General features: G+C 39.8%; 1 protein-coding gene, 1 long non-coding RNA gene and 1 pseudogene across 12 annotated transcripts; 2 read left to right on the plus strand and 1 right to left on the minus strand.

Annotated features, from left to right (window-relative positions):
* Positions 1-2,384: 2,384 nt before the first annotated feature.
* LOC144015102 (general transcription factor II-I repeat domain-containing protein 2A pseudogene) lies at positions 2,385-4,750 on the plus strand (annotated as a pseudogene).
* A 4,401-nt stretch (positions 4,751-9,151) lies between these two features.
* Positions 9,152-62,675, minus strand: LOC144014603 (neural cell adhesion molecule L1-like protein). Of its 10 annotated transcripts, none has more exons than XM_077514689.1 (31): positions 62,522-62,675; positions 58,208-58,383; positions 57,318-57,426; positions 57,028-57,221; positions 56,798-56,920; positions 51,970-52,140; positions 51,646-51,684; positions 51,359-51,464; positions 51,104-51,285; positions 50,844-50,978; positions 50,147-50,287; positions 49,208-49,319; positions 47,917-48,083; positions 46,913-47,078; positions 46,714-46,838; positions 46,123-46,227; positions 45,320-45,517; positions 44,992-45,062; positions 44,700-44,922; positions 42,676-42,791; positions 41,393-41,597; positions 40,935-41,057; positions 39,312-39,494; positions 31,249-31,269; positions 30,700-30,765; positions 30,163-30,279; positions 26,019-26,180; positions 25,388-25,519; positions 22,971-23,043; positions 20,529-20,604; positions 9,512-9,657 (listed from the first exon to the last, which is right to left on the minus strand). In XM_077514689.1, the coding sequence occupies exons 2-30, from the start codon at positions 58,287-58,289 to the stop codon at positions 20,529-20,531; spliced, it is 3,723 nt and encodes a 1,240-aa protein (XP_077370815.1). In that variant the 5' UTR covers positions 58,290-58,383; positions 62,522-62,675; the 3' UTR covers positions 9,512-9,657. The 10 variants fall into 10 exon arrangements, with proteins under 10 accessions (XP_077370811.1, XP_077370809.1, XP_077370810.1 ...); XM_077514687.1 differs by having other exon boundaries at positions 25,343-25,519; XM_077514688.1 differs by lacking the exon at positions 9,512-9,657 and adding an exon at positions 16,714-16,972 and having other exon boundaries at positions 25,343-25,519.
* Positions 62,676-62,717: 42 nt separating this feature from the next.
* On the plus strand, positions 62,718-83,999 carry LOC144014606 (uncharacterized). 2 transcript variants are annotated; one of them, XR_013282506.1, is made up of 4 exons: positions 62,718-62,843; positions 76,239-76,501; positions 81,554-82,566; positions 82,665-83,999. It is a non-coding gene; the product is annotated as an uncharacterized LOC144014606 (long non-coding RNA). The 2 variants fall into 2 exon arrangements; XR_013282505.1 differs by having other exon boundaries at positions 81,554-83,999.
* The last annotated feature ends 26,328 nt before the right edge of the window (positions 84,000-110,327 follow it).

Below are 110,327 nucleotides of genomic sequence, written 5' to 3' on the forward strand. Positions count from 1 at the left end.
TCTTTTATTGGATGTTGATGCCCATTCAAAGTTTCATCTGATTGGTCAAATAAATCAGGTCAGATTAAAAAAAAATATGCAACTCCATGTTAAACTGTTAATTTAAATGGTATGTGAGTCAATACCATTTATTTATTTATTTTTTACTCAACTCTTGAGTAGTCATTGATACCGATACAAAGTACCAACACATACTCCTACTCATACATACTCGATACATACAATGTACCCCCCAACATGTGGAGGGTAAAGGCAACAATAGTGCCAATAGTGATTGGCTCCAGCAGATAACAGGAACAACATCCAACATCCCCGTGCTTAACTAATGGAATCCGAGACATTTTCATTGGCGTAACCCCTTCAATACCAGCCATTTTACTGGATTTTGACTAATTTTGCAAAAATCAAAAATCTAAATAATGTTTTCGTGCAATAAACGTTCCAAAAAGTGCTTTTGATAACAATATAACAGTTTATTGCACATAAAAATAAACAATTGGCTCGTCTGACTGCAGCTCTGCCGCAGCATCCTGTCGTCCGGGGGTCGACGTGACCGCCGAAACGAGCGGTTAATCCCGCGGATCATCGCTCGACAGTTGCTTGTTGCAATTGCTGGACGAACGAAGCGTCATTACTTGATGTGCAGCAACTCGATCACCGATCATGCTTTTTTTTTAAGCAAAAAAGCAATCCTACAGGGTTAACCGTTCTGCCGATCGCTTATGTTCTACTTCCTCTCCGCTGCTGTACAACAGTGAAACTCCTAGTCCCAATCTACACTTCCTGCTTCTTTTCTTCTGCAACGAGTTCCTTGCGTGATACTGGCTGATCTTATACTTTCTGCCACTTGCTGGCCGTTTCTTTTAAATAACATTGTAGTCAAGCCTAATCCTTTTAGTCAGAAGCTGTAGCAGACCCTCCTGTACACTCTTGCATAAAAAAAAAAAGCTTATGACGTATTGATACCTCATATGTATGCAGCGACTATGATGCTTAAGACATATCGATACGTCATATGTAATGAAAGAGTTAAGAGCGCAATACAGGGAACCCCGAAGATACTGCATGGAACCCTCAAGCTCTCAGGCCTCTGGTAGAAGACCTTGAAGGAGACCGCCTTTGGTGAGGAAATGATTTTTACTCAATCAATCAATCAATCAATCAATCAATCAATCAATCAATCAACTTTATTTATATAGCACCTTTCATACATTCAAAATGTAACTCAAAGTGCTGGACATCCATAATACAATAAAAAAAAAGAAAAAAAAGAAAAAGAAAATCATCCCCATGATCGTACACACAGACACACCCAAAACCCAACAAACACATGAAAACCACAACATGGCGGGGCACAGAAGTACCCTGTAAGGAAAGACACCCAGAAGGAGTTCATCCACAGTGAGATGGATGAAGACCAGCCATCCCACTCACTGCGGAGGCTCCCCCAAGAGAAAACACTGGAGCTAAAAATGTAATGACTACCAAATAAAAACATGTAAACACTAAAAGAAAACAGTTAAACACGATAGAAAAATAAATAAATAAAAACAAAGATACAAAACAATATAGATATAAAGAAATAAAAGGGGATAAAAAGAAAAAAAAGATCAATCAAATCCCAAACTAAAAAAGTAAGTCTTTAGCAGCCTCTTAAAAACATCAATATTCTCTGCAGACCTGATGCTCTCCGCAGGCTATTCCATAGGTGAGGACCATAGTGGCTAAAGGCAGCTTCACCATGCGTCTTGGTCCTCACCTTTGGAATAGTTAAAAGGCGACTGCCAGAAAACCTCAGAAGCCGGAAGGGGTAATAGGGTAAAAGCAAGTCAGATAAATAAGATGGGCCAAGACCGTTAAGACATTTAAAAACTAATAAAAGCACCTTAAAATCAATCCTGAAACGCACGGGGAGCCAATGCAGCGATTTTAAAACTGGTGTAATGTGCTCCCGCCCTCCGGTCCCCGTCAGTACACGTGCAGCTGAGTTCTGAAGGAGCTGTAGGATTGAAATATTCTTTTTGGGAAGACCAGAGAGCAGGGAATTACAATAATCTAAACAACAAGAAATAAAAGCATGCATCAGCACCTCTGTGTTGGCCTGCGAGAGAAACGAACGGACTCTAGCAATATTCTTAAGATGGTAAAAACCGATCTTGGTTACATTTTTAATATGAGGATTAAAAGTAAGCTCAGAGTCAAAAATGACGCCCAAATTCTTTACACATTGCGAGGGTTTAAAACAGGCATGTCAAACATACGGCCCGCGGGCCGGACCCGGCCCGTTGGATGATTTTATCCGGCCCGTCATAAATTTCTGAGTATATCAAAAAAAAAAGCGAGTCAATAGCTCATTTCTATCAAAAGTTATGATTTTTTTAAATAAATACAAACTAAATGCTCGCTCCGGCCGCTAGAGGGCAGTAAAAGAGCTCACGTCCAGCATGCGGCACTGACACGAGTTCGTACCAGGAAATAAACATTCGCAACGTGATGTGTCCAACTAGAAATTAACCGGTAAGCTTGCTTCACCATTCACCACTACTACTAAACAAGTTATCGGTCAACACACCCTTCCCAAAATGGCACTGTCAAAAAAAAGAAAAGTGGACACGGAGTGCAGGGTTTTCCAGGAAAAATGGACTGAGAATTATTTATTCACAGAAGTGAATGCAAAACCAGTGTGCTTGGTTTGTAATCAGCAAGTTGCAGTGTTCAAAGAGTTTAATATTCGGCGCCACTACGAGACTCATCATAAAGACAAGTATGACGACTTGAAAGGACAAATAAGAAAAGACGAGATAAACAAATTGGTCACTCGTCTGAAGAAACAGCAGTCTGCTTTTACGCGCAGCCGCGATATCGCTGATGGGGCTGTAAGAGCCAGCTACATTATTGCCAACGAGCTGGTGCAGGCATCCAAGCCATTTGCTGATGGGGAGTTTGTAAAAACATGCATGCTGAAGGCTGCAGAAGTCGTGTGCCCTGAAAAGAGACTGGCCTTTGCCAATATTAGTCTAACGAGGAACACTGTCGCAGATCGGGTGACAGAACTCTCAAGTGACTTGAGCAGCCAATTGCAAGAGAAAAACAAATCATTTATCGCATTTTCAATTGCAATAGATGAGAGCACCGATGTCACAGATATTGCTCAACTGGCCATATTCATTAGAGGTGTTGATGAAACTTTGACCATCACCGAGGAGCTGCTTGAATTGGTGCCCATGAATGACACCACGACAGCAGATGACATTTTCAGCGCTCTCGTTGGAGCGCTGGACAAGGTGGAGGCGGACTGGTCCCGTGCTGTGAGCCTGGCGACCGACGGTGCGCCATCAATGGTGGGGAGAAAGGCAGGCGTTGCCACAAAATTCCGTGACAAAGTACAGACCGCAAATGGAGGACAGGAGTTTTGGGCATTTCACTGTATTTTGACCAGGAGGCGTTATGTTGCAAAACACTGCAAATGAACCATGTTATGAGCGTGGTTGTGAAAACTGTCAATTTCATCAGAGCTCGCGGTCTAAATCACCGCCAGTTTGACTCATTTCTCAGTGATCATGACATTCATGCTGGCCTACCATACCACACTGACGTGCGCTGGTTAAGCAGAGGTGCAGTACTCAAGCGCTTCTTTGAGCTCGAGGCGAAATTGGACAGTTCATGGAGAAGAACGCCCAGTAAAGGAACTTCAATGCAAGGAATGGGTGCAGGATCTTGCCTTCATGGTTGATATTACGCAACACTTGAATACACCTAACACTACATTGCAGGGCCGTAATAGAGTTGTCACTCAATATTACGACAGCATAAGTGCGTTCAAAATGAAACTGTCGCTGTGGGAGACGCAGCTATCCAGCGGTGACACCACGCACTTCTCATGTCTCACAGCTGTGCGTCCGAAGGCACCGGATCGTCCCGATTTGGATAAATATAAAGACAACATAACAGATTTGCTGCGAGAGTTTGAGCGGAGGTTTCAGGTTTTCAGTGAACTTGAGAACAAATTCGGCTTTTTTCGCTCGCCATTTACAGTGAAGCCCTCTGATGTGCCAGCTGACATTCAGCTCGAGCTTATTGACTTGCAGTGCGATTCCGCTATGAAGGATAAATTTGGGTCCGTGGGATTGGATACGTTTTATCAGTATCTTGTGCCAGGTTACCCCAAATTAACAGCCATGGCTGCAAACGTTCTCTCCATGTTTGGGACTACTTATCTTTGTGAACAGGTTTTCTCCGTGATGAACAATAATAAAACAAAGCAGCGCTCAAGGTTAACAAATGAACACTTGAATCACATTGTTAAATGTGCTGCTACTCAGGATTTGAAACCTGATATCGACGCACTTGTAAAGGCAAAAAGATGCCAAGTTTCAGGAGCCAGCAGCAGCAAGTAGACTGCAGGAGTGCAGTGAGAGAGAGAAAAAAGTGTGATGACACGACATTTGTTTGCACTCATGAATACAGATCATTAAAAATAAGATTAATCTGGTTTCATATTAAAGACAATTAATATTGTGCAGTATATTCTCAGCTTCAGTAGGCCCAGCCTAGTAGTTTGAGCTGATGTAGTATAATCTTATTGCCCATGCACTGCTAAAACTTTTCTTTTGTATTTTTATTTATTATTATATATTTTTATTTATTATTATTTCAAAGCAGTATGACAATTAAGGCAAAACATTTTTTTTCATAGCTCCCACTTGAGTTTGTTTAGTGTGGTGAGTTGGTTCAGGTGTAAAACTGCATTCACTCAACTGTTAAAATAAACCAGTTGTTAACACATTCAATGCCAAACATGAAAATAATTTTTTTTCTCCATTGTTTGTGAATAAATGTGTTGTGCTTAGAAAAGATCCCTTGTCATCCGTGATTATAATATGTAGGGTGGGCTACAAATGTAGGCTGAATGATAAAGCATAGTACTGAAAAACAAAACTAAATAGTTGGAGTTGACATTCTTTTACTGATCCGGCCCACCTGAGAACAGAAAGTCTGGATCCGGCCCCAGAGCCAAACTGAGTTTGACATGCCTGGTTTAAAATCTTGTAGTTTAGGTAAAAGTTTCTCTCTCTGACCTTCAGGACCGATGACTAAAACCTGTTTTGTCCTGGTTGAGCTGCAGGAAATTTTCTGCCATCCATGACTTAATGTCTAAAATACAATTTAAAAGGGTATCAATATGTTAATATGCTGTATGTACTGTACTAATGATTTGGCCTACTCGCAATGTGATGTCTGCCATCTAGTGGTGAATGGTAATGTTACACTATAAAACTCTACAATGGACTCTCGCTATTTGCAAGGGATACAGGTCGGGCATGCAAATAGGTGAATCCATGGGACAATTACATAAAGTAAAAGAAAAACAAATTACAGAATATTTTGTTCCTATGGTGTGTTTAATGAAACAGCCAGAAACAAAATTTTGGTAGGGAGTAGTGCAAATCGTCCTCATTGGCTTCTGCTTTCTTGCATGATTGGCATTGTATTTTCTTTTTCAATCAATTAAATGGTCTGAAAGTGAGAACACTGTGTCGAACAGCAACATCTTTACCTTTTTCTCGATCTTCTTTTCTGAAAAACCCATATTGAAAAAGCTGTGGGCAGTAAAGGCCATTGAGAGAATGTAAAATGAAACAGTGCCATTCCGATTTGCTGTCAAGGTCACATGCTTTCAGTCTGACCTCCTTTTCTTTATCTCCTTATGTAGTCAGAGCAGTAAAGAGCAGAACATGAAATAACATTAAGTGCTCAACTCTTCTTTCTGCTGCTACCCTTTACCCCTTTTACTGTTGAGAGTGTTGAAAGTGTGTCCTTGAGGCCGTTCTCTCACAATATTGTCGGTCCATTTCATAAGCTAGAGCGAGCGACGTTGCTTAACTCCTCATCGTGTGGCTTTTGCGCATATGAGAGCACCACGGCAAACACCTGTCACACACACTTACCCTTGCCTTGAACCCACCCGACTGTGTGCATTATGGATGAGACGTTCATGTTTGTGACGCTCACTCGCCATCTTCTTCACTGGACAGTCCTATTGTGAACTGACGTTTGTGAAAGTTGCATTTGTGCGCACGTATGAGGTGGAATCAGATGAGTGTTTCCTGGCTCTGGGTGTTGGGGCAGACATGTTATTGATTTCTTCCCAACAGGCAATTTCCAAGGCACTTAGCCTAAATATCGGCAACGGACAAATTGACTGAAAAAGAGGGGGTGGTCTGGTTTAAACCACTGTCTATGGGTTTGTGTGTGCAACCAGTGGCGTGGCGTGGGCAGCCAGCGCCCAGGGCGAGTCAAACTATTTGTACCACCCCATAACCCAACACGCATCCAGTATTTAGTCACATCTCAATCAGCACATTGGGTGTACAAAGGTTAAAGAGGACAAATGTAAGTCTTGTAAGATTTTTTGAGGGCTTCAATCTCATTTAAATGGGGAGTTTACCATTTTAAAACTACTAGCAAGAGTTGAATGTCGCCTCACTTAACAAAGTGTGTAGTTGCAATAAATTGACACAGCAAACATTGTCCAGCTTCAACAAATAGCAATGGCAAAAATAAGCTAGTAGTAGCACTGAAAACAAGCGGAGTTTGGCCACAAGTGCACGCATCAGTCATGTCTCTGATTGATCCTTCTTTCTTGGTGTCAATCAATCTATCTATCTATCTATCTATCTATCTATCTATCTATCTATCTATCTAGTGTCTGTTTGTCTCTAACAGGCGCTATACGACTACTACTACTACTGCCACAACAATTTAACTAAAACAACCTGCATGTTACTATCCCCCTTGGCTCTCCAATGCGACAATATCAAATGCAACCATGCAACAATCAAACTGATGTTAACATTGTGGCCCAAGCTCTTTCCCAACCAGGGCTTTGTGAATAGGTCACCTGCATGTCCTCACATTAAAAAAACAACATTTTTTTGTGACCCTCTCATGGCAGCTTTGACCAGCATAATGGTTTGTTGTTGTTCTGGGGTTTTAGCATTTGGCGGAGAGAAAGCAATTTTGAAACGGATGAGGGTGTCATCCCTGACAATACCGGGATTATCGCTTTATATGACCTTTATCTTGCCATGAGCCAGCGAGTGCTTTACAGGCTGCTTTATGCCAGGTCTGCTTTGGGTATTTTGAATCAGCAGACTATAGACAGACTTTTAGAGCTAAGAGAAGGGGAAACTATCACCATGAATACAGAAGATGCTGTAGGCTGAATAAAATGACTAATACTGGTAGTCAAATCTCATCAAACATGCAACATTTTTTTAGCCCCTTTTTTTCTTTTGGGAGATTACATCTTCTACATTTAATACAGATCAACAATACCATTGTGCTATGTTGTTTTTGTCATAATGTCCTTAATGTGTGTCAGTTGGACTACCATCTTAAGCCCCTATTTAGTAGGTGCGACTGTACAATGTATGAAGTATGTACGTTTTTTTTTTTTTTTTTGTTTTTTAACAATTGAGGACTATGAACTCTGCCTAGCGTCAAGCACAAACACAATATAAAAAGTGTTGCACTCGACAACTGTGGCAGTTAAAACAAATACATTGCTTGGGTGAAGTTTAGTTACAGAACTTTTACATTTTTTACATGAATGTTTCAGAAATTACAGTTAATCAGGGGGGTAATATGAATGTTTTGCATGGCAAGATAGGTTGCTGACTCAATCATCTTTGTTAGTTGGGTATTTTTCTGTTGTTGTTATCCCCGCATCAAAAGGTAATGTATATTTCCGGAGTACGAAGGTACTGCGATAATTGGTGCCATGGGAGATGCCTCAGTAAAGATTGACAATTTCAGAGCAACCTTCTTCCATAAGACTACATTTGATCTAGTCAGTTTACAACAAAATCTGCATCATCTGTTGTGCGCTACGTGAGAGGCCCAAAAAACCCACCACCTTCAACAACAACAACTCAACCTCATTTTAAAACATTTTAGTTTGATTCACTCTCCTGTACAGTTAAAGAAAAAGCTTCAAGCCAATGAAATATTCAACACTTAATTTCAATGGACTCATGTAAAGTATATCCTTGATTAATATTTGAGCAATATGCATTATGCATGCGAAGACTAAAGAGAGGTCAATGGTGGTGAAAAAAAAGATTTCTGGATTTGAATGTTTGACCCTTGAGAAAATTGTACTAGGTTTCTCCCTTGTGTCCCGTAGGTCATTTGGTGCATACAACTGACTGATTATTATTATTTGATACTTATTTATATTGTCCAAGTATAAAGTAAACTAACAATAACAAAAGCAAAAATTTCAAGATCCTCAATAGTTTCTTGGTTTAAAAAAATAATGTAATTGGTGTCTTAACATGACATTAAAGCTCATAGATAAATAACAGACATAAAATGACAATACCTTAACATAATTGAATATTAGCAGCTACATGAGGGGCTAATTCATTCGGGGTTCTACTTATGATTAGTGCACAAAATACCCGTTTTCATTCATTTAAAAAAAATAAAATAAAAAAATAAAAAAAGTACCCCGGTGTAGTCAGGGCAATGTCAAGACATCGTTTCGTGCAAACCGATGTATAATTTATAAATATCTATGTGGGGTTTCCAGACAAATAGGTTACCTTATCTTAGAGGGGCCGACGTGTTGAGGAGCTTCCGGGTCGCACTGACAAACCACTTATGAGTAAAACCTTAGGCTTTTACAGCAAAGATGGCCAGGGTTGTATTAAAACATATGTATGTTTTTCTTAGTTACCACATTCAACCTCCCCCAACAGGATTCAAAAGTTTGCCATTGTATTGTGATATGGTCATATATTGAGATACACAGTACTTATTGAGATAGATTATGTTTAGTCATCTCTTGGAACTCCAACTTTCCCCCACTTCTTGAAAATATACATTAGTTTAAGTGAAGACTTAATTGACAACTGGAATGTGAGTGTTAATTGTTGTTTATCTGTGCTCTGCGAATGGATGGCGGTCAGTTCAGAGTCTGCATAAATTGTTGGAATAGGCCCCAGCCCACTCACAACCCCAAACAAGGACAAGTGATGTCTAAAACGGATGGATCAATGAACTAATTACACATTGTGTTACAGTATTTCTTAATTTCCAGCCAGAAAACACAAAATTATTTCAACCACAAATTGGGGCCAGAATATGATGGTCTTAAATGTATGCATTTTAATGTGTGTTGGTTCTGATCACCATATAAAACATGATATCAACAGAATTTAATTGATAGGTTAAAAAAAAAAAATTATATTAAAATTATAATAAAATCCTCAATCCAATCATCCAGTTCATTGTCTTACCATATGTACAAAAACAGTCTCTTGGCAAAATTAGTTACAAAACGCATTTCTATTGCTTCATATTTTGGCTATATGTGCTATATGTAGTGTGAAAGCCGAATATACAGCAATTCTTGACGGTTTGTGACAGGAAGCTTGACATTATGCAGTGACTGGGCCGAATCCATTGGGCTCGGGGACAGATCCTCCTTGTTTGTGTCCTGAATATTCCCCGATAAAGGAGCCGTCCTCGCTGAATTCTCCCCCGCCGTCGGCGTAGTCGACCAGGCTGTCTCTGCTGACGCTGTCCCCGACCGCATCATCGCCATTCAGGGAACACAAGCTGCCCCTCAGTGGCTTTTCATCACTGTCACTGCCATCAACAACAGAGCAGGGTCAGTGGTGCAATGCATAAACAAAGACATCGTATAGCGCAACAAGGCAAGCTTCACGTCTGACCCATGGAGACTTCTTTACTCTATAAGCGATCACACGTCACACAGGGCAAAAACGCTGAAAAAGCAAATCGTGTACAGACTATCAAACGTTTGGCGCCCACACTCACAAGGCAAGTTCTTCTGGTTTCAATGTGTCACTACGGGTTGCGAGCAGGGTGCAGATGCAGTGGCTGCATGGCGCAAAGGGAGGCGGCGAGGGCTTGCTACAATCACTTCACTAATTGCTAATTGCCAGGGCTCCAGGACCAAAGGCAATTTCAAATCTCTTTAGAGCCCGTGATGGAAATTGCAAGAGTCTAGCCCATTCCAAATACTGGGGAAAAAAAAATATAAATACGACGTGTGTATGTGTGTGTGAGGAAGGTTGGTGTTGAAGGCTGAGATTGAGAAAGGGAGAGGAATAAGAAAGGAGGGTGGCAGCGAGAAGGTGGGGGCATATACAATCCCAGACAAACAGCCTGTCATTCCCGGTATTCCCAAGGGGCGCACACCAGGGCCGAGGAGATTAGATGCCAATTTAAGAGCAGGCAACTGGCCAACTTCGCTGGTGTCTCACGACGAGACAGGAGGTCACCTCAAAACAGGATATTTCTCCCGCTCCCCCTCCTTTGATTTAGTATTCACAACACAAAGCCGTTATGTGAAGAGGTGGATGCTATTTATCAGTGAGAGTTGTATCTTCCCCTTGAGGACTTTAAAGGAGGTGTCGCAGCTTGAGAAAAAATGAAGAAAAAGAGATTTAAAGCAATGTAAACTGCTTTTGTGATCATGAAAGGCACTACTTAAATCCTATTTATTATTAAAAGGGGAAAATGCATTGATTTTTTGCTCATGCAGTGAGATCACAGCCTCTGTGAAAGAAAAAAAATCAGACTGCTGGTAATAAGGTCTGACATTAGCAGAATAATTCAATACAATGTTTAGACGGTAATGCAACAAGTCGCATAGTGATGATTTCACACTGAATGATAATTTTAAAAATTAACGGACTGGAAAATTCACAATTTTAAATTGTTATTACTGTAATTATGTAGATGTATTATTAGGTAGCCCATAATCCAAGTGTGGGAAGTTTGGTAATATTGGTTCTTTTAAACACAAACATTCTGATCATTTCTCTCTCTCTCTTTTATTTTATTTTTTTACAAATGTCTGATATTTTTCATTTCTAACATCCATCCTGTCCATTCTAAACGAACATCTGCCACTATGATAGATTATTCACATAAAGTACTTTCAGAAGCAGTTGTGACACATTATAGTACGACGCCTTTGTCCAACACATTTTGAGCACAAAGACGCACATCAAGATTTCAAAGGAGGTCTCCTTCATGTGGACTTTTAATAAGCAACCTTATCTTGCCTTTTCTCTTCAATTCAATTTTACCATGCAGGCCACATGCGGACCACATTTCAACTCTTATCAAACCTCCTTTGGCAGATGATTGTTGCACGGTGAAGATAAGTGGCTGTTATCAAAGAGCGGTGTAATGCCACGGACGCCGCTGCCCGCCCACAGTGACTTTGAATGCGCAAGTTAAAAAAAAAAAAAAAAAGCTGGAAAAAAGGCTCAGTGCTTTTGAGTCGCAGCTCCTTCGGGATGTTCGGTCTAAGTTGGCCTCAGCTGCTCGTGCAACAAAGCTTTCCTGTGGCCCCCGCCACAAGAAGCCGGGTGATGGAGTGGAGGCACATCACCGGGCCCACAGTAATTACTTTTGTCTGACCATTGACCTGTAATGACTTGGTTCCAGGGTAGCTCAGAAACATCAGGTCCGAGGAGGAAGATGTGGCCATCTTACCAAGAGGTTTGATGAAGTTTCAGTGTTTTCACACATCATGTTTTTTTTTTCCTTTAATAGTTGTTTTATGTAGTATCGCACTGAGCAGCAAAGACTGGCAAGAGTAGGCAAAATTGCAAATGTTAATTGTAATAGCAAATAGATTATTATTGCCAATAAATTATTCACTTGGACAAGAAAAACTGGAAAAGAAAAAAAACATTAATGGTTGCAAATAGTTTTAATAACATTAATACTTTTTGCGATCATTTAAAGGGTTTGGCAAACGTTTTTGTGACCATTTGCAACTTTTAACGAACCCTCACGAAAACCCACTGCCGAAAACACCATGACAAAAATATTTACTACTTTCATCTGAGATATTTTTAACAAACTTGTGGGAATCAGTAAGCGTTGTCTGATATGTCAAACAAGCTACTGAAATTAGCAACAGGCCCATAGAGGTTCACTTCGTCTGTGCATTAGAAACACACAGATTCACTTTGGCTTCTTTCCTGTGGAGCCCTCTTAGGCAGCTTAGCCGAATATTGCGAGTCATTAAATAATTGTGTCCTCTAATGGCTCTCGTACATTTTTTGCAGTCTTATAACATGAAAATAAAGCCACAAACCGTTTTCTGTTATTTTAATGTTCGATACCACTTTTTTTCATACTGATACTAGTACGACTACTCAACTCTAGAGTAGTCATGCCGATAAGTACCAATACCACTAGTAGCCTACTTTTAAAACATTAAAGTTTCCTCAGAAACAATGACAGATTTTTTTTTTTTAAAGAGATACGTATATATCCCTGTACAGTGATCTCTCAGTTTTCCGCTGGGGTTAGGTTCCAAAAAATACCCGCAATAAATGAAATCTGCGTAGTTAGCTTTATGTTTTACATTTATTATAAATATTTTAAAGCTCTAAAACCCCTCATCACACAGTTTATACACTTTTCTCATTGTGACATTTACATTTTCTCACTATTCTCTCGTTTTTAAACATTCTAAGTGTTCAAACCTTTTTCAAGTTGATAAAATAGGTACATTACTGTAACAAAAAAAAGAATACAAAATTGCACAAAAAAAATCTGCGATATTGCGAGGGACACTCTATAGCATTTCCCCTTATATTTGCATGAAATTAATGGCAATATTCTATTCTTGCAATTTTTAGTTCATGATTGTAAAACAAATCACAACACCTTGAAATATGGCCTGGCAACAGCCCAACACTGATACGTGGTATTGGTACTCGCCCATCCCTAATTTTAAGTATATTTACAGTATTTTAAGGATGGGTGATTACAAATATCAAGTATCAGCATGGGAACAATACCTGCCCTTATTTCAAGGTATCGAGACTCGCAGCAGCGGTCAATAGCCCTCTTGTGGCCGTTTCACAATCAGAAACTAAGAATCAGACGGATAGAAAATAGCCGTTAATTTAAATTAAAAAATTTAAATAAATAAAAAAAGGAAAAATGCTATATTGGGATATCTCCACTCATCCATTTTCTTGACCGCTTACTCTTTTCAAGGGTCACGGGGGTGCTGGAGCCTATCCCAGCTGGCTCCGGGCAGTAGGCGGGGTACACCCTGAACTGGCTGCTGGCCAATTGCAGGGGATATTTAGGTCTTTCTATAATGATCTGTCATTGTTTTTTGGGGGGACATTTTATGTTTGATTTTATGTATCAAAGGTACTAGTGTTACTGGTATTAGTATTGACGACTACTCAAGAGTTGAATACTCGTACTGGTATTGGAATGAAAACAAATGGTATCGAACATCTCTAATATTTTTTAAATTAATGATTACTTTTTCCATCCATCCATCCATCCATCCATCCATCCATCCATGCATCCATCCATCCATCCATCTTTTATCCTGTTCAAATCATTGGGAAGCTAGATCCCAGTTTCCAGTTATTTCAGTGACCATTGTCAGTTTTTCTCTCTTGAATGTAACGTTATTAATAATGTATGTGTTCTAATGTAACAAAATGTGAGACCTTCTGGCAGACATTCTGAGAAGGATGGTATTTGACAACAGAGTTTGAACGGGACTCAATGTGAAAACACGGGAACACAACATGCCCACAAATGTGGTCATTTTTGGAAAGCTCTCCTTAACGAAGTCAGGAAACTAGCTGAAGGTAAAAGAAAACCCCAAAAATAGAATCCCCCTCATGGCTGCAAGCAGACCCTGAGCCGTGACACCTGCTGTTCGTGCACCGGACAGCAGGGCAAAGCAGCAGAGGGCTGTCTCTTAAGAGAAATCGTCTGAAGCATAATTACCACTTGTCAGCTCTCCGGACACGTGGCAAAGCAGTGGGTGGCTTATTGCCTTCAGAGACTCAAAGGGCATAAGAGAGGCCCGGATCCAGCTTTAAAGCCGGGGAAACAACATCATAGCCGGGCTAAGGGCACTCTGGGGGGATGGCAGTCAGAACAGCTTCATGAAACTAAGCATGAGAGGCATTCTAAACAGATAGGAGCAGTCTCACTTCTCCACTCAATTCCCAACACTCCCTCCAGCAATACACTGGAATGAATAAATATTTATATTCAAACCTTCAACATTATGAAAAGGGTAGGCCATCATCATTTGGAATAAATACCGTTTTTATATGAAGGCACTTGGTTGCGTGTCTGGAAACCAACATGCAAATATAACCCCTTTTTAACACTTTTAGCTATTTGGGGAATAGCATTTCCTCTTCACTATGACTCCACCTAGACAGAATGATCCAATATCGAACAAACACTGTCATAGATGCCACATTCTATTCTACATGTGTCTGGATTTTGCCATTATGATTTATACGCTGAAGGATTGGGGAAAACAGCTGCAGCTGAACAGTAATCCAATAACGTCTAAATAAGAAGATATCAAGTCAGCTGACTATAGCAAGCTCTGGATGTGACAGAGATGGCTGAAGTGGACTCGGTCCAAATCTAATGTTGTCCCATCCTTCACAGGGAAAATTATTACAGCTCAATGGTGTTGGTGTCATACAATGCCCGACCTCCGTCTAGGTGAAGCCTCGGAGATGAAAACAATATCTAAAGCAACCAAAAGTGTGTTTGAGCCATGTCAGCGTGTGCACAGCAGTGAGTGAGTCAGAGCTATTGGCCAGCATCGCTTTCATGCCCACAAATTGCTTCGGGGCTGCAGAGAAACCTTCTTATCACATCTCGGAGCTACAGCGCATGAAGAGTTTGAAGACACCCAAGACAACACGTTTCTTCCTGTTGAATTATTGTCTTGGCAAGCGTCACGAGAATACAATTGGCAGCCAGCGTGACTCACTAGGTTGAGAATGGAAGAAGGCAGAAAGGGCTATTTTAGGCCATTTCTTTTGTGTGTGTACAAACAAACACGTCATTGTCACAAAAACAGCAAGCAGTAATCTCAAGCAAAACGGGATCCAATCGATTCTCCTTTCTGTCAGCACGGTACCGACAACAAAAAACAGCGACGAACAATGACACTTCAGAAACTTATTTACTCTTAAAAAGTTTCCTTTTGGCATAGCGTGAAATTAAACCACCAATAAACTTTTTCTTGCTGCCTATTTTCGAAAATGTGCTGTTCTGTTCCGAATGGTGATGTTCCAATTCAACGCTCATGACTTGGCTCAAAAGCATACTACCAGTACATTGAAACACTAATATTCCAAAGCAAAAAGGTAAGCAGATACTCAAATGCTTGCTAAATTGTCAACGTAGGGGTGGCGGGAGATTTAGAGTATGATTGACGAAGTGTCCGCTGCATGTGCCGTCTACATGGATCGGCTACACAAATTGTCAAGTATACTTCAGTGGCTTGGTGATGAAGCGTTGCCCCCACAAGCGAGTGAAAATCAAATTGAATATTTATGTGAACTGGGCTCTACCCTGCCTTGCCTTGCCTTGCCTTACCCTAGTTCTGCCCTTGGTTGCCATGGTAACCCCGGGTTTACACCGGTTGCGTGTGCGGTGCGTCTTGACTGCGTGCTCCGGACGCGTCAATTTTTTGGCCAATCCACACCGGCTCCGCACAGCTGCGGTCCGGCAGCTCCGTCGCCGACCACTTCCCGCCGTGTCTCGCGTGACCGCGCGCGATCATGTGGCATTAAAAACAACGACAAACACACAGAAAGTCTGTGCTCAACAGAGAAGCAGAAAGAGAGGTGGACTTTTATTTTGTGGCTTTCTACCTCCAATATAAACCTCTCCTCGCCGCAGCTGAGACTCAGTCGACATGCAACGCACCCGCAAGCGGTGTAAACTGCACCATTCGAATGAATGGAATCTAATTGCTTGCGTCGCCGGAACGCACCGCAACCGCACCGCAACCGCATCCGGTGTAAACCCGGGGTAATGGCAAATCTACAGTACTCGGCAATGAGTACAGAGGTACAGTGTTGGCCGTGCTTAATTTACAAGTCGTGTTAAATGTGCTAGTTCTTAATTCATAGTTTTTGTAAAGACACTGGTTAACTGCTTTAAACCTTAATGTACAGTGTCATTTGTTGTATATAGCGTGTGTGAGGCAATCAATATTTATAATTATATTATGTGATTTTTTTTAAAATAATTTAAGCCCCAGATAAAGAAAAAAAATGTATATCTGCCCACGCCCTAATAGCAGAAACAAAACAACAACAAAAAATATCCATATTTCATTTTTAAGCAACATCAGCCTCATCATACTTCTTCACTGGGAATGTCTAAAATATAAATACAGTTAACTCTTTGACTGCCAGCCATTTTCGGAAAAGGTAACCCCTATACTGCCAGCTTATTTACAGAATTTTACCGATCTTTCAAGCTCCACAGAAAATGTTGTGTTAGGACTATGGAAACGCGGATACTACCAAATGAAAGATTGAAGTCTCATCTTTCATCTAAAAAAAAAGTTTGTTTCTACCTTATTCGGATCTTCAGTAATCAACAATAGAAAACACCTTCGTTTCACCCAAATCCTCTATTTTCTTCCAAAATACGGAGAAATCAAGCTTTTTGTGAAACGATGTTATTTCATGCACTCTAGTGAATTTGGCAATTTTTTTTTTGCATGAGTGATTCTATAAACACCTAAACTTCTATAAAACACTACCCCAACAATATAAAATGTTTTTTGATTGCAAAATAACTAAGTTTATTTACATGCTACAGTAGCAATCCGAACAAACAATTTGGAAAACTCTTTGCAAACTATTTACACGTGCGCAACAGTTTTTGTCAGTCTGCTTCTGCATGGACTGATTTGCGTAGAGGTTGGTATGATGAACGATGTGCTGGAGAAGTTCATCCGTGATGAAGAGCTCCAGGATGTCAGCTGGCAGGTGGGAATTCAGCTCTGCTGCAGCATCCCTTGGTCCTGGTTTTGCAGCAAAGGGGAAGATGGTTGGCTGCCAGCCGAATTCATCAACTTCAAGCCAGCCAGAATCTTTGGGATCTGCAAATATACATTTCAATATCATATATTATTTTAGAGCACTGTGATGCAATGTGTGTGTGTGTGTGTGTGTGTGTGTGTGTGTGTGTGTGCGCATGTTTACCTTTTTTTCTTCGATGTATTGGTTGATGCACATTCTGTAAATTATAGAAGACGTTTACCATCAAATATTTTATTAGAGCTGTGGAGAATCTTTTTTTTTTTTCTTTTTACCTTTGTTCTGCTCACTGTGAGAAGGTTCACTTTGGGCCCTATGAGGGGGAGCTTGTTGCGGTGTATTGAAAACGTTTTTGTTTTTTTGTTTTTTTTACCTTTCTTTGTCGTAGAACCAGCGGTCGGACGTTGCTGTGAGCACGATCTATAAAACATACATTCACGTTTGTATAGGTAATAGATGTTCTAGTGTATATCAGCACATTTACACTCACTGCTAGCAGATCGCCGAAAAGTTAGTAAAGTAATCTTACTAGCAATCTCTTAGCATGTTAGCGCTTACCTTCACGTACTTTGGAAGACTGTCTTGCATCGGACCCATAGTAGTCGTCATCGTCCGATGAAACGTCATCTGTGCAGACGTGCTCAGTTGTGCACCACTTTTCTCCGGTGTTAGCATCGCTAGCCGGTGCGGCCTTAGGACGTTATTAGCATCGCTAGCCGGTGGGGCCTTAGGACGTGGTCGAAACGGCCGCGTCACCGCTTCAACTATGACTTAACTCCGTCATCACTGTGCTCTTGAGCACTGGTCGATGCTTTTGAGCTTTGAAAATAAGGATCAAGCGTGAGCTGATTGCCATCTGTAGCCTTTTTGACTCCCTTAGCCAAGTTAGCCATTCTCTCCCCCTCAACACTCTAGCTCCGCCTCTCTTCTTCTACTGTTGTCTCCTACCCGATCTTGTCCAAAAGACTCATCACAGCCATCTAGTGGCCAGGAATACTCATTATAGTAACCCGATCGGCTTGATACTTGGAGCACAGCTGCCCAAGGCTTTCCTCCACCCGTTTCCATAAAAAAACATAGTAGACGTCAATTAACGTCTATGGCGGCCAATTCTAGGTTTATACTGAACGTCTTTAAACGTTTATGGCGGTCAAAGAGTTAAAATGGTCATGTGTGTTTGATATGCTGAAATGCAAGTTGTTAGATTAGGCCTCGTACTGTATGTACGTATAATTAGATACAATAGATGACGTGAGCTAGGCCGTTATATTGTTGTAACCTTTCACTTACATTTACTTGGCTTCCTTTTCTATATGACACTTTTGGCACACATATTAGTTAAATTCAGTTAAAAGTCACCCTGTGTGGTGTGGCCAAGAGAGTATAAAACCAGGAATCATTTTCTTCTGCTTTTAGCAGAAAAAAAGGCTTCACAGCTGTGTTATTTGATCTTTCCAGCATAATATACAGTCTAATGGTGATTACTGTTATGATAATATATTTTTTTTTATGCAGCAGAGGTCATTAACAGCGGGCCTGCTTTAAAAATTGCTCACCAGTGATGGGACATTGTGGTTTCTGAGGAATGCTGTACGAGTATATGAAACTTTAAACATCGACAGTTTTATAGAAATAAAGTGTTGCATATTGATATATGTTTTCCGATTATCGTGGGAAATTATGAACATGATCAGTGCTTCACATATTGTTAAGAATAACATTATTAAAGGTGATTTGAACAAATTTGTTATTTCAGAAGTGTATCAAAGTGGTAGCACTTCACACAAATGATTAGCCAACAAGTAGCTCTCAGTTTCAAAAAGGCAGCAACCTTTTTTTTACTCGCTGTTATACAGACATCCAAATATTAGAACAAGTTGAAATTTCAATCTAAAGTGAGTGCCCGTTAAAGAGTGTATTTGTCCATTAGGCGAACTGCTTCCAGCATTTTCTTTCCCAACTGGAATTCAACTTTGCTACCATACAGAGCTAAATACTACCAAATCATCCAATGCATCTGCCATGTTAACCCTCCGCCCACCCATCTCGAGCCCCGTGTGGCAGAGAGAGTGCTGCTGCGGAAGGCTTTTGCACTTGGATATGTGATTTAGGTCTGCGTGACTCATTGATCCCTTTCTGCCTGTGGACTGCACAGGTTAAGATCTCTGACCCCAGCCCATGACTTTGAAAAATAAAGTGGCCTCACTGGGCTGTGTATTGACAAGTAAATGGTGCTGTCTCTGGTGCTGAAAGAGGAGATGCTGAAAGATAGATGCATTTTTCTCATTTTTCCCCCTCTATCAGCCTTGCTCCTTGCACACAGATGACCATGCCACCACACAGAATGGCAAAATTGATGGTGCTGCAGTTATGGAAAATGACCTTCGTACAAAAGAGTGGATATGCACTCACTGCTCAAAATATTAGGTTTACTGAAACAACGCAGTGTCCTGGAAGCCAGTACAAGAGCTCTGGCTTCACACAGATTTGATTGACACAGTCAGTGAAGTATGATTTCACTCTTTATGAGTGTACATTAGTAACTAGGCTTACGCGTGACACAATTTAAGAGTTTTTCCAGATACGTGTCGTCACTCAGCCAATATGTAGTGAACGCCATAACAAGTAGCAGCTGACAAGCAACTCTTCATAAATGAGGACAAAGGCTTGCTTGGCTAGCCTACCGACAGTCAGAAATGAAGAGTGTTTTTTGTTTTGTTTTGTTTTTTCAAAAAATTGCAGCGTTTGCAATTTGAAAATTATATTCTACTACATTGCAACTTAAATTTGAATTTGATTCATTCTTCTGCCCTATTTATAATCCTTTTAAGCAACAACTGTTTGAACACAAACAGTGCAGCAACACATATGGACACTACTAAGGCACATACTGTAGTTTTGAAACTCTTCTTCGATATTATACATGATTATAATGGCCCCAGGAAATCAAGGCACACACTTCAAAAGGAGCACAGCGCCAATGGGCATTGAAGCATGAAATTGTGATACACAAAGACTTCATTACACTTTATTATTGTACGACTTGAACCAGATCAAACATCTCTGGTTGGGCGGTACAACTGAAAATGACAAATGTTATCGACACTCCCCATCCAACCTTATGGAATTGAGAGCTATTGCAAAGAGGAATGAGCGAAAACGCCCAAAGATAGGTGCGAAGCTTGTTAAAGCAAAGGCTGCAAATACTTATGTGATGTCATAGTTTACTATTTTAACTGTGAATAAATACATGAATAAATAAATAAATAACCCAACCCCCCACTGCCCCCAGTTTTCCCATTGTCATTATGGGGTGTTGCATGGGGTGTTAGGTTTAGGTGTTGTGTTTGGAATGAGGCTGTAACATAAAATGTGGAAAAAGTGAAATGTTGTGAGTACTTTCCGAATGCACTGTTTATATTTATTGTGAATGATACAACATGAAGTAAGAGGCACACAAATACATACATGCACATTCTAAAGCACTGCAATAAACTACTGACGCCACAAGCAATACACAAACTACAACCAATTTATAGGGTCTGTATCTGGCTAAAGGGTGCACAACACATCTATGGGGTCCTAGTCCAACTAGTCTGCTCTACACCGTGTGATTACCTAGCCAATTTCATGACGGAAAGTTGAAAAGTGTCTTCTAGGCTTGTCCTCGTAAAGCTCATGAACGGACGGTTTGCTTTTTTGGATAGAGAAGAAAGAAATGACAGTGAAAGAAAATGAAAGCGTGTCCAATGTGTAGCTTTTTCATTACACACAATCAGAGCCGGCCATACCCATTGTGGCTGGCCCAAAAAGGTGAGAAATTCTATGGTGCTCGTCTCCATCAGAGTTCCATTCACATTCATTACTTGCATGACATTACCTCAATCAGTGCCAGCCCTCTCAGTTTTATATTATTAATATAGCTGCCTGTAAATAGCAGCGAATGAGTTAAAAAAAAAAGAGAAGAAAAGAAAAAAAAAGTACTAACCTGCCTATCTCCATTGTTAAAATTGAGTAACAATTAAAGACCATGAACTTAACAGGACACTGTGCTAAATGACTTGGGCAGCACAACTAACGCTTCATTTCATTATGGTATCTTTAATCTTTCTTTCTCCATTTTTTCCTCCTCTGCTATTCTTTTTTTCTTCTCTGTGCCCCAAAAGAGTTTTTGCCGTTTTGACATGTTCACAAAGTTCTTTGGTGCCACGTCAATAAATGAGCCCCTCCCCTTAATGAGGAGATTTGAATTTATGTTAGCATATCAAATTGAAAGGTTAACACAGTCATAACTAGTTTTAATAAAATTATATTGAAATAGGGCTGGGCGATAAATCGAATTAATTCGATTAATTTGTCCATTTAAAGTACCATGATGTGAAAATGAGCTAAATCGTGAAATCGAGGTGCTTATAAATAAATACACATCATCTAACCTTGAGCGGCTCGCTTCTGTTTACGCTCGTTGTTTTGGGGTCCTTCGTTTGGTGGCTGGCGCGCTTGCTGATGACGTCACCATACTATAGCGAAGCTGCGGTATGTGACATCATCGGAAAACGCAAAGGACCCCGCAACAGCCGTACAGGCAGTTCACATCACGCCTGTTTTTTTTTTCCCCTTTTCTTTTCACTCACACAAACACACACACAAATTAATGAACAAATTAATTAATTAATGTGATGTGCATTGTGCACAAGTTTGAAGGCAAACGCAGGAGTGGAGCTCCGCTGTAACGTCTCCGCGTGAGCCTGACGCAGAAGTATACTGAGGCCTTTACACGGTCTCCCAGGCGGGGAAGCCAACCCACGCCAACCGGCAGCGAAGGCAAGTGAGGGTTCCACCCCCCTCACCCGGAGCCCCACATCAGCTACTTTGGCCAAACGGTACGCTGCCTACTCGCACACATTATGTCTGCTCCAGAAGACTAACCAAGAAAAGGGACTCATGTTACGTCGATTGTATGGAATTGGTTCGGCTTTTACAAGAGCGACGTAGAAAAAAACTACAAGCGTGTGCAAGGTTTGCCGAACAGCTATTAAAACGAAGAATAGCAGGCAGCACAACTAACCTCTTCCAGCACTTGCGCCAAATGCATCCGAAAGAATGGGAGGAATGCTCACGTCTTCGAGAGTGCGGCGTGGCTAACGCTAGCAAAGATAAGTACACGTACACTATGAAACAACAAACTTGAGCTGTATTTAGTACCGGAGGAAACATTGTGACATGCACCAGAGCTTGTCTTTTGCCAGAGTCAGTTGGCAGGCTAGTTTTTCTTGCAAGGAATTTGAGTTTAATTGCAATAAAAGGTGGTGTTGATTATTTTTACGCTGTTGATCTTGACTTTCTGTTATATACAAATGCTATTGTGAGTTGAGTTGTATTTTTGCACAAGTGGTAAAATACTGGATCTGTGGTTTACAATAACTGTTTACAATTGTTAGAACTACTTACTTGTGGCATTTAAGTTGAGCAAAAGCTATGAGTAGTTTTTTGCTCAAGCTATGTATGTGGCATTTAAGTTGAACAAAAGGCTATGAGTAGTGTTTTGTTTTTTTTGTTTTTTTTTTGCACAAGGTTTGTGGCAATTAGGTTATGCAAGAACCATAAGTAGTTTTTTTGTATAAGCTATGTGTGGCTTTTAAGTTGAGCAAAAGCTGTGAGTAGCTTTTTTCCACAAACTATGTGGCATTTAAGTTATGCAAAAGATATGAGTAGCTTTTTGCACAAGCTATGTTAAATTTACATTAAAACTGATTCAAAATTAGAGTACGTTATTGTCTGAACATTTTGCACAAGATTAATTTTTGAATAAATCAAACCTTGTTTAAATGTTTTTGTTTTTTTAAAACTTTTGATTAAAATCGATTAAAATTGTAATCGTACAGAATGACAGAAAAAAAATGAGATTTTATTTTTTGGCCATATCACCCAGCCCTATATTGAAATAGATGTTTTTTTCATGATTTTGCGTAGCTTTTGCATTTATTGCCAAATGGGCACTGCCGGCTCACCACACAATAACCAATGGCCATTTCCTTAAAATCAAATGTTGCAGCTCACCTGTATTCACAGAAGGTGTCTTCATTCATTGCTTGCGACTCCTCGTCAGGGTGAAGGTCTTCCTTCGCTTTCACTGTCAAAACAATGAGCAAAGATGGTTTTGTTTTATCTGGACTGGCAGGAGTCACAATCTGCACACCTGCAATATCCAATTTGTATTTCATGCAATCGGGTTCTTATGTGTGCCCACTGTAGGATAGCTCAAAACAGTAATAAATCATTGTGTTAGTTTTCTGCCGGCAATACTTGCAAAAAGAGTAAAGCACCACTTAACATTCAAGCTAAAATAATCCAAAAAACACACAAAAGCGTTTGAGTGCATGCCAGAGTTAGATTTCAAAAGACAGGAGTGAAAAGCTTTTGGGGATAACGACATATGGCGTGTGTAAACATTCTATCAAGTGTTAGCACGGAGAGCTTCTATTCTCCCTTACTTTTTATCTATACTTGCCTTGAAATTGAACTGAACAGAAGAAAGGTTTTTATAGAAAGAATTGGATGGGCAAAGATGGGAGGTCCAAAAGTGCTTGTGAAATTTTTCAATACTTGTCAAAAGCTACCCACGCTGAGGTGGGTTGCAAGGAAGAAGACAGCTTGTGAGGAAATAAAGCACATGTGAGGAGAATGAGTATCGCTCTGCTACAAGGAAGCATTGAGGCCCAGCGGGTGCAGGAGCACAGGTGAGAAGTCGAAACCGCCTCATCCCCCTTGACAAGACTTTTATTCAGAAATAACGCTTGACACGGGCATGCAAAACCATTTCTACATGCAGTAACTAGCTTGTCAAAGCCTGTTCTGCTGAGAATTTAGTAGGAACTAAGCAATGCAATGTACAGTATTTTGTAGAGAAGTAACATATATATAGTATAGGTCGAACGTCCTCATTAATAAAAATCATCCTAACCCCATAATTCAGGTTTTCTGCAGGCTCAGGAAAGACACATTGAACAGCTTGGGTTCTATTTCCGTGTACAACGCACGTGCACTTGTCGTAAAAGCTGGCACGTCTTGATTTTCAGGGTAGTATAAGCCAAGTTCAAATGATCATGATTGGCAATTTGGCAGCCCGAGCCATCCTTTTAGTGCCTGATAGTAGACTAAATTTTAGGCTCCCTCTTAGAGCAGGTCTAAGTTGTGGGGCAGGTGGTGTAATGTGATTTTGGTGAATTTGATCGAGGTGCAAGGACAGGTACTGTGCTCCAGGCACATATATGGCATACGCCATCATACATTCATAGATAGGACAATATCCTGCTTTGAACTTTCTGAATCATTGTAGAAAACAATTTATTGAGCACATTATTATGATTATAATCTTTTTTTCTTTATTGGAGTTTTCCTCCTCAGAGACGGATGATTGAGGTGCAAGGTCTCTAAGTGAAGTTGAGTTCTGCTTGCAGTCCCTTATAAACATAATGTTTGCACGTCGATCTCCATTCCATCCATGAAGATTGTCCGCCTCTTCTGCGCTGATTTCGAAGGGAATGAAAGGAGCTGCCCCCACGGGCTGGGAAGCAAGTCAGCTGTGCTCACGCTAACACTTGCTTCTAATGCCGCAGATCGAAGAAATTACCAAATGGATGAAAACGCCACCCATGCGTACAGTTGGACTGTGTTTCGTGCTAGACTTGCGCTGGGCACAAAAACAGGGTCCTGTACGTTCTTTATTTAAATTCAAGACCTATAGTATATTCATCCACTAAATACAACTAACTGGCGTGGGAACGAACAATATGAACTCAACAGTACAGTAAGACATTTTTGACAACACTACTTTTACATAAGGAGGATGACGTATTTTCAATAGTGATTACAACTTGAAGATTGCATCTTTAACAAACACAACAAACAAAATTTACAAAACAATGAAATATTGACTGAAATGTATAATTTTTCTCGTCACTTAACACAATTGCATTTTGATAGGTGATTTAGGAATACTTCCACATAATTAATCTAATTTATTTTGTTCCTAAGGAATAACATAACACGTCATTAACGTGCAAAAAAAGTAAATGGTTGTTAAATAAAAAAAAAATAATGTAGTGCTGCACGTGCGACTAAATTCTCAGGACAGAGAATTGAGTTCATGCCTGTCGTGATCAGTTTATTCACTGGAGTCAAACTGAATATTGTGCAAGCATGCAACATGCATGCATGATGCAAAGAGTTTGGGGTTTCAGGGTGGAGGCCCACTCTTTCAGGAGGTCAACCAAAACAAAGGTGAAAAGGTAATCAGATACGGTAATTTTCATCCAAACAAAGGTGGCTGGTGATGATGTATGTCAATCAAGGCAGAGCAACATTTTGGTTGACTTCCAAAAAAAGACACAGCAGACCCTAAAGCAAACCCCGGTGAAATACTAACTGACCTTTGTCCATGGCGAGCATGTCTTGTCTCCCAGGCGGCGGCGTACCTGCATACTTGCCACCTTGGTTTCTCCGCATAAAGCACACGGTGATGACAATGAGCGTGAGGAGCACCACAGCACACATGGTCCCAATCAACCAGCCCTTAGTAGATATGTTTCTCTGTTGGCCTGTCACACCTGCGAACAATTACAAAGCTTGTCAAAGTCCAAGTCAATGTCATTTGTTAACATCATCAAACTATATGTTTTTCAAACAAGATAATGAGCTGAAGGTTTTGCAAATTATGTACGTAAATCTTTTGGCAGTTGCATTTTAACATGAACTGAGCTGCAGTGAGAAAGCAGCTCACAATAACGGGATTAAATGCGTTGAGTAAAACGCTTATTATGAACAGCGGAATATCAGAACGTCTTGTACCATGAAAAAAACACATATAAAACTGAACAGAAGTACATGAAACATGGTGACAAAAACATCAAATAGAAAGTGAAACTATTCATCTTTAAACAGTGTAAAAATGTGTTGACGGTAAATTGCTCTTGGGGGGCCAATTGGTCGCTGGTCCCAAAGCAGGTGCTTCATTTGCTTTTGCCTTGGGCTGGCTCGAAATGGCAGACGAACAACATCAGGCACTAACCGCTACTGACGTCACAAAACAAGTTTGTCGCCCCTTACCTGTGACTTGCGTCTGGATAACGTCTTCGAAAATGCTAGCGTTATCGAGCAAAGTCTTGGCCATGAGGCGCACTGTGTACACCGTCCCCGGTTTGAGCCCGTCAATTATGTGGAAGCTTTGAGACGTGTTTACCGCTTCAGATATTCGCCAGTTACCATCCCCTACACACAAGCCAAGCACAAGTGCACAAGCAGTAAGTCAAAGGGGAAGTCAATCATTTTTTTTTTTTGGACAATATATGTTCTATGCAGCCCCACGAGTCTAAATACGGTAATTTGGTTAATATTTTGTAAGTGGAATATGAATTAAGCAGAAAAATCCAGCACCTTTTATCAATATAAAAAGGCAGACATTTTGCCTCTTGTTGTCACGTGAAAATGACATGCTCAGGTAACAACCAATCACAGCTCAGTTTCAACAGGTCAGCTGTGATTGGTCATTGCCTGAGCTCTGAGCAAATGTGATGCCATCTGCAGTCGACAATAAGTGGCAAAATGGCCGACGCCGAGATGGATTAAAAATGTCTGGATTTTGCTGCTTAACTCGTATTCCAGAAATGCAATATGAATCAGAATTTCATGTTTAGACTAGGGAGGATATTATTGTCAAGACATGTTTAAGGTTGACTTCCACCTTAAACAGTCATCCTGGCAAAAAATAAAGGCATGCTGCTAGAGTGGAACCCCGAAAGTTGAACACCGCTGTGATAACTCAGTTCAATCAACTATTGCATGTGTTTGTGATCTCAGCTTGTTGTCATTGTAAACGAGTTTGTTGTGTTTTTTTTCTCATCATCAATTATAATTATCATTTTACACTTGTGTCATTGTTAATGTTCAAAAAGTACTTAAAGTTCTATGATCGTGACAGTTTGACGCTGTAACTGGTCATTTAGATTTCCTTTTGGGATTTTTTTATTTTGAACTGAGAAAAATAAATGAACCTGTGTCAGTGTCAGAGCAGAAGTTCCGTTTATTATACGCTTTATTACACTCAGCATGTAAAGTGCACATGGGTGGACTTCTTTTGGTATTTTGCTTGATGAGCGCAGAGAAAAGAGTACATTTACATCGTTGTGAGATGGAACGCGGCCCACTCCCGGCCAATCGAAGCTGCTGCCCTCATTATGTTTAAAATCAGGACGGTCAACGGTGCGCACACAGTGTTGACATTGTGTCAGCAGAAATTGACATGCTGGGCTCCGAGAGATGAGACTAGCACGCACAAAGTGCGTTTGTACAAGTAAACTGCTCTCTCCTTGCGGATGACTGAGTCATCTGTGCATGTGATGTGGCACACTAGAGACCGCCTTGCATCCATGTGTACACTCGCCTCTTATAGCCATCCCCTATAGTCAGGGGATGATAATGATAATAATTCGTTCAAGGAATTGATTTCTAGAATGATTCTGGTTGATTATACACTTTTGTCATATTTATGAATAAAATACATGGGCCTGTACCACATACATTCGTGGGATGCTGAATCTGTCTTCCTTTGACCCCTTCAAATTCACCAAAATTGAGTAACACCACCTGCGCCAACACAAGTCTACTTTTTGTTACCAAATTAAGTTAACAAATCACTGTATTTGTTGTACTGTAATTTGACCATGTGCATATGTTCAACAATGTTTTTCTTATTTTGTTTTGATTAATCTTTTAGTTTTATGGCACTGTATAGAAGGTTTAATAAATGCATTTACATATTTATTTAGTCATTACTACTTTACCTACGCAACTGTCAATTTGACGGTTGAGTTCATTTCAATGTACATCTTTCACATCGCTGTGAACCGCGGGGTTGCGCCACTCGGTTTCCGGAGTTGGCGCCGCTGGGCTTCTATAACAACAACCAGCATGGAGGCTTTGGCTTTGGATACAAGCTAGAGCACCATGCTGAATAAAAATAAAATAAAAAATACATTACAGAGGAGACTTTACAGCTATTTTCTGAGAAGAAGTTGACAGAGTCTGCCGAATCACGATACGTGGTCGTTGGAACACTCGGGAGTTTCAGACAAGTGTGAACAAGACCAGCCCACCTCCGCTAAAAGGACGTCGCGACACAGTTCAAGGTATAGTAAAAACTTAATAGTATAAAATAGGCTGCTAGATGTGATGGAGTCATGACGTTTTTAGCAGTACAAGCCTGATAATCTAAATCAATAAAGCTCCACCACCCGTCTGCCTCTAAAAAGCAGAGAGGGGCTTTATTAGCTGCTCAAAACGATGAGTAATAACCATATGAGGCTTTGTGTATTTCATAAAGCGGGTTAAGTGAGAAATCTGGGTAAAGAAACCCTGAAAAGTAGGAAATTATGCGTTTTCCCTGCGTAACTGAAACCAGAGGATAAGAGGTAACTATCTAGCCTGTTTCATAAAAAGAGTTCATTTAAGCTCTTGGTCAGTTAACGTAGTAACATGGATCCATGAAACCATAATACATATATATATATATATATATATATATATATATATATATATATATATATATATATATATATATATATATATATATATATTAGGGCTGTCAAAGTTAAAGCGTTAATAGATTAATCGTAGAAAAATGTCGCATTAATCACGTATTAACGTATATTAATCGCACTATTTTTTTTTTTTACCGCACTTGAGCCTTGAACGTAACCACGGATGGTTACATTGGATGTTGCGCAGGTCAGTGATGAGGTCAATGCACGGCATTTCCTACGGCTGTTGTTCTAAAATGAGCGGGTGTGAGCCAGGTGGTGTGCTCGGTGGTAAATTTCGCTCTAAAAAACACCCCGACGGGACATTAGATAAAACGAAAGTAATTTGCGTTTAATTAATTAATAATTGCTGAATTGCACCCAATTGATATGATGCTGTAAGGTTTTGAATACACACATTCATGCAATTGCGTAATTTGCGTATTTAATCAATGTTTGCAAATGACATTCAGATAATAAAATGCGTTGTCAAAATATTACGGTATTTTGTATTTATTTTATATTACGTGAATACGCAAGTAATTTAGCTGATTAATCGTGATTAATAAAAATTAAAAAGTGTGATTAATCAGATTAAAAATTTTAATCGTTTGACAGCACTAATATATAATGTAGCCATCAATGTAACCATCCGTTGTTACGTTCAAGGCTCAAGTGCGGTCAAAAAAAAACAAAAAAAACAGTGCGATTAATCTGCGTTAATACGTGATTAATGTGGCATTTTTCTGGGATTAATTAATCTATTAACGCTTTAACTTTGACAGCCCTAATATATATATATATATATATATATATATATATATATAATATTTCAGATTAAATCAAGTGCGCTTCTCCCTCACAGGATGAAATGAATTAATGAGTTATCATTCAACAGGTTTCCCCTCTAATAGTGTGATAGCAAAGGACTATACATAAAAATTTACGCATTGACCCGGGCAGCTCTCTCCCGCCGCCTTTTTATAAAGACACATTCGACATATGATCACATTAAGATTTTCGATTGAGAGGGGCAAAAAATAAAATAAAAAAGAAAAGCAACGCGGAAGCAGAGGGCGGCGCCGCGCTCGGCTTCCCCGTTGCCATGGTGCCTCAACGAATTGGGGCTCCATTGAGGTGGTCTTTTAACTGTGTAAGTCAGGGTGAGATACGCAGCGTTGATATAACTCACTGGAATTAGCTGGACTGGAACCAAAGACGCAGAGTTCCCTATCGGAGGGTATGTCAACTCGCTGTCGGGTTGCTCTCACAGTTTATTGAACCTCCTTTGTGGAAATACACCCCACGTGACTGCGAGAGCGCAAGACGTCAAAATAATGGCTCTGCGAGATCTAGTTGTTTTAAAATTCTGGTAGTGCTAGTGTTTAAAAAATTGAGATAAAGTTTGGCATGAAAAGGCTACACTGTATGGGGCAGGGGAATGGGGGCACAGTAACTCACTAATTCCCCTCCAACAATGTGATCACTGAAATTAACGAAACAGCATTCTGAAAATGACCGTGTTCAATCTTCAGAGGTTCCACTATATCCCATAATCTAACTTAAAAATGTACCATTTTGAGGCAATGGGGAAAAGTTGAAGTCCTATTTTAGATACATTTGTATCAATGTCACCTAAAACTTCTGTCAGTGTGAAGCTGTCGAAAGAAGCTTACGGTTGTTCATATAAGCCACGTAAAGCTGCGAGTCCTGCTGCTGCTCCTCCCTGGCAGTCCAGCTGATTTTGGCATAGGTGTCACTCACGTAAGAGCTTATGTTCAACAGGCCTGGAACTGATAAAGGAGGAAGAAACGAGGAGGAGAGGAAAATACAGCAGGGAGGGGGAGGAAAACACCACCAGGCACAGAAAAGGGAGAAAGAAGGCAGGAAAAGAGGATTAGCAGAAGCAAATAGGATACCCCTTGCAGTTTGAGAACAGTGCTGCTTGCAGCACAAACCCTTCGAGATGACAGTTAAAAAAGGAAACCACGGTCTCCCAGACTTAATTAAGCAGAGCTGGATTTGGGCTCATGAAGAGTCGATGTAGCGCTGGTGGGCGCGTGTGACATCTACTCCTCTTTTAAGCAGAGCTGGCGCCCGACTCCAACTGAGAAAAGCGACTCGCTGCATGCAATCTCATTGTTCATTGAAAGTTCAGGTACTTGAAGATGGCATCACAAGGGAGCATGAGCTAAAGTACATGTTGTATATACCTAAAGAAGGAGGATGCGTAGCACTGCCTGGCATCAAGCGAGGAAAGGAAAGAGAGCAGTTGTGGTCTGAAATGACAGAACAAGACTCAAATGTGAGAGTCAGCCTTCGGTACAAGTCAGAGAAGAAGCAAACTTAGCGAGCAAGATTTGAAGCAAGAAGGCCTTTTAAAGAAACTACTACAGTAGAACCTCTGAGATGGAAACGTCCCAGAGGCTGAACAACTCTCCAATTTACCACATTTTCAAGGAAAAAAAAAATGCCTCTACAATTGCGTAGACTCTGAGTCCTTGAACTGCCACCATGCATGATTACGCACAAGACCTTCGCCATCTGGGAGCAGATTGTATTTCACCTTAAAGGTTCTACTGTATAATAAACTACTACTATACTGGGAAAACTAATGGAAGAAGTACACTCTTTGAACTTACAAACAAACCTGAATGTCAATTCGAAACAAAAATCTTGAGTCCTACACAAACATTCACATACTCAAGTCTACAATACATCTACACTAGAGATCAGTAGAGGCGACAGGAGGTCATACATACTCTTATCAAAAGAAGCCACAGCTGCAGTCAACAAATACAAGTACAAAAAGATGAATATTACTTATGTTTTCAATAGAAACATAGCTTTAGTGTTTGTGCATGTGAAAAATAAATCTCTCCTTTCGAAAGCATAAATGGGTGATTTAAATTAGCACAATTCTGATGGTAAAGGTGGTAAATTGTAAATGGTATATAGTAAAGGTGGTATGGTAAAGGTATACTTTCTTAATGATGACATTAAAATTAAGTTTTTGTTTTGCTTTTTTGGTCCAGGGTTCGCCATCTTAAGTCATACACAATACTGTATATAATTTATCCTGAAATACACATTTTTATCTAAACTATATTTAGGCAATCCAATGACTTAACTTTGAATTGGTGTTTAAGTAATTATTATTATTATTTTTAATAATACAGAATGTGGAGAGACAAGAATTAAGCTGTGCATGCACGCACACCCCTTCACACATTTGCGCAAACGCACGCGCACACACACACCCACATGCGTTCTTTGAAACTGCAGGGTGAGTACCGTTACCAGGTAGCATTATCGGCTCGATACCGGCCTTTTTTCAAGCTATCAGGTACTCTGACGAAGATTGATACCAGTAGTGTTTTGATAAGTTGGATGCGTACAACCGCATATTTAGATGGGGCCTTTTCTTGGCTATTTGATTATGTGATTCATTTTTATTAATTAATTCATTTTAAATAATAATATTGTGTTTTATACAAAATACAATAAGTATTTTTTGAATAAATGGAAAAAAGAGGGCGGCACGGTAGTCGAGTGGTTAGCACGTCCGCTTCCCAGTTCTGAGGTCTCCGGTTCGAGTCCAGGCTCGGACCTTCCTGGGTGGAGTTTGCATGTTCTCCCCGTGCCCGCGTGGGTCTTCTCCGGGTACTCCGGTCTCCTCCCACATTCCAAAGACATGCATGGCAGGTTAATTGTGCGGTCCGAATTGTCCCTAGGTGTGCGTGTGAGTGTGGATGGTTGTTCGTCTCTGTGTGCCCTGCGATTGGTTGGCAACCAGTCCAGGGTGTCCCCCGCCTACTGCCCAGAGCCAGCTGAGATAGGCGCCAGCAGCCCCCGCGACCCTTGTGAGGAATAAGCGGTCAAGAAAATGGATGGATGGATGGATGGAAAAAAGATAATAGAAAATTACCATTAATTTCATGCAATTTTAATGGGACACGATGCAAGATTCAGAGTTTTTGCACATTTGTGACCCCTCTGGCGAAACGTGGAATGGACCCCAGCGACGTGCACACGGCCAGGAGCGTGCGCGACTTTTCGGGCACGAGCAAACCTCCAAGTTAATTGAACAAACGTAAACACTGAGCACAACGCCTTTTTCATAAGCTTAATAATGTCTACAGAGGTAAGAAATGTATTAATCTTCAAGTTACTTTGTATGTGAAAGTAATTTTGAGTGACAAAAGGTTACGTAATTACAACCTTCCAAACGTAAATAGTGCATTCCCGTGAATCCGATGACATTGAGGATAGCAGTGCGTTGCTAATATCATATATGCCCAAGTGCGGAGACATTAGTAAGCGACCGTGTGGTAGTTTTATTCTGCACTGCTAATCATAAATAGATTCTATCATATTTCCGTTACGAAATCTTACCTTTTTAGCAAAAAGTCAGCAAGCTGTGGGTCCCGTTTCATCCCCAGGATAGCTCTTAGCTCTCTCCACCTGACGAACGCTGCTCCTGTATTTATCCGCGTCCTCCCGTGACGCTGGTCTGAAAGTTTTTTACTTCTCTTTGTCTTCCGTGGAGTCTCCATAAGGGATTGAGACGTATCGGGTGCATGTCTCTTTAAATCCAGTTTGAATTAGCTGTCCTGTCCGTGAAGTTGCGTGAACAATCGCGAGAGCTAACGGGGACAATAGCGTGTACGCGCATGACGTCATGCTCAGAGCCACAGTTAAAGATTCCGGCCCGAACGCTCCAACATTTTTTCCTTTTACAGAAAAATAGGGGCAACAGTCATTGTGCCACAGTCGTGCCTCCTGTCCATTATACAATTCTTAAAATATGTGCAGGTGAAAAATATGGTTATTTTAACACTCAAATTTGAGTCTAATCTTGCATCGTGCACCTTTAAGGAAAAAATGTTACTGTATTTATAAGGTCTTTAAAATCGTGTGTCATTGGCTTAATATAAATGTTATGTAAAGTACTAGTAGTATGGGTACTTAGTATCACTGTTGGTGACAGGCCTGGTATTGATCTGGAAAAAGTTGTATCAAACATCCCCATTTGAAACTATTAGTAGATGAGAGAGGAGTAATATTGGAGTTGCTAACAACTGGTATTCTGTAAGGGTGCCATGATTATACAATAGATGTCACAGCATGTCTGCTACAAACTGAGCTTCAATGTAAACAAACCACTGCAGTTTTCTAATGCATGCTGTTGTCATGTTTGGTAGTTCAATTCCCTTGTCCAATTTAGGCCTCTCTCTTGCTTCAGTTTACTTCATTATAGCGCCAGCTCTCAACCCTCTCCTTATCTCCTGAGGGATGCATTCTTCGCCAAATGGAAGTCGGCCGGCTCCATGCTGGAGTGAAGTTTCTTGCCGTTGTAGCATTGTAAACAAGCAGTGAAAGTACAATAGCGTCAATCTTTTCTATTCAATAAAACACCAAAGTCAAAAGACTGCAAAAGGCCCAGCATGTCGAGGGAGAATGTAACGGAGCTCTTGTAACAGGTTGCGTCGATACTCTCCACCAAAGAATGTAACAGCAAAAAAAATGCTGATAACAGTCCAAAACTGGCTAGCACGATGCACAATTAATATTAAATGACAAAAAAGGATGGAAAAGCACAAATCATAGAAAATTAGCTGAGCGGTTGTAACAGGGTTCCAAGTCCCTCTCTTTCGTCATTCATTTCTTCACTTCATTTATCAATACAATACAGAGAAATATTGCTATGTGTATCAGTGACTGCCTCCTTGTTGTACTAAAATAGATTCTGATTCTGCTGACGGCTTATTTTTGACTGCAGTCAAGCTGAAGAGCTCTTGATTGCTATTTTTCCCAAACAAACCCTTTTTATCAGAATTAGCTACTTTCAGAGCTACCAACCGACAAATTGGCGATAACAAGCCAGGTATTCAAATGTGGTGCGAGAGAGACAAATAGTTGAATCACTGTGGATTACTTGTGGTTATTTTTCCTGCTACTTGAGATTTGAGTTGCAATATGTGCTTGTGATGCTGTTTGTCGAGTTTGAAACCCACGTAATCAAGTTCACACAAATCGAGTTCAAATCAGTTTTCTGATGTTGTTGTTTCAAAACTTGTTTGTTATATGAACTCTGTGGCAGTGGTCTGCATATCTTAATATTAGAGCATTGTTTATACTGGAAATATGTACGTTTTCTTTTTTTGTTACTTTTCTTTTTTTTATCTCACTTTCAGAAACTGTAACTTTAACTCAACGATTCTAACAATCATAGGGCTGCGATTAAGTACTCTCTGGAATCTATTCCATAGAAATTGTGTGAATTAAAAATAAAACAAATATAAATGTATAACACTGATACCAAGTCCAGATACCACTAGTAATTTTGATACATAAAATTTCCCCGGAAACACAGTGATTGATCATTTCAAAGAGAAACCTATACGATACCAATATAGCATTTCCCTTAAAATTGTATGAAGTTAATGGATTAGATTAGATTAGATTAGATAGATAGATAGATAGATAGATAGATAGATAGATAAATCCCATATGATAATAATATTTATCATTATTTATTTATTTATTTATTTATTTATTTTTGGACAATGCTGAATTTGTCTCATTAGCGACCAATTAATAAATTATTTATAATTAATAAAAGCAAGTGTTCAGACATAAGTGATCTGGGGTTGTCATGAATCCAGCACATGTTTGTCTCATTATTACAAGCTATATCCAAATGTTTATTATATGTTTATGAAATATATTTAAATAAAAAAAAAGACATTGTAAAATTACGTTGGTTGTGCAGTTTTTTATTTTGTTTTTATCTAACAGCGTCATTGTACAAGCTATTTTTGAGGCAACTGGACTCCTCTGTTCAGTTGAATTTGTTGTGTGCAATTATGCTTTCAGGGTAACAATTTGCATTAGTTTTCAGCTCTTCCTGTGTCTACTTATGTTCATGGGTACTAATTCCTTTACATCATTTACTGTACGCAATTTTAAATAAAAACAGGTGGGGGAAAATAACAGAATTCTTTTGTCCACTTAATGGCAACAGCATTTGAGAGCCTGTTTTACAGATCAACACGAAATTCAGTGAACATGACTATCACCAAAAGTCTCAAGTACCTACGCCTAAATTTGAACAAGAAGTTGCCATTTTGGTTTGGAGCAGCCATTTGTGGTGGAATTAATGGCTGGCTTGGACATAGTCCAACAAATGAGCCCCAATCAGAACCAGATCTCCTAGACAGAAGGACTCAATTGTGGGGCTTTTTCTAACTGGAGCATGGTACCAAAGGAAATGAAACATTCTTCAGAAAAATGTAGATTTACTTACAACAATGAGTTGCAATTATTACATACATACAATTTTAAACTAATATGCTGACAAAGCGGATTCAACTGATGGACAAGGACAAGCATTTATTGTGTATGTACTTGCCGTTTCATTACAAAGTGACATCGTCAGCTAATGGCCTGATATAATAAAACTGGTTGTACTTGTAGAAGTTTCTTGTGCTGGTCCATACGAAAGACGATTATTTGGGCAAAGTTGTCTTTGGCAAAACTTTTAAAACACTTGAGAGGGGGGAGAATCTTCTTTTTACTAGATCGTTGACGTATAAGTGTACCCTAAAGGTAAAATCTAAAAGAAACCTTTCAGTGTGTGGAATCATTTGCTCTCCTGCGTTCCCATTTCAGCCCCCACACTGTCTCTCAATCACTGCACATTAACGTCTCCAAATTCATGGTGCTCCTGCTTGGTGCTACTGGCAGCCATAAATTAGATCGTGAGTAGTAACATGCCTGGAGGATCACGCTCCCCAAACAGAACCAGTTTGATCTCTCCACCAAGCTGCATTTACAAACAATGATTCTTACGGGAGGGAGAAAACGCCAAAGCCCTCAAAGGAAACCTAAAAGCCACAACGGTATGAGTAACCTTTATTAAATAGAGGACAAATATCTCCCTTTACGGCCACATTTTCCACCTGGTGCATCGAGGGTTTGTTTTCTAAAACTCCGAATGGCCTCTGTGTTGCCGATGCACTAACTGTGCTGAAATTACAGTGCAGCTTGAAGGGAATTGATTTGGATAACATGTTGAGGTTGAAGCAGACTGGGTTAAATTACATGGTACAACAAAAAATAGAGTTATATGAGTTCTGTTTAAATTGTCATTTAATGTGTGTATTTAGAGACGACATTCAACTATGGCAGTGGGAGAGTATGTTCAGGAACATCAGGATTGGAGTTCAATGGATGAATAAGAGCTTTAGTTCGATATAAATGTGGACCAGCAGAGCCTCTGTAACTGAACCATGCTACTGTAAAAGCAATTTGCTAGCGTATACAGTATTTGTTTGTGTATCTGTTTGGGTTGTCAATAAATGTCACAAATTAATTGTCTTCCAGCTAAACCACAATACACATATTTAATGTTTATAAAATAAACAAAAAAGTATTACTATAAGTAAGCTCACTTTTTCATTGCTTATTAGTTTATTAGGTTGTTTTTGTTAGCTGTTTTTTTGTGTTATGGCTATGCAAGTACATTGTGCTAAATTTAAAAGTATTAGTTAGTTAGTATGCAAGTATGTATAATTACGCAGGAATTGGTGATAAAAGCAAAAACTTAAAAGGAAAGTTTTTAGTAAAAACAAAGGACAAACAAACAAAAAAAAACAAGCAAGGCTTCTATTTACTGTTCAGCCATTCATAATAAATTGCAAAACCATATCACTACCATATCAAAAGCAAGGTTTTAACCATTTTATAGTTATAGTTTTTTTTTGTTGTTGTTTATTTTAATTATACCATCCCCACTTAAAGCAGATTTTCAGAAGAGAGTAAACAAATCAGTGGAGCTTAAATGATTCTCTAATTACAATTTGAGCTACACATTTCCAATACCAATGCAGCTATGATTATTCAATTAGCGCTGTCATTAGGGCTGACAAAAAAATAAAAATAAAAATCGTAGACCAAGCTGCGCACATTTATTTGAAAAATACAGAATTAGCATGATTAAACTCCCCAGAAAACAGATAAATGCCACACATTCATCACCAATACTGCTAAGGGAGGTTTATATTAATAGTTTACCATTCCTCATGTTTCAAAACCAATAAATAAGAGATGTTAGCGGTGTTGTTCTCGCCCTCATTAGCACGTCTCATCTCAGTGTCTGACAATATCTGCAACACTTTATGTGCAAGATCCCGATGAACATTCCAATTGCAATAATACATTCATTACATGTTCCCCTTTGGATGACTTCCAGCTATCCATTTTCAATATACATTTGTCCTCATTAGGTTTGCGGGTGAGCTGAAGCGCGTCCCTGCCGTGTTTGGGCGGGAGGTGGAGTATATCGTGGACTGGTTGCTAGCCAAATGCAGCTTTGGTGAAGTTTGCCATTGGAAAATAATCTTCATTATTCTCAATTACAACAGCTAAGAATGTGCATTAGATATGCTTGACTGCAGCTGCTTGCTATGGAAATCTATTGCAACATGGACAGCGATAGATTTTTGTGTTATCAGCATATTAAGGTTATGTCAAAGTGAGTCTTCTGATGGCATTTAAATTGGAGTTTGCATATTCTCCCCTTGCTTAGCTGAATTAAAGACTGGAAACCAGTCCAGGGTGTAAACTTCCTTTCGCCGAACATGAGCAGGTTGCAGTTACCATGCTAATGAGGGTAAGCGGGATAGGAAATGAGAAGATGATGGATGCATATTTTAACTTTGCTTGTACAGAAACGGTTTTGGTTTGGTTTCAAAGTTCAAACACCGTCACAGGAGTGATTGTGGTCAAAGTTACTACTATCTTAGGTATTATTAACTATATTATAGAATAATCTTAGATACCAAATCTTTTTCCGAGCTTTTTTCCCTATTTGGGGACCTGTTTTGGCATAGGTTCTACGAAGGGATGCCCTTAATGATTCCAACCTTCCCTGTTTATCTCATTTATGAGTAAGGTGGGCTAGCTAACCTTTCCAAAGCCTAGTTAAGTTTATGAGTATTCCGTACCGTATATTTCAGACAAAAAGGCACACTTGTAATCCTTTCATCTTCTAATAAAATCAACAGTGTGCTTTCTGGTGTACCTGATGTGTGGATGTTTGTTTTTCAGTTTGTCGTCTTTAAGTCAAATACCTTCCTATTTACACATTCACATTTGCGTTCTCATTCTCAATTCAACATGTATGTTTTCGTCATCCAAAAACTAGAACTACTTCCTACTTCCGTTTCTAAGTACCATGGGAAATGTAGTCCTCCTAGGCTTATGCTAAGGTCACCAGATGTGCGTTTCTGATGGTGTGGTTCCAATGTTTCAACGTGTCCTATATTGTATATATAAGACATAATATTATTTTGGTCTGTGGGATGGAGACAACTACCTAGATAATGGGGAGCGAGTTAGTTGGCGTATATGATGTATTGCTTGTTTACAGCTGTTGAACTGTCAACCAAAATAGCATTCCGCAGCAATATCCACCAATTACCAGATTGAACAGCTCAAACTTTTACCTGGTCTGAAACTCAGATAATAGTACAAAACATATCAATAAACATTCGGTACAATTAGAATAAACTATGTGACATAAAAGGCTTCACGAAGATAATGCACTTTGTGTACGTTATGGTCCGGAAAATAAGGTACTACATAGGCTTTACTCTGCTTGCTTAAGTTACGTAACTTCCAAGATTAAAAAAGATCAAGTACTCTAACAGCATTCTTGATACAACTGTGGTGAGCATTCTTGATACAACTTTTGCATTGGATCTTACAAGAGCCCATTATCCAACCTGCCATTACAGATGCGTCTTTTTCATGTACTCACGTGCTGGAGTGACAGTGCTGCTCTCCTGCGCCCGTGGAGGTCCACACCCTGCCCGAGTGCAGGCACTGAGGTGGAAGAGGTAGAGGCTGCCCTCTTCTAAGCCCTCCAGCTGCCAGTGGGTGGTGTCAGGCCCTGCGATGTTCATTTCCCAGGAATCGAGCACCTCCTTTGTGGTCTCATTAACTACAAGAAAGACCTTACGTCAGTTCAAGTGGCTCAAGCGAGCTGAGAGACATGGCGGACGTCTGAGACGTCAGCAGCACATGTTGTATGTTAATGGAACAACACTGAAACAAGGGTCAGCGGCCGGGGAATGGGGGGAGGATGAATAGGTGTCACGCTCACTCATGCTGAAAGCAAATGTCACAGATACATGTCGTGACAGGTGAGCTGAGCAGGAATACATTAAGATGTCAAGAGGGAGATGAGGCGGAATATATAGAACTGAAAGAAATGACGGAAGAGTTTTAACAAAGTGGAAGTTGATGAAGTGGGGAGGAAGCAAAACGGGGATGATAAAAGTGGGTAAACAAAGCAGCAAAGTTGAAGAAAGCTAGGAAATGCAGAAGAAAGAACGAAAACATTTGCATAAAGTGTAGGCGGTGCAAGGAAGTGGGAATAGAGGGGCAATCAGGAGCAGTCAAACATATCACCCAACATGCATTATAGATCAAAGTGCAGCGCGTGTGTGTGCCGAGTGTAAAGCAACATCGATGCCAATGATGAAATGCAGGTGAGAGTTGATGCTGAGCCAAAGCAGCCCGCCGCCGCTTTAGGAGCTTTCATCAAGTTAGTCATCGACTAATTTAGACGCACAGTGGATTACTTTGCAGCACTTTATTGGCACATTCAACACACAGTTATATTTTGAAATGTGGCAGAGATACAATTATATCGCAAAATAATCGAGCCAATGAGAATGTAAACAGCAAAGCCCCTCACTCACTAACGTTTCTCATGCATTTGGGAAAAGCTTTTGAATAGGGGAGGGCATCAGGGCAAAAGCAGTCGCGACATGAATGATTGTTTTGGGGAAAGAATCTGCAGTCCCACAGGATGGGAGACGTTAGAAGACTTAAGAAGTCATCACTCTTTTAAGTGTTGGAGGGGCTTAGTTCAGAACTAAACACTGCCATCTAGCGTTGTATGGCGATGCATGCAAATTAGAGGAGAGCCTTTCTTTGATTCCAATTATTTTATATTCAACCCAGAACACTGATTCAGTAGGGAAATCAATATAAGATATGTTTGAAAATGTCTCACAACCCTTATTATGAGATAAATCCCTATGGTTTGCCAGTTTTCTTGAAAAAAGCTCTTTCTAGATGACCATTCAAAGTAAAATAATGAGGTGGCAATGCAAAAAAGTGGCAAAAATTCACACTAGACATCGGCTGGAAAATTAAATGTACATTAAACCTTATACATTAGATGCTTAACCTCTTACCTAACATTTCTGCCCAGCTAACATTGTACATAATGCCTCACACAGCACGTAAAATCAATGTGCTACACATGTTAATGCATCAAATCCCAGAGGGCTCCAGTGCATATGTATACTGCAAGTCAGCCATAGGTTATGTGTGTGTGTGTGCATATGAAAGAGTGCCTGTGTGCACATACTGAGGTGATACTGCAGGAGGTAGCCAGTCAGGACGCCGTTTGCCACCAGTGGTGGACCCCATACAAGCCGGATGGACTCTTTCTGCGCATTGGAGGTGGTCAGAATGGGCACTTGTTCTGGTACTGTAAAATAATTTGGATTATCGTCTTTCTTAAGATGCATATCATTGCTGCATGTGAATGCAATCAAATCAGCTTTGTTGCACAATTATTATTATTATTATTATTATTATTATTATTTCAATTTAATTTTAGTTTGCTACAATCCTTCAAGATGCAACTCACACTCTGCCTTGTAATTTATACTGCATTAGAATCTCTCCAAAAAAAACAAAAAAAAGTTGCTATTTTACATTTGATATGATGAATGTATTTGCACAGGTGTGAACGCTGTGAGTGCATAAGGAGCACTAGATGTTCATAGCTGTATCTATAAATAGTAAGAGTCAACACCTCACCTCCTTCTGGGGTGTTGAAGGTGACTGGGTCACTGCTAGGCCCATTTCCCTTCTTGTTGAAGACGTTGACAGTGAGCCTATACTCTGAGAAAGCGTCAAGGCTGCGCACAATGGCGTGAGTCCTCTTTCCGGGAAATGACAGCGTGTGGCGCTCATCCAAGATCCTGTCAGGATTCAGGAAACTTCGCTTCCTCAGCCAGTGAACCTATAAGAAGGCGGCCATGGTGAAATGCTTCGCAAGGCACTTTATGTGGTGAATCTGAGATTTTTTTTTTCTTTTTTTAATGGGGGACTTAAATGTTAGCAACTTCATTAATAAGCTATAACAAGCCAATGGCAGACGTGATGTTTGGACCTTCCAACTACAAGTTGGCATTAATCATACAATCATAATTTTGTTATATTATATGAATGTATCATGGGATGACAATAGCTCATATTGGAGCCTAGCCTGCGGACAAAATAAAAGTAATAGCTTGCATTTTGACAACTCTCAAGGTGCCCTTGCGCAGGGTACCAAAACCCATCGGAAAGTTGACTCAGGGGTGTTTTCACGTCCCACCACTCTGATGTTGCTTGTTGCATATGCATGTGTGGTCTGGTTCACTTTATGGTGTGCAACAAGAATTTACGTGTCTAATGTTTCTTCTTCTCCCCTGACAGGGAGTACTATTTGAGTTTAATTACACTGAAACATTTGGTGAGGTGTGACAAGAAAAACGACCAATGAAGCATCTTCGTGTTGTGTTTTCTTTCCCAGACAGGCTGCCATCTGGTGAGATGTCAAAAGCCGTCTTCACACTGACTTTCCTCAAAATTGGCGCATCGGAGGCGTAACAGCATAAAAGACATTTATCCGGCCCAGCCTTTCAGACAGAACTCAACGGGGCGGGACGTTGCCATGTCTGTGTGTGAATTCAAACAGCCGATGCGGCTTCCCGCTAACAGATGGTTAGATGAGTGGTGGGCTCGGCACCAATGTCTTGTGTGGCGTATTTGATACTTGTTGAACAGTTTCATAGTCGCTCATCATTGTACATTTGATTGTATTTTAACTCTGAATTGCTCTACATGGTGACCTTGAGTGGCATGAAGGGCGTATTATTATTTATTATTATTATTATTATATTAATAATGTAAAATTGGAATTATTGTCCTTGTTCTGGATATTGTTCTGCATCTCATTCTCTTGATTCCTTTGAATGTGGCTGGACTACAGGTTTGAATTTGAAATCATTATCTGCGCACAAATCATTTTGGGGTGGTGCATGAAGAAAACTTACGTGGTACCCCTTTAGGTGTCCTCTCAGTGTGGCGGGCGGAACCGGGGTCCAGCTTACTCTCATAACAGTCGTGTTAATCACCTCTACTGCAACATCCCGTGGTGCTGCGGTGGGAACTAAAGGACACATGAAGGGAGGTCTATTTGCAAGTGTTTTTGATGCACTGCTAATGGTGGTACTAAATGAGCAGGCACATATTTTTGAAAGCATAATGCCCCAAACCATCTTATAGTTCTACATAATCTCTGCTCTACATGGTAGCTGGAGAGGATGGAAGCAAAGCAGACACTAGAAGCAGCAGCATCGCACCTCAGTCGGCCTACGCTGCGGAGCGCGTCGTGATCTAATAAAGGTCGCACAGATTCTGAGACAGAAGCGGTACATTTCAGATCTCACAGCTCTACAAAAGGTTATTTGCCACCTGCTGCATTCAAGGGAGGGAGAAGTCACTACAGCACAGCGGCACAGGCAAACAGGAAAAAAAAGGAAAGAACTTAACCTGACAAATTTTCCCGCAGACAGTGTCGAAAGATGACTGAAGATGGGGTGGGGTACCACAAAACAAATAATTAATTCTGTGATCTAATTGAGACCCAAGTTAAGAGTATTTACAGTAACTAGAAATGGAAATTTCCCTGACAAATGTGTGTGAATGCTGAGGGATATCACCACTGAAAAATGGTGGACGATAATGCTAGTTTATTCTGGGTAAGTCCATTTGAGAACATTTTGTGGACACGACTGCATGAGTGGTTCGCAAATCAGCCTCACAGTTCTGAACAACAACCAATTGAGTTGTTTTGTGCAGGTTAATTAATTTCACCTAACTTTTAGGTAAAGCAAGCACCTCAAAAAGTGCACCTCAGTCCCCTTTTCACCGCGTTTGGGTTGTTTTTAACCCAAATGTTATGAGAGTGCAATTCACTGCAATAAAAATGACAAGATAAGACTTTTCAACTGCAGTATTATTACCATATAAGCTAACAATTTCTTGTTTGTATATTCTTGCAGTCTGGATCACCTTTGGCACCAAGCTGCCTCTCACAGGTCAGTGGTGGTGACACAACAGACTTGTGGTTTAGGGGAGGAGACACGATTGTGGGTGGAGATATGATATTATGTTCTGTGTATAGTGTGATGTCATGTGTTGGTCATCTTGTGTACACCACCCCACACTTGCCAAATTTGACTTTTTCGTGTGTGTGGCCTAATACATTATTAAACAATCATTTAGGATGCTATAAAAAAATAAAAAATAATGTTTGTACTATGTACAATTCTTAAAATGACTTTGTGAGGGAGCTGTCCACCCTCCCTCACAGAAGAGGTGTGATTGGAGCACTTGCATGGAAGCACGCCCATGTGAGTGCAGGCCAGGTGCACCTCATTCCTGCTTAAATGGACTCATTGGACTGCCCCAAGTGGCAGCCAGGGGAGGGGAGATAGGATATTGTTTATTTCTCTTTTGACGCACTGCATATTTGAAAATTGTTAACATTTGTATAAACATAACTTGATAGCATTTATACATGTAAATACCTGTACATATTGTTTGTTCCCAGTTGTGTAAAAGTTTGTTAGTATTTTTGTGTATGGGCAAGGCAAGGTTGGTGGTTGAGGCCACCACTTTAAGAGTGTGTTCGTAATCTGTTTGTGTTAGTTGAAGACTGTTGTCTGTGTGGTGCATGCTGGAACTGATGCTGTTATTAAAGAAAACAAAGAGCTTGCAAACCTTTTTTCCAGCTCTTTTTTGATCACTGACTCAGAGGTCACAACAACTAAAAATCTTACAGACTTCCTGGTGTTTTTCAGCAGACCACAAGCTATAGTTGAACAAATCAACTGCTGGTTACGGTTATGAAATGCACGGCATTTAAAAAATACATTAAAAATCATGCTGATTTTCATTTCCTAGGGAAACGTATAATGCAGTAGAGCATGAGCGTGAAAGCTTGTCTCCCAGCATTTCCACAATAAATAAATGCCCTGCCATATTTGTAGTTTCTGGCGCAATATTCACTCACCATCTTCTCCAGAATAACCCGTAGCAATTTTAGGCTCCGGTCCACAGCCGTGGCTGTTCCTGCTCTGAATTTTGATCTCGTATGGGATGAACGTTGACGTGTTCCTCACAACGAAGGAGTGTCTTTTGACCAGGTGTTCCGTCCATGTGTCTTCCACAGCGAGTTTCCTGTAGCTCACCTTGTACTCCAGGCCTGGGCCATTGTGTTCAACAGGCAAGAGTGGCTACAACAGGAACATTTCATTGGATCGGATCTCGATACATGGAAATACTGTAGTTCAGTAAAATCTTACCTCCCAGCTAATGTCCATTTGATGAGGCAGGTGGCCTTGGATTTTAATGTTTTCTGGGTTCCTATCAGGAGCTTTGAAGGATATTTGTAAAAATGATGATTCTCAGACACTGAATTGTGCACACACAATCCTGTCAACTTTAAGATGCAACACAATGCTGAGGAGCAAACTTCTTCTTTGAGAGGTTCAAAGGGATAACTAAGCTTACTGCTGCAGAATTACAGTGTGTAATTCTGGCTGGCCCCACACAATTGAAAAAGAACTGCTAAAAATTTCATCAGAGCAGAAAGCACGGATTCAAGTGAGAGCCTGAGTGAGTGTGTCTCACCAGCTGGGGGGGTTTTGTAGCGCTCAGTAGGCTCACTAGGGGGGCCAGGTCCAACAGCATTCACTGCGTACACTCTGAACTGGTAGTTAAGATGTCCGTGGAGTGCCAGCTCGGCTGTTGCCTGGTTACCAGGGACTTTGTGGAGCTCTTTCCACTTGCCTGGCTCCCATTGGCTCTCCTCATACTCCACAATGAATTCTGTATTCATGCAGAGGATCAGGGACGAGCATGTTTAATCATTATCAAACACATATTCATTTGAACTTCAGAAATCATATATGGACATTCTGTTTCTAAGGGTCAATATGCGGTTCACCATGAAGACTGCAGATTTAATTTAATTAATGTTAACTCATCCAATGTGATGATTAGATGAGGAGAAATGTAAACTAAATGATCTAGTAAAAGAAAATGTCTTTTAGATTTTTAAATATTGCCCCGATGTTAACAAAATAATAAATAAACACCTATAGTAGCACAAAATACAGGTTAAGCAGGCACATCACAAAATGGAAAATATTTCAGTTTCTTTCTGCCTTATTCTATAAGTAGTTGAGAATTGTCACACTATGATTTAATTCAAAGGGAATAATGAGAACTGCTTCCCTTGGATGACATAAGGCAAACATCCCTTTCTACCCGCGCCCGTCGTCTACCAAAATACCAAAAGAAAGAAAACTTCACAAATGTACGTGCACAACGCGCTTTGCAATTGACCTGTCGGACATGAGAATAGTGCCCAAAGTACCTGTGAACATGAATTAAAAAAAGAGAGCCCATATTTCACATCCGTTTTATCTCACCTGTTACGGAACTGTTGTGGTCACTGCCAGGTACCCACGCTAAACTGATATGTCTTTTATTCTCGAGTTCACTTATCTCTACGTTTTGCGGGGCATCAGGAACATCTGCAACATATAGAAACATCCAGGTCAGAGTAGCTTTTTCAACATATAGGCCTACAATGGATGATTAATATAATGTGTCACAAAAAAAAATGTAATGCGCACCAACAATTACTTGTGTTCTCTCTCATGAGGGAGTCAGTATTACATAATATCATCCACTCAACATTCAAGTTTTATGACAAAGCGTTTAATTAAACACCTTTGGACGCTTTATAGGCCACCATTTACGGGGCCCTCAGGGATGAAGTCAGTTTACTGTTTTTTGCCACACACAAGGGAAATGACCACAAAATCAGCATTATAAGGATGGCGGGTGTATTTGCATGCATTTGTACAACAAACAGCACAATCTGCTGCATATTATTGCTCTCAATGTGAAGGCACATGTCATTGGTGTATGTTTTGAATTCACAGACTATTGCATCCTTTCTACCCATGGTCATTGATTATGTAGTGTATACAGTATGATGAACAGGAGTACCTTACCAAGCACTGTGAGAAGTGCAGTACTGTTTTCCTTATCCAGACGCGTTCTGGCCATGCATGAGTATACTCCCCCATCATTCAGGTTCACGTTCATGATCTGCAGCATGCCATCACCCACAAAGTACCTGAACATAAAAACCTTTGGTCATGGTATGCACATTACCTGAATCAGCAGAGAAACATTATTGCATCTGCAAACCTGGAATGCTCTTCTGTGGACAGTGTCATTTTCTCACCGTCCTTCATCCAAACCACCTCAAAGGAGTCCTCCAGACTTTTATCATACTCAGCCTGACACATCAACTGGGCTGTGGTCCCGCTGATGATCTGCATGTCCTGAAGTCCGTTTACAATGTGTGTGGGATCTAGTAACATAAAGTCAGTGAGGAAAATACATAAGACCATGCAAAAGTACATTAAAAAAAAACATAACCCAACACATCCATTTTCTGCTGAAATGTAGCCTGGCTATATCACCGAGTTGTTGTTTTTATTCAATAATTAAGTCAATATAACATTTTATAAATATGCAATATAGGTCAAAAGTTTTAGAACACCCCAATTACTCCAGTTTTTTGTATTGAAAGTCGAGCAGTGCAAGTCCAATGAATAGCTAGAAATGTACAAACTTCAGTAAAGTAGTGAAATGCCAAAGGTTCAAAAAAAGGTATTACCCAAAACTGAAAATTAACATATATTTCAGAACTCTACACAAATGCAGTCTCAAAACTTTACCCCCATCAAGCTATTTTGGGATGAAGTAGACAAAAGAGTCAAAGAAAATATACACATTGCTTAGAGATTGATTCAATGATTTCTTTTGTGTCTTGAAATGTTGGTTATTTGATTTTATTTCAGAGCACAATAAGATGTTGAACAGCATGAATGAATTTCAATTTACAAAAAACCCCGAAAAATTGTGGTTCTGAAACTTTTGAGCAATTAGAATATGTAATTGCTTTGCATAACTTTAATCACCCTTTTTTTTCCTCCTAGATTTGAATATTAGCTCGACCAGTCTAGCACCAAGTCCTCATCCACTGCCATCCAAAACCTCTGTCATCCTTAAGACTAATTTACCTCAACCATTACAACTCTCGGTAATTGGTTCATTTGTCATCATTTGTGTTTATTTGTGGTTGGCCCTTTAAGAACTATCTTGTCTAGTAATGCTTAAGCAATTTTCTTGTTTTGTTGTGATACCTTTCACTGCCAGCACGGCCGTGATAGACGACTTGCCCTCGCTGTTATCGGCAACACAGACGTATTCGCTGCTGTCTTTCTTCTCCACATTGGATATTTGTAACGACCCGTTCTGAAGGGCAACAAATCTTTCTCCCTCAATGGTTTCTGGAGTCTCATCTTTGGCCCTGAGAGAGAGCAAGAATTTTTTTCACATACAGTAGGTGCTGCATATCTGACAGCAAAGTCCATTATGCAGAACTAAATTAAAAGCAATATTTTACTGTGTTCCCGCTATCGCATATTTCCTTCTGGATGAATGGTCAAAAATTCCTACAGATGCACTTCTTGAAGAAAGTTTTCTCAGAACAGTGGGCGCTATTGTAAACAGGGCGAATAACTCCATCCATCCATCCATCCATCCATGAATATGAGTGAAATGGTCATTTGTCTATACAAACCCCCCCCCAAAATCTGTTGGGATAGACACCCTAATGAGAAGGGGTACAAAGGAGGGATGGAAAAAATGTTTGGGCCCAAATTTTGTGTTGCATACATAGTCACAATTTTTTATTTTTTTTGGTGACATAAATTGTCAAATTGTCATCTTTGTGACCTTGCCATGAATTTCTGTCTCAGTCGAGTTACCCACACAACTCCAGCTAGTATATCTAGTTGGTAACAACCACAGTCGTATGTCATACAGTGATTTGTGGTTTCCATGGCAATTAAATGGCTTTTGAGGCATATTCATATGTGTCTCTATCGGAAAAGTGGGAAGTTGTTGTTGTTTTTATTTTATTTATTTATTTATTTTTTTAGTACTTTTTTTTTTGCTGCACATTTCAATTCAACAAATCCCATTTCTCAGTTTTATAATAATCTCAATCCATGTCAGTAAAGTTTTTAAGTGGATCATCCCCAGACACAAACTACTAAGACCAAAGAGTGTATCGGGAGGGACTAAGATCCCTTTTAAAGGAAATGAAGCAGAGCTTTAATGCTCAATAATAGAATCTAATTAGCCCCAATTTCGAGGATGGCAAGAGGATAATCTCATTAAACAGACAGAAGCCTGTGTGGCGTGAACACCTGAAGCAGTGTGGATTGAATAGTTGACTCACATGCTGCAGTTCGACACTTTTTTTCCTCAGTCACACTCACTGATGAGTTTATTTGTGACTAACCCCCCCCCCCCCCCCCCCCCCCCGCCCCCCCGCCCCCCCACAAAAACAAGTCACACCACATGATGTGTCAGGTTCTTCTGTATCATTTCTGTGAAATTTCTGACCAACAGTCCTGTGCTTCTTACCAAGAGATAGTGGGAGGTGGCGAGCCAAATGCACTGCAGCTCATGGCCACATCTTCACCACGTATCACTGCGTACTCATGATAGTCCTCGGTCAGGATCAGAGGAGCCATATCTACAAGTGAATGGAAAATTAATGGTGTCTTCATGCTAAAAAATGCACACAAAACCACCAATTAAAATCATTTTCGTCTTTCTTTCTTAATTTGATGAGTTTCAGTCATGTCGAAACAGCTTTCCTTTGTCTTTGTTTTTCCCATAATATTGTTGAAAGTGAAGCAATTGTGTTCTGCTGGCACTCTAATAATTCCATGCACAGCAAGTAACCATCCACTCCAGGAAAACATGACACACATACATGAGAAATATACAATGTCAGTTTTTTCATGTAAAAAAAGGGGATTGTTGTTACAAAGCTGCAATGATAAACAATGACATAGAGTAAAGGACATTTTGACAACGTACGTAAAAAGTGGAAACAAAACGACCTGTAAACATCCAAATAATGATAATAGGTTTTACCACAGAACTGAATCTTTAAAAATAAAAATAAAACAAATCTTGAAGGCTAAGTACAAACGCTACTAAAAGCAAAGTGAAGGGCACATTAAAAATAAGAATACAATGTTTCTAGAGCCAATTTCAAATTGGATGCAAATTAGTGAGTCCTTGGTGCAAAAGTGCAGCAAAAATAAATCTGCCTTTACATGATAATCTAAAATAAGGTAACCCTACCTTATGATGTTGTAATGCTCATTATAGAGGTTTTCATTTTTCAAGTATATTTTGAGTCACAAAGTCTCAAATTAAAGCATATATGCACAGCAAAATAAACATTGCTAGATTAATACCTGTGTCTCAAAACATGCATTTCCAAAGTTTTGTACTTGGTGAAGAAGTATGATTGTTATAGTGATCAACTTTTTTATGCAGCCTACTCACTCATGACCATGATGTTAATGTTGCCAAGAACCACGCCATGTCTGTTGGCTGCTTCGCACTGGTATACGCCGCTGTCATCTGGCATGGCATTGTGGAGAACCAGTGTGTCATCAAGCACTCGTTTGTTGCTCAAGGGGTCATCTAAAAAAAGAAAGACTAAATAATGCTAAGAAAAATTCTGATAAAATCTCAACCAGTATGCATAATATGGATTAAAATATTTGGTTGCATGGCCAGCACACTTGAGAAAACGGAGTTGCTGCCCCCTTTTCAGATATAACAGCTACGAGCACCTTTGGGAAAGATTCTACAGTAATGTTATCCCTTCATCCTGACAAACATTTGTGCTCTGTCTAGTTGAGATGAGTTGTGTTTGTAGAGTTGAGGTCAGAACGCCCAAGTTCTTGCACACTAAACTCAACCGAGCATGCATTCATGGACTGCACTGGGGTGCAGCCATGCTGGAACATAAAAGAGGGACTTCCCTAAATGTGTTCCATTAAGTTGGAAGGAGCTACAATTACAATTACACTTCAGAGTTAACTTTTTATGGTAGCAGTGTCTATCGGGTGTCATGTTTTTCAAGAGTCTGTAAGGAAAATACAGTAGCGATGCTTGCTTGTCATCTCATACTCTGTTTCACAACAATGACTGATGTGCAAATAGATGCATGAAAACATGACTTTCCATCACCCACCTTCAAAAACGTGTCCATTCTTCCTCCACATTATGTCTGGTTGTGGTTTCCCGCTGACCGAGCACTTGATGTGCACATCAGAGCCGATCACGGTCAGCTGGCTGTGAGGCGGCTCTGTCAGCCACTTTGGAGGCTCTGGAAGATGTTGAGAAAAGAAATGTTGTGTTTGCTTGGTGTTAAAGCAACTGTCATCACGATGAGTCAAAACAAAAGTGTCCACGGTGTGCTTCATGCATAATGAGCACCTGATGTTGACTAACCTTCAACTATTACGTCAAAGTAGTGGACAGCCTGCCCAGCTGAGTTCTTGGCTAAGCACATGTATTTGCCCTCATCACTTTCCTCTATTGCAGCGATGGTCAACAGTTTTCCAAAGTTGTCATATTTTGCTCGAGTGGTAAGCTTGTCTCCCATCTTCATCCATTCAATCTTCGGGGTGGGGCTGCACAATGATACATTATGAGGCTAAATGTCATCAGGAATTAATAAAACGCAGCTGCACAACTGATGCTTACTTTCCTCCCGGTACACACTCAAGCTGCAGTTCTGCTCCTTTCAACAGCACTTTCTCTGTCTGGACACCAGATGGCAGCAGAAGGCTGGGTGTTCTCACAGGGGGGCCTGCAACCACAATAGAGTCCCCCTCACTGTTATGCATAATTGATATCAATGGTCAAATCAGCAAAAGCTATTTACAACTCCCAGTTGCGCTGTTTCATATTTTCAAAAGTGGCACTGATATGAAACATCTATATTTTGCTGGGTCGGATAAAAGAAGAAAGAGGGTAGGGGGATCACTCACTGGCATCACTGCTGTCAGCAGATTCATACTCTGGTGTCCCTGCAATGGAAATAAAACATTGTGAATGGAATACACAGTAGTTTTAGCAGCTATCACAAGTTAAAACCCTGACAACATCACACACCCTAAAAGTCTACAGCACAACTAGACTGGACAAGCCCTGCATTTTGGTATGGAGTAAAACTATTAACTAGGCAATTAAAATACCTGCCAAAAACATCCAAGTGTCCTATGTTCAAACACTTTGTCAGAATGATTGTTTTTCTTGTACCATTTCAGAGATGTCTAGTAGTGTACTTTTTGATTGAACGCCAATACACCTACTTGGCTTGACCTCAACTGCCATCGCGGGCTTCTGGGCGATTGTGCGAATGCGGTGAAAGTCGGCAAAGCAGCAGTAGTCCTGGCGACTGTCTTTCTGTAAGGCATGAGAGAAGTACAGGCTGCCATCAGTGCCCATGGAAACCCTCTCATCCTGCTCAATGTGCTGAAGACCTGAAAAACAGTGCAAGTTTCTCTTAATGACATGATCCTGATGCCAAAACAAAACTACTCGACTCATCTCAATTCAACTTTATTTATAGTACAATATGCTGCACAAACATTGTGGAATGATCAACGTAAACATTTTAACAATTTCACAGGCTCGTTCACCATCGAAAAGCATGGATTAAAAGTATTAAAGAACAAAAAACATTTATAAATACACAATTTTCAGAAGTTATTTTCAAGCTATAACTCAGATTTTTTTGAATAACAAAAAGAAGGAAAAGAGGGAAACATTTTTTTTCTCGGATCAATAAACACATGACACATGACACACATGCAAGCTGACTGCTTTTTTCTCGAAATCCAATTTTGAACACATTCTGTCTGCATACTTGTGTTGAATTAAAATTAGGGATGTTCGATACCACTTTTTTTCAGACCGATACCGATACTCAGACCCTCTGTACTCACCGATACCGATACCAACTGCCGATACCAGTAGCACATTTTGACAAAAAAAAAAAAATCACTAAAAGATATTTTTAAACAAATATATTTCCTTTAATTTTTACCAAAAAAAAAAAAAAACAGCACAGTCACTCTTCAATAGTCTTAACGCCCAAAATAAAACACATAAAATGCTCTTTTAGTTTAAGATTCACAATTTTGAAGTATTTCCAAACCGGTGAAGTTTTGTTGAAAAACTGCTGCCAGCTAGCGCCAGTTACAGGCAAGGAGGACTCACTTAACGTCTTCCCCCTCTGCCATCGGTCGCTTGTACTCGTCTGCGTCACGAGTACTCGAGTACTTGAAAAAAGGCTGGTATCGGCCCGATACCGATACCTGGTATCGGTACTCGCCCATCCCTACTTAAAATCATGTGTATGTAAGTGATGTGTCACTTGAAAGCTTTTGACCTTTAACCCCGTTAGAGGGGCTTTACTATAAATTGACATTTTGGGACATATTTTGGTAGACTTGCACCCTCGCACTCGGCGTAAACCGGCGTAACTTAATTTTAGTGCAGGTGCACAAAGCAACCGTGCCCCCTACGAACCTGACAATTTGTTTACAGAATGTAGACTACACTACAAAACAAGCGCATTTTAATTTTCAAGCCAGGGCAAGTCTAGTTTAATGTGAATTTGGTTGATTGCACTGTGCTCCACTAGGCATTTCGTCCACTGATGTTTTCTATTACTTGCCTAAACAAGTGCTACTCCGGACCCTCTCAAAGAATTTGACTACGTACTGTAAGTACTTTTATACTTTGCTTTGGGAAACTAGTGTCACTAAAGCTACTTTGTAATATCCTGCGCAAGTTAAAGCTACACCAACCATGCAAAGGGGAACAATAAAAGGCAATGCCACAATCATTGAACAAAATAGAACATTATTTTCTGTTCTGCCAAGTCCAAATTGTAGATTCTGGGCACATTATGAAATACACACCGAGCGTGCACTCTGCACTGGTTCACTCCGACCATTCGGAAACTCAGTTCATTGTTGAATTTGTCATTCGGAAATTCAGTGCGCACCAAAAACGGAGTATCGGTGCATGCACTAGGTGCTCCGACGTTGGTCAGTCGGAAATGTAAATGGTACTATCAACTGCAAGGCTTGTGGCCTGATGGTCGATATAAACATTGTGATTCACCATTCGTGTACAAATTTCACGTGAATAGTTGTCGGTGCAAAACTAATGGTTTGAATTTGATGAATCTGCAACCAAATCTGTCCATTTACTAACACTACCAGAGAACAGATGGTTGTTTAGCAATACGCAATGATAGTTTAAAAGGTAAACAACATAATACCGGTAATTGTTGGTTGCAGTGGGTGTAGAACTGCACAGTATAATTTTCTAATGAGAGGGAACATATGAATAACGCCTCCAATTGTCATTCAAAAATAAATTCTGTATGACCAATTATTTTGACCCAGTGCTTGCATTAGTTGGACCTAATGGAGTGTCGGGTGACTTTAATGCCCCTGTATTATATTAGTGTTACAAATATTGCCCCAGTTTTTTTGGTGGGTTGAAATTTGGGGTTTGTTTAATGTAGTCTCATACTTGACTTCAATGGAAAGTGTACTTGAATGGAACCAGTGAACTGCTGGTTTGCACAGACCTATTATTTATGTCTCGGGTCACTGAAGCTTCATTTACAGTCTCATTTAAAGCATAGCCTTAAGTCATTGCTTAAGTCAATACACAAAGCAAACTCATAAAACACTTTGAGTACAGTTATGTTCCGTGGCACTTGCGAGAACTGAGCGTCTATTCTTATGCATTTGGGTCGTATATAAAAGAAAAGCACAGCGAGCACTTCTTTTGAGTTCTGACTTTCTGTCATGTGTTTGAGGGCGCCTCGAGAGGCAGACACTTAGCTCAGTCCTCTTAGGGAAAAACAGAGGTCACCTTTTGCTCAACAAATCACTCTGTTTTGGCAGAGGTTGGAAAACACAATGTGAGGTAAACTCAGGTGAAGATCTTTGTTTGCCTCACAAAGGGTGTGAAAGCTGCCATAATATCCTGTCAAAAAGTACTGAGTGGCATCTATCCATTTTGGACAATGGTATACAGTAATTTCACATACTTTGCGGGAATAGTTTTAGGTAGACCCTATTCTTTTCCTAATGCACACATAGCAACTTCTAAAAAGGCATGCTTGGATGACTTTGGGGTGGATGACCCCTATAAACCACAACAGTGTTGGTGGGCAGCAGAGGCCTCTGTTCTCCAGTCCTACATCCCGCAGACAAAAACTCAAGCATCTAGTAAAAAGTCTTCCCAGAAGAATAGATGCAGTTATAGCTGCAAATGAGGCACCAAATCCACATTTTCTTCCATTTTCACTTTCTAGGTGGCTATTGGTCAGGTTGCTCACTGCTTTTGTCAATACACTGTAAGCTTACGCAAAGAAACACCACAATTCAAACATCAGGGTGGCCATTCTCTGCATCAACTACTTTCTATAGACTTGGTTTCAAACATTAGGACAAATACCACAATTCAATCCACTGAAAATGTTTCCCAGCAGCTACTAATTTTGAGAATTATGACAGAACCAGCTGTTTTTTTCATGTGCAAATTAGCAGGAATATGGCAAACACTCACATTCATTTATTCAGCATTATCATATCCTATACAAGAGCTGTATCAAATATTTTACTTGTACATAGGCAATGATGTTCCATTTTGACTGAAACTGTCTAAGAGATATTAATTAAACAATATGCTGTATTTAGTGGTAGTTTATGATGTACAACTAACTGTCTCATGCTGAGAGCATTTCCCAATATTTTTGACTCACTCATGAAACCGCTTAACTCATTTATAGCGCCTAACAGGCAAAAAAACACAATTCGTCACTGCATTTGAGAAAACCAAAATCTTAGGCTATGTTCATATAAAATTTAGTAACTCACCGTGATTTGGACTTACTGCGTTAACCAGAACAACAAACTTTACCAAATTTACTATAATCAGCCATCTTAGTTGTTTACATATGCCTCAAACACTTTGAGGTCGGAAGTGGGACAATCCGAGTGGGATCAATCCGACTTCCCGCCTTCCTCGACTGCAGCATTAACTTGGTGAAAGGAAGCACTGAAAAGCATTGGACTTTGGATCCTTGTAATTTGATTTGTGAGAATTATTTTGATTTCAAAATGTTATTAAATGTCATTTGACTAGTGTTTCTCAACCACTGTTCCGTGGTACACTAGTGTGCCGTGAGATACTGTCCAATACCACCTAATTGCTAACAACTAGTGTTGGGAATAAATTAACGGCGGTTAAACTCCGTTCTTTTTTCATAAACGGACTAATCTAATTATTCTCCCTATATTTGAAACGCCATTATCGTTATTGTATGTGTAATGTGTTTCATTATAATTCATTTATTAGTTTCAAGGCTCGAAATAAGCTTACAAGAAAGACGTTGTGCAGTGATTGGCTTTGAAAAATGTCATTTGCGCACAGTTAGAGGCACTGTTGTTGTCGGACCTCGTCACAATAAAGTGTCTTGACAGCTGAACTGTGTAGGCACTTTACATTTGGAAGTGCCACAGGAAGTGTGTTACAACGTGACAGCCGTGTCTTCCTTTCTTAGCATTTTAGCAAAGAGTCCACGTCCCTCGCTTTCAATTGCCGGTTTGACAACTTTGACAAGAGTGACATTATGAGGAGCGATTTGTTGACAATTCTGTTCCACCAAGAACCATTAACATCGCGACTCCACAAGCACCATCACAGCGATAAACAAAAGATACCGACCGGTCAAATTCACACTGCCTGCGGAACGGACGCGGTGCGTTTCAAGCACTCTTGCCTGCCCGTGCGGAGTACAAATTGGGTTTTTGATAACATATTGGTTGGAATGGATACATGCTACCTGTCTGTTTCAAACTGAGGTTGCATTGCAAAAATAAAAATAAAAAAACATTACATATCTGATCTAGGACCACATACGAAAGTGACCCAGGTCTAACATGAAAAAATCAGAAATGAGCCATTCAGACTATCATAAAACTAATGAACAATAGTGAATACTTGTCAACCAAAACTGAGCATTATTACCTTTGTAAAGGTAACCAGCTCATCAATGAGTTGTGTACAAGTTCATAATAAGAGTAAATGACATAATTGTGCGCATACCAATGGACATCCAGTGGATCTTTCTTGGGGGAACGCCTTCCGGAGGGTTACACTCCAAGACGAATGGTTCTCCCTCCTCAACAACAATTGGTTCACTTGTCTCCTTTGCAAATTTTGGCATACCTAACCAAAAAGAGAGGAAGCAAATCATAAAACGAATACTTTATCATGACAGACATTTATCTGTAGTTGGTAATAACAGTTCAGCTTTTACAGTAAATGTTACTTACTAGTTACTATAAGCTCGATTGTCTCCGTCATGGCGGTTCCCAGCTTGTTGGAAGCGTAGCATCGATATTTACCCTGAAATCTAGCGAGGCTTTTGTTTTGAAGCACAAAAGTACCATCTGTGGCAAGTTGGTCACTTCTGACTGTTGTAGGCTGGGGAGGGATAAAGTCGAGGTCATCTTTTGTCCATCTGTATCTGTTCGTGCAGAACAAAAGGCAGGGTGGAGAATTGAAAATTATACAACTGTTCACAGTTTTTTTTAATATTAGCATAAAACTAATTGTCACTTACTCTGGGGGAGGGTTTCCCCTCGCTTCACACCTGATAGTCACAGTGTTGTCGTAAGGAAGGGCAATTATGGGTCCCCTAGTGTGAAATGTAATAGTAGGAAGCTTCTCCACTGTCGTTAGAAGACAGAAACATGCAATGTAAAGACACATACCGGTAATATGAACCAAAAACAAAATTAGCATAGATGTACAGTCTAATGACCATAATTACACGACACCAAATATATATATATATATATATATATATATATATATATATATATATATATATATATATATATATATATATATATATATATATATATATATATATATATATATATATATATATATATATATATAAATATATATATATATATTTTTTTTTTTCAAAATGGTCTAAAATACTTTATACTCCAGAGATGCTGATTATGAATATAATGAATGTGTGCAGGTCGCGACCAAGTTGTTTCTCGAATTGAACAAGTTTTGGTCTGTCCGCCACAGAAAAATGCTGACATGATTGCTGGCCATCTACTAGTTGGACATATGAGGCAAATTTGAAATCTGGTCCGTTAACAAAACAGTCCTATTTCCATTATACTGATTTTGAAGGTCCCAGCCAGACTAGATTGAGATGACAGCACATACAAGCTGTAATCTGATTGGACAACAAAAATTATGACATTAACATACTAAAAGTAATGTAGCCAAAAGAAATGTTACAAGATGAAGAATGGGAATAAATTAATACAATTTCATATAACACATTTTAGAATTTAGTTTGTAAATAGGTAGGTCAGTGCTTCTGATGCTGTTCAGAGCAGCAGAGAAGGCCTTGCTGGCCCACCAAGGATATAGCTAATGCATTTCCAATACTGATGGCGAGCTGATATCTAATGACTTGCCTACCTTCAGGAGGAATATCGAGGCTTGTGGCCTCGGTGCTCAGAGCCAGCAGCAGGACAAGCTGGAGGCTCTCTGCCAGCCTCATCACCCTCCGCTGGTCAGTGGACACAGAGCAGTTAAGGAATATGTGTGGAGGAAGATCAATTGGCAATCCTTGGACTTTCTAAGGCACAGCAGACCTGCAGAGCGGCATTTAAAAACATGGTCATGGTAAGTCTAGTTCGTTTAGAAGAAAAAGTAAGATAATGGCATTGTGAAAGCCTCTGCTCTAATCAAATGCAGAACTGAGTGAACCTCCCAGATGAAGAGTTGTTTCTCCGCAAATGAACAAGGTGGCAGTGTTTAAAATCAGCTCTATAAATAGCAATTTATGCAAAATGGCTGGCTGCCAGGGAAAACAAAAGAAAAACATCAATAAGACTTAAATGCCATAAAAAAACTAATCAAGTCACACGTATTTCTTAGGGCTTTTTTTTTTACTTAGAAATCCTATTAAGGATCTTGAGACTGTTGATTTTTTTCAAATAAGCTTCCCCTCAGAGAAATAATGATGTGCTTTATTAATTTTTGTATTGAGAAAAAAAATCAGATTAACTCAATGAGTCTATTAAAGTAATACTGTACTCAATTTCAGAAAGGAGAACGAAATCAACAAAAGCACAAATCGGCGATAGACAAATATGTGATTCCAATGTAGCCTACAACTTGAAAATGAATTACAGTACTGTAATTTTCCGTGAATAACACACACATCTGTATAATATCCCCTGCCCAAATCACCCTTAAAAAGCTGTTTTGTTTTCTCTGTCCTGATGTATAATACGGTCCCCTGATTTGCAGGTATCCTTTATTACCAGAGTGAATTAATAAACATGTATATACAAGTGGGATTGAAATGAGTATCCATGTTAAGGCCGAGGACTCAATGTGTCACTTGATACCGCTGGTGAAAGATGGAGGAGACGTCAGACTAACGAGCAAACGACACAAAACTGTGTGTGCTCTTCATGACTTGGCATTATTTTTTTGTCCTCTACCATAAAGTATCGCTCATTTGGTGTTCAATAAACGGACTAACGTCTCTCGTGATCCTTAGGTGGATGATGCTGCAATATGTTTATAGGTATCAATATGGCGGTGCCCGCTTGGATTCAAGGTGTGTAGCTAAGTATTATATGTTATAAATTTGTAACATAGACATTAAATAACGTTTTGAAATGAAAGTACATACATACAAATGGTAAATATACATATGTCTTCTTCTGACTTGAAGGTAAAAAAAAAAAATCTTTTGTCGCCACCAACAACACTAGAAAGAAAAATGTGAAGAGTGTCAAGGATATATCAAAGCAACAGGTGATGAATACAGCCAATTTATCCAGCCAGTCAAAAAATGTAATTATTTCAGGATGGCATTCAATAGAGCACATTCCTCAACTAAGGCCACCCTGGTCTATCTCGTTTGAATGAAAACATTCTGGGCAATAAGCTGGCAGTAATGCACAATACAAAGTGTGTGTCTGCTGCCACACACCTGAATATTTTGCAACGCAGCTCCATCTACTGGATGTTGTGGTTCAAAGCCAGTGAAAATTTCCTCGACCTGCACCTTTCTCTTATTGTACACCAAAATTGAATGGGGTCTCATTGGTCTTCAAAATGTCACCCTTTGTACAAAGTTCCCTACAAACTATGTTAGTAGTTCCCATGTAATCATGATAACTAAGTATTTCAATTAGGGGTGTGAATTGCCTAGTACCTGACGATTCGATTCGTATCACGATTCACAGGTCACGATTCGATTCGATACCGATTAATCCCGATACGAATTTATAAGTCGATTGTTGCGATTTTTTTCATTCAAATTTAGAAAATACTAATCAGTAAGCTTGTAGAGTGTAAGATTTATATGAAAATGTATTATTTATTTATCTGAAATTTCAGTCTTATAGAGGTTGTAATCTGTTTCATGTTTGAACAGCATTAAAATAAAATATTAAGGCTTCATGTTCCGTTCATATAACATTCTTCCATGCTCAAGGTGTGAATCCTAACCCGAAGTCAGACGTTTTGTTGAATATTTTTCCATTAAAAATGGAAGTTTAAAAATCGATTCACACAAAAAAAAAAAAAAAGGCAATGATGATAAGACATTGAATCGGTAAGACTACCGAATGAACAATTCTGAGGTCTTTAAAAAAAAAAAAAAAAAATAATAATAATAATAATAATAATAATAATAATAATAATCGATTCAGCCGCCTATTGAATCGATTCGAGAATTGCACGATGTAGTATCGCGATATATTGCCGAATCGATTTTTTTTTTAACACCCCTAATTTCAATAGTACAATCCAAAATTAAACCACTTTTCACACTAATAATGGCGACGTTAAGAAAAGGGGGTAAATTATGTCACCACGGAGTTACTCCTCAATGTCACACTTGATTTTAAAGTTAACCATCCATCCATCCATTCATCCATCCATCCATTTTCATAACAGCTTATCCTCACGAGGGTCACAGACATGCTGGAGCCTATCCAAGGTATCAGTGGGCAGAGTACACCCTTAACTGGTCTCAAGCCAATCACAGGGCACACATAGACGAACAACCGATTGCATACACAATCATCCCTTTAGACAATTTAGAGTGGTCAATCGGCCTATCATGCATGATTTTGGAATGCGGGAGGAAACCGGAGTACCGGTAGGCTACCCGGAGTAAACTCAGGCACAGGGAGAACATGCAAACTCCACACAGTAAGGCCGGAGGAGGAATCAAACCCTGCACCTAAGAACTGGGAGGCAGATGTGCTAATCAGTGCACCACCGTGCCACCCTCAGGTTAACTGAATAAAATAAATTAGTTACTAATTAGAAATGTTTGGAAAAATGTGGATATCATTCCTTTTTGAATTTTGGACCACATTTCATTCAAACCATGGGAATAATTCTGAGCTTTTTTTGTCCACCAATCTATACAAATTCCATGTTCTTGTAGGCATTGCCTTCAAGAATTCCAAACAAATTCAGTCATCACAAGTCAGTTAGCATCACATGTACCTTATTGTTGTGATTCTGTTGAACAACGCAGCAGAACACTTGTCTGCAGATGACCCTATTTTTCCCCCTGCCAGCCTGTCTGGTGGCATGGCATGCTTACAGTAAAGCCCAACTGGCACAAAGGCTGAGCTGCAGTCTGCTACGATGGCTAGATCCAAGTATCAGACTATAAATTGGCTTAAGCCCACCGGCGATTCACGGCTTAGTTCTCACCGTGCTGAGTCTGTGGCGGCATCCATGGCAGTGCCAAATGGCTTCACCCTGCAGCTAATCCCGCTATCAGAAGAATGAAGGCTGGATGTCCAACAATGACTAAGTATGACTTGTAAAGATGTGAGTGGGCATGTGTTACCCCTTCTTAGCAATGCAGGGTAATGTGGTAATTGGTGTTGACTCGATTCAAGAGTAAGCTGCTTGAATTTAGAATCAATTAAACAAATTGAGAAAGCATTATATACTATACAGACTTTTTGTGATTATCTTCCACTGGATTAAATGGTAAACAAAGCTGCCTAGATGTTTATTCTAATGTAGTAAACACATGTTCTCACATGGTAAGCTGCTTTCATTCTTAGTCTTGTACTATTGTAAAGCGCAAGCTCACATGCATCCCCACACGCAGCGTTTTGGATGAGATATGCATTGTCAGTACAATAGTAAACGGGTTTGGTGCCAGGAGAGCCAACAGTGTGCTGCTAACAGAAAGGCCCTCGGTAGTAAGCAGCAGCATTGGAGGTTAGGCTTTCCTTTTAAATATGTGTCAATCTCAAAAACACAGCATCAATCAGAACCCTGGCACCTGACATCCACGTGCGCAAATCCACTCATTTAATTGCACTCCTGAATAACTTTGTGGGCTCACTTGTTATTCATCTGTCAACCTGCAACTTGAATGATAACACAAATAATGGTCAACGTCAGAGTAAACAGAAAGCTAACATTTCTTTCAGTGTCATCCAGCACCTGAACACATGGCACATCATGGCCTTAAAGTCTTAGGGATTGTGCTACCTAAGACAGAGCATGGCTGCTATGCTATACAACTAATCCTTGTAAAAACACAATTTGAGTATTTGACAAATAAAAAAGCAAAAAAAAAAGAAAAAAAGAAAAACCCTACAACCTATGAGCTACTTACATCCAGCTCCTAGGTCTCACAGTTTCCATTAGATAAACAGCTACTTGAAATGAATATAAGCCATAATCTCCACTAAAATGTTGTGTGCAAACAGACTTTTAAAAAGTACTTACTAGTTTTCGAGTCATTCTACATCCTCAAGTGCATGGGGAACAGCTACAAATCCAGAAACAGCACCATGAGGGGAGCCTTCCAACTCCTCCTGTGAACTAACACATCTGACATGTCCTTCCTGCTCCACCTCAGGCCTGCCCCCTTGAACACGCCTCCCCCTCCTGCCCCTCCACTCAAGGGCCCTCAAGGGGTGACAGGAGAGTCGCTCAAGTGACATATGTCGCCAAAGCCTCTCTTTGGCAAAAGAGGCTCACTAAGCCTGTGACAATGACTGGGACAAAACCTGCACTGCGGGGGCTTGTCGGGAGCATGAAAGAGGAAGTAAGCATGTCTCTCGCTGCTTTATTTATTTTTTATTTTTTTTTAATGCTTGGATCCCTCCATCACGCCTTCCACAAACTATGCACGCCCATTTACACCGTGCTCATGATTTCAATGCAATGCGTCTGAGCTCCATTGAAAGGAGCAGGGAGTCATCTTCTTTTTGAAGATCGAGTCTTTTGTACAGGGAACTGTCTTTGCCTTGACTTGCTCCAGGCTATTCGTACAGTAACTGGAGGAATGGGAGCACATGCTTGAAAAAGAAATGATGTTGTTTTCCTTTCTTGCTTCCTGTATATGTTGCCTTTCCAATGTTCTTTTTTTAGATTGAAGCACCAAAACTTTTTTCCAAAGTTAGAATCACAACTTTAATATTATAATAGCTAGCACTCAGTCCACTCTACTATTCCACTCTAGTGGAATGACAGGATTACACATTACATGTGATATCAGCGAGATCTGGTAGGTCACTTCCACATGGGACCGACAGTTGTCAAGGGACCTGTTGCTGACTGAGGTGTGCATAGCTGCTGTAAACACAAAGAAAGTAACTGCGTGTGGAGCCTATCGGACCTGCATGACCACTCAGAGTCTGACATGCCCCGTTGAGGTGTACGCACGTGCACAAAAGATCAGTCTGTATCTGTGACGTAACAGCTGCTAGCTTCAGACAACAAACACAATCTGGTAGCTAGCAAGGAACGTTAGTTGTATAGAAAAGTGAGGGGGGAAATTACATTACAATAATTTAAATGTAAAATAATTAGTGCTGTCGAAGTTAAAGTGTTAACTAATTAATTAATCATTGTATTACCACAGATTAATCACACTATTAATTTTGACCGCAGATGATCCTTTTTAGCCGACAGCGGATGGTTACGTTAAAGGTAGCTGTTCGAGTTTGAGCAATAAACATAACTATACATGCATTAAAGTGAAGCATTTAATAAATGTTTACATATGCCGTAGGTCATTTTTTCCAGTTTAAATTATGTAAATAATTGATTAGAAAAAGCAGGATTAGTGTGTGCAGTGGATATTAATTTTTGAAGATGTCCTTGCAACATTAAATGTCGAAAAAATTAACACATAACAGGTGTGTTTCAAATTTAGCGGGCAAAATATGTTGGGGGGAAAAAAAGCCTTTTTAAGTCAGTAATTAATCATGATTAATCAAAATTCTAGGATGTGATTAATCTGATTAAAAAATTTAATCGTTTGACAGCTCTAAAAATAAAATAAACCCTAGAACCATTATAAGAATAAGAGATTTTTAGTTAATCTTGCTTTTGGCAACATTAGTTTTCATACATGTTGTCTTTGTTTTTTGGCAGATGAGTCTCAGTGTAGGCAGTCAATGTGCATATGAATGAAAAGCATGAAGTCTGTAGGATGTTGACCCAGTCTATGTTGGTTGAAACCCAATATTTGCATTCAACATTGACATTTTACACTGATAAACCTGTTGTGCATCCTAATGTTTTTCTAATAATATGGAGATCTAATTTCGATGCATGAGCAACAGACTGTCAATTAAAACATAGTAGCTTTTTTGTTTTCTCTCTCTCTCCGTATTAGTTACAGTTCCTGGATGTTACTGAGCTGTGACAAGACTGTGAATCACTTTCACATTAATATTTTTTTTTGTTTTAATTTGTTTTTAAATGCATTATAAATGTTGGAAGATACATTAGTTGCTGAAAACATGTTTACTGACAACTACAGTAGGCCTATAATGTACCACCTAATCGCTGAGCATATGTCCTTAATTTGAATCAGGGGTGCCCAATTAAGTCCGTTCCTCGAGAGCCCCTATCCAGCTTGTTTTCCATGTTTCTCGCCACCAAAACACCTGATTCATGATCAGGATCGTTATCAGGCTTCTACAAAGCTTGCTGATGAACTGATCGTTGGATTCAGCTGCAATGCAGCAAGGAGACATGGAAAACAGGCTGATAGGGGCTCACAAGTACCAGACTTGGGCACCTCTGCCTTAAACTGTTTTGTTCTATATCTGTGTTCCTGATTTTTGGCTGTGGTTACAATGAGCCCAGTGGCGTACTTGAGCATCGGGTATGAGTCACCCCCCTACTATGCAAAAATTTGAACTGCCTTGTGAGATAGTTGAGTGACCTGACCAGTGGCCACTCAACACAATGTCCCTACCAATGAGTGTAAGCTGGCTTGTGTGCTTATTTGTATGGAATCAGAATCCTGCCAATACTCGAAACCTCGTAATAAGGGTTTGAATCTCCGAAAACATTTAGTATGAAAATGTATGTTTTGAATCTCCAAAAACTTGTTTTGAATCTCCAAAAACGTGTTTTGAATCTCCAAAAACGTGTTTTGAATCTCCAAAAATGTGTTTTGAATATCCAAAAATATTTTTTGAATGACTGAAAAATCTCTGAAAAAGCTTTAAAAAAAAAAAAAACTGATAAGAAAAGACGCACATTTTTAAAAGTATGACTTTTCAGTGTTTCACCCACAAATTTTCAGAGGTTCAAAACGGTAACGAGCCAACTTTCAAAGTTGGCATTTTGGCATTGTTTTCCCTGGGCATTGATTTGTTTCACGTTTTTGAAACCTCTAAACTCTGTACGTTCTCAAAACGAAAAATATTTGCAACCTGAAACTGGGTTCGAATCTCCAAAAAACATATTAAATCATTCAAAAAGCCAACATTTTTTTTCCTAATTTAATTTTACAGTGTTTCACCCACAAACTTTCAAAAAACGGTCACAAATCAAGTTTCAAAAATGGCATTTTGGCATTGTTTTCCCTGGGCATTGATGTCCCATTTTTGAAACCTGTAAATTGTGATCATTTTTACAACTTGTAAATTTAAGGTTGAAACACTGCAAATGTTTTTCAATGTTATTTTAAAACTGTAATTCATAGTCAGTTGCACAATAGTGACGCTGTTGAACACTGCCAAAACTCCGTGAATCCTCGTAACTTCATACGTGAAACTTGAAGCCACACGGTGGTGATGTGGTTGGGAGTAGGAAGCGGAAGTGAACTTCAGTCCAATCATCTTTTCGGTTTTCTGAGGCAGCGGGTCTGACCCCGGGTTTTCACTGGATGCGGTTGCGGTGCGGTTGCGGTGCGGTGCGTCTTGACTGCGTGCTCCGGACGGGTCAATTTTTTTGTCAATCCACACCGGCTCCGCACAGCTGCGGTCCGGCAGCTCCGTCGCCGCCCACTTCCCAACGTGTCCCGCGGGACCGCGCGCGCGCGATCATGTGGCATTTCACAACGAGAGGTGGACTTCTTTTGATTTAACATTTTCTTCTTCTTCTGCTATGAGATTCCATGCAGCATCCTTTTTTTGGTTGTCCTTGTAAAGTATATTAATAACGAGAGTCGGGTCAGTGCGGGTCCACTCTTTATTTCTGTCTTCCGCGTCCGGCTGCCGCTCAGTACGGCAAGCGAGACGGGCACAACAAGCAATCGCGAACATCAAACTCACAATACATTACAGTCCTTATAAAAAGGATGTGCCGTGTCATATATTATTTTGTGGTTTTCCACCTCCAATATAAACCTCTCCTCGTCCATGTTCGCTGGTGTCTAAACCGTGAATGAGCACATGGCCCGGCGACGCCCACGTCACGTTTTGCTGAAAAGCTTGCGAAATAGGAGCTGGCGAGTGTTTTATTCTGAAAGGTAACCGGAAATTTATTTTGAAACTGCCTCGGTCTTCCTGTCCCGCTCGATGTGTTTTGTGCTAGCTTGCCATTTGCCGGAGGCCTACCGCTGCGGCGTCCGGCAAAAATAGAAAATAGGTCTATCCTTGCGGAAGGCCTGCGGCACGCCGCAGCTGAAACGCAGTCGACACGCAACGCACCCGCAAGCGGTGTAAACTGCACCATTCGAATGAATGGAATCTAATTGCTTGCGTCGCCGGATCGCACCGCAACCGCACCGCAACCGCACCGCAACCGCATCCGGTGAAAACCCGGGGTAACACTTTCTAATTGGACAGATTTAAATTTACAACTTAAGTTTACAACACTTTTTTGGCATATCAAAGGTCAATGACATACAGTATGTTTGCTGATCTTAACCCTGTTTTTTTACAATTAACTGATAGTTAAGAATGTTAAAATAAAACATTACTCAAAATTGTAACTACAAAATCACTTTTGTGAATTATGGCTTAATACCAGGCTAAAGTCTCATGTGGTGACTAACTGACAAGATTGATGCACTTCTTGTTCAGTGATCTTCTGTTAATTACCAGGCTGTTACTTGTGTCTTGAAGCATGTGTCTTAATATGTAGTTTTTACATACCTTCCAGCACACCTATGCAGTGCTTGACGTCAGTGTAAGTCGTTAAATGAAGCATTAGCCTTTTGCGCATGGAAAAACAGTCAGCGGTGTGTGAGTGTTTTTGAAAAGTCGATGTTGCCAAGTGAATGTGCACAGATAACAGACAACCAGGAAAGGAAGGTGTAATGATGGGTTAATACAGCCAGACATCTGAGAAGCTTGAAGACACACACCAACTTTTTTCTTTTGTTTGAACTGAGAGAGATGAAGTTGAAAGCCTCTCAAATATATCGATGTTCGCAAACAACAATCTTCTCTTCGGCTATAAGGGAAAGAGAATTTCTAACTTCAGGGCTTGGGCAAAGGTACATCCAGCCAGCCATGTTTGAACCTACGGGACTTTGTTTTTCATGGGGTCACGAATGAAATATAAAGCCTATGCCAACTGACTTATTTACTGATTTATCTTCCATTGCTACATAGGGTCCTGCTAAAGGAACATTTCTAAGTCAAATCATGATTGGGAAACCATGAACCCATCTATATGCTGGTCACTTGTCATCATTAGGGTCATGATAACTGAGCTGGATCTTATCCGAGCTGATTTTGGACAAAAGGTGCATCCAATCTGGGCTGGTTACCAATCAATCACAGATCACACATTGACAAAATTACTCATCACACTCATTTTCACACCTGCATGTGGACATTCTAGAAGAGTCTTTCATACTTTCACATTTCTTCCATCTGGCAGATGCTACATGAGTGTCGCAGCCAGAACAAGACTAAAAATCACATCTACCCACACACCATCAATGCCTACATTTTGCACACAAAACTACTATTATTACTGAAACTGTCCTTTTTTAAAATTGTCCTTTTAAAACTTTGTTCGTATGTAGGTTGCCTAACCCCCCCCCCCCCCCCCCCCCTAGTATTTACCTTTCATTGTAACTGCTCTCCCCCCGTCTTTTATTGTATTGTATTCGTAGATGGAGACTTATGAATTTCAATGTAAGTCCACATGACAAATAATCAATCATGAATGAATATACAAAGCAGAAGCCTTTGTCGAGATTTGAACCGAGAAAATGAATTGTGACAGTAACACTTGTTCAAGAACAGTGTGTAAAACAAAACACACAAATAATTGATCATATTCTACAGTAACCTGATTTAGGAAATTGCTCAATATTCATAGTGATAAACTGTTAATCCTGCAGAAACTTTGATTGATATTTGAGAATTTGACGTCACTGCGACTGCATTGTTCAGAACGATGATGGTCAAAACAAATTGTCGTTGAGATTCATAATATTTGAAACAATATAGCCAAACTGTCACTGCATACCATTTTTATTTACTGTAGATAGTCATGCCAGTTTAAGCTGATGTTAACAAGTCAGATACAAAGAATAAAAATGCCGATGCTGTCACACAAGCATAAAATGAAATTAACAACAAATATCATTTTAAAACATAACACATAAGATACATATGTCAGGTACCAGCTATGGAGCTACTAACTAGCACAAGCTAACATTGTGGTATACCTTCCCTCGAAGCTCATTCTTGTCAGACATCACAAAACAGACTTTCCTTTCAACGTGACAACTAGCGAAGATCCTTGACGATCGTCCCTGAAACACCCACTGGCAATGGTTGGACAAAAGTACATTTGTGCTGATGAATATTATTTGGCATTCATTATTTATTATTAATTAATTGATTTATTTATGGAAAAAATGCTGCAAAGAGCAAATAAAGAAATAGGAAAAAATGATGCAAAGAGCAAATAAATAAATAAATAAAATACTGACAAACCTGATGCTCAGGTACGTTTTAGATGGAACTTCAAGGTACCACTGTAATCCTTTCATGAAAATGGTGTCCCTATTGTATAAAATGCAGTAGTTCAATCTAATCTCTAGACCCTTTTTATCTTTATCTATATGAGCTGAATGTGTGCGTTAGGTCTGAGTTGCTACTTGTTAGTACAGTTGTGTGTCTCATATCTGTTTACACCTCAACAAGCCTGTAATCACACTGGAATTCACGCAAACAACTCACACTGACTCATCAAAACCCGCCCTTCAAGTATCATTTAAAGCGTATTTCTATTCAGGAAGCAGAACACATTGGTTTGCACATGTTGGGTAACACAAGAATGAAAAACATTCTTCATCTTCAAATGCATACATAGTATTGCTCGTGTTCTTAATGCACACATTTGGAGGAGATTACCATGTAGTTAATTGTAGTTTTTTCCTTTTCCACACAGTTTTTTGAATGAGTTGCCATAAACAGGGGCTGGGCTGGCACGCAATTACAACCTTTCATTCCGGTTTCCAAAGAACACTTAAAGCTTTATCTTTCCTGTACAAAGTTTTGCCATTCATGTGAATTTATGGAAAAGCCATCAACTGTTTTTTTGTTTGTTTTGTTTTATAAAGCAACATATCCCCCACAGAAAGTGGTTGTTGACTGAGTGAGACACATCACAGGGTGGCTTTCAGGTGTGCCTCCACTCTTCACAGAGGAGAGAGACAGTGTGGAGAAAATCAGTCACACTCAGCTTCCTCCCTTCAAATACCAGCGAACTCACACCTTCTTGTCAGCGCCACATATTGTTTGCCACTGATCCGGAGAATCCAACTTGCAAGAAGTGCTTTGCTCCAAAGCATTATCTAAGCTGCTAATTACGTACTTCATGGGATTTATCTTGAAGGCCTTAAGCGGTATTTAGTTGGCTTGTTGGAGCAGTTGAATATGACTAGAATATCACTAGATATTGCATGACGACTCCATGCTCCGTTGTGTTTAAGTTTTTAGCACCAACAACAATGATTTTACTGTATGTTTAGCTGACGGAAGATTTATCACTGTAGTGCTGCCACTGGATGCGTTTCTATTTAGAGTGAGTACAAGATATGCCACAGTTGGATGTTAGATAACAGAGGTGTCAACCTGTTTTTAACACTTCTAAACATTCTACATGAAGAACTTGGAAACTGTTTGTTGCATGTGTTGTGATTGGCACAGGTTCATGTCCAAGCCCAAGAACCTGCCTATATTGATTTCAAGTTATCAAGTGGAATCCAGAGCAACTTGCAGAGTACTATCAACATCTGATACAGTTGTGTTGATACTAATATGAAAATGTATGCATTCATATTTTGTCCCGCCCCTAATAGATGTAAAATAATATGCCTGTTAAGCAAGGGTAAGTGGTCAAAATAACCTAAAAAGATTAAAGGCCACGGCTGCTCAGTAATTACTAAAATAATTGTTTATGTTTCTGTAATGATTAATACGACCTGTAACTGAAACAATATTTTTAATGTGCACATATTCTTGCATTTGTAATTACCTATTCAGATAAATTGTAAAAAATATTGAAGCACGTTATTTGTTGATTAAGATGTTAAATTATAGTCATTTACTTGCATTCCTTTCCTGAACAGAAAAAAATGTTTTAGAGGATGAATGTGTAGCAAAGAAAAATATTTTAGAGGATGAATGTGCTGCATTAATACACCCAGCGAGCCAACTCAAATCGGGTATAAAAAAAAAAGGTTAATTCCTCATTCTTCTTCAAAATGGTAAAATGCTGAGAGCTCACTGAAATTGAAGGAGTCCACCTTAAAACACTTCACGATAGTGGATGTACGGTGAAAATTGTTCAGCAGAGTACAGTGAACATGTACATAGGCTACTCATGATATTGTTGCATATTCAGTGATTTAAAAAATTATTATTATTTTTTTAAATATTTAGTCATGTCTTTTTTTCTCTCCGCATGCATTTCCTTCTTGTTTGTCATGGAAAAGGCACCAAATATTCATTTGCATTTTTTGAAGAATTATTGGCATTATTTTTTTCTCTCAATGCATATCTATCACCATTAATTATGAATTATGAATGAATTTCCGATATTCATGGGCTGGCCCGGTCATTTATATTTCACATACAGTTCTATATTCATATTTTCCTTTCATCCACAGATGGAAAAAATATTGTATCATTTAATGAGTATTTTATAATAATGATCCATATTGTGAGTGATTGAGATGCACTGCATAAAAAAACAGCGAGCTAATTGAATGTTGAATTGTGTTGAATGTATGGAATTGATGTTTGTTTAATTGTGTCTTGATGAAATAGAAGTAAAATGGAGTGCACTTCTTCGCTGTAACCAGCAAAGGTGCTGCTGTGTCAGGCATTTTTTGGCCTGAATTGCGACGTCAACATTAGTTAAGGCTGAAGGCCTGATATTAATACTGTACATGGAAATGACTTTTATTTATGTGTGTGTTTTTCTGTGTGGATTAATTGAAAAGGAAAATCATGTTTGGTTTTCTCCATTGTTGTTTTGACAAACTGCTTTATCAACTACAATCAACTAGGAGCTGCTGCTTCCACAAGCACAATGCCAGTTATGTCAAATTTACAATTGTCTACATCTGTTTTGTTTGGGGGGTTTTTTGGTGTGAAATTTCTAAACAATTACTCATGAGAAGAAGTTGCTCTGAATAACACTTTAAATGTTGTGCGACAAAATCTTAAAGGCAATCCGTCAAGGTATGTTTTGTATGGAACAAACAAAAGTTCAGCCTGCAAGGACAAAACCAGTTAACAATCCCTCAGAAGAATCTGACTACAGGTTCAACTACAACTGCACAAAAGTGACGACTTGTGATAAATGTGACTTTGTGTGTTGTTTAGAAAGAGCAGCTGCTAGTCGATCCTGTGGATTAACATTCATCTCCAAAGGGATCGGATTACAGAAAGTAATGAAGGTTCTCTTCACCTGCCCGGTCTTGTAGCATAAGCACATTCTGAACACTCACCCTGCATTTTAAACACAGACAACATGAATGTCATGTCCTCAGCCTCAGGTACACAAACAGTGGGAATGTCCTGTCAATAAGAAAATAGTTCCCCCCCTTTTATTTCTGAAATATTCCACCTGCAGGCAGCAGCTGACACAAAGGGATCAAAAGAAATCCATGCACGGTTACATCTGTATGATTTTTTTTTTTTTTTTTGCTTTGACAGAGTGAGTCAAGATTTTTTTTCTCATTGACTAATACAATGCATAATTAAGAAAAACATTATTTATTTATTTATTTATTTATTTACTTATTTATTTAGCCTAAGAGTAAAAACAAGGAATTGCGTGTTCTTATCTAATCATCTCTGTTTTGAGAATCTGGAATAAAAATAACAATATATGACTAGCCCACATTGTCATAATGAGCTGAGTATCGATGTGGCTGTTGCAATATGTTGGGAAAACAAGGTCTATGAATCACACAGGGAGAGCACCCCCACTTCTAACGAATCCAGCTTTGATGCCAAAATGCTGTCACACCTTTGAGTACAGCGACAATCCATTTTGTGACAATGATCAAACTTCTCTTTGGCCGACTTCCTCGTTTGAAATGATTATGGTATATGTCAAAGTCAAAACCGTCGTCTTCATAAAGCTATGAATAACAGTGCAGGCATTGTTTTAAATAATATTTTAATATTTGTCACATAAATTTTATCTGATGTTAAAATTTTGGTGGACTGTCAAACAAGTATAATAAATCTAATATAAAATGTTGCATCCACTCTCTTGATTACAAGTGGCTAGCATGTGACAGTTAGCTTGTCAACGGCTAATTGCGAGAAGACATACATAACATAACATTGCAATCTCATCGTCACTGATTATATTTACTTGCAGGCAATAACCCTTTTACTGCTTTACACCTGCATTTTTTGCTGGTCATTTTCTATTTTATTTTTTGTTTTGTTTTGTTTTTTTACTAATTTTGACTCTTTTTTTTTCACATAAGAACAACATGTAAAAAATTGTGAGGGTTATCTCATGTTTTTAGTTGTTGGGTGTGTTTCACAAAGCAGGTTTAGTGAGAAAGTTGGGTAAAGAAACCCTGAAATGTGGGAAACTCCGCGTCTTCCGTTCCAGAAAGGGAGGTAACTGAAACCAGAAGATAAGAGGGAACTCTAGCCTGTTTCTTAAAAAGAGGTCATTTAAGCTCTCGGTCAGTTACCATAGTAACATGGTCCATGAACCTAACCTGGTCTGTAGCTGGTTTTCCACAATGAACCTCAAGGTTTACTCCGTCCCCACCTCCTTTCAGAAACGCACGCGACAATTAATTTCCTCATTCGTAAAGTTCACTGCAGCGAGATTTTGCGTAAATTTGCCTATTGTCTATAAAGGCGTAAAGTCCACTTTTGTCAAGAACATGGCATGTCCTTTTGACAATGACACCATTGATGAAGGTGCCGCATTATTGCGCAGGGAATTAAATATTCGTTGCGAGATTGTTATCACACATAGATATGCTGGCATTACCGGACAGTTATCTCTTAGAACGGTACCGCTTCACATTACAGTCCATCATCTACATACACAACTTAATCCGTCCTTACATTTGCAACATTACCAGACGTAGTCATATGTAGTGACGATGACGTAGTCACATCGCAGCATAAAGACCTATGTGCTGTGCTCCATTTTTTTTTCTTAGACACCTTTGAATGTTTTTATAATTCATCTAACTTTTTAATAATTGATCGTGTGTCAAGTGTGCTTCATCTCCACCGCAGGATTGCACCTAAATGAAATGAATTAATTAGCTATCATTCAACAGGTTTCTCCAGTATTGTGATTGCAAAGGACTACATTTAAATTTACACATTGGCCCGAGCAGCAACGTTCTCCCATGACACCTTCCTCTATGGGGATCTGCTGTGGCATTGCACTTTCTTTCTAAAGACATGTTCAAATTCGCCATATGATCGTATTAAGATTTTTGGTTGAGAGGGGTAAAAAAATAAATAATAAAAAAAAAATTTAAAAAATTAAAAAAAAATGTGGAAGCAGAGAGCGGCGCCTCGCTTGGCATCCCCGTTGCCATGGTGACTCGACGAATCGGGGCTCCATTGAGGTGGTCTTTTAAGTCAGGTGCACATAGTTAGCGTTGATACAGTATAACTCACTGGAATCAGCTGTCCTGTAACCGAAAACGCAGGGTTTCCTATCTGAGGGTATGCGAACTCGTTGTTCAGGGTTATTCTCATAGTTTGTTGAACCTGCTTTGTGAAATAACCCCGTAATAGTGGACACCAGGCTAGGATGACTGTAATGTGTTGTAAACTTATCAAGCTTATATGTAACATTTTTAACATGAACACCATGCAAATCAACTTGTGATAGTGATTGGTTAGCTGGGATCCAATCGTGAACTATAATTTGTTATGTTCTGAGGTTGGATCCCAAAAGCGCAGGCACAAATAAGAGTTTAACACTTTATTTGCATAACATCAAGAGGCGTGGAACTAACTTGACTTGACCAGAAACAACGAGAAGGCATCGAGGAAAAGATGAGCAGGTGGCCAGCTGGACAGAGGAATAATCCGACAAAACACACACTTCTCAGAAGGCTTATATAGACAGCGAAACGATCTGATTGGTTGTGGCTAGACATATGGGTAACAGGACTGACATGGAATTATCTGATTGGCTGTTGACCAGATAAAGAGATTAAAGATTATTGACATCACATAACTCCTGACATCACATAGCTTAAGACCAGTTGAAACTAGATGCCGGTTACATCAGTTCAAAACAGACACTTGACCTCACAGTCATGACCCAAACATAACCCTTGCGTGACCCAAACTTAACCCTGGCATGACCCAGTCATGACAGAATTGTTGACATCATCCAAATTATGCATTTTTAAGACACGCAAATATGTCATGTCCACTGCAATCATCTTTGGGTCAGAAAAAATAATTGGCTATTATTATTATTATTATTATTATTATTATTATTATTATTCAGCATGGTGAGTGACATAAATATAATGTTGTTGTTTTTTATTGAACGTAGAAAGCTAAAAGCGGAAATGACATCTATTTGCGTAATGACATCCGTACGCCGTGCATACAAACGGGGTATTCCAATCGAGCACAAGTGACCATGTATACGGGAGTAACTCTGTCCGCCATGCATGTAAACAGGTTATCTCAAATGTTCCAAAAAATGGAATTCTGACCTTAAGCGCAATATTGACTGCATGTAAAAGTAGTCACTCTGGGTTCTTGTCAAATAGCACTAACAGACTCAAATTACTGCACCAGTCACAGAACAGCCAAATATGTCTTTTGTTCATGAAAAAAGATGCTCAATACCTGAAGGGAGTGCTATCAAGCCAACTGCAAAAAAAAAAAAAAAAAAAAAGCAGTCGAAATCGAGAAAAAAAAAAAGTAGCCTGAAAAACTATGGGGTCATGTTTGACCAGGCAACGCTATTTGCTGATCACATTCTTCCACCCCAAAAAACTTCCATTTTATTACATTCTGAACTACAAATGATCATTCACGTTTTGTCTCCAAATGTGGTGACTACTACAATTCTCAACAAAACTTTGTTAGATCATCTCCAATTAGTTCCGAATGCAGAAGGTCTTGTCTTCATCTCATAGGTTCCCTTCCCATTCTGTTGTCTTTGCACGGGCTTCATGTTCATTTTAGGATTCAGTACAAAATTTGAACACTCCCTTTCAGTGCCCTGGTCAGGTTCGTCCATGCTTGGTGGACTGAAGTCACTTTACTGTCATGTGAGGTCACTGTGGTCTGCTGACCGCTTTGACTTACTGTCCCTCACACAAGATTAAAAACTAAAGGTGATAGAGCCCTGCTGTCCTTTGCACCCAAACATTGGAGTACAATTCCAGCTAAAACCTGACTCTTCCATATACCTTTTTGTTTTTAAACAGTCCAAAACACATTTTTTTAGGCAGGCATTTCGGTAAGATTTGCTTGTTTAGATTATTTTTTTTCTTGTAGTAGCACTAGTTTGTATGTGAGTCTCTTATTTAACCATGTGAACCATTTTGTGAGCCCTGTCAGTGAAGTGTTTTATAAATATACTTACTTAATGAAAGCAGCACGTCTGCTCAGTCATTTACATGACTACTGATGGTGATCAATTCTGACTACTCTGTGCTTGTTACTTTTTAATTAATGTGAACTTGTTTACTTTACAATAAGTCCCAGTAGAAATTCTTCTGTCTGATCTTGCTCTCTTTTCACAGCCGTCCTTTCATTAATATCCATCCATTTTCTGGACCACTTACTCCTCACAAGGGTCACGGGGGATGCTGGAGCCTATATCAGCTGGCTATGGGCAGTGGGCCTGAACTGGTCGCCAGCCAATTGCAGGGCACACAGAGACGAAAAACCATCCACACTCACAAGCACACCTAGGGACAATTCGGAGTGCCCAATCAACCTGCCATGCATGTCTTTGGAATGTGGGAGGAGACCAGAGTACCCGGAAAAGACCCACGCAGGCACGGTGAGAACATGCAAACTCCACCCAGAAAGGCGGAGCCCGGACTCGAACCCAAGTTCTCAGAACTGGGAGGTGGACGTGCTAACCAGTCAGCCACAGTGCCGCCCCTTTCAGTAATAATGACATTAAAAACATTTGGCTCCTATGGAAACATTGCAGTTTGTTAGCAAGACTTAACGGCATTGAAAAAGAGTTTGTTATGGTATTTAATGGAACACATAAATTTCTTGTTTATCTTATCATATGGTTCACAGATAAAAAAAAAAAATCTGAATCATTTATTAGAATAATTATGGTGAATTAGTAAAATGGCATTTGATGTAAATCCTGCTGATACACTTTATTAGCTGTCTGAGTAAGATGATGAGCTCAGCTTTTTTTTTTCACCTAATCTGTTAATTAATGTTCTGGACCCGGTCCAGTGGTGCTCGTGAAGCAGGTAGGTCTAAATTACACATAAGACAGCTTCCATAGGAGCTGCACCTTGCATCGTTCAGCCTGACTTACAGCCTGTCCAACATGGAGTGCTGACAAAGGTGTGCCTGTGCAAGCGTTAAGGTCTCATTTCATTTGCAATTCTGGAGCTCCATGAATGAAAGTGATTGTTTCGGTCTGTACGCCTAATAGAATCGGTCCATTAAAAAGTGTTTGGAGGATTCCTCTCTATTTGTTGAGCTCTGATGTATGGCAGAGTGCAAATTGCTCCCAATGCCAAGGCCATTATGGCGGTCCAAATTTCACTGCATGCAGATCATACTTTACTTGACACCTGACTGCAACATCCGTGAAGTAAATAATGGTTTCATCCAGGAGCGATTCTAGGATCAGATGTTTAGGGCTGCTGATGAATTCAGAGCGCATCTAAAGGGAAAGGGGGAGATGTGTTGAGGGCTTCACCTCTAACCACTCAAAAAAGGTGCACAGTGCACATACAGTTGCATTTTGGTTTTATTATTAACAAAGGTGCATACCAAACGCATTGCAACTCAAAAAGAACACGGCCATCTGACCACCTGGAATGTTAACGAAAGAAGAAACCTGACGTGTCAATCAAGTCACTACATTCAGAAGCAAGAAATATGATGGGTACCAGTGTAGGTTAAGTCCATATAAGCAGGACTTGTAAGTAATTAATTATTCATTTCAATCTGTGCCAATTTATTTATTTATTTATTTATTGTGAAACTAAAAAGGCGTGTAATGCGTTACATAATTTCTGCAGCCAGGACAGTAATACTGGAATACAGCAAATTTCTGTCACAAGAAAATATGTAACTGTCACGCCGCCACCTGCGTGACAGGCCATGCTTTTATTTTGTTATCCATGTTTCCTGTATTATTGTGAAAATCCTTACTCTCCTATCACTCCAGGTCACTTACCCTTCCTGCCGCTCCATAATCACCGGTCCCCGCCCATGATTACGAACACCTGCCACCAATCAGACTGACAATAAAAGCCACCCACATTCTACCCTCAGTGCCGAAGTGTCACACACAGTTAGTGCATGGAAGCGTCCCACAGTCCTCGAGTCCTTGTTCCTGTTGCCTTGTTGTTTTGCCTTATTTTTGTGCCTTATTCTCCACAGCGGAGCGCCCTTAGTTACCCCTTGTGCCTTGAGCCTTGTTTCCTCCCTAGCGGAGCGCCTTTTGTTGTCCCCTGTACCTTTTGCCTGTTTTTTCCTCCCCAGTGGAGCGTTTTTAGTTCTCCACTTTTTGATTCCCCTTTCTACTCTCAAGTTGAGAGTAGACAGCTGTTGGCCGGAAATAAACCTGCTGCCTTTGTGGCCTACCTTTATCCTGCGTCTGAGTCCTACCTCTCCTCGTCGTGTCAGTACACTTCGGCCAGCATGGACCCAGCAGGAAAGGTCGAGGCTGCGCTGCAGAGCCTTGAGCTCCGGCTTGCCAACCAGGAAAAGGTTCAGCAAGCCGTGATTTCGGAGCTGAAGGAGCTGTCGAGCCAGGTCCAAGGACTGGTGAGCCAATCGCGGCGTCGAGCTCCAGCCTCCACCGGACAGCTACCCCTCCCCGAACTCTCTGTCCCGACCACGTCATTCACCGGGGTAGGATTGAGACTGGCCTCCCCAGAACGATACTCCGGTGAACCTGGACAATGTCAGACTTTTCTCACGGAGTGTGACATCCATTTTGAACACTCACCACAGGCATTTTCCACAGCTCGGTCCCGGGTAGCCTTCATGGTGTCCCACCTGACTGGACGAGCCAAGACCTGGGCAACCGCGGAATGGGCCAGGGGCTCCCCGGTCTGCCAAAATGTACAGGATTTTCAAGCCGCCTTGCGCCAGGTCTTTGATCCCGACAACAATGACCGAGAGAAGGCACGAGCATTGAGCCGGCTCCAACAAGGCAAAGAACCCGTCAGCGATTACGCAATCCGCTTTCGCACCTTGGCCACAAACAGTGGCTGGAACTCCACAGCGTTACAGGACCACTTTCTGAAAGGACTCTCACCCGCCATACAAGAACTCCTGATTCCCGTGGACCTTCCAACCAACTTGGATGCTCTGATCTCCCTAGCGATTCGTGCGGATCATCGCCGACGAGAGTTGACCAAGTCCAGCGGGCACCATAGAAGGGTGGAACCAACCCCCTTTTCACCGCCAATGGAAACAGAAATGCCACAGCTCATCATGCCTCCCCGACCAGCGCCAAGGGAAGTGCCTAACGTCGAGGAGGAACCCATGCAGCTTGGTCGGGCCCAGTTAACCACCGAGGAGCGACAGCGTCGCCGCCAAGAAGGCCGCTGCTTCTACTGTGGTGAACTTGGTCATCTGGTGGGAACTTGCACCATGAAAAGAGGTGCACCGGTGAGTTCCTCGTCACCCCGACCTGCTAAGACACAAAGAATCACGCAAGCCCAGATACGCCACCATGCTATGACCATTGACATGCCAGCACTCATCGACTCCGGTTCCGACGAGAGCCTCATGGACTGGGGCCTCGTTAAGCAAGTACGAGCCACCACCGAACCGCTTCCCCGGATCATCCAGGCCAGAGCCCTGAATGGCAAGGAGCTCTTCAGCATCACCCACATCACCGAACCCCTGGAAGTACGAATTGGACAACATATCGAAAATCTCCGTTTCCACGTAATCCAAGCTTCGTCACCCACTTTGGTTCTGGGACACCCTTGGCTACGTCAACACAACCCCCGAATTAACTGGAACTCCGGGAATATACTGGATTGGGGAAAAGATTGTAGGGATCACGTTTTGGACCAATCAGCGACCAGTGCATCCTCAGCCGCAGTCAACCTGGTCACTCTTGAGTCTCTCGCTCCTGAACCTCGCCAGTCACCGCCTCAAGCCCCCGAGTCTCGCCGGGCGCATCTCCAAGACCCTGAGCCACACCGAGTCTCTGCATCATGTCACGCCAAGTCTCTGCATCAGGTCACGCCAAGTCTCTGCATCACGCCGACCACGCCAAAGCCGGCCACGCCAAAGCCGGCCACGCCAAAGCCGGCCACGCCAAAGCCGGCCACGCCAAAGCCGGCCACGCCAAGCCTGCCACGCCTCGTCATGTCTGCCACGCCTGCCACGCCAAGTCAGCCAAGCCTGCCACACCTGCCAAGCCTACCACGTTTCGCCAAGTCTGCCAAGCCTGTCACGCCAATTCTGCCACGTTTCGCCAAGTCTGCCAAGCCTGTCACGCCAATTCTGCCACGTTTGCCAAGCCTGCCACGCCTCGTCAAGTCTGCCAAGCTTGCCACGCCACGTCTGCTACGCCTCGCCAAGTCACGTCAAGTCCGCCCGCGGACTCTTCTATCGGGAACATCCTGAACGGCCCCTTGTCTGGCTTCATGGTCGCCCTCCTGGACTGCCCTTTTGTCTGGGACGGAGGGGTGGGCCGTGTTCCCACCTCCGTGCCCCCTTCCGCCCGCCCTTGTTTTTGGACTCTATGGGTCGGATGGCCGTCAGGAGCCGGCCATTGAGGGGGGGGTACTGTCACGCCGCCACCTGCGTGACAGGCCATGCTTTTATTTTGTTATCCATGTTTCCTGTATTATTGTGAAAATCCTTACTCTCCTATCACTCCAGGTCACTTACCCTTCCTGCCGCTCCATAATCACCGGTCCCCGCCCATGATTACGAACACCTGCCACCAATCAGACTGACAATAAAAGCCACCCACATTCTACCCTCAGTGCCGAAGTGTCACAGTCAGTGCATGGAAGCGTCCCACAGTCCTCGAGTCCTTGTTCCTGTTGCCTTGTTGTTTTGCCTTATTTTTGTGCCTTATTCTCCACAGCGGAGCGCCCTTAGTTACCCCTTGTGCCTTGAGCCTTGTTTCCTCCCTAGCGGAGCGCCTTTTGTTGTCCCCTGTACCTTTTGCCTGTTTTTTCCTCCCCAGTGGAGCGTTTTTAGTTCTCCACTTTTTGATTCCCCTTTCTACTCTCAAGTTGAGAGTAGACAGCTGTTGGCCGGAAATAAACCTGCTGCCTTTGTGGCCTACCTTTATCCTGCGTCTGAGTCCTACCTCTCCTCGTCGTGTCAGTAACTGTAAAAATATGTAACTTTAGCTGCTAAACCTTACATGCTGTAGTATCCATTTGCAGTTAATGAAAATAAAAATTGATGGTTCAGAGTGAATTGGCATTATTCAATGTCCTGAAAAAAGCATGGATCAGTTTGTCTTCCGCACACACGTGCGCACGCACGTTCCTCAAGCTATCCCTATGGGAGCCACACCTGTTTCCAGCTCTCACAGACTATTTTGTAGGTTAAAGCTCAGGTCTGATCTTGCATTCTAGACAGCTGGGAAGTTTAAAAAAAAAAAAAAAAAACATGAAACTTGCAACGGCCGACCTAAAAGTGTTCCAGTAGAAAGTAAAAAACAATAAAATAAAATACACAAAAAATACGAGCCTTACAGCTTGTTGTAATAGGCTAGGCTATATTACTTACAGTTGTAGAAGTAATGTACAATTTGTCTCGATAAGTTAATGATTGATCACTTACAAAACATCACTTCTTGTAGCTGTTTATACAAAATGTACTTTTTTTTTTTTTTCTTTGCTTGTGCAAATATGTTTTGCAGGAGGCGAAAATCTGGCAGAATATTTCAACCAATCAGTGGACAAGTGGGTAGGAACATCCTATCACAAGAGGCATTGATCAAACCTTCTGATCTGATCAACGGGACAAGCATGGGGTCCATTTCACAAAGCATGTTCAACAAACACTGAGATAACCCTGAACAGCGAGTTGACACACTGAGAGAGGAAAACGTTTTCGGTTCCAGGACGCAGAGTCGTTTCACCAGGGGTTATCACTAAACTAAAAAGACCACGTCAATGGAGCCCCGATTCGACGAGTCACCAAGGCAACAGGGCAGCAGAGCGCGGCACTGCCCTCTGCTTTCACAGTTTTTTTTTTGTTTTTTGTTTGTTTTTTGTTTTTTTTCACTCAAAATGTGATTTTATGGCGCACCGCAGTGGCTCCCCATATAGAAAGGCTGCGTTGGAGTACGTTAATGCCCGGGTCAATGCGTAAATTTAAATGTATCCTTTGCAATCAGAATAATATTACAGGGGAAACCTGTTGAATGATAGTCCATTAATTCATTTCATTCAGGTGCAATCATGCGGGGGAGAAGCGCACTTGACTTAAGATGAAATATAAAAACATTATTCAAACGGTTATAAGAAAAATAGAGAGCGCAACACAATATATACTGTGATGTGAGCGCATATGACTACGTCTGCTGATGTTGCAAATGTAAGGACGGATTAAGTTGTGTATGTATATGATGGACTGTGATGTCAAACGGTACCACTCAAAAAGATAATGGTCCAGAAATGCCAGCATATCTATGTGCGGTCTGATAACAATTTCTTCCCTGCGCAATAATTCCGCACTTTCATCAATAGGGCCATTATTGTCAAAAGGACATGCCATGTTCGTGACAAAATTGGAGTTTATGCTATCGACGAGAAGAAGAAGTCACCGCAGCGGACTGAATCAATGAGGAAATCAAATGCCGTGTGGCTGAAAGGCGGCGGGAACAGAGAAAACCTCGAGGTTCATTGTGATAAACCTGCTACTGACCAGGTTAGGTTCATAGACTGTTACTACAGTAACTGACCGAGAGTTTAAATTACCTCTTTTTATGAAACAGGCTGGAGTTACTTCTTTTTCTCTGGTTTCAGTTACCTCCCTTTCTTTAATGGAAAACACAGAGGGGCCTATTCACTAAAGGTTTGCGTCGCCTTTGCATCGCGCTAACCGGCAAAAATGGAGCAATCTGGGAGCGCCTAATTCACTCAACACGCGCAGATGGGGAAATCCGTCACTAAGTGTGCTGCCAAACAGATTGCGTCACGGTGCGCCAGTGTTATTTGCGCGTATGTAAATTAGGTAATTTTCATACATTTGACGCAAAATATGCCCACCCCAATGCAAATGAGACTCATTGATATGCAGCGTCTAATTCACTAACGCCAGCGCAAATAGCTACACCGAGTTTGCATGTTGCAAATAACGTTTTTGGAAAGCATGTATTAACCTGCTGCAACCTCGATCCCGTGATTATGGCAGTAGTGCATGGCACGGTGCACGCCACTCTGGCTGTTCACGCAGAGAGGAGGGAGAGAGAGAGGGAGGGGGAAATTTTTCTATGTTTGTTTTAGGACACATAACGTAACTGATCGGCAATAGCGTGGAGGCATTTTACGATCATTTTTACGTGCCAGATGCATCCTGTACGCCCACGCCAACCTCTGAACATATATTTCTAAAAAACGATCGCACCAATAATTTGCACTTTATGAATGAATGACGTCATTGTCGTCCTCTCTGTTCTGTACAGCTTAATGGCGCTTTAAATGCTTACTCTCGGTCCAACCTTGCTTTCTTATAATGTCATCTTTCTCGCAACTGTTAACTAACAACCATGTTCTTGTCGCAAATCCATTGCCATGTGTAGTAAATCAGGTGCAAATTTGCTCCAAGCTGTCAGTTTTGTGGGCGTGTTTGTGCCGGTATATGATGAGAGCAATATCCTTAGTGAATAGGTGGGTAACTGGGCGCAGACTGCCGGTGCAGTTGTGGTGCAATATTTCACGCTATTACTGGACTCAGTGCATTCTTAGTGAATATACCCGAGAGTTTCCCACATTTTTGGGTTTATTGACTCAGGGTTCTCACCATACCTGCTTTGTGAAACGGACCCCTGGTCAAGATGACCAGTGGAACTATGTTTTGGTCTATGTACTAATAGTAACAACTTGTATGCGCAGCTCCGTCCTTCTCGCTAAAGGAGTCTCACATACATTGATTTCCCCAGACTGAAACAGTATTTAGTATTGCCAATAAATAGCTCTAGATTAGAATTTAGCAGAATGGTATAAAACATTTTTTTTTCTGCCCTTTGAAGTGGAATATTAACTTTGACTCACCAGCATAGCAGTCAGACAGCACTATAATACAGATATTGACATACGTGTATATATAAACACGCACACTAAAATGGAAGTGAGCTATAGTAAAAAATAATAAAGGGTAAAAAAATAAAACAAACTATTTCATATTTACACTGGGTGCTGCAATTGTTGTGCAATGTCAGATTTATTCAACATGAATCTTCAGAAACTCCTGCTGTGAAAAGCACTTTTTTTATTTTATTTTATTTATTTTTATTTTTTTGTCCATTCATTTTAAAGATCGATCTCAATCCAGGAAGACGATTTATGATTCTTCCCAATCTCTAAAAGGCCTGAGATTTGTATTCACACCTGCTATTGAGGTATCACAGCATACCATCACCGAGAAAAAAAAAAAAAAAGTGTGTAGTTATGCAGGGCATTGTTAAGATCTTGAGCAACAAAAGAAAGCTGCATCAACACAGACGGCAGGAGAGATGGTGGGGATGGGTGGGGGGTCTGGCTAGTGGAAAATATCCACTGCACGGGAGAGGGAAATCCATGGGAATCTATTTCATTAGCATATGAATCAAATTCCAGCAGCAGGAAAGAACAGACAGTCAGTGGAGTTTCCACAAACAAGTGAAGATGAGACAGGAAAAAAAAACATCTTAAGTTCTTAGGTTAAAACTATATCTTTTATTGGATGACTTTAGGGCAAAACATGATGAACAAACATGAACGGCAACATTCTATATTCCAGGTCAGGACTGGCCAACAAGCTGCTATTTGTGCCTTATTGTGACTTTACTATCTGGCAATCAACTTGTGACTCAATCTTCAGAGATTTTCTGTCTTCTTAAGAAAAGAGTGGCTTTAAAGTACCGGTATGTGTTCTAACAAGAGAAAGCCAGACAGAAGTATGACTTGTTGCAAATGCAACACAAGGAGTGCCCACGCTTGTGACATAATAGTAATATTTTGAAATATTTAGGTGTGTGTCAGGGTGGGACACACTTGATTCTTCTGATAAAACTCCTACCATAGCAACATTCATGTCTCCATTCACAGACAAGCATTTTTCAGTATTTTGAAGAAAATGACATTTTCATTTCGATCTTCAAATGTTTGAATTTTCTCCGAAGAGCATTTGTCACATCAACAGTACGGTAGTTGTTTTCTGCATGACTAGCTACACAAGATACACCTAAAGATTTTTTTCCCTTTCAGTAAGTGTGTTTTATGTGTGCAAAATATGTACTTCTCTTCCTAATTTCCCCAGCATTTTATACTCACTCTAAAATATTGAACCGCTGCAGAGAAAACAAAATACAGTGTACGTGCCAAGACATGTTTTGATGCAAGTTGTAAGCTTGATGAGCTCTGCTGGGTACTTGCGGTCGACCATCCAAGTCTTAACAGAGAGAATGAGTATGCACACAGCAGCCAGAGCGTCACAGCCAAATTCTTTTCTCTTATCAGCAATGAAAAGCTTTCTTATGATGAGGCCTAAATGGCGCCGTCAGACAAGTTCTTTTACACTGACATGGCCAGATTTTCAAAAAGGCCACCTGTGGAGCTCCTTATTCCACAGGTTCCAAGAGCAAAACAAAACAGTGCAGTGATCCACAGAGAAATCGGCAGGAGTCGACCGTATACAGAGTGGATGTTTACTTCCTCGTCTGGGACTTGCTGTCACTGTGTTCTGCATTTTTGTCTCAAAGTGAGCGTTTGTACTAAAAAAGAAAAAAGAAGCGGTCTCAACAGTGAGGCTACTGTTCAAAAAGAAGTGTCCAGATGAATGTGTGTGAAGTCATTTCAAGTGCCAACAAACCATGCTCCGTCGAATGTTTCCGCAAATGAGTCACTTCTGACAGTGAAATTACGCGAGTATTTAAAAATAATCAACACAGAAAAGAACTTTTTAGTTGACTTTACCATAAAGTAGTGAACATTTTTGCACTTTTGCTCAAAAGCACTTCCACTCCCTTCAGATCAAAATCAGCTAGGCCCGATGTTTGTGGAAAATGATCCAAAGTGATTATACTGTTCAATATTTCCAAATTTTTACAGCATGTGCAGTCACCTCTGTGATTCTAGTAATATCAAGACTGGCCTGTGAGAGGCAGCATGCTGCCACGGGACACCCAGACTACTATAACACACAAAGAAGAAAGATCAATAGTAGAGGAAGACACGGAAGAAGCTAGGCTCCCTCGTCACTCTCTTACAATAATGGCTTAAGTCATATTTTGACTATATATATATATATAGTAGGTTTAAAAAAAAAAAAAAAGCTCACTAAGTTTTGTGTAATAAAGTAAAGTGAACTAAAATTGCCAAATGACTGTTCAACGTTCTTTCTTCTGTATGGCCAAAATTAAAAATAAATAAATATATTTAAAATGAAAATCAAATGCTCATTTATGATTTTAATTGACAAAAGCAAAAACAAAGTACATTTTCACTATAGTTGTAGTCAATTTGAGACAGTTTTATAAACGTTTTAAATTTTTAAGCATTTTTGTTTTTATTATATTTCCTGAACAAAAATCTTCATTAACTATAACAGCCTTGATTGGGACATTTAAATATGCATTAAGATGTGTACCCTGCTACAGTTGTGGGAATGTATCAACACTTTTTCTCATGGAGTGCTTTGGAAACACCATTTTCTTTTGTCCCCTTTGGGCCACCATACGTATCGTTGTGATGGTCAGTTGGCAAGTGTACTACAACAGAATCATCTTCTGCATGTCATATATTAGCCACAGTATAGCCACAGTATTGGCTGTCATATCATCACATCATTGTAACTCACATACAGTGTAATTTTGTCACTTTGAGAAGGCATGTGCAAGTTATTGGGGGCAGGTTTGCAGGGCAGGCAACACATTAAGGGATCCATTGCCACTCTGTTGTGATATTTCTTTTAATATTGTGAGTACCCCACCCCCGCCTCCCTAAAAAAACGTATTCAGCTTCAGTTTCTCATATTCGGACGGGGTGCAAAGTTATTTGTGCCCCCAGTGTGAGGCATCGACTTCACCAAACAGTTGTCTGCTACACCAGTCATCACCTTTGCCCTCGATCGTCAGGAACCAGAAGGGCCGAGGGGCACAGAGCCAGACGCTGTGGCAACAAGAAAAACGCTCAAGACATTTACCGAGTGTCGCTAAAAGAAATCCACATGCGGAATCCTAATCCCTCGGTGGGAGGACAGTTTGATTTATATCTCGAAAGCTTTTTTTTTTTTTTTTTCTTAAGTCAGCGAGACAGACAGAGTGATGACCCAATCATCTTGCGACAGTGACCCCACTATTTTAAACCGCTGTGTTAACTGTGGTGAATTCTCCCGTCAGTGACTCCTGCAAATATTTCACAAGCATTCCAACTGTGCACTGTCTGTCCTCGGTGGAGCCCAATAAATTGGCCCACCAACTACACACAGTCACGCAGTCTCTCTCTCTCTCTCTCTCTCTCTCTCTCTCTCTCTCTCTCTCTCTCTCTCTCTCTCTCTCTCTCTCTCTCTCTCTCTCTCTCTCTCTCTCTCTCGGTCATCTTTTGACATCATCAAACCAGTCAACTGGAAGAGGGGTTGTGATTCTTGTGTGTCCTTTTATGCCATGGAAGAAGAGTGCTGCGCAATCACAGCAGAAAAAGATAGCATTGCCTCATCTGGTGGGCCACAAAGCAAAAAAAGCTTATGGGTAGGTTGAACTGCTAGTTTTAATTAAATCAATTAGACATGCGAATCCAATTATATTTTGCTAATATCTATTGTTGATGATTTTAAAAAAAAAATGACAGAGACCTAAATGTTTGATAGTGAGTGAAGTGTGGGCCTGTTTTTTTCCCAGACCAATACTAGTACGAATACTCAACTCATGAGTAATTACCGATACCAAGTACAGATACCACTTGTACGTTTGAGAAATAAAATATCCTAAAAAAACAAAACAAATAATAATTTTAAAGAAACACATATTTATTTATTTATTAGCATTTTTTTCCTTAACATTGCTTGAAATTAATGTAAATGTTCTATTCTTCTAGTTTATAATTTCTAATTCCACAAGAGGGTAGTGGCGATACTGCTATCAGTCATCATTGCGTGTACCTACCAATACTTTGAAGTAAGGCCTGGTATCAGCCCGATATCGACACCTGATATTGGCACTCGCCCATCCCTAAAAAGTGCATTTGTTTCATTTGTCTTATATTAAAATAGGTTACTACCTCACAACCACCGGAAAATATGTTCTCCAGACAAGTCCAGTCCCCACCGGCCTCCACTCATCAAGTTGCAGTTGCTACTCATAAGACCTCACTCAAAGAGATGCATGTACCCGACAGCATCAAAACATAATTTAAACACGCAAAAGTGAATTCCGACAGGGTTACTGATATCTTGCATTCCTTTGATGAAGCCATCAAAATATTAATGTATGCAGAATTCTCAGAATATTTTGGCTAAATCATTGATGTGCAAAATTTGATTATTTCCTCTCGTAATGTAAACATTTTTTTCTTCTTTTTGTAAACACAGGAGTTGGAGAATTAGTCACACACTATTTGACAAGCACGCTTCTCTTCACAGACGTGTTCTTGCTCCAAATTTCAGAAAGATTTACGCTTATTGAAATTCTTATCGTCATTCCAGCGCTTATGAGGGAGCTTTGAAGCAATTTAGCATCTTAATCCAGTTCAATAACTTTATGCATATTGTGAAAGAAAGGCAAATGAATCCCTTCAAAGGACAAACGTGTAATCATGTGCAATCCACTTAGACAGTGGCAGAAGACCAATTACAGTAGATATAAAAGTCTACACCCGAACCCCCACCCAACCCGTTGAAATACCAAGTTTTTGAGACTAACATTAATAATATTGATTTTTTGTTTTGTATCAAAAACGTGATATATAATTTTCCAAAGGGGAATTAAAAATAAACAATGGTGATAATGTAGTATTGTATAGTATATTAACTAATCACATTCAAAAATATGTTAAATGGGAGTCAATCAGCACACCTGCCACCATTTAAGGTGCCTCTGAATAACCCCACAAATATTTCAGAGATTCCATTAGGTTTGTCCTGACTTATTTTTTTTCTTTTTTTTTCGTATTGAATCAGAAGCCTGAAGGTTTTGTGACACTGACTGGTCATTTCCTCCACCTTGACTAAGGGCCAAATTCATATGGAAGAAAAACAGCCCCAAAGAATGTTGCTTCCACCACCGTACTTTTCTCTAAGTAAGGTGTTTATTTGGCGAAGAGTTGTGTTTTGTGTCTGCCAAATATACATGCCGATTGGGATTATGGCCAAAAAGGTTTACCCTGGGTTTCATCTGACTGCAATACATATTCTCACATGCACTGCAGAGATAAGATATGCATTTTCACCCTATCCCATAGCGAAGACATATGCAGAAGACAGGAGATTGTTGTCCCATGTACTAAACATTCCTCTGATGCTGCAGAAGCTCGTACCCTGGCTTGTGCTATAAGATGTGATGCCAAAATGTTTTTTTCTATATCTTATGTTTTTTAGACCACAAAAACTTGGCAATTGTGTAGACTTCTTATATCCACCTAGATGTGATCAAAACAGCTGAAGGCTACCATTTGCTCTCGTGTGTTTCATATTCCTTCAAGCAGAGGCAGCTTGAATAATCTTGTTTACTATATGGAATTGGCAGCAATGGAGCTTCCCAGCTCATCGCTGATTAAAAGGATGAGAATGTCATCCCCTGCCTGGAAAGGCTCTTATGGCACTTGTGCGGATAACAACGCTCAGTTGAAAACTTTTTTGTCACTGTACAAACCAATTCTTAGCCACCAGAACCTCAACAAAAAACAAACAAGCAACCAAAAACACTACATCCAAGATTGCATAGTAACACTGTACAGTATATACACTACAGAAGACATGAATGTCTCTTGTGGTGTTTTTTTTTTCAACCAGTGCAATAAAGGCTTTGTACAGTCAAACTCATGCAGCGTCCAATTTTGCAATTATAGAAGCAATTATCTCCTCTTCTTATAAATAGGTGGAAACAGCATGCCTGACATGTAGCAACACATGCTTGATATACTCATCTCATACTGGGGAACTGCATGAAAGCGCCACTGAAAAAAGTTGTTTGAAGTCTGACTTGCTGAAACAAAAACTTCACATATAATAAAACCAATATACAAAATACATCTAGAAATAATATCACAGTACCTTTTTATTTTATTTTTTTTAACTAAAGCTGAACCCACACACTCTTTTTACTGGCTGTGTTCCGAATTACATTCAAACTAATGTAAAATTGGCAACTGCCACAATTAAAAAATACCTCTGATTAACCCCAAATAAAGTTCAGATGCTCTTGTCGACTTTATAATACAATTATTGTGCTTTCAATCTAACACTGGCTGATATTTGGACCTGTTCAATTATGTCCACCTTGACAAGAAAAATAGCCCCAGTGTCATGATTTGTGTTTTTTGTATTGCTGTCAAAGTTAAAGTGTTAACTAATTAATTAATATATATATATATATGACAGCGGATGGTTACGTTAAAGGTAGCACAGGTTGTGTTTGAACAATAAACATAACTACATGCATTAAAATAAAGCGTTTAATAAATGTAGAATATTTATTCATGCCACACTATTGGAGTCATTTTTCTTTTTATGCAAGTAATTAACTGATTAGAAAAAGAGGAGGATGAGAATGTGCAGTGGATCAAAAATGTTGAAGACATCCTCGTAACATTAAATGTCGAAAGAATTAACATGCAACAGGTGCAATTTAAATTTGGGGACAACAAATGTTGATTAAAAAAAAAAAAAAAGCCTTTTTAATCAACCGATTAATCGTGATTAATGTGAAGCCCCTTAAGCTCCAAAAGGTGATATGCAATATTAGAAATTGCTTCCAAAATAACATGCTCTCACGTTTTAAAAATAAAAATTCTTCCATCTTTATGACCTCATATTTTTTAATACAAAATACAGCATACAATCTTGTTCACACAAAACAGTCTCATGTGAATAAGATGGAGATATGTTCCACTTAGGGAATTAAAGGGGCATTGTGGTTACATTATTCAGTTAATAGGGTGAATATAATGAGGGAGAAATAGACCTATAGGCCTACCTTTAAATATTCATGATTTTTTTTTTTTTTTTTTTGCACAGCAGGACTAAAAGAATGGGGAAATTATATAATTTGAGATATGAAATAATAATAATAATAATAATAATAATAATAATAATAATAATTATTATTATTATTATTATTATTATTATTATTATTATTATTATTATCATTATTATTATTATTATTATTATTATTATTATTATTATTATCCATCTATCCATTTTCTTGACCACTTATTCCTCACAAGGGTCGCGGGGGATGCTGGATGCTGGATCTAAGGTGGCTTTGGACAGTAGGCGGGGGACACCCTGAACTGCTTGCCACCCAATCACAGTATTATTATTATTATTAGTAGTAGTAGTATTAGTATTAGTATTATTATTAAGTATTAAATATGTTTCTGTTCTTGTAATGGAAAAAGAGCAGAGAAGGCCATGTGGATCCACAGGAAGATGGAAGTATTTCTAGCACAAACAACGCAAGTTTATTGGCAAAATTAATTCATAGGATTGACTATAGTTGAACAGTATGTAGGCCTATTGTTTTTGTAATTCTATATTCAACATTATATTCGATTAATTGTATTTTTCTGTTCTTGTAGTAGAAAAAGAGCAGTGAAGGCTATGTGGATGCGCAGGAAGAAGAAAGTGTTTCCAGCACAAACAACGCAAGTCTATTAGCAAAATTAGTGTTTAGGATTGACCATACTTGAACAGTATGTATTGCTTACGTAATTGTATAGTCAACATTATATTCAATTAATTGTTTTACTCATATTGTATTGAAAAGTAGGACCCAATTTCCTCTGTCACAATGTTTGGTTTGCTCTTCTATGGTTTTCATGACACTTCTCATTGACTTTGCTGAGAAAACACACAAAGTTAAAGATGCTCACTGAGTTGAAGTCACAATACTGTATTTATTGAAGCAGGGTGAACATCATAATGTCAATTGTAAGTTGAAGAACTAAACAGCAAAGAATACTCTGATGATTACGACTAGTACTTATGAATGACTCCGTGGTTATGCCACAGTAAAATGTACGTGAATGACTTCATCTGCCACAAGCACTCAAAATATTTCATCGCAGTCTGTTATTCAGGAAGAAGCAGTGATGACAGTTTCCTACCGATTTAGATTTCCTCAGGAGCGTCCAAAATATGATCCACGGTTCGATTCAGCTGTCCTATCATCACATACCCGGCAGGATTACGTTTTTTGCTCCAATTTTCCTTTCTGCAGGTGGCCGGCGACTTGTTTAAGTGAGTCCGTCAGCCACTGCAACTGTACCTTAAGTGTCTCAACAAGGTCGTTTCTCTATTTTGGAAGTGAAAGAGGTCAAAGGACACACACAACAGAGGACTAAGTGTGTTGCGCGTATGCGTGTGTGTGTGTGTGTGTGACGACATTTATATACTATGACAGGCATGCACCCGTAGGCTTAAGGGAAGTATTTCACGTTGCGTGTTTGTGCGTGTGCAGTGTGAGTGTCTGTCCTCATTCATAGGGCAACCTGTAGTGTTCTTCTACTTCCGTACACATGCGCTTGATTGATGAGTACTGTTAATCCATGCATGTAATTGTCTTTTCTGGGTAAGCGGGCTTAGCCTCCGTCAATTTCTTTCTGCTCTTTATGTCATTTGCATGCACTTGCAGAAGAATGTTAATGAACTCGTGCAAGTGTATGGCACTGCTTGAATTAAGTTATTGTGCTTTCCAGGAGTGTAGGTAGAAACATTTTCATCACACCATGATGGCTTTCCACAATTGCACCATAACTCCCCAACTACATGTATTGATTAGATTTGAAGAATACATTTTAAATGCACCTTGTGGAAAAATATAAATCACAATGTTAGAACGGTTTTGTCTTTTTTGGTTCATTTTGTTAATTTAAGTTTTTCTACCACTGATCATTTGATGCAGAAAGGACTGAAATGATTTTAATTTTATTTTATATAATTCATGAATATGGCGGCACAGTGGATGATTGGTTAGTGCTGAGGACGCAAGATCGAGTCCAGGCTCCGGCCTTCCTGGGTGGAGTTTGCATGTTCTCCCCATGCCTTTGTGGGTTTTCTCCGGGTACTCCGGTCTCCTCCCACATTCCAAAAAAAAATGCATGGCAGGTTAATTGGGTGCTCTGTATTGTGCTTGTGAGTGTGGATGGCTGTTATTCTCCGTGTGCCCTGCGATTGGCTGGCAACCAGTTCAGGGTGTACCCTGCCCACTGCCTGAAGCCGGCTGGGATAGGCTCCAGCACCCCCATGACCCTTGTGAGGAGTAAGTGTAAATTAAACACTTACTTATTGTTTATTAATGGATGGATAATTTATAAATTTTTACTTGGTCATTCATAAATATATCTTCTGTTGTTATGACGATGCCTAATCTTTTGGCAAATGTTGTCAAACCTTCACCTTCTACATTTTGACAGTATGTACGTGTAAAATCGAATGAGATCAAATACAATAGCATCATTAAATTATAAGAAAAAATATTAATATGTTAATTGTCTTATAATATTTTGATTGTGCGCCGATGTAGATTAATTTAACAATATTTTCTAAAAATAATAATAATAATAATAATAATAATATAATAATAATAATAATAACAGTATATTAAAACACAGTTTTATACAATTCAAAGCATATTGTTAAATGACTAAACTCTTGGATCATGTCATTCCACGATTAGGGCCATATTTCCGTACCTAGCCAATGCGTTTTGGTGGTTTATCCCAACTTATTGCACAGTTTTGGTGGTTTAAAAACAAAACAAAAATTCCCCTATTTTTTTCCCCCCAATGCATTTATAATGGGCTTCAATTATATGCAATTCGCTGGCCCTGCCTGCTCCCTATCCCACAGTAATGCAGTCTATACGGTATTGCAGAGGCGGAGTGGGAGAGAACAGACTTGATAAACCCTTACTAAGCCCGTCAGCCTGTGTGTGTAATGAATGTGTGTTTTGCGTGTGCAAGTGAGTTGTTTAAATGAAGCATCCTGCTCTCACCTTAGTGCTTATTCATGTGCAGGAATGTGTGAAGTGCAAGTTGAGAGCGATGAAGTGCTTCTCCGAGATGAACACAAAGACAGCAACAGACCTCATTTGTTGTCCTCATTTAGGGTTGCTGGAGCCTTTCCCCACTGACAAGAAGCGAGGGTGCATCCAAGGTAATGGCGGAGGCTATAAAGACATTACCCAGAGAAAAGCCATGAAAGCATGGGGGTAGCCTACATGCAAATGCCACATAGGAAGGCTGAGGCATGTGAGGCAGACGAAAGGCTACCGAAGAGAATCTTATATTCAGATTTCTACTTGAACCTGATTTGAACTCTGCCACTTGAACCTTAGCCTTTTTTTTCCTTCGAGGACAGTGCTGGCACTCCACAAATGGTCACTTATTAGAAAGGTTGTGCTCCACTGACCTGGAATCTTACCGTGTTCGGCTGTGGGGCAAAGCACTTTACTGTTCATAACTGACGTGTGTCCATTCTGCAGCACATTTTAGTTATGTACAGTATATACATACATGACAAAATTATAACATTACATTCAAGTAGCAAAAGCAAAGCACTAATGGCAGTATGTTCCAGCTTAGTGCTTATTTGCATTGACCTTTTGGCCCTTTTCTTTTCACTGACAGTGAAAGTGAAAGACAGAAATGTGAAAAATACATTCCATCAAGTAATTCGGTGGGCTTGAGGTGACACATGGTAAATAAATGCTAATTCATGTGTGTATATTTTACTGGCGCAAGTCTGGCCTCCTGTGGTATAACAATGCCCCCTAGTGACATCTCAAAATGGCCCCGCATAACAGAGAATCAGCAAAATGTCAACACTCATATTCGCAGCCTTGCAGTTTCAAGGAAGAAAAGCAGCTGCTTTGTTTATTTACATTCTGGGGACGATCACTAATTCTTTCTACATTTGACTACAAGTAAAAGTTCAAAAGTATGTCAGCTTTTTGAACTAGTTGTCCTCGACATGATGATGTGTGGAGGAGGAATTAAATGTTTCTGCATACATTATAAAAGGAGATGTTAACACTGCTGACTGCAATTCTCTGTTGGTGATTAAACTTACAGCAGTTGCAATCGGATAGTGAGAGGCAGCCTGAATGCGAAAAGATGAACTTGGCAAAGTTTGCATGAGCGAGTCAGATCCTACATACATCTTATGTATTTGAAAAAGGCATTTATTTTGATTACCATCAAATTATCGATTATGGAGCAAACTCTTGCCCCACTATTAAAACAGCAAGTGTCGACTGGCTTGAATGCAAAGCAAATGTGCTTCCTGGAACACTCTGAAAGCATTCGAGAGGCATCAAGATTTCCTGCTTCCGTGTATTCAACATTGCACTAAAATTCATCTCTGCAATTTGGTTTTGTGAGATTTAGTTTCTTTGACTCTCATCACAAAGTTATGCTGTCCTTTGGCAACATTTGTCAACACATTAACCTGATATCTTTCTGTGCATCTCTTCGGAGCTGCATGAATTTTAGAATGTGTCTTTTAGTTCTTTTTGGAGCAAATTCAGTCCAGCTTTATTTGCGCCACGCCGAATGAACTAAATGTGTGGAATTAGAAGGGTTCGTTTTTAGGGTTGGATGTTCTGAAACCGGAGCCCTTGAGAGAATACAGACCATCTGTATTTTATCTGAAGAGACACATAACAGAGATGATGCTGCACAAGGTTTTAATGACTGATTGTGCCGTGTAGACAACAGTAGGACCATCAAGTGCCTCATGCAAAAGCTGCACTGTGCAGTGCAAATTGATGACAAGATAACAGCGAGGTGATGGATGCTAAACGGAGACTGACTGGGAACACATGCTGACTGATAAGTGCGGTCAAAGCCTGCAGCTCCCAATCATTAATTTGACTCAAGAGGATGCTGAATTTGAGCGGAAGGAATAGGGAGTTGCATCATCACCATTTAAAAGCATTACATGCAGCTTGTTAGATTATTGGCGCTTCAGGGAAGAATTGAAATTGAAATGTTAAATGACTTTAATAAACATGCACATTTGGGAAATGTCGGAGGGGTTGCTTTCATGTTGCTCAAGGCTCTCTTAATTTAAAATTGTGTCTTTTAATGTGCTGTTGAAGCTTTGCCGTGCATACCTGTAGTATCGTTATTTTTTGGGACATACAGTATATCTTTATTTTCTCTGCATGGTGGAAAAATTCAACTTTATATGTTGGTACCAGAGGCAGACTGATCATTGGGAATTTTGGGAGTTTCTTGAATGGAAGGTCCATTTTCGGACCGCTCCACGCCCCTGCCACCCCAATCGCACCATCCCACCAATCAATATTGCATGTCGCCGTCTGCACTCTATTCCAAGGCAACAAACACAGAATAGTAATCACTTGATATTGACCTCCGTCCACCCCTCATTCCCCCGTCGACAAATAGGATTCGTGGCATGTTTGTTGTTCACCCCCCCCCCCCCCCCCCCCCACCCCCCACCAACCCCAAGCAACGGTCCTTGACAGCTTCAAGGAAAATGGCAGAAACATGCTTTCATTTAACTAAAGCTAGCAAAACTATCTTGAATCTTTTATATAATTAAGATTCATAGAATTCTTCCTTTTGATAAGGAACAATAATCTCCAAGTTTTAAAATTATGTGTGTGTGTGTGTGTGTGGAAAAATAATTGCACCCTGTAGAGCACAGATAAGAAACATGAAGCAACCAATCAGAGGTGACCTTGTTTGCTACATGAAACACCTTGGGTCAGATCCTCAAAATCAATTCTTGCTTTGGTGAAGATAGCTTGCGAATTGCAACCATGTCATGCACTATCAAGAAAATACTGTTTCTTTCGCAGTGAATGTAATTTTTTTTTAATCAAAATTAAAAGACATTTGTTGCCCAGTCAGTTGGATGAAAACTCATACCATGTTTTTTTTTTTCTTTTTTTTTCTTTTCTTTTTGAGGTGTGTGTGTGTGGGGGGGGGGGGGGGGGGGGGGATGATTCACTAGTCAAATTTCTTACAGGAAACATGCAACAGAAAGATAAAAGGTTACCAAAATAAAGTTTGATTTAAAACACTACATTATTCCGAAGATTATTTCAATCTATTTTGAAATCTCTTGAAATTAAAAAAAATAATAATTAAGAACTAGAAGGGCAATAGCTATCAATTTTGTGAGGGAGTGAAGTTTTATAACCTTACTCTGCAAGTTGAATTATTGAGGTATTTGTGAGTTCACAAAGTCACTCGTTCCAAGCCTGTTGATTTTCACCAATCCGAACCATTAGTTGTTCGGACCAATCACAGAGCGACATTGTGTTTGGGAGCGGGATATGCAGCAAGAATAAAGATGACATTTTCATCCGTGGCCATGATTGGTCAAAACAATCGTGCACAATGCCGCATCGTCCAATCAGCTCAAACTATTGTACAGAATCCCTAACCTTTCCCAAGCAAATCACTGTGGAGCAGATCAATATTGTGGAGAACTCCCTTGAGTGAATCACAGTTGTCAATCTGGCTATTGCCAGGTTAGCAGTTTTATAAAAAAATAAAATAAAATTAAAATAAAAAAAATGTTAAGAGAGTGGCAGGATGAATTCATCGTGGCAAGATGAATTCACCGAACATGTCTACAGCTGTATGGACGTAATCAACATTTGAATGTTATTCCCGTGGCAACATGTTTTCCATCTGGCCTCCCAGTTTCCTCCCACTGACAAAATCCATGCATTAATGTAAGACTTTTCACACTTGGTGTTAATTCAGTAAGGTAAAAACTGAAATTTGACCCCACCAACGCTAGCTTGGATGGGCCTCAGATCCCCTGCACAGGGAAGACAGAGTAGATAACAGATGATGCATACTCATCATAAATCAGCGTGTTGATTCCAACAAAATCCTTTAATGTTAATGAAGACGACTGAATAATTCATGCATCTGAGCTGGACATTGTGAAACAGATGTGCTCACCTTTCACCAGCTACTGATCATTCAACCGTACATGGCGGCCACAATTACAACATGGCCCTTTTCGACACAATCTAATACGCCTGTGCTTCAAAGTGCAAGAGATCATTGCATCATCGACGAGAGCAGAGAGAAAACATTCATTAGGAAGAGACTATTGAGAATCGATAGAGGTCTGCACCTTGCTCCTATACATATCTAAAACCCACTCACTGGCTATAGATTCTTTTTATTGAACACATGAGAACAATGTGTAAAAACAAATGCCGGCAGCACAGATCTGAACTTCTCTCGCTTGCATCTGTGTGAAAAGAACACTGGAGAACAACTGTATTGCTTGTTCCATTAGACTTTAGAGATCGCTCACATATATGCTTTGAATGCTCTCAAATGGAAGTAAGCACAACACTAAAATGCTTGGTTATCTCACTCAGGAGGCAAACATCTCACTTATAGCTTGACAGCACTTGCTGGCCTCAAGAGGAGGGCTTCATAATAGGATTTATTTTCTTACATTTCTTATAACAACAACAACAAAATAAAAAAGAGGGGGGGGGGGCTCTTTGTGTGAAGATGCAGAAAAGATTTTTCACATTGCTTAAAAGGAATCTAATCCGTATCTGTGACTACTAAAGAATAGATCAGGCATCCAGCCTAAAACGAGGCACAAGCGGATACATGGAACTTTTTCCAAGTCAAAATGTGCCCAGTGAATGCATGAGGCAGACAGATGGGTGCGCTTGGGTCAGCACCCTCATCGAATATCTGACATGTAAGACAACCTAATATTGGTCCCTGCCTTGCTGAGTGCTGAGAATGTGGTGTTGCTGACTTTTTCAGCATTTCAAGGGAATTCTTTCTTACTTTTCCACTTTTCACTGTGTGATATATTTTGTGTTTAGTTTTTTGGTGAATGGTGGTTGGTGTTTTTTGGTTGGTGGGATGTGGAGCAGCTTTGTTTGTTTGGCTCCATGCTGCTGGCAGACGACGCCGCGGGAGAGGTTGAACAGCGGACAGACACAGCGTCATGCCATCAAAATGGTCCCAGCGGTGCAGTGGCCTGCTGATGAATGACGGTTAGCGGCTGGAAAGGTGGTGGGGGACGGCAGCGTGATGTCTGCCAGCGCATGAACAGTGCAGTTATCATCTTTCAGTGGTGGAGAACTGTGTGGTGATTCAAGGTACTTTCACTCCTGTTTCTCCTGCTTATTTGCACCACTTTAAGGATTACTACAGTAACTTGAATGCGCCACTGTTTATTAAAAACAATTTACTGGCTAAAGAGTTTTTCCCATATGGCCAGCTGGTGTCACAGATAAAAAAAAAAATGCGTCTTTGGGCTGCAAATTCCCACAGCTGTAACATGTGTGTCACCAGAGAACACAACAAAACAGGTGACCTCAACCTGCGATGACTGTGAGGCTGGATGTTGTTTCAGTGGGAACCATTATTGAATCAACCTTAAGAAAGAGGACAGTGGCTGTTGAAAACCCCCAGATGAGTGGCAAAGGGACATTTGTGTTTGTCTTAGGAGTTGTATTTTTTGGGGGGGTTGGCTGGTTGATATTAGTGACCCCTTGCATCTTGGGTCAAGACTATTTGAAAGCAACGAAATGTGTAGTCCATCCAGGCCGTAGGCATCTGAAGATGAATACACCCTCTGGACAGATTGCTGCAGAAGTGGGGCAATGCTTAGCTCACTGTGTTGAGCACCCGGACCACGTGTAAAGGCTGGTGAAAACCCTAAACAAGACCTTCCACTAGACCTGAGACCCAGATCTCAGTCAAGGAAGGTTTTACTGTATATAAACCTCTACTACCACACTTCCGTCAGCCCCCAGGGCAGTTGTGGCTGCTTAAGTAGCTATGTGTCAAGAAAGACAATTTTTCGCTGTTTAAGTGCAGCTGTCTGTCAGCAATTTCTGTTGTTCTTACTGTTTTTAATGATAGCTTTGGTAAAGCGATATATATTTGTGATTCTAACACACTCTCCAACTCAAGCAAAAGTGTCAGTTTTTAAAATTGGCCAGGCAAAAATGGTTATGAACATTACCAGGAAGGGCAAGGTGAAGGAAAAGCTTCATGTCGAGTGGCTTCGTGCAACAATCACATTAATAATAGGTTTATTTTAGCTTTTTTAAAGCAGCCAGGTGACCTGGACTCTTTTTCCTAGCCTTGCCAGAATAGTTTGTCTTGTTAATATACCTTTTGAGATGTTCACACAAATGTATTTATTTTCATGTTATTTAAAGATAATTTACTAGGCAATTGAATGCCTAAAAAAATATATTTCAAATCTCTCTCTTTCCTGCTTTCGCTCTCTCCATCTCTCGCTGTCGTGGAACAAGAGATGAAATATTTATTGGTAATGAATATTTAGGTGATAGTACATTTGTATCATCATCAGCGACACTTTTGCTGTTTAAATATTTATATGTGCTTACATAAAGGGTGAAAACACACCACCTACATGTTGTGGATGTTGTAAACTACACTTGCCAGTCGCTATGGGAGAGAATCTCAGCCTTGTTATGAACATGAGGCAAACTGGAATGGCACCTAGTAGAGCACAGACCTCCGCTAAAGACAAATAATCCCAATATCCAATGAGCATCCGACTTTTGGACCCAAAACCACTCAATCACAGAAGTCAATATTGCATATTTGCAGTGCCTAAAGAAAATGGCTAGTTCACAAAATAAGGAACTATTATTACATTATGTGTTCTCTGTAGCAGTTCATTCAGTTCATGAAAGCAACACACTATAGTTATTTGCACATACAGATAAAAAAATGTATTATTATCATTATTATTATTATTGTTGTTGTTATTATTATTATTATTATTATTATTATTATTATTATTATTATTATTATTGTTGTATTTTCTGTTAGACAGCTGAAATGGTTGTTTCACTATTAAAGGGTGTAACCCCTGAGTAAACAATCAAACTACAGTTGAACATCTGCCTATTGTAATTCACTTAGAACTTAATATCTATGTTTAAAAAAAAAAAAAAAAGAGCAAATCACATTTTCTGTAATGAAATAAGACGTCCTGCTCCATCTTAAAGGTGCCATGCTGGCGACAAAGAAGCTAGCTTTGCTATCAACTGATAGCCAGCTAGCTTGACAATAAACAGTGTGATGGTGATTCTAGTAGCAGTATGAAGAACGATGGTAATAATGATGATGGTGATGATGATGATGATGATGATGATGCTCCGTGTACGTTCCAGGTGAGATGACGCTGAAGAACTGGAGATGATGCAGAGAAGGATTGTTATTGGCATTGGTGGTGGTTAACACCTGATCAGCTGAGAGTGGTTAGCTGCTGAATGTAAGATAGTCGTTTGCGATATATGTATTTAAAAAATGAGAGTATCTGTATACCACTGGGACAAAAGCATCATAAAGTGGCTTAGCATTTGTACAGGTTGTAAAGCGGTGAGATACAAGGCATCATCTCATCAGGGCACAAATTCACAACCTGTCATGGATATAATTTCAGAAAGAAATATGATTGCAAAAAAACAATTATCTTTCATGCATAACTGATATTAAAGACCCTCTGGCTTTATTACCTGGAAATGGGCCAATAATTAATGCATAATCTCTTATGTGATTGTTTCATCCTCTGTGTCTGAACTCTCATCAAGGCACTGACAAGTATTGGACAAATCTTATGATATTGTGATTTTAAAGTACACAAACACACGATCTTCTTGCATTCATTTTAAACATACTATGCATGCAGCAATTTCCGACACAGACTCCAGCGACTCTGTTCTTCTGCCATGTAGACTGCATGCCTCACCTACGCTTAGATTGGCTGGGAATCAGGTTGGTTGTGCTCACACCCACAACGGCACACATTAAAATTTCTAACTGTGCCTGTCTATGAAAATGCTAACAGAAATAAAATTCCATCCATGTTGCAGTTAGACTGTACGTTGCACTAGAGTTGCGCTGGGCAACTCTTCATTTTTACAATAAAGAGGTTATTTGTTGAGAACTCTTTGTCTTTCGCGACCCTTGTGAGGAGTAAGCGGTTAAGAAAATGGATGGATGGATGTTTGTCTTTGTTTCATCAGATGCTATCGTATATTGGGCATTCTGTGAATTTGCTGATGACTGAAATGAGGATTTAAGGCTGCTCATCAGCTAGAATTAGGGGGTGTCTATTCAGATGGGAGTGTACTGAATATATTTGAAAATAGGCAAGGCAGCTTTATTTATACAGCACATTTCATACACAAGTTAACTGCACTTCACTTAATTAAAAATACACAATTTAAAGGCACGAGCAAACTGAAGAATTTACTTTATACGACATTTAAAAGCAAAGTACAGGGAAAAAAAAGTTTACTGAAATTATAAGAGTGCAAGAACAAGATTTTGGAAAACTGATTATAGAAATGCTTTCAAAGACCTTAATCATAGTTTGTTTTTGTTTTTTTTATTATTATTATTATTATTATTATTATTATTATTATTATTTATTTATTTATTTATTTTTATCTCGATTTAAAAGTGTTTACCACTTGGGACTGACTTAGATTCTGTTGGCAGCTTATTCCATATATGTGCAGTATTAACAGCTAAATGTTGCATCACAATGTTTGCTTCGAAATCTGGACTCCACTAATTGCCTTCAGTTTGCCGCCCACAAAAACCTTCTTTAATGCATTCATGACATAAACTATTCTCTGATTTATATACCTGTAGCATAATTTTAAAATGTATTCTACAGCTGACTGGGTGCCAGTGTAAAGACTTAAGGAGTGCAGTGATATGTTCTTATATCTTCGCTCTGGTCATAAGTCAGAACCCAAACTGCAGCGATCTGAATGAGCTGAAGTTGTTTGATGTTCTTTTGAGGGAGTCCAGTCAGAAGAATATTGGAATAATCAATCTACTGGAGATAAAAGCATGGATAGTAGAGGTGTGAATCTCTCCAATCAAGACAATTCGGTTGAACACCAGATAAATGCCGGCACATCAAGCGTGTACACATTCGCAGCACTCGCAGTTGACAGTCTTTGTACATTTTAACAATCCAGGGGTGTGGCAACATGCCATGCGGTGGCGCCTCTTTGTTTTGTTTTTTTTGTGCATGTGCAGCGCCTTTTCATTTTATTGGCTGTGAATGTTTTTGACACCGTGGAGGCATACGACTATTGTGATGCGCGGTCGCGCCGAGCCCACTTGTTTTCTTTTTCTCTTTAAATAAAGGCAACCTATGGACTACCAGTTGTGCTCCCATTTTTGCTGTCCCGCTGCACCTTCCATGGCAGATCAGCCACCGCATGTTACAACATGGAGACACTTTTATCCAGCATTCCATTGTTCATATAAAATAAACATCTCTTCCATACTCTGTACATTGAACTTTCCGGTCTTGTCCGCGTCTCTACTCAACTTTCCTCCCAAAAGCAAAGCGCTATCTGAAGTCACATGTGACAAGTCTCGCGTAACTTTTTTTCACTCACGCATTCTCATGGAATTGAATCGATCGCAACAGGGATGTTTTGGTTGTTATTTAAGACATCTTGACCGGGCCATTGGCCGGTTCAAGCTATTTTTAGACCGATTCATTAGTCCATGTGTCGGTGTTCGCATCGTTAAACTCAAAACTGGATTTCCAGTTCAAATCGTTTTTTGTATCACCCCTAATGGATACGTTTGGAGTATGCAACCCTCCCCACTGGATTATTTTTTTTTTTTTCAGATGGTAAAAGTGATTGAGTAGCTGATTTCAATGAGGTGTCAATGTTATTAATGCCAAAACATAGGAGTGGCAATAAATCGACTTTGAGCTATAAATGTCATTTTTGAGTGGTAAAAATTGGCATATCAACTACAGTGATACCTCAGCTCACGAACATAATTGGTTCCCAGAAAGTGTGTGTAAGGCGAAAAGTTTGTCTTCCGAACATTTATTTCCCATAAGAAACCATTAAAATGAGAATAATCCGTTCCCAGGTCCCTATAAAACATAATTTTCTACTAAATAAGCCTTAAACTCCACAAAAATATACCTTATTTTATGTATAATAAATGTGCTATTGCATTGTAATTAAAGAAATAAACTGTACTGTATAATAAAGTCGTTTTATTTACCTTTGTGATGGTAGTTCTTAAGGATGGTAGCAATGGTAGACTTATTTCATTCGCGAGCGTTTCACCGCGTAGAGTGTTTATGGAACGGTTGTCGCTCATTCGCACTTTCGTGCTCACCGGAGTGGAGGAGGTGTGTCCCTTGGTGAACAAGGAAGTGGAGCACTTTAGCGAGTCAACAAAAAGTGAGCACCGCCAACTACTTTCACCTCTTTCCTGGGACTAAACTGCCGTGGCACGATTTTCTCCTTTTTTGAGGTACGTGATAGCACTTTCGCTTTTTTTAGTGGCGCGAACTCCATTGACTACAATGCAAACGCGCCGCCGTCCCTCGCCGTCCCTCGCTTTTGGTGAGAACGTAGCATTAGGCTTAACACTAGCCTGTGGTGGGGTCTTTTTCGGTCCCATAATAGCAAAAGTACACTCAATATGGTCCAAAATGTCTATCAAACACAAACCACGTCCGCACTCAAAGAAAGGGGGTGACGAACTGGGACGCCGTGAGCATGCGTCAGCTTCTCGTGGCCGCCACCATGGTGCTGTTCGACCGCGTGGTTTGGTTCGTCCGCCGAAAACTAGTTCGTCAGCAGAGACTATATGCTCGCGAATTTAATGTTCGTGAGGCGAAAAGTTCGTGAGCTTAAGCGTTCGTCAGCCGAGGTATCATTGTATAGTCGGTTAAACTTACTCTGTGCTTCAAAAATCCAATTCAAAATCCAACAAAAACACATCCCCCTCCCTAGCCGGAAGTAATCGGCATATCTCTTGAATTCTATTGGGGAAGATGTACAGTACATTGTGTTTGAAAATGGACAACCCATTGTGAGTTACTGCATGTCATAAGCTCTTATTTCTACCCCTGCGCCCCACTTAACATCACCCCAACTCTATCCTGGAAGTGTTAAAGCCATTTTGATTTGCTTATCACTGTATGTGTTGTCACTAGCACAATCACTTCTGAAAGTGTGTGCTCAGATGGGAGTGGGGTGGGGGGTTTGGGTTTGCGGGGTTCACCAGTAATGTCTGCTGCCACCTCCTTTGTGCAACAAGGGCACCTCATTCTGCTCAATTTAAAGAGCTTTTTACAGCACAGCAAAGGCTGTGAAACATTTTGATGGCACAACAGTTTATTTTTTTAGACCCTCTATGCTGGCCTCAGATTTGCTACAAGCTATGATGCTCTGCTAGCTTGATTTCTGGCGCTGCACTGAAGGCCATTAAAGTGGCACACTATCAGGCGTGATGTAGCTGTTGATACGCACCATGAGCACAGCTAAAGAGTCCTTAAGTCAGACACTAAACACCCAAATTACTGCCATGGTGACGTGCTCCTGCAAGGAATAAGAGCCTCTACTTTGTCTTTTTTGTGCCTCCTTCTGTGAACTTGAAGGACTCGACATTTAAACCGGCGGCTTCAAAAACGTGTTAAAGAGGCACGTTGCTGGTCGCTATTCAACTTTAAATGATTCACTTGCGTGAAGTTGCCTTTTTGTTTAACAGGTGTCACAGCAGAAATTGCAAGTACTCCTCATTTACCAGGATGTATAATTGTACAATGCAGCCAAAGAAGCTTCTCAATCAGTGCATTTCACAAATAGCATAGGAGCACTGAGATGGGATGGAGGATTGGGGGTGGCGTGGGCCCTCACCAACTGCGATTAACAACTCTAAACTGTGACATTTGTTCAATAACACCACAAATGAAAGCCGCTGAATGGCCATTGAGCATCTCCCGCACAACTGGCCATTATGAGTTTCTCTGCATTTGTCTCTTTTGTCATTGAGTGCATTTTTTAAAGGACAATTTCAAGCCTCAGTCTAGTTTGTGTATTGTCTTTTTTTGCAGTGCATGCACGTATGCATCATTATGAAATGTGGAATTACAGAATATTTATTTTAATAGTAAAATCACAAAAATACAAATGAATTAATGTACATACAGTCCAAAAATTTTGACATACCTTCTCATGCAATGCATTTTCTTTATTTTCACGACTATTTACATTGTAGATTCTCACTGAAGGCATCAAAACTATGAAAGAACACGGGGAGTTATGTACTTAAAAAAAAAGGTGAAATAATTGAAAACATGTTTTATATTCTAGTTTCTTCAAAATAGTCACGCTTTTGCTCTGATGATTTTTTTTTTGCACACACTTGGCATTCCCTCGATGAAATGGTTTTACAAGTATTGAAGGAGTTTCCAAAGGTGGGAATGCCAATCAAGAGTGTGCAAATCAGAGCAAAGTGTGGCTATTTGGAGGAAACTAGAATATAAAACTGTTATTTTCAGTTATTTCACCTTTTGTTGTTGTTGTTGTTGTTGTTGTTGTTGTTGTTGTTAAGTACATAACTCCATGTGTTCATGCCTTCAGTGGGAATCTACAATGTAAATTGTAATGAGAATGATACTATAGGGACTCAGAAAACCAGTCAGTATTTTCTGAGAAAGTGCTAGGACTATTGGGTCATGATCGAGTCGATCAACGGGTTGTATCGACAGACAGGAAGGCAGATAGCTAGGCAGGAAAATACAGTCTATACCACTACATTTGATTCAAGAGTGACCAAAGTGTCTACTGCAGAGAGTAGAAGGCATTTATTGGAAGTTGGTACGGTGACTATAAGAGGATTTTTATCTGTGCAAATCTTTATGAATGGTGGAGCTATAAACACTAATGTCTGTTGATTAGTCGAAAATTGTTGTTTTCCTGTTACAAGACGAATGGAACGCTTAAGTGGCTCACATTATCAGTCCCTAGTCCCATGTCCTTTTACTCTTGGTTCATATCAATAATGTAGAGCATTCAAAGGAACAGGGCAGACCGTTACACCGGCTTCAGACTGAAAGAAATGAAAAAAATGGGATAGTTATTTTATTTCTCCCAAGAGTGCAGACAGTGAAATGTTAAAGGTTTGTCAGACTTAGCAACAATGACTCAAAGGAAGGGGTGGTGTGCTATGTGGTAGTTAGTGACATAATAAATTCAAATTCAATATATTGGAACCCCTCCTTGTATCCTCTACACTGAAATGCACTATGCAATATATGGTATGCTGGCTCATTAGTTCTCTCTGAGAGCCTTTCCAAAGCAGTCTGGCTAATGAGCTAATGTCCCCAGAACAGGGTGAGCGAGAACGGCAAGAAGAAAAACAAGGAGAAAAACACAAGAAACCCCATGAGCTCTTCAACATAATATGAACATACTTGTACATGATTTAATCTGACAGTCATTGATGTTATGAAAGTTATGCTTTACACTGTGCGTAATCATAGCAGCAATAGGATTTAAGGTTTAGTGATGCAGGATTTCAATGGAAGTGAACGCGATGTAGGTTTACCTGTTTGAAGCGTGGCTGTTAAATATTTTATGACATCATAAAGTAGGTTATATATTGTCTGTCTACCAATAGATTCGATAAAGATTTCATTTCAGGACTCAATAATTTATGGCTCCATTAACTGTGCGGTTGAAATGTGTGTCAAAGGGCTCGGGGGATCAAATGCAGCGCTTGCGAGTCTGCACAAACAAACAGTATTGGTTGGAAATGTATTCTCAATAATACATGTTAGTTTAAAAAAAAAAAGAAAAGAAAAGAAAAGAAAGAAAAAAGATTGTGAGTCATGATTAAAGTGTAGAAATGTCATTACAGTTTCACAAGTCTACAGAGAAGAGTCTAGATCACTGATCAGAAACATCATAATTAACATCTTGATGGCCACCTGACTTGTGCTCAATCATGATTGTGTGACTTCCTCGCTTACTTTGTGTGAAATTGTTGTATGTTGCTGTCTGCTAACCAATCTGCAAAGTGAGCAAAACTGGGTTAAATATGGGAACGCTGCCTTCTTGCAGATCTTGCAAACATTTGCACTTTTCTTCTCTCGCTCTCTCCAAATGGAACAAGCTGCTATTGCAGAACAATTCAAAATGAATCTAATGGCAATAAAAAAATAAATGAAGAAAGAAAGAAAACAGTGTGCCTTTTACAGCACATAACATGCATCGAAGGAACAATATGTAATATGTTTATCTTAAAATAACAGCTGGTGAATTGGGGTTTAAAAGGGGAAATTGGGTCTATCATTGCCATGGCAACTCCACATTACCTACTTTAGTGGTCTATAACACAAGTGGACCATCTTTTTTTTTTTCTTTTTTTTTCAATTATGGAGAAATTGGAGGATAGACTGGTAGTACGTGTACCCACCATGCCCAATTGGCAATATTATTGCACAATTCACAAAAGCAGATTCCTCTTTAAATTATTACGTTCACTTTAAACTATTAAGTCAGAATAGTGCAATTACTTCAATTTGACACATCTAACGCAGCTCTTTCTGACAAAATTGTTGCTAAAGGGTTTGGAAAAGTTGCTAAATATAGTGGTGAAGATGGTAATATACACAATGCCAGTCTTGGATTATCTAAATACATTTAGCTCACAAACTCCTGACAAGCTCCTAAATGCCAGCTGTGCCAGAGAGTGTTATTGGAAATAAAAGTTAGATCCGACATCAGCTCATCACAGTAGAATATAGAATTCAGGTTGACTGATTTGCAGTTTCACATGTGAAGATGATGTCAAAAATTGGAAAAACGTTGTGTCATAATTTCCCCTACAAATTTTGGAGTGTACTATGATATTGTATGAATTTATTCCCAACAGTTAAGTCTATTCATTTTGTAGCAGTTCTTGGAGACTCGTCCAATGCATGCATGTGGAATGTGGAGTATAAGATTTTAATTTTTTCTTTGACCAGTCAGTTTTCAACCTCTGTGTGCTGCCATGTGACTATGACCTGCCAAGGGCCCTCAGAAACAGTATTGCTGGCCAACGGACGGTAACTTAAACAGTGATTGTTTCTTTAACGAATGAGATTCTCCTTGGAGGGCCAGCTCGCTCATGTAAAGAAATAAAATAAATTTAAAAAAAAATTGCTTTTTAACTATCCCCTGATTGGTTAGTCAGAACAAACCTTACAAGACTGCTGCAAAACACGTGCTTAGCGATCTGTGCACATTTACATTTAATAATAGCTTCTCTGGTATGATGGATTTTATTGAAATATTTTCTGTTTTGTCATGTTAGTAGCTAAATATTTATTGTGAACAACACGCCAGATGATTTACAGTATCTCACAAAAGTAATACCCACCTCACCTTAGATCTTTGCATGGGACAACACTGAAGAAATGACACTTTGAAAGTTTGACATGAAAAGCAGTCAGTGTATACAGCAGGGGTGTCCAAACTTTTTCATTTGAGGGCCACATACAGAAAATCAGAAGAACGCAAAGGCCACATAATGTTATGAAGAGAAAATGTGTTTAGTCCTAAAAATTGTACAAATTATTTATTTGTGCTTTTGCGTATTTAGAAAAATGCTACAGCACATAAACCAATTTATTTGTAATATGGCAGTAGGGTTATTATAGTTTTGGAATTTTTCGCTAGTTTTTATTAGTTTTCAGGGTGGTTCTGTTAGTTTTTATTCGTTTAGTTCTTTTTAAAAAATGCTTAGTTTTAGTTTAGTTTGCTTGTTTCAGTATTAGTATTAGTTTTTTTCTTTTTAAATGTGTATTAATTGTGTGCAATATTTAAAAAAAAAAACATGGGCGCAACATCACTTGAAGGTGCTTTTCTATTGGCTGCTTCTGCTAGATGACGTCACTTCTGTGTGACATACTTTCAAACGTCATTATTCCGGTTTAAAACAAAATAAATCGACTAAAAATCACATTTGAAATCATCCCCAAAGGCCCATGCATTAAATTAATTACCAAAGATTAAAACGAAGGACGTTTGCTATAATTATAGTTAGTTTTAATTAGTTTTGTAAACATAAAATGTAGTTTCAGTTAGTTTTCGTTTTTTAAAAAGCATTTTCGTTTTTATTTTATTTCGTTGACATTGTTTTTTATTTTATTTGAGTTTTTTCATTAGTTTTAGTTAACTAAAATAACCTTGAATGGCACCTGTTTTTCGATACTCTCCCTTCTTACTTTGATCATCTCCAAGCATTTTTCTTTTGTTTATTTTATTTTAACTGAGTCATATGCCATTTTTAAGCATATGTCGCGGGCCACTGAAAACTGGACGGCGGGCCGCAAATGGCCCCCGGGCTGTAGTTTGGACATCTCTGGTATACAGCTTACAGTGTAAATTTTTATTCCTACTAACTAACTAAAATAAATACAGCAATTAA

This window comes from Festucalex cinctus, chromosome 2 (genome assembly GCF_051991245.1).
Source record: "Festucalex cinctus isolate MCC-2025b chromosome 2, RoL_Fcin_1.0, whole genome shotgun sequence".
NCBI classification, from domain to species: domain Eukaryota; kingdom Metazoa; phylum Chordata; class Actinopteri; order Syngnathiformes; family Syngnathidae; genus Festucalex; species Festucalex cinctus.

Coding starts and splice junctions, on each gene's coding strand:
- LOC144014603 (XM_077514683.1), bottom strand. CDS start 58,289: ATGAGGCTGGCAGAGAGCCTCCAGCTTGTCCTGCTGCTGGCTCTGAGC. Junction 49,320..50,146: donor CATTAACATCATGGTCATGA/GTGAGTAGGCTG, acceptor ATTCACTTGTAG/ATATGGCTCCTCTGATCCTG. Junction 25,520..26,018: donor TATCCAGACGCAAGTCACAG/GTAAGGGGCGAC, acceptor AATTGTTCGCAG/GTGTGACAGGCCAACAGAGA.